Source organism: Gigantopelta aegis, chromosome 9, assembly GCF_016097555.1.
Source record: "Gigantopelta aegis isolate Gae_Host chromosome 9, Gae_host_genome, whole genome shotgun sequence".
NCBI classification, from domain to species: domain Eukaryota; kingdom Metazoa; phylum Mollusca; class Gastropoda; order Neomphalida; family Peltospiridae; genus Gigantopelta; species Gigantopelta aegis.
In genome coordinates, this window is record NC_054707.1 from 78,243,316 (window position 1) to 78,345,135 (window position 101,820).

The 101,820-nt window shown below is 34.8% G+C and overlaps 2 protein-coding genes across 2 annotated transcripts in view; one reads left to right on the forward strand and one right to left on the reverse strand.

Annotated features, from left to right (window-relative positions):
- LOC121381773 (twitchin-like) overlaps nt 1-13,180 on the forward strand; it is a 28,931-nt gene extending 15,751 nt beyond the window's left edge. Inside the window, 7 exon segments of the mRNA XM_041511125.1 lie at nt 5,328-5,334; nt 6,184-6,312; nt 6,985-7,176; nt 8,158-8,275; nt 9,787-9,806; nt 9,808-10,019; nt 10,954-13,180. Of these exon segments, the coding sequence (XP_041367059.1) occupies nt 5,328-5,334; nt 6,184-6,312; nt 6,985-7,176; nt 8,158-8,275; nt 9,787-9,806; nt 9,808-10,019; nt 10,954-10,956 (681 nt within the window). The 3' untranslated portion in view covers nt 10,957-13,180.
- Nucleotides 13,181-23,232: 10,052 nt separating this feature from the next.
- Nucleotides 23,233-78,070, reverse strand: LOC121382287 (phosphatidylinositol 4-phosphate 3-kinase C2 domain-containing subunit alpha-like). The gene is made up of 36 exons (XM_041511856.1): nt 78,018-78,070; nt 72,170-73,336; nt 71,852-71,928; nt 68,275-68,423; nt 67,667-67,790; nt 66,768-66,879; nt 63,076-63,146; nt 61,692-61,761; nt 61,203-61,337; nt 59,718-59,782; nt 58,963-59,105; nt 57,453-57,537; nt 56,924-57,049; nt 56,133-56,297; nt 55,455-55,560; nt 54,511-54,572; nt 54,173-54,253; nt 51,810-51,998; nt 51,044-51,137; nt 49,557-49,651; nt 47,291-47,468; nt 46,634-46,741; nt 42,173-42,265; nt 41,330-41,459; nt 40,807-40,943; nt 40,129-40,298; nt 39,219-39,375; nt 37,262-37,368; nt 36,194-36,319; nt 35,720-35,795; nt 34,981-35,117; nt 33,284-33,389; nt 33,006-33,090; nt 29,818-29,930; nt 27,065-27,187; nt 23,233-24,374 (listed from the first exon to the last, which is right to left on the reverse strand). The coding sequence occupies exons 2-36, from the start codon at nt 73,322-73,324 to the stop codon at nt 24,180-24,182; spliced, it is 5,145 nt and encodes a 1,714-aa protein (XP_041367790.1). The 5' UTR covers nt 73,325-73,336; nt 78,018-78,070; the 3' UTR covers nt 23,233-24,179.
- Between the last annotated feature and the right edge of the window lie 23,750 nt (nt 78,071-101,820).

Sequence of the window (101,820 nt, forward strand, 5' to 3'; positions counted from 1 at the left end):
AATTAAAATAAACAGTGATCATGTTAAATTTTTATAATTCTAAATGTATTTATACTATTTCATCAATATAATATACATGTACATATCAGTCAAACTCTTTCTTCAGGAAATAAATGCACTGCATTTGGGGAATCCGTATTCTACAGTTTGGCTTTTTTTGTCAGTATAGCTGAATTGGAAAATTCTCACATTCTTTCATACATTAATGGGAACAATTTTAAAGGAGTAACTTCATTTACTGATTCAACATTAACAAATAATGTAAAACAGTTCTTTAATTAATTTGAAATAAGAAAACAGCTGAATTGATCTATTCCATTGCCAAAAAATAGTACAAAATTGAGATTCATGCAGTTCTGAACGTCAGTTTTTAAAGTTACTTGATATCATTTGGACCAATCCATGCATTAATAACAAAATAATATTCACAGATTGGGATTATTTAGAGATAAACTTACCGTAGTTGTTGGTGGGGTTGGATTATTTAGAGATAAACTTACTGTAGTTGTTGGTGGGGTTGGATTATTTAGAGATAAACTTACCGTAGTTGTTGGTGGGGTTGGATTATTTAGAGATAAACTTACCGGTGTTGTTGGTGGGGTTGGATTTTTTAGAGATAAACTTACCGTAGTTGTTGGTGGGGTTGGATTTAGCTTAAGGTGCTTGTGTTGCAAGATCAAACCACCTCGGTGGATACATTCAACTGATTCGTTTTTTTCTCGTTAGCACCACAGCTGGTCAAAGGTCATGGTATGTGCTTTCCTGTTGGTGGGAAAGTGCATATAAAGATCTCTTGCTGCACTAGGTTTTCTCTGATGACTACGTGTCAGAATTACCAAATGTTTGACATCCAATAGCCAATGATTAATAATTAATCAATGTGCTCTAGTAGTGTCATTAAACAAAATAAACTTTTAGTTGTTGGTGAAAATGTCTCAACCTAGAGATATTCTGGGTTCTTGATATTACATTGCTCAAGATAATGACAATAGATTGTATATCGTATTACATAATTTAATTAATTTTCGCTTTTTTACAGGTTAATGTGGACATTATTACACTGTTTACTATGTTCCATTCTTTTTGCAGGTTAATACGGCTGCTGACTGAATTGTACTCAAGGTGCCAGGATAGTTGTGAAGTTTGTTTGTGACAAAGAACAGATGTGAAAGATTCACTTCAAAATCAAATGCAGAACTCATATTATTTCGGTCCTTTTTTTTCTTTTTCTTTTTTTTCTGTGCAAATGATATCATTTTCTCTTAGTTGTGAAAAAGGATATTTGATCATGTTGCCTTAAACATTTTCAGTGCTTTGTAGATCAGAGCCATGTTGATTGACATTCAACTGCGTATTTTGTGAAATTCATAGTGTGCCCTTCTAAGCAGCGTATGTTTTTTGTTGTGTGGTGGTTCTTGAAATTAATAGCAGGTACAAATAAAAACAACAGCATTTATAAAATATCATTTATATTTTGTTGCAATTTGTTTCTAGTTTTTTTTTTAAAGCAGTATATTGTTTGCATTTTTTAAAAGAAAAAATACTGTTATATTTGCTTAAATGTTGTTGTTTTTCTTAAGTTATTTGTTATAAGGTAGACTAGCTGTAAAACAAGATATTCTTATAAAAATTTAGGTTTATTTTCATTTAACAAATTAATATTCATAGTAGAAGTTAAACCATTCATTTAATATCAAATGTTTTGAAACAGCTTAACACTGATAATTAAGTTAAACACTTCCCGAGCAGTCGTTAGTGTTTTAGATGTTTTAATATATTTAGTGTTGAATTTGTGAGTAAAGACCTAAACTGTTATTCAAAAGATACTAATAAATACAATATTGCTTCCACTGCTACTTTCGTTTTGTAAGACAAAGCTCTATTCTATTAGGCTTTTCAGATCATTTTATGACTAAAAATAATGTGTGAGTTTATGCAAAAGTTAATTCAGATTAACATTTTTTAGATAATTAAAATCTAGTTGTATGATAATTCATTGATAGAATATCTTAATATTTATAATAAGGTTTAGAATATTTATTATATAGTATTTATAGGTTCGGATTATTTACGTTAAATATAACGTACTGCTTAATAACGATGCAAGGTTAGTTCCACTTGTGTTATATATTATGTATATCACATATGCCTATGTATAGTTTACCTATATGTTTATCCTTAGACAACTGTAAAAACCTTACGCATATAGCCACTGACCTTTATACCTACACGTTTGGTGCAAAGATAAATATATTTGCCTATGTTCAGAATTTTTTTCAGATCTAAAAATGGCCAGAGGAATGAATTTGTAAGAAACATTAGTAAAATTACTATGACTTGTATAGTTGAATTAATAAACTGGTTCCAGTATAAGTTCTTGTTGTTGATTATATGTCAATGTTTAATTGCGAGTTCTTAATAAAAATGTGTTTGATTACAGTCCCTCTTTATTGTATGAAGAGTTCTGCTTGTTCCAGTAGGTTACTACTACCATAGAACTCTTTTTGTTAAGTGTTACACTTGTTCCAATGGGTCACTACCATATTAAGGTATATCTTGTTCTGATGGGTAACTTCAATGTGGCATATCTTGTTTCAATGTGTCAGTACTTTAGGGCATTAGTTCCAATGGGTCACTAATAAATTATGGCATATCTTCTTCCAGTAGGTTATTACTATGTTGCAATGCATCACTATTATATCACACTTGTCCCAATGGGTCACAACAACTGTAGATTTTGAAATTAATGTGATCATAATATTAATGCGAAAAATGCACGTTCGTGTTAATATGACACATTTATTTTTATGTTTTGTCCAGCAATAGTCCAGCAAGCTGTGTGCAACATGCTTTTAAAACAAACAAAGATTAAAATTCTAATACATTTATAAAACAATTGGAACACAATTCATCATAGACTAATTGTCCGATAGTCCACAAAAGCCGACATGATCCATCTCACGTGAATGGGATTTAGCACGCTAATCCTGAGGTTGACTGTTCTTTGTTTTCACTGTTCAGGTTCGCAGCAACTTTGTCGGAATATCTTAGGAAGATATAGCTGTAATGGTACATGTATGCTAATATTTAGCCAGATTTAGGTAACTATTCACATTAGGTAAATGATTGCTGCACAAATATGTTTTGAGTTGATTTCACCAAAACCACTAGGGATTAAACAGGTTAATTGATGTTTAGACGGACATACAGGTTAATTGATGTTTAGACGGACATACAGGGTTAATTGATGTTTAGATGGACATACAGGTTAATTGATGTTAGACGGACATACAGGGTTAATTGATGTTTAGATGGACATACAGGTTAATTGATGTTTAGATGGACATACAGGTTAATTGATGTTAGACGGACATACAGGGTTAATTGATGTTTAGATGGACATACAGGTTAATTGATGTTTAGATGGACATACAGGTTAATTGATGTTTAGATGGACATACAGGTTAATTGATGTTAGACGGACATACAGGGTTAATTGATGTTTAGATGGACATACAGGTTAATTGATGTTTAGATGGACATACAGGTTAATTGATGTTTAGATGGACATACAGGTTAATTGATGTTAGACGGACATACAGGGTTAATTGATGTTTAGATGGACATACAGGTTAATTGATGTTTAGACGGACATACAGGGTTAATTGATGTTTAGATGGACATACAGGTTAACTGATGTTTAGATGGACATACAGGTTAATTGATGTTTAGATGGACATACAGGTTAATTGATGTTTAGATGGACATACAGGTTAATTGATGTTTAGATGGACATACAGGTTAATTGATGTTAGACGGACATACAGGGTTAATTGATGTTTAGACGGACATACAGGGTTAATTGATGTTTAGACGGACATACAGGGTTAATTGATGTTTAGATGGACATACAGGTTAATTGATGTTTAGATGGACATACAGGTTAATTGATGTTTAGATGGACATACAGGTTAATTGATGTTTAGACGGACATACAGGGTTAATTGATGTTTAGACGGACATACAGGGTTAATTGATGTTTAGACGGACATATTAGTGAGTTGATCTTCTTGAAAATGCCTGGAACTCTGATGTAATCGAAAAGTACACAGACGTGTGTTATTAGAAAAGTAATATTTCATGTCACATTTTAGTTTGCCCACTGTCACTCTCATTAATTTAGGGTCACATTAATTTCAGGATCTACAGTATATTATGGCACATTTTGTTCTGGCTAGTCCAATGGGTTACTGTTATGTGACATGTATTTTGTTGCTATGGGATATTACTACAAGGCTTATTTTGTTCTGGCTAGTTCCTTAGGCTTACTATTATGGAACATTTATGTAATGGCATTTCATGTTTCAATCAAGTATCACTATGGGGCAATTCTTGTTTTATTGTGTCAATAGATAAGGTGGGACTGCTTATTCTATGGAGTCACTACTGTATATTATTGTTCCTTTCGGCTACTACTACTGAACACTTCCATGTTCCACAGGGTTATTACCAAAAAACACGTCTGCTTCCTTTGGTTATCATAAAAAAAAATTTAATTTGGGCTAGTGAGAGGAACTATCGCAGAGTATTTCTTATTATAGGCTACATTTAACCACTGGCTTACAATTATAGAGTATGTCTTTCATCTAGGATTATGCTGTTACTTTTAAGGGGATAGTTTTTTGGTTTTAAAAAAATCACAATTGTCGTACAATTATTAACTTTTTAAATACTGTTTCCTGTCAATATTAGATGACAACTTAGTGCTATAGTTTACAACTTTATCAAGCATAGGACAAATTAGAAAAGTTCTAATTGATGCAACAGTAGTGATCAATGGAAACATTGTCTGGTTGTCCTTCTAGGTAATGTGCAGATGTGTGGGCTCGTTGTAAAATGAGGACGTGCCTCTGGCTAATGCATATAAATGTATGCTTTAGTCCATACCAATACCATCAACCGGAACTACAGTGAAACCTCTCAAAACTAGACATCAATATACCGGAATTCCATCAAAACTGGATATTTTTCACAGTCCCTTTTTAAACATTAATACAGACAAGAACCTCTGTAAACTGGATACCCCTTAAAATCAAAGTTTTTACTTGATACTGTGGGTGTCTGGTTTAGAGGGGTTTCGCTGTATTAATGTTTTGAAAATACACACAATTGGTGTTTAGGACGACTGAAGGAATGTGAATGTTCATTTCCTGTAAGATCCTTCTCACTAGATGTCAGTCTTTTGTCGAGAACAGGTCATCCCAAACTTGAATTTATTTGCTTGGATCAATGCTGAATAGATGTTGTGTTGTTCGTATTGTTTATAGAGGTATAGTATGTATATTTTATTATAATTTTGTTTTAACATTACCGTACTAATGATGGATCTTTCAGTTTAATGTTTTAGGCAATGTCAAATTAAGCAATTTAACAATAATTTTTCATTTTTCTTTTAAAATAATACATCATAACAAATAGCCAATAAATGAATATCAGATATATGTTTTGGCCATCACACACATATATACAAAAATAAACATTTTATCATATTTTTAATAGAAAAAGTAGACAATGTTTGTTAAGTTTATGTAAACATGACAAATGAATCAAAATGTAATACAATATACTATCAAATGTGTCAACATTCCTTTTCAAAATTTATTTTTAGGTTGTCTTAAAAAAACACATTAATTAATTTTCTTTCTAGTGTGTGGACTAGTGTAGAATAGCTGGTAGTATAAAATATAGCTATGCATGGCATGACTAGGAAAAGATTACCAACACATCAACAACATAATGTCGCATCATCAACATCAAATAGAAATACAAATGTATTAATGACACAAACAACATCCCCCTCATACCAACACAAACACCATGTTTCAACAGTATATTCACTGAAAAATACAAACCTGTTATGACATATTACTTAAGAGTACATTTAACAATACCATCATCACATATGACAGTAACAATACATTATAACAACACATTATAACAACAAAATGCAAACATGTTATTTTCATAGATGATAGCTCAAAATTTGTTTGCAGGGAATATTTTTAATAATAATAAACAATCGCCTTTCTGTTAGCAGTGAAAGTACATTTGGTTATGTGATAGAAGATGTAGATATTGGGTTGTTACATGTGTTTATTTTTGTGATATATTTTTCATTCACAGCTAAGAAGTCCCAGCCTGCACCAGAACGTGAAGAAAAAGGTCAGGTACCAGTTCCACGCTTTATAGAACATCTTGATGGACAAATGGTCAATGATGGTGACCAGGTGACGCTACAATGTAGAATATCAGGTGAGAAAGTAGTAGAATATGGTATGCAAGCGAGAAAGTAGTATTATCATGACATTAATAGTGACAAAGGTATTAAAAAAAGTATTAATATGTTTAGAATTAATTATTTAATGCATTGTCACCACAAATTAAGCTGAGAATATTGTTCAGTAAATTTTTATGAACTCACAAACACTACCATATTAGTCTGTTTAATGAGGTAATTTAATAAGGTAATGAAAATGATGATTTAAGATATCCGGTAAGAAAATGGTTTTTATTTTTATTCTGTGTCGTGTTATTGGATTTGGAACACAAATTCAGCGATGGTTTGTTACTGTAGATTTTTTTTAATGCCTTGATATTTAGCAAACTATAATAAGTTACTGATGACCAATGTAATAAACAATGCACAATGTTGAATAGCAGGTAAGAAAATAGCCTTCATTTTATTGCCCAACCAGTCCTTACCAGTATTTTATCATGGAAATTCAGCTGTAATAGATTTTATTCACATTTTAACAACTCGCTGATGATCGTTCTATTGGAATCGCCCAAAGATTAATGTATCTGTTGTAATCTCCAAGAAAAATAAATATTAGGTTCTTTCTACTGTGATAATATTTAATATAAAGAACACTACATGAAAACTTCACAGAAACATGATTAACTTATGTTCAATTTTATGTTTAGGTAAACCTGATGTTGCATGGTTGAGAAATGGAAAAGAACTAAAAGCATCTGAAGACTTTAGATTTGAGAATGCGGGAGATGTGTACAAATTGATTATTGGAGAGATTTTCCCAGAAGACAGTGGTGTTTATTGCTGCGAGGCTGTTAATAATGGCGGTACTGCAGTCAGTGAATGTACAGTTTACGTGCAAGGTAAATCCAGTTGTCTTTCTTAGTAAAAATATACAATTAAATGTACAATGTAGTCGTCGTGTGTGTGTGTTTTATTGTGTATGATATCAAATTTATGAGTAAAATAATCTTTGGATTCTTCATTGTTTTGTTTTTGTGTTGGGGTGTTGCTAAGTTATATTAATTAATTAATTCTTTATTGTTTGTAATATACAATTTACGTGCAAGGTAACTGAAAGTGAGGGTTCAGTTGTTAAAATGTTCAATCTGTACACATAATAACATATTATAAGCATTAACAATCATCTACGATGAAATGGAGGGCATAATTATAATATATATATATATATATATATATATATATATATATATATATATATATATATATATATATATATGCTAAAATAAACAACACATTTCTTATTTTAGTATGGGTAACAGACAACAGTTTATTATACATGCTAGTGACAAATATCAACTAAACTATTGTAGTTTGTATAATGTGTAACACTGAAAATAACAAGCACAACTTTTAGGTGAATTTTTTATTGTAGATTTTTTTTTTTATTATAAGCAGGCCAGTATGTCTGCTATTAGAATAACAGATACAATATTTAGATTTTCAGTTTAAACAGAATTCTTTCTTTCTTTTACTGAATTTAAAAACAGAACTGTCACTACTCCCAAATTTGATCTTCACAGATTTGGTTTTTGTATAAAACAGTATAAGGGATAATTTAAATCACTAGTTTGACAGATTTGGTTTTAGTATAAGACAGTATAAGAGATATTTGAAATCACTTGTTGACAGATTTGGTTTTTGTATAAGACAGTATAAGAAATATTTGAAATCACTTGTTGACAGATTTGGTTTTTGTATAAGACAGTATAAGAGATAATTGAAATCAGTTATTGACACATTTGTTTTTTGTGTAAGACAGTAAAATACGAGATGACTGGAATCACGTGTTGTTGACGTAAGAGCTTATGTTTTGTTTTCAGACCCCGATGAGAAACCGAGCTGCCCAGTGTTTACCACATTCCCCAAGTCCCTGAATGTGGAGGAAGGGAGTCCTGTCAAATTTACCTGCATTGTAGACTCTGAATTCTCCAGTCACAGGTAAAATGCAACATAGGATTGTATAAAATTAATGGCATGTATATAGTTGTTAGGCAATGTTTAAGGCTGGTTTTAGCTTGTTTACCTTTAAATTAAATCTTGATTTGATTTTCAATTTTGGCAAATCAATACTTTTTAGGTCATTTATTAGATAAATAAATTATGGCTCGATAAAAGTATATCAAAATGTGCGGAACTTATCGACAATCCCACGTGAAAGCCGCGCTGTCTCATTAGAAAGATAAACTACTTCAGTTTCCCCATTTTTCTTTTCTTTAGCACTTTATTTACACTACTGCTTGATATTTTATGTATTAACTTTGTTCTGAATATTTATTGTAGTCTTTCTTCCGGTTTCACATTATCCGCACTGTTAATTTGTCTTGCTTGATGTTTTGTGGATTTACTTTGTTTCAAATATTTGTAGTAATAGTAGTCGCCTATAATGTTATAATATTTGTAATTAGGAGAAGACCTCATAAGTTGGATAACTTTTGCCCAATCCTTTTGTATATTATATGCAATAAAATATGTTTCAGACAATATATTCCTGACAAATCCTCTGTATTTTAAATACCTGGTACTGTAAATCATAAAATATTAACAATCTTAAAATTTAGCTAAATCCATATACATGTAAATGACATACTAGCAAAATAAAACTTTAACAAGGTTGTATCAGAAACAAAAGTTTAAGTTGTAGGATGAGACGAAGAAATGCTTTTGATAACTTTTGACATAATGCACTCTACAGACAACTTATATTTAGTAGAAATGTCTTTTATGTGCCTACTAACTGACTATCATTGTTTGTGATTCTTTTTGTTTAATCAATAGCATGTAACTATTGTTGTGTGTACAGTTAATCACCGACAAAACAATTGTACAAAATTTCTCAGAACAATTCATCTGTAGTACGTCTTTTTAACTTTAAACTAGTTAGGCCATCGGTCAATAGGCTGGTAGGTACTGCTTTCGGATCCCAGTTGAGGCATGGGATTTTTAATCCAGATACTGACTCCAAACCCTGAGTGAGTATTCCGCAAGGCTCAATGGGTAGGTGTAAACCACTTGCACCGACCAGTGATCCATAACTGGTTCAACAAAGGCCATGGTTTGTGCTATCCTGCCTGTGGGAAGCACAAATAAAAGATCCCTTGCTGCTAATCGGAAAGAGTAGCCCATGAAGTGGCGACAGCAGGTTTCCTCTCAAAATCTGTATGGTCCTTAACCATATGTCTGATGCCATATAACCATAAATAAAATGTGTTGAGTGCGTCTTTAAATAAAACATTTCTTTTTCTTTTTTTTAACTTTAATGTCATGAAATATTAGCATTTTGTATGACCTTGCTAAATTCGCTAAAATTTTATGCATGCTAACATTTCCTGATTTACAGTAAAGAGTTTATTTCAAGATCTAAATGTTTTCTGTCATATAAGCCTACTAATTACTGTTTCTGTTTTGACTATTGACATTGTACATTTGGATACTCTTTTATTTTTTGTCAGTATCGTGGAACAAAGGAGATAGGAAAATAGAAGACACTGGCCGCTTTAAGTTTGGTGAAGACGACAAGTCATTTTCGTTCGAGATCCCTGCCGCCCTATCGACTGACACTGGCTCGTACAAAGTGGTAGCGAAGAATGACGCAGGAAGTTCATCCTGGACCTTCTCACTGGGTGTCACCATGGGAGAGGCAGGCGGAGATGTAGATGTACAGGAACTACTTAAATCTGTACAGGTGGGTTTTCATAGGTAGTTACCTGGAGAGATGAGGTGATTAAATGTCATGAATATTTGTTTAACGACATCTAAGTACATTTTGATCTTTAGTTATTTGGTGCCTTAACATATATGAGAGAGATACAGAGAGAGAGACACACACACACACACACACACACACACACACACACACACAGAGAGACAGAGAGAGACAGTGTGAGAAACACGTACAGAGACAGAGAGAGAGAAAATATGCATATAATGATATCTCATTAACTATTTGGTTTCTTAATGAGAGACCGGGTGGGGGGTGGGGGGAGGGTGGGGTGGGGGGGTGTGGGTGGGGGGAGAGCAGGGACAGATAGACAGACAGTTAAAGATGGACACACAGACTGAAAGACAAAATGGCAAGCATCAGGTGCAATTTATATATCATGAACATTTTTACAGTAGATGTTCAATAAAATACAGATGCAAGGTTTTCTGTTTGACGATGCAGATACTACTACTCAAAGGAATAGTCTCATACTGTGACTTGAAATGTACACAGTGTGGATATGTCCCTTTTAGCTATTTTACTAATGTTTTAAACATATACAAATATAAATGAATGAACATTTCTTCTGATCTATTGCTAGAAGTAGGATATGACAAATATGTCATTAGTTGAATAAAGTTCTTTTTAGGATAAATTAAATGAAAATCTTTTTAGGCAATATTTTGTTAGTACTTTTAGTAGGTGAAATACTAATGAAGTATGACACGGCCAAACCTGCTCTAGCAGCCACCTGTATTCAGCAACCACATTTTCATTCTCCCAAACAAACTGATCTGTATTAAACAGCCACCTGTCTAAATACTCCATGGGGTTGCTGCTTTTTACAGGCTCGACTATATTCTGAAACTATCTTGAGTTGTTACACATTTTTTATTTACTTCCTTTTCTTTTTCAGTAAATATATTGATCATTCTGGGGCAGTGCAATATAACTGTTGTGATACATCCAAGATCCCAGCACATACAAGAAAACCCACAATGGAAGCAACAAAGCCGTACCATTATGTATCACAAGAAAATGAGAACTCTTATGTGTTTTACTGGTGTATTGAGGCAAAAGTCTATTTGTAAACTACAGTTGTACATTGTGTTATATTTTGCTGTTTGAAGTTGTTTTGCCAGAGGACTGTTTATATAATAAAAAAGTAAATATTTACATTTTTAAAAAACACGTAAATTATTTGAAGTAGTTTTAGTGCTTTTTAATTCCAATAATTTGTGACTTTGAAGCTTTGTTAGATGCGTTTTTCAGCTCCCTTCAAAGCTGTAGTGTTTGTTATTCACTGGGTGGATTTTGTAAATGAACAGTAATTTTAAGTTGAAGATTTTATCACGGATGGGCACTGTACAAAGCAAACGTTTTTTTCTTCACATTTATAGAATGACAGCTTATGGAAGAATTGTGTAACCACTTGAATAAATATGTTTTTAGTAATGGTAAATTAACTAGCTAGCAATAAAAAAAAAAGAAAAAAGAAAAAAAAAAGATACGAAAAAGTCTATAAATATTATTACACAATATAGTATTACATTCTCTTTTGAACATTCCAACTAATTGTATAAGCTTTTTAATGTTGTGCATTTCCAATTAGCAGAATGAGAAAGATTATCGATTATAATGGTGTTATTATTTAGAGTTGATGATATGTTTATGTACAAATGTATAGACATGAGGATTATTTAATCTTTAGAAATTGAAACAAAAAAATAAAAAGCAGAAATATCACATTACATTACATTAAAACATAAAGTTAATGAAAAAATTACTACAATGTATATTTCTATTACTTTTTAAAAAAAGAGAGTAAATTCTGTGTCTATTTTATGGACTATATTATTAAATGGATGTGCACCGATTTGAAAAGCCATCAACAACAAAGTTGATAACAAAACGTTTTGTACACTTTTTGAAACAGCATCAGTTTATAAAGAACTTAATCAATGTTTACAAAAAGTAAACCAAGAAAACCTATGAAAGAATTCTTGGTACAAATAACTTTTTTGAAATTTAAGAGTTACCAACCTTTGTGTCTCATAAATATTTTTAATCGATCAGCTAAAATGTTCACTGTTCAATTTTACAAAATACCAAACCATGCTTGTGGTAGCAAATGCTTCAGTTTTGAGGTAGCTTAATTAAGAATGCTATTTTGTATATTTCTGTTAACACACTGTAGGGAGAGAAACGACAAAAGCTGTTTAATAGTTGACTAATTATTAACCAAGTTTTGTCAAGTTCAGTTGTGGTGTTCATTGAATCGGTACTTTGTAAATGTTTTTGTCCTTAACTGCCACTTCAGATTTTCTCAATGACTATCAAGTATAAGCAGTTAATTTTCACCTTCAGTCAGTAATGAAAAAAACCCCAACCCAACAAGACCTGGGTACTGTTTGGGTATATTAGAAATAAAATGTGACTGGTAAAATTATAATATTGAAGGATTTTAAAAAACTATTTCATTAAAAATAACACCTGGTAAAATTATAATATTGATTTTTTTTAAAAACTATTTCATTAAAAATAAAATAAAGCAATTTTCTGAGATTAAAATATTTTTATATAAAAATGCAGAGTGGAAGTTTGTGTGGACAGTTTTTATATTTAGTAATACAAGTATTAGTGGAGAAAGAAGCATTTTGTGCTATCATTTGAAAACTGCATAATTTTGGTGCAAAAAAACACTTTTTATTAAAGCATCTTGTTTTTGTTCTTGTTGAAATCATAATGAAGGAAACCGATGTGAAATGTATATGGTATTTAAGGTTGGACTTTATTTATAGTAGTGTATTTATTAAAACAGACCGATGCTGTCTGCCCCTAAATTATTTTGTTACAAATAAAACAAAGACAGTTCTGTTTAACACATTTCCTTCTCAAGCTGAATTAAACATTAGATTCTGTTAACGTTTTGTCTTTCATTTAGTCACCAGTTTAGTTATAGTTGATGATAACGGTAAATCCTCTTTGAGTAGACACTGCTGTGAATTGTCTCTGTCACCAATGTAATTGTTCGTGTGCGGGACACAGCCCTCTGCAGAGCTGCTATTTGGAGGAGGTCTGTGAGATCAAGTACTGCCTGCCTGTTCAACTTGAGCACAGTTCAATAAAGTCTGTACATAAAACAGCTAGTCTGTTCTCTTTTTTAGTCCCTTACCGGTCCGACCAGAAGGGACTATAGGTTTCATCTCATTTTTTCTTTTTGTTACAATGCCTCAAAATATTGAGTTGACATTTTGTGTAGAGTTACAGATCAAGTTTGATTTTCATGAGGATCTCCCATTTTTAAACACAATTTTGGCCATCTTGTTTTATATATTGTAAGGAGGGGAGTTTCATGGGAATTTATTCAAGGGCCATAACTCTGTCAAAGATGGAATTTGACAGTCGCATCTCTTGAACTGGCAAGATTTGTTTGGGAGTTACAGATCAAGTTCATGGGGATTTACCCATTTTTGACAGTTGTGAAATGATCAGTTTGACTTTCATGGGAATTTATTCAAGGGCCATAACTCTGTCAGAAAATGGAATTTAATCCATGTTTGACAGTTATGACCCGTGAACATAGGAAATTTGTGAGGCCCGGACATTTACTGCTTTAGAAGTACTCTCAGACTGCTTGTTTAAAGCCCCAGTCACACTGACACGGTGTACAGCTACGGTGACCCACAGTGCTTGAAATCTGGGGGAACCGTGGGTAACCATAGTGAGTCTGGCGGCAAACCGTACCCATCCGGGGTGATCCGTGATGAACCATAGAATTGGCACGGTTGTTTTATGCGGTTTAAAACTTCCGTAGCTCACCGCCAGTGAATGCATATCATAGTGCCACCGTAGTGTAACCTTAGTACCACCGTAGACCCTTCCTTGGCTGTCTGTGGTTCACCGTGAGTGTTTACTCCTACAGTGACTTACGGCAGCAGTAAAGTGTCGAACCGTGGGTAACCGTAGCATCACCTTCATGGTCCTTGACGACACCGTAGTGGTCGCAGGCAGCGCTATATTGCACCGTAGCCTACCATTGGGTCCGTAGCAATATCATGGTCTTCTGTAGTGAAATCGTGGGTTACCGTGGTTCACCGAATAACCTTAGCACCACTGTGGCAGACGGTCTTTTTGGACAAAATTGGAGCCAGAGCTACAGTAAGCTATGGTTCATAGCACTGCGACCTACCGTGGGATACCACGGCCATCACCGGGACCTACCGTGGGATACCACGGCCATCACCGGGACCTACCGTGGGATACCACGGCCATCACCGGGACCTACCGTGGGATACCGTGGCCATCACCGGGACCTACCGTGGGATACCACGGCCATCACCGGGACCTACCGTGGGATACCACGGCCATCACCGGGACCTACCATGGGATACCACGGCCATCACCGGGACCTACCGTGGGATACCACGGCCATCACCGGGACCTACCGTGGGATACCACGGCCATCACCGGGACAGTGTGTCTGGGGCTTTAAGGGGACATATACAATTACCAACAGTTTCATGAGCATACAAACCACATGCTAAGGTGGAAGAGGTCAACGCCATCATATGCTTTTAAAACAAAGATGTTTATATGCAATAGATAAATGAACACCATCATTTGAATCTCTAAGAGTGCCACCCTCTATCAACTGAGCTAATAGGGAATTTTATGTGTAAATTTGTGAAATAGTAGATTTGTTAAAATATCAATCCGGTCATCTTGCATATTTGTACTATTGTGGGACTATTTGTGTCGGTCACTTAAGTTTTGCATTTACCAGTCTGACACTAAAGAGTCTATATATTTTTCATGCTGGGATGTCGTTGAACATCTATTCCATTCTATTTGAGTTGGGGAGCGGGACATAGCCCAGTGGTAAAGCGCTTGCTAGATGCACGGTCGGTCTAGGATCGATCCGTGTCGGTTGGCCAATTGGGCTATTTTTCGTTCCAGCCAGTGCACCATGACTGGTATATCAAAGGTTGTGGTATGTACTACCCTGTCTGTGGATATAAAAGATCCCTTGCTGCTATTTGAAAAGAGTAGCCCATGAAGTGGTGACAGCGGGTTTCCTCTATCAATATCTGTATGGTCCTTAACCATATAACCGTAAATAAGATGTGTTGAGTGTGTCGTTAAATGAAACATTTCTTTTTCTATTCGAGTCAGTGACCACATGGGAAATGCCCACAGCCAGCAACACTTCATATATGTTGAAAAGAAAATATTTTTATTGTAAACAAAACAAAATTCTGATGAATAATAGTCGAAGAACATGTAAAAAAAACAAAAACCACAATAACAATACACACTGAATTTATTTGAGGAAGCATTAGAAATAACATTTCACTGAATTCCGCCATGTTATATGGTGGAGTCAGTACCCTAGTTTTGTGTCTGTGTTCAATAAGTGAGGATAGAGAGAAATACATAGTGAAAAACAAATATGATGGTACACCTCAACAGATGTGCTCAGGTGACTAAATAAATCTGAGGCAAAGTTTTCTTGAATATAAAATATTTAGTTAAAAATATCCGGCTGAAAACAGATATACTCCTTAAAATAAATATTTGGTCCATAACTTATAAAGCTAATGACACATTTCATAAAATCTACAGACTAGAATCAGAAAAAAGATCCAAGCCAAAACCATGCTGATGTTACATAATTTGTAACAAACGTCTTGTATGTTTGGCCAAGCTCTAAAATGACAAGAAATTGATAAATATTTTAAGACACTACAGAAATCGTCAGTTATGAACATGGATATTTATGACAGTTATGTAACAAAATATAAAATAAATACAAAACCAATTTAAAAAAAAATTATTATTGTTTTAATATACATGTATACATGCAGTGTCTCTCCACAGTGCACAATGAGTGACATAAAGCGAGTTTTTTACACCTAGAAAACAAAAACTTCCTACGATACATTAATATAAAAAATATGCTTTTAAAAATCAAGATAATTTACTGTTCAGAGAATTATAGTTTGCTGATGTTACATTTCACATGATTTTACAAAGCAACTTAAAGTCTGCAGTTGCACAGCAATTAAAACATATACAAGTAGCCAATTTATAAAGCCGGTTTGTCTTAAATGTAGGTTTTCAAGCATTACATTACCTATGTAAAACAAACGCAGGCTTGGTAAATGTGACCCATACATTTTGGTCATTAGATCATTCACACGAATTGACACCTTGGTGAACATGTAGTCGCATGGCTTCCTCATATGACAATAGTCGAAGGACACATTGATCAAATATCATCTACAACTTTCACAAGTTACCAAAATGTTAACATCCCAGCTTTATTATGGAGACAGATGGGACTTTTGAAAATGTTATTTTCTAACATTTGAACACAAATCATGGCACGAAAACATTAATCGACCTGCAATATTATATATTTTCCAAGTCTACCAATGACAAAATTTTCTATACAGGCTTATTACTTTGTCAGAAAACTGGATTAAAGATATCTACATGATGAGTTCTAAATACTCTATGAAACACTGTAAAATAGAAGACTTTGAATCTGTACAACTGGAGGACTTGACCAGTACAATTGAAAATGCTTGAAATATACATACACATGTACTTCAGTGAAACCCAACTAAACTGGACACCTACAGGACCAAGTGAAAGGTCCAGTTTTAAGCTATCTAAGTTAGAGAGGTTATGTTCTGTAAAGATTATAACATTGAGGATTGTGAATCAATGCATTTGGAGCATTTGACATGTGTACAACTCCAAATGCTTGAAATGTGCATTCTAGCATTTTCAATTTACATGTGTAATGTCAAATATGTAGCCACAACGTCAAGCATCTTCAAAAGTGAAGCCACAACTTTGCATGTGTAGCCAGAACATCAAGCAGTTCGAACATACATACAGTTTCAAGCTTGTGAAGCCACAACTTCAAGCATGGATGTAGCTATAACTTCAAGAATATGTAGTATCCACAACTTCAAGCTTGTGAAGCCACAACTTCAAGCATGGATATAGCTATAACTTCAAGAATATGTAGTATCCACAACTTCAAGCTTGTGAAGCCACAACTTCAAGCATGGATGTAGCTATAACTTCAAGAATATGTAGTATCCACAACTTCAAGCTTGTGAAGCCACAACTTCAAGCATGGATATAGCTATAACTTCAAGAATATGTAGTATCCACAACTTCAAGCTTGTATATAGCTATAACTTCTGGCTTGTGAAGCCACAACTTCAAGCTTGTGAAGCCACAACTTCATGTATATCAAGACACATCTTGAAACATGTAGAGCAGACAAGCAACTCGAAGATTCGATCATAAATCCAAAGACTTCAGTTTAAATGTCTTGATGTACTGACTCTAAAGGGAAATATTTTCTAGGCAAAGTGGTATAACGCTCACTTGATATGAGATGTAATATGAGATGTAATATAATCATAGGAATAATATGTCGATTGTCACTTTATGTTTGCAGCCCATTGGAGCTAAAACAAGTTGCGTATTTCTGATTGTAACGTCCACAGAACAGACATGGCAATAAGCCATGTTGTAGCATTTACCAGTGGACAAAATAAACAAGAGTAAATAAAGAGTAAATACACCAAATAAATAATACTGATCATTAGTTGTTTTTCTGATTTAAAGCAGTGTTTATAGCATAAAAACATTGCTAAAACTCTGGTAAATATTATAATAATTTTTATGGGTCTGGTTTTTCTCCCATTTCCTAAGACCAGCATCTGGTAAACTATGTGGTTGAATGTCTCTATACACACAGACACAAAAAAAAGACTAATAACATGGAGGAGGCCGACACTGAAGTTCTCAATTTAATTAATATTAGCTTCACTGGTTACCGGGTACTTGTAGATCCAACAGCACCCCGTTGGAGCTAATGTCCAGTTGACTTTTCATTTAACCAATCAAAACCTTGCTTGCAAAATCATACCAGTGATTTGAAAACATTTGGGATTATGCCGAGGGTATACGAAATAATTTGGGTGAATTACAAAGTATGCCGGAAACTAATTTCAATATAAAATTTTAATAAAATTCATTTCAAGACAAAAAACAACAACAACCCTGTGATGGTATAGCCATAAAATCTGTTTATACTAATATACAATCCAGAGTTTATTACAGCACTTTTCCCCCTTGTTTTTAATGTTGAAATAGACCAACAAGTTCACCTATTGGATAAATAGTCTCGCCCAATATTTTTAGAATTTGTATGCTCCTGAATGACACTATAAAAGGCGAAGTGTAATTGGTCGATATTTAAATTGTTATTTACAGATGAAATGTCACCTGGACATGGGAGTCCACACAATGCTGTTAGATCTACTGTAGACCAGTAGAGCTAATTTTAATCAGATTGTGAAGTTCTCATCTACTACAATCCAGCTTGTGAAAAGTCTTATGTTCGTGTCAGTATAATGGTGGAGTACAATTGAAATTCAGTATAATTTACTGTGACACATTGGAAGATTCAATTCAATTGACTGGGTTGTTAAGTAAAAATCTGGTATTGTAAAGTGCTGCAATAAGTACATTTTGTATTTTTTTTAGAAAAAAACAGAAAGAAAATTGAAGAAGAATATTTAATGTGCAAATTTTGAATATTTTAAAAATGCAGTATTTTACTTTTGATTACATATATATATATCTATCTATCTGTGTGTGTGTGTGTCATCACACTTGTCATTTAAAATAAAAATAAAAACTATTACAAGTTGTGAATCATCTGCCCTGCATTCAATTAATGATGGAGCTCTGTGACATTGAGAAATGCTTGCTAAAGTGGGTTTTTTGCTTAATGTTAAATAAATGTGATCTAGTCAAGGTATTAACAAATGCCCTATATATACTAAACAGAGTTCTTATATCTACCGAGTAACAATGGAAACCTATATTTAGTCTAGTCATTTCACTAATGGAAAACACTTTATATATAATTTAAAACTATACATATTTTTGTACCATACTATGGTAACCATCTACTAGCCACCACTTTCCATAAAAATTGGATACTAAAAACAGATGTTATGAAAAAAAAGTATATTTATCAACATCATCTCATTTTATTATATTTTCTTTTCTTTAAAACATTATATTTAAAAACTGGGATGAAAATAAATAACAAACATACTAGTATACCAGATGAGGCGTTAGATAAAGGAGACAACCCAATGTACATTATTTTCTTATAATTAAAACTAGTAAATTAGAATAGTCTGTAGCAGTTACTAACATATGAATACCCTAAATTAAATATATAATTTTATACACTGTGACAGATGAACAGAAATAAGGAATACAGGGTAATAAGTTATTGTTTAAATAGTGAAAGTCTATATTGCTATTAAATTATAAATACAACAATATGTGGATAAAATAAATACATATTAATAATAATAATAATAAATATGATATCCTATTACATGTACTAAAATATACAATTTCACCATTAATATCACTTCGATAATCCTTAATTATACAGCAAGAAACAATCATTATTGCCTTGTTAATTTGTTTTATTAATAATGCTCTTGAATTTCTCAAGTATATATTACAAATTATATAATTTTATACATCTTTACATTTCAAGTAATTCCAACATGTATTGACGTAATTTTTGTTATACATCTTTACATTTTAAATAATTCCTGCATATATTAAAATAATTTATGTTAGAAGTCCACTTGTAATCAGCATAATTTGCAATGAGGCAACTCTGAAAACCAATTAAACACCATAAGACTTGGCATATATACTATTTGAATTCAGTTGTTACAGACAAGTTTTTTGTTTTTGTTTTTTAATTTAGACAAGTAAATTCTTCCAGGCAAACAAAAGGCATGCAAGTACAACACACAATTTGACTACTGCTTTTCAATTATGTAATTGTTGGGCACACACAGAAAACAGTTAAGCAAAAATGATCATAGTATCAACAACAAAAAACCCACCACAAAGAACACATCGCAAACAACAGTTCTTGATCTTTGTCACAGCAACTGAAAAATATCTCGACAAGTTTTAACCAGAGTGTGTTCCATAACAGTGATAGAAATAAGCAGAATTTTTCACTGGTCCACCAGGCAAATACATCTAGAAATCTATTTGTCCACCGATATTTTCACTTGTCCAAATAAACAGATTGTTTTATTCAAGTACCAGGATGATGTTTTTGATTGCTCAAACTAAAACTGCACTAAAAATTTCTACTTGTCCACTGGACAACCATCAACGGATATTTTGCTTGTCTCAAAGGCAATAGATTTTCACTTGTCGTGACAAATGGACAAGAGCTTATTTCGAACACTGCATAACCAATCATTATTCAGGAATAGAAATTGTACCATGCGAGTTATGAGAGAATACTACACACTAAACCCACTACACATTACCACTTAACATGTTCAAATCATAATATCTGTATTATATTACATTACAGTTTTCCCAAACATTAAAAACATTCCCTATTTAAATAATTTTAACTAGAATTTTGTAAATTGCACAAAAAATAATTTCCAGTGCACAAGAACAATTTTCCAGATTTCCATATGAAAACATTAGATGATCAACCTAACAGTGTGCTTTGTCAGTCTGAGAAAAATGCTCAAATACTAGTAAGCAATTCTACTAGTAAACATCTATGTTTGAGTCAGTAAGAAAGAAAGAATGAATGAATGTTTAATGGCACTCCAACAAGACTTTCAGTCAAATACAATGTACATGGTGTTCAGTTTTAAAACTGGTTGCTTATATCAATATTTATCAATTGTATTTTGTATGCAGATCAACACAGATAGACGCAAATGTATTAAAACTGTGATTGTTTCTGCTTGCATTAGAGTAAATGGTGTTATAGAATATGAACAAAAACAATTGTTTTAGAAATATTTACCAAGAATTAATTTAGAGGTCATTCAATATTATAAATATTTAAGACAACATAATACACGTCACAACATCCTTCACTGCCTTAAGCATCAAGCAATATCGACTCCGTAGATGCACCATAAGAAACAAGAAAATAATGGGCAGACAACTCTCACCGAAAAACCTCAACCACTGGACAAAATAATGGGTTTTGAATGCAGCAAGTTTGAAACCTGTTAAGTGGTTGCTGGGTGAATAGCAGATTGGTAAAATATGACAAACCGTCATAAACAAATTGATGAGCCCGATTTAAAATGTATTTTTAATCAGCATTCCTGATCTGAGTAGCATTATGACTGACAACATACGAGACAGACTGGGTCTTTAAAGCATTTCCAAACATGCAGTGCAAGTTAGAGGCAACTCTGCATTAAAAAAAACTAAATTGTTCAAAAACCAATATTCCAACAATGCATAGAGATAACTTTGAAGTAAAAATTAATTTAAATATTATATACATAGCCACCCACACTTTACAATAACAACAACAATTACTACGTAACCACCTGACATGTCACACATGCATAAATAAATAAAAAAATATTTGTACAAACTTTTTTAAAATCACAAAAAACTTATTTGAATAAGAGCAGAATATTTCAAATATTTTTTTTTTTTAATTAAGGACTTTTAAAAATTAAAATGCAATTGCAAAATTTACAATAGCACACTAGAGATGCAAACAATATACAATTTTTGTCTTTTTTGGGGGTGGTGGTCGGGCAGGCATTGGTAACATCTATGATCCTCAAATAAAATATGCCAATAAACATTTGACTGGACTGTCATATATGCTAACTGTTCATCTATAATATAATATGCAAGGTCGTTTAACAGTTCCCATTGTTCTGACTGCTTCTTCTCTTTTCATCTGTACTACCAACTGCCTTCTTTATAATTACACAATGCCTCACTTCTTTTTGCACTCCGGTCCAATCGACTATCATAAACACACCATGCTAAATATTGAGTACAAAGATTAATTCTATAAATCCAATGGTAATGGAAGTCGCCATCTTTGTCATTTAACATAGAAGTGGCTATGTACACGGCAACCATGTATTAGCCTTGGCTGATGAGAGCTGACTGTTTTTGGTGAAAGTCCCATGTAAGGCTACCACACGTCATCTAAACTTGCCCATGCATAGCACAGGTTATATTTAGTACTGTAATAATGTAGAAGCTATTGTTGTAAACTTTTTTGGGTACTGTAGATTTTTCTAGATAATTTTCTAATGGAAAGGTACTAAACCAACAAGTGGTGTAGAACATTTCAAAACACCAAGAAAAGGTCACTGGTATCGTTATAAAGCCCTCTGTTGTGGTCTATACCAGTAATGTTCTAAACTTACTTGGTCCGTATCGGTGTATATTCAAAATAATACAGGCTGGTCCTTATTTCACATATAAACACATTCATAATTTAGCAGAATTTCATTCTAAACAAAACAATACAAAAATATTAAAATATATAACATACACATTTCATGTACATCATCAAATGAGTGAACATCTGCTGACAAGAGTTTGCCATAACTATCTCCAGTGTAAGCAACTACAATGGCCATATATTAAAAAACAATATATAACACTTCATTTGCAGCTCAATATTTGAAAACAATATACAACACTTCATTTGCAGCTCAGTAATTGAAAACAATTACAATACTCCAACACTCTACTAGCAGTTTAGCATGACAAAAACTACAACACTCCATTTGTAGCGTAACAATTTACAAACACAAACATTTAGTATCACAGTTCTTGATCCTGACTTACATAAAGCAAAGGTATTTCACACACTAGTACTACCAACTGAAATTTAAATATTTCTATTTTGATATAACATGTTTTTGATAAAGTATTTTAATAATTTTAAATATAAATCAATATAAAAGTTATTAAATAAGAAAAAGGTAAAATGTGCTTTTAAATTTCAATTAAAAGTATTTATTAAGCATTATAAAAAATTAAATATTAATTGTTAATTTTATTTAATTTATAAAAATAAAAATTCAAACATTTATCTGTTTCAGTACAAAACATTTTAAGTTAAATTTATAGAATATATTAAAATATTAGAAGTAGAAAAGTAACATCTATTATACAAACATTATGTTTAGCTTTGGCTAATATATGTTTAATTTGTTTTTATTATGAAGAAAATATTTCGAAACAGAGTTCATTTTTGCTGCATAATGTCCCAGTTATTACTCTGAAATAAATTATATAAAAATATTCAATCATTTAATAGATGACTACATTAAAAAAAGTTTTTAAAAAAGTTTTAACTTTAAAACTAACTTTAATAATCTAATCTAGCTGCTCATATGAAAACACAAAACAAAATTATTATGCACATTTGTAAAAAATGTCTGCATCAGTGAAAAACATCTAAAAATGTTTACAGCAGACAAAAATATAATGACATCTTTAAATAGTAACTTCATTTTTAAGCATGACTTTTCTGCAGCTTTCATAAAATAAACTTGTCTGGGATTTTAGTTAAGTCTTCACAGGAATAATAAACTTTTTTTAATCTACACAAAGGGATGAAAGCTAACAATTGTTTTAGTAAGAGTAAATTTTGCACAGAAAAGCAAGGCTTGCTTCATTGCTATTGCAAATGGAAATGGGCAACACAAATTTTTACTTAAACTAGTTGATTTTGCACTGTTCAAGGCCATATACTATCACAGAAGAAAGCAAAAAGTTGAAGGCATATAAAAATTGCACCGTGCTTGAGGTACGTCCAACCTAACATTCTGATACGACATTGGAAGACTTTTTTTTTCATTCATTCATGGTTTTGTTATCAATAAGATTTCTCAAAGGACAACTGTAAGCATGTCTTCATTGCTGCTTAGTACACACCATCATAACTTTATCTCGCACTTTATTTCACACCACCGAGAGTCTGCAGTTTTCATCTAAGCAAACACCTCTGAAAACATGCAGAGAATGTTATTTATCAAAGCACCAACTTCTGAAATCATGTGCCCTTGTACTTTCATCTGCTGATCACACATGATTTAAAACTTGTAGTCTACCGGTTTCATATAATGCACATTTATAAACATCATTCATTTAAATGTATTAACTACTACCTGTTAAATAATTGTCATCTTCATTTGTTTCGTGGTTTTTGGGAGAGTTAAATTAATCAGCAACATCAATTTTCAGTTTTTCCTAAGCCATACTACTTCCAGTGGTCATCTGAATTTTCCCCAGTTTATACCAGCTGGTAGTTGGTTTACTGAGGTCAAAGTCACGAAGTTTCAGGTACAGAGCTCCTAGAAAATTGTTTTCTCCAAGCACCTGGTCCCACACAGTCACCTGAAGAGTGCGGCCATTAATCTCTTGCTGGGAGATCTTGTATTCAATCTGAAACAACACATACAAGACGTAAGGAAAACATACTAAATAATAATATGCAGCTTTCAACATTTATGCATGAATGAATGAATGAATGTTTAACGACACCCCAGCACTAAAAATACATCAGCTATTGGGTGTCAAACTATGGTAACAACATTTATGCATGCAGGTTTTAACATTTATGCATGAAGGTTTTAAAGTGCTGTGCCAAACCATACACTAAAATTTCAAATTCCACAATTAAATGCTTTCTTAATTCATTGCAATAATATTTTACACCGATATGTAAATCAATAATTACGAAAATGCCCCATAAAAGTATTAAAACATCACTCCCTTAGAACACTGCCGGAAACGACCGAGTGAAATCCTCGGTAAAAACATTTGCCTGTAAATAGCCGTGACGTCACTAAGGGAACGCGCTTTACAGAAACCTACCACGAGATAACTTCTAGCGCAAGCGAAAGTGGGACCGACAGCGACTGCCAAGCTCATTGATCATGCGATTCTTCTTTCGATGATGAATAGTGTAGTAATGACGACTGGACCAATATTTGTGCAACACAACAAATAATGCCTTATCAGTTTGAACCTGGAACATCTTCCGACGAACCACCGGCCTGACAGATGACGATGAAAATGGTCGTGGAGACAGCTTACCACTAATTTACAACTTTTATTCTTGTTTTGTTCTTTAGCTTTTCGTGCGAATTATTTTGCTACACTGTATGTTCTAATACTTGTGATGTAGTAGAAAAGACGTTAAATAACTCTTGAATTCTACGAGTCAAGTGGACCCGATATCGGTAATTATAAGAAATAAACAAAAACGACTTTTAGTCCGTCCCATCCCTCTATGAAGATGGTTTTTTTGTGTGAATAATTTCAGTTTAGTTTGACGTAAAAAAAAAGAGTAAAAGTGTTTTGGAAATAACAAAACAATACTATTTTTTGTGTGCAGTTGTGAAAACAGTCTGCTCAGAAATCAATAACTTATTTTAATTTTAAGAAATAAACAAAAACGACTTTTAGTCCGTCCCATCCATCGATGAAGATGGGTTTTTTTGTGAATAATTCCAGTTTAGTTTGACGTAAAAAAAAGAAGTAAAAGTGTTTTGGAAATAACAAAACAATACTATTTTTTTGTGTGTGCAGTTGTGAAAACAGTCTGCACTGAAATAAAAAAGGTTTTCTCTGTGGGAAGGTACAGTAAAATTAATTTAATATATTTATAGTCTGTTTTACAGGGAATGCCTTTTTTCATACTATGGAATTTACAAGTCATTTATTTCTGAGCCGATTGTTTTCTAAGATGCATACAAAATTAGCTCCTTTTTTTTCTTTTTTTTACAAAAAATGTACGGTTTTTTTGTATGATGGGACGGACTAGGCTATAGATACTTACTTGTCTGTACTTTATTGTTTTAATGTTCTCGAACTGTAAAGAAAAATCTCACAAATGAACGAGATGCAAACGACAACAAATCGGATCTCGATGATTGCACGAACTGCATGAGAAAACAAACTGACCGGAGTTGAAAGCATAATGCAATTTGGGACATTGACGATATGCACCCCAAGGTCGTTTCGGTGTGGATGGCGTCGGCTTGTTGTCATTTGTTTTGTGTCACAGAAAAACTGTTGGTACGGCATCTTTTTTTAAAAGCCATAACACATGGTATTCCCATATCTCGCTTAAGCCGACAAGTCAGTTCGGACGAATCGAAACTAAAGTGTCTGTTGTCGCCACGGTCTCCGGCATTTTCTTCCTGTCCAGTATTTCCACGTTGTTTTAATCAAATTCACACACAGCTTTCTCACAGCAACATTACTAGGAAATGCGTGAAGACTAAATTTATCGGCTTTTGTATTGCTACAGCCGCCAACAACACGCCGTTTAACCATAATAAACAAAAAAGAAACAATGAACAATGGCGCCGACTATCGAAAGGAGTTCCCTTCGTGACGTCACGGATCAAATCTTACGGAAATTCCCGAAACGAATTCATCTGGTTCTGTTTTTCAGGAGAATATTTTTAAATGGAAAATATACCGGTATATAATTTTTTTACATTTTTTTTTTAAATTTTCTAATCATATTAAATAATATCCTGATTGATATAGCTCAATACATCATACATCTGGAACAGCACTTTAATATTTATGCATGCAGGTTTCAATATTTATGCATGTAGGTTTCAACATTTATGCATGCAGGTTTCAATATTTATGCATGCAGGTTTCAATATTTATGCATGTAGGTTTCAACATTTATGCATGAAGGTTTTAATATGTATGCATGTAGGTTTCAACATTTATGCATGGTCATGTTTTTCCTCATTTGTTGTCGGTGTCCAATTATTATTTGTTCTGTCGGTGTCCCATTTCTGTCTCTCCGTCTCTCTCAATCCCACTATCTATTTGTTTGTTTGTTCTCTCACTCTTTCTGTCTGTTTTCCCATGTCTGTGTCTGTCTATGTCTCATTTGTCTTCTATCTGTCTGTCTATTTCTCCATCTTTTAATATCACTCTCTCTCTCTCTCTCTCTCTCTCTCACTCTCTCTCTCTCTCTCTCTCTCTCTCTCTCTCTCTCTCTCTCTCTCTCTCTCTCTCTCTCTCTCTCTCTCACTCTCACTCACACACACACACACAAACTGACACCATTCAAGTAAGAAGAACATGCACAAAGTACAGACCACTTCATTGTATGTTGGGTGGTTTGTATTCTTTACAACTTTAGTTTTTCTCTTGGTATGTTTTTCAGGATCTGGAAGAAGGTATGTTTTCACATACGGACTTGGGAGATTTGTTCCATCAACCTGAAATGTAAAACAAATATAACATGATGCCATTGACTGTATTGATCAAAAACTGGACTATTTTATTTTTACTTTTAAAATACAAAGAGTCAAAATAATAGGGAAATATCACATTTTACAAGAAGTCTATTTGCAGGCTATTATTCCAAACAAAACATATAATAATTTATTTCCCTGTTGCTGTTATTTGTATTTTTAGCAGCAAGCAATAAGTTAAACAATATTAATGTTTATCATCCATTAAAGGCTTTTGTAGGAGATGTCGCAGGCACTATAATTTGCGATATCTCCTGCGATATCTCTGCAATAATCTTGATTGGTCAAATTTTAATCACAAGACAATATTTTGTTACATCACTGTGTTTGTTTCAGCACTAAACCTACCATTAGTGCCGTCACGCCACTGCCATTTAACAAGTCTACCACTGACATTCAACCCACATTACTGACATTGTTTACAACTGTCGCAAATAAAAAGAATGATAATGGATGATAAAAAGAATACCCCCCTCGTGTTTTGTGATATCATAATTTATCAGCACTCGTTGATAAAAGTTTATAAAATCCCCGGTGAGCCTCGGATTTCATACTTTTATCAACTCGTGCTGATAAATTATGATATCACAAGACACGAGTGGAGTATCCTCTGTTTATCTTGATGCACATCTATAATAAAGTGGAGCTCTTTCTTCTTTTTTTACGAAACCACTAGAACACATTGATTTATTAATCATCGGCTATTGGTTGTCAAACATTTGGTAATTTTCACATGTAGTTTTAGAGTGGAAACCCGCTACATTTATATGCACCATCCCACAGACAGGATAGCACATACCATGGCCTTTGATATACCAGTCATGGTGCACTAGCTGGAATGAGAAATAACCCAATGGGCCCACCGATGGGGATCGATCTCAGACCGAAAGTGCATCAGGTAAACGCTTTACCACTGTGCTACGTCCCGCCCCGTATAATAAAGTGAAATGCTGTACAAACCAGTTCCTTACAGTGCATGATCATCACGTGTAGAGACCCCTTGTTGTACTGGACAGACAGTTTTATCTGACCCCGTATAATAAAGTGAAATGCTGTACAAACCAGTTCCTTGCAGTGCATGATCATCACGTGTAGAGACCCCTTGTTGTACTGGACAGACAGTTTTATCTGACCCCGTATAATAAAGTGAAATGCTGTACAAACCAGGGCCGTTCCTTGCAGTGCATGATCATCACGTGTAGAGACCCCTTGTTGTACTGGACAGACAGTTTTATCTGACCCCGTATAATAAAGTGAAATGCTGTACAAACCAGTTCCTTGCAGTGCATGATCATCACGTGTAGAGACCCCTTGTTGTACTGGACAGACAGTTTTATCTGACCCCGTATAATAAAGTGAAATGCTGTACAAACCAGTTCCTTGCAGTGCATGATCATCACGTGTAGAGACCCCTTGTTGTACTGGACAGACAGTTTTATCTGACCCCGTATAATAAAGTGAAATGCTGTACAAACCAGTTCCTTGCAGTGCATGATCATCACGTGTAGAGACCCCTTGTTGTACTGGACAGACAGTTTTATCTGACCCCGTATAATAAAGTGAAATGCTGTACAAACCAGTTCCTTGCAGTGCATGATCATCACGTATAGAGACCCCTTGTTGTACTGGACAGACAGTTTTATCTGACCCCGTATAATAAAGTGAAATGCTGTACAAACCAGTTCCTTGCAGTGCATGATCATCACGTGTAGAGACCCCTTGTTGTACTGGACAGACAGTTTTATCTGACCCCGTATAATAAAGTGAAATGCTGTACAAACCAGTTCCTTGCAGTGCATGATCATCACGTGTAGAGACCCCTTGTTGTACTGGACAGACAGTTTTATCTGACCCCGTATAATAAAGTGAAATGCTGTACAAACCAGTTCCTTGCAGTGCATGATCATCACGTGTAGACCCCCCTTGTTGTACTGGACAGACAGTTTTATCTGACCCCGTATAATAAAGTGAAATGCTGTACAAACCAGTTCCTTGCAGTGCATGATCATCACGTGTAGACCCCCCTTGTTGTACTGGACAGACAGTTTTATCTGACCCCGTATAATAAAGTGAAATGCTGTACAAACCAGTTCCTTGCAGTGCATGATCATCACGTGTAGAGACCCCTTGTTGTACTGGACAGACAGTTTTATCTGACCCCGTATAATAAAGTGAAATGCTGTACAAACCAGTTCCTTGCAGTGCATGATCATCACGTGTAGAGACCCCTTGTTGTACTGGACAGACAGTTTTATCTGACCCCGTATAATAAAGTGAAATGCTGTACAAACCAGTTCCTTGCAGTGCATGATCATCACGTGTAGAGACCCCTTGTTGTACACAGACAGTTTTATCTGACGCCGTATAATAAAGTGAAATGCTGTACAAACCAGTTCCTTGCAGTGCATGATCATCACGTGTAGAGACCGCTTGTTGTACTGGACAGACAGTTTTATCTGACGCCGTATAATAAAGTGAAATGCTGTACAAACCAGTTCCTTGCAGTGCATGATCATCACGTGTAGACCCCCCTTGTTGTACTGGACAGACAGTTTTATCTGACCCCGTATAATAAAGTGAAATGCTGTACAAACCAGTTCCTTGCAGTGCATGATCATCACGTGTAGACCCCCCTTGTTGTACTGGACAGACAGTTTTATCTGACCCTGGATTCCAGAGCTGTTTGCGATCGGCTGTAAGACTGGTTCTGAAAACACAAAATAATTGATAAACTAAAAAAAAAGAATAACAATGAAAATGAAAACAGTTTTACCTTTATAGGACATACCTACAGATTCGACTCACTAAAACAGTTTTACCTTTATAGGACATACCTACAGATTCGACTCACTAAAACAGTTTTACCTTTATAGGACATACCTACAGATTCGACTCACTAAAACAGTTTTACCTTTATAGGACATACCTACAGATTCGACTCACTAAAACAGTTTTACCTTTATAGGACATACCTACAGATTCGACTCACTAAAACAGTTTTACCTTTATAGGACATACCTACAGATTCGACTCACTAAAACAGTTTTACCTTTATAGGACATACCTAGATTCGACTCACTAAAACAGTTTTACCTTTATAAGACATACCTACCGATTCGACTCATTAAAACACCCATATTTGGTTTAACTGAATACAAGGCAAACAAAAAACTCATCATTTTGATTAATAAAGTATTATTTAAATTACCATAAGGATTATTTGTAAATGTGATAGCAAATTTAACTGCACGTGATGTACTATTTGTGTAATCTTTTGTATCATATATTTTTTTTCTTTTCTTCACATTCTTTTGTATATAATACATTTCCTTACACCGGTTATCCTTAAATGTATACATGTAGTTTATATTTACAGCTATGTAATATAGGTCGCCAAGTATATTGTATGTATATAGAAGAGGGCCTCGTAAGTTGTCAAACTTGTGCCCAATTCTTTTGTTCTCTGTACAATAAAATATGTTTGCAATCAATCAACAAAGATAAAAACTAACTATGAAAATTAATAAATATTCCCAATGAAAAATAAAATAATTTTTATTAATAATTTTCGGAAAACATTGACAAACACCCCAAACAAAATCTGACTAAAATCCGACCCTGTGCTTATAAAACAAAAGTTTAGACAATAAACCCAATGAGAGGTCATGTTTAGGTGACCTTTCATCTTAAGCAATTAATTGGGTTTTTTTTTTTTCTTGGCTCAATCAGTTGAGCACTCATCCAAGGTGTTTGGGTCACAGGATCAAACCTTCTCGATAGACCTATTGTCCCCATCCCAACCAGTACTCCCGGACTCGTATATCAATGGATGTGGTATGTGCTGTCCTGTCTGTGGGAAAGTACATATAAGATCCCTTGCTACTAATGGAAAAATGTAGCTAGTTTCCTCTGAAGACCGAGTGTCAGAATTATCAAATATTTGACATCCAATAGACGATGATCATCACATCAGGTTTGAGTCCACTCATCTTCAAAAGAAAATATAACAGGGTTCGTAGCAGTCTTTAAATTCCTTCAAAGTCTTTGAATTTGAAAAAATTATTTTTAAGTCTTTGAATTATAATAAATATGTTTAAATTCTCATATTGTGTTCATTCTTTAATTTTATTATACATTTTTCTCAATCAACATCAATACTCTGATTTTCTTTCTGCTGGCGTAGCTACATCATAACACAATATTTTTTACAGCTGCATACACTTGATATTTTCTACTTACAAAGTTCAGCCTCTCATGATACATGTAAAAAAGCTCAATTTCTTGCTATAGACAGCAACGTAAACAAACTAATTTGGTATTTTTATTGCATTCTACTGTCTTTGACCGTTGTGTAAAAGTCTTTGAAAATGGTAGGTAAAAGTCTTTGAATTTGTTTGGTCTTTAAGGCTATGAACCCGCCTTCTACTCTAACTAACGATGAGACAAGACGTGTCGACTTGCACTCAAGCTGCCCCCCCCCCCCACCTGGGGGGGAATGATTGCCTCATTTGGGGCACTGGTGGAGTACTGAGTCGCATACACAGGGTCACGGGCGACCGTGACTGTAATGTATGGCGACTCGGTAAAGAAGACCAGAAGAGGAGGGAAGAAAGGAACGAAGAAGAGGAAACATGCGCCAGGGGCAGCTCAGGAGGGAATAAAGCTGGCGGCTCAACCGCCAGCGGCAGTCCCGTCTGAGTCGCTGCCCCCACCACGACCAAACCGGCCAGATCAACAGGAGGCGACTCGCCGACCGACTGAACTGACGCGGCAAGTGGAGCAGCCAACTCATGCAATATTGCGGTTCCTGCTCATTGTCTGTCTGCGTCGAGACCCCCCCCCCCCCCATGGGGGACTCCGCAGAGACGACTTTGAATGTTGGTGCTGCAAAGCGGAAGCCTGTGTGACCCCACCGGGGGACCAGCCTGCCAAGACTCGGCCTTCCGCTTCTGCCCAGGACAATTTGAAGCTTGCAGCGGGAAAGATCCGAGGCCAGTACTCTAAGTACTTGGTGGGCAACATCACGGACCCCGACAGACTGCCAGGTGGGGTCTACGAGGACAACTTTAAAACCTTTCCGGATGGCCACCAGATCGGCATCCACAGCATGGAGCTACGGGGTGTGGGGCAAGCCCTAGTGGTCACGTTGCGCCGGGATGGTCTTTATTGACAAGGAATCCTCTACAAGGACATGGACAATTACACCGTCCACAGGATTATGAAGATCATCGCCGGCGCCCAGTTCCTACAGCTAGTGAAGTGCTTGCGGATTTACAGCTTCAGGAAGCTGGTGCCACACTTCAATGAGGACTACATCATCGCCTCCCCGTAGCCGCCAACCTTACCTAGGACAGGTAACCTCCTTTTTTGGGCTTAGTTGGACTTTAAATTTTTTTGGTCGTGGCTCAAAATTTTTATATTTATTTTTTTATAAATAGTCCAACGCACTTCTTGGGGCCCGTTCAATTGCTCAAATCACCTTAAAACCTTTTAGGCCGAGCACTCAAAAATACTTTTGGTTTTAATTTCTTAGTCCGGACATGGTTAGGATGCAGGTTATTCTCCGTAGGACTTTTCTAACATTTTCTAAATTCTGCCCACTTCAAACTTACCCACCCCTTCCCGGACTTAGTCACTGGCAAACGTCAGAGATTAAGCCCGTGATAGGCGTGCGTGAAGCCTTCGTGGCATATATGCACATAAAAAACTTTACCGAACCGAGCTATGAACCCTGTATAAGATGAAGCTGTTTTGTTAACACCACCACTTAGAGCACATTTACCTCTGAATTTAATAATGTTCAGGTTGGGTGCTGCATCTTGCTCGTCCCGTAACAATGGATGAAAGAATGTGTACACCAGGTCACACTGAAACAAACACAAAACATATATCAAGAAAAGATACACCAGACCACACTGCAAAAACAATAAAATAAATTACTTTTTAATAATCAAGTTATCTCAATAACACAGTCTTCACACAGAATTGTGTTTATAGGACTTAAATGTATATATAGAATAATAATAACAAAAAGAATTGTATAAAAAAACAAGTACATACCTCTGATATCTCTGGCTGTTTGGACTGAAGTTCTCGTAGAAAGTAATCTATTTCCTGTTTTCTACTTTCTGCGACACTTCTTATATTACTTCGTCCAAGGACCAGCCTAAGTAAAATCAGTTAGCAAAATCAATTTAATGACTGTACTTAAGTAACCTTTTACATAAAACTTCAAAGCAAACATGATGCACATATGAAAATAGATACATGTATGACCAGTATGATAAATAATTTAAAAAATAAATTTTAAACTTTAATGTTAAAAAGAAATAATTTATTTATAAAATTCAAGCAAGACAGAGAAAAACCCCCATAATTTAATAGATAGATATATAACTAGTTTAACATGCTCATATACCACTAGGGTTTTGAACACGCCCATCCCATGTAGGTAGGTAACTAGTTTAACATGCTCATATACCACTAGGGTTTTGAACACGCCCATCCCATGTAGGTAGGTAACTGGTTTAACATGCTCATATACCACTAGGGTTTTGAACACGCCCATCCCATGTAGGTAGGTAACTGGTTTAACATGCTCATATACCACTAGGGTTTCGAACACGCCCATCCCATGTAGGTAGGTAACTGGTTTAACGTGCTCATATACCACTAGGGTTTCGAACACGCCCATCCCATGTAGGTAGGTAACTAGTTTAACGTGCTCATATACCACTAGGGTTTCGAACACGCCCATCCCATGTAGGTAGGTAGCTGGTTTAACGTGCTCATATACCACTAGGGTTTCGAACACGCCCATCCCATGTAGGTAGGTAGCTGGTTTAACGTGCTCATATACCACTAGGGTTTCGAACACGCCCATCCCATGTAGGTAGGTAGCTGGTTTAACGTGCTCATATACCACTAGGGTTTCGAACACGCCCATCCCATGTAGGTAGGTAGCTGGTTTAACGTGCTCATATACCACTAGGGTTTCGAACACGCCCATCCCATGTAGGTAGGTAGCTGGTTTAACGTGCTCATATACCACTAGGGTTTCGAACACGCCCATCCCATGTAGGTAGGTAGCTGGTTTAACGTGCTCATATACCACTAGGGTTTCGAACACGCCCATCCCATGTAGGTAGGTAGCTGGTTTAACGTGCTCATATACCACTAGGGTTTCGAACACGCCCATCCCATGTAGGTAGGTAGCTGGTTTAACGTGCTCATATACCACTAGGGTTTCGAACACGCCCATCCCATGTAGGTAGGTAGCTGGTTTAACGTGCTCATATACCACTAGGGTTTCGAACACGCCCATCCCATGTAGGTAGGTAGCTGGTTTAACGTGCTCATATACCACTAGGGTTTCGAACACGCCCATCCCATGTAGGTAGGTAACTGGTTTAACCTGCTCATATACCACTAGGGTTTCGAACACGCCCATCCCATGTAGGTAGGTAACTGGTTTAACGTGCTCATATACCACTAGGGTTTCGAACACGCCCATCCCATGTAGGTAGGTAACTGGTTTAACGTGCTCATATACCACTAGGGTTTTGAACACGCCCATCCCATGTAGGTAGGTAACTAGTTTAACGTGCTCATATACCACTAGGGTTTTGAACACGCCTATCCCGAGTCCGACCTCCGATAAGATCGGTGGCCTAACTCAGGACAGGAATTATAATTTAATAAACAAGGTCTTCATTTGAATTCAGCAAAAACTAAGTTTGTCCAAATGGGTGCTTTACCGTGTGGAGAAATTTGGCCATGTCACCAAAGAAAACATGTCAGATAATTTGTCTCGGAATTCAACAAACTCAGAAAACTGTCGGAAAATGTAACTGGCTACTTTCTGTTCTTCTCTTTCAACTTGCACAATGTAGAGCTGAAAATAAAAACATCTTAAACATTTAAGCTGAAAAACTATTTTGCACAATATAGAGCTGTAAAGGAAAACACTGCAGACACATCTTAAACATTTTAGCTGCAAAACAATTTTGCACAATATAGAGCTGTAAAGGAAAACATTGCAGAAACATCTTAAACATTTTAGCTGCAAAACAGTTTTTGGTCAGAACCTTGTAAGAGAAGAAAAACCTTCAAGACCCATTCATTGACAATTTTTAAATCTCAAATCTCTAATATTAAACTAAATGCTTTGTCCTGGTGAGACAGCCCATGACAGTGTGAGCAAACTTTTTCATTGGATATAAGAGTGTCAATTACTATATCGTCATAATCAATGTATGGGGAATGACTAAATTAACGTTATACTGTTCGTGTATAAACATATGAACGAATTAAAAGGAATATGAGAAAGTCATAATAATAATTAAAGCTCTATCGCAATACCAAACAAATTCAAGTGATGACACCAGTATGTAATATTCAAGACATCGATACTTGGAAATGGCATTTGGGAGAAACACAAGCTTTTGTAAAAATATTACTATAAAACATGAAGTCAAAAAAAAAGGTCTAACTTACATAATGCTTTTCTGGAGTATATCGCTTTTGATAGCCTAGTAATTCCACTTTGACAATTTTACCATCAGTTTCTTTACTGAAAACAAACAATAAAAGGTGTGAACATGAGCAGTTGACACAAGCTACAATTCATACCACAACTACAGCAACTGCCGCCATTAAGTTCAAGCCCTGAGGTAGCTATCCACTGAGATTGGAACCGTAAACGGTCAGGTGAATGACCGTGACAAAACGTGATGCATTTACTCTACACATCAGCATGCATACCACTACATTTTGATATGCAATTTTCAATACGTAAAATAAAACATACCATTTCAGATATAATAAACACAAAGTTTACTGAAAAATAACGTATAATTTAGAGTAAGAACACACATTGTGCCTTGTCCAGTGGGTGGAAGAGAACATACAGTTGTGACTACATTATAATCATCAGCACTTGTTTGTGTACTATCTAAGAGTGTGACTGACCTGTATGTTTTTGGAACAAAAGACAAGAGCGCCCCCTCGTTGTGACTGGAGAACTTGAGCTGGGCGAGATTATGCAAGAAGAAGTTGAACTGTGTGAACACGGACTTGAGGCTGTCTTCTATCATCCTGTAACAAACACGCACCAATTCATCTCACAGTTGCAGATCTCACAGGTGGCAATAATAAGCGAAAGGCTCCGACTGTCACATTTAATAAATATTTACTATGTTTAGAATTATAAAGTTAAATGATTGTTTTGTTTAATAACACCACTAGAACACATTGATTTATTAATCAACAGCTACTGTACGTACGTTTGGTAATTCTGACATATAGTTTTAGAGGAAGCCCACTACACTTTTCCATTAGCAACATGGTATCTTTTATATGCACTTATTCACAGACAGAAAGGCACATACTATGGTATTTAACATTCCAGACGTGGGGCACTAATTGGGATGTGAAAATCGAATCGGAGAAGGGTCCACCAAGGCGATTCGAATATATTAAAGTTTGTTTTGTTTAATGACACCACTAGAGCACACTGATTTATTAATCATCAGTTATTAGATGTCAAATATTTGTTAATTTGGACATATAGTCTTAGAGAGGAAGCCTGCTACATTTTTCCATTAGTAGCAAGAGATCTTTTATATGCACTATCCCACAGACAGGATAACACATACCACGGCCTTTGATATACCAGTTGTGGTACACTGGCTGAAACGTGAAATAACCCAATGGGCCCACTGACAGGGATCAATCCCAGACAAACCGTGCATCGAGTGAGCGCTTTACCACTGGGCTACTTCCCGCCCATATGACCCAAGCATCTGAGGTTCGCACTCTACCGACAAAGCTAGATCCTACCTCTATACAGAAGAAATGCTTTCCCACCAAATATTTTGATATATTTACAAACAAATGTGTGCATGTTGTGCATTACCTGGCAATGTCAATATCAATATTTAAAATAAACCAATGAAATTTTGTCAGAGGTGGAGGAGAGACAAGAGCATATGTGCAAAATATGTCAATTTAGTTTAAATGAAAGTCCGATGAACTTGCCGAGTGAACATGGCAGCTGCCTGTGAGTCCGAGTGTCCCGGTAACAAGGCACCTCGTACATACTGCGCGGCCTGCTCCGACACACCGGGAATACCCGACCTCGACATCTGGAACAAATCAAAACAGTCTGCGGTAATCTACACATTGTAAACCATTCAGCAGTGGGACTTATGTGAAATTGTGTTAAAGAAAGGAAATGTTTTATTTAACGATGCACCCAACACATTCTATTTACGGTTATGTGGCGTCAGTAAGAAAGCGAAGATAATAAAATATACTTTTAGAATGAATGAATGTTTAACGACACTCCAGCATGAAAAAATACATCAGCTGTTAAAATTAATAGTTCTAACAAATTATTCCGAGTTTGTAGCTATTAAAATAGTAAGATATTTTGGAAATAAAAATGCCTAAAAATATATTACCGTATATCTTCGCCTATAAGTCGAATTTTTTCACCCAAAAATTATTTTATAACTTGGGGGGTCGACTTATAAGAGGGTAAAAAAAGTTCACCCAAAAATATTACCGTTTTGGGGATTATTTTACAAGTTTTATTGTTGAAGTTTGCCCTGTATTTATACTCAAATATGTTAATTTGACACATTTGTTTTTTAATAACCCTTTTTTTTACATTAGAACGGTTTTGGTTATGCAAAATGGCGTGCGATCTCACTCGCATGCCAAGAGAACAGTCCACTTAGTTAAAATAACAGTCATCACTAATAGCAAAAATGTCAACAATACTAACTACCTGTTGCCTGAGTTTATTTTAAAATCTGGTCACTGGCATTAATGGTTGTTCAAACAATGTTTTGTTGGTGATTAACTTCAGCTTAGACTGATATCTGCAGTTCACTGGAGCAATAGGGACATACATAAAAACCAGTGTACTTTCCAGAGTTATCCTCCTTACATGTATTAATATGGCGGCAAAACATGTGATTAACTGATACTTTCAGTTTTATTGTAGTGATCTGTTGTCAGTGTTTATAAATAAAGTTGTTGTCTGTGCACAAAACCATGCTGTACAGTGCCATACGGTAACAGCCAAACAGCTTTCACTATCTACTAAGGGAATATTTAGTTTTGGTGCTATGTTACTTGTTTGCGATGTACAAAATGTTAAAACCAAAGTTTGTAAAATAATTTTCATTTGTTCAAATATTGTACATTATTGTTCTCATGTGCTGAAAATAAGAAATACTTCAATATTTAAACGTTGTTTTTCATGGGTCGACTTATAAACGGGTCAATAAAAAAAATACGTTTTCAGGGCTTGAAATTAGGGACTCGACTTATAGCCGAGATCGACTTACAGGCGAAGATATACGGTAAACATTTTATCAATAAACACATTTTGGAAAATTCTTGACCTGATTATTTCAAATTTTGACTGGTTAAAAAACCAACTAAATTGCTACATACGTATTATGGTTAGCAAAAATCCATACTGAGCTACTACAAACAATTAGGAGGACCAAAATACATTGAATATTTATATGCTCATCAAGGAAATGAAAGTGTATTATAATTTTAATAATGAAAAAATATATATATTGTTCAAAAACATTAGAAAAGGGCTATAAACTTGAGATAGTACTTTCAAGAAATATTTTAGTATAAGCTTTAAATAACACCAAGTCTATATTATAAAATATCAACAATCTTGAAATTACTTATTTTAATTAGATAAGTACTCTGCAAGACATAAATGATGGTCCTGGAATATTTGATTTAACAAATAAAAAATGTGTATTAAACATCAGTTCTGCATTTACCTAAAAGATTGTACTAAAGGATCATACACACACACACATATGTATGCACGCACGCACGCACGCACACACTACACGCACACTTACTCACTCATACACACACACAACACACACACACTTACTCTCTCACACACACACACACACACACACACACACACACAGACAGACAAGCATCTTGCCAGGAAGAAGAGGCTGTAGAACAGATCAGCGTGTTTGCGTAAAACGTTGAAACCCTGGCAGCAGAGATCGATGAAGTGCTGGAAGTGATCGGCTCGTTTCCCACCATCGTTGATGACATACGCCATGTCTGATGTGAACACAAATGGTACGCGGTCCCTGAACAAAACGAAAAGAGAACGAATATCCGTTTAATGCACCTTGGCACAACTATGGTTGTTTGGAGTCTTAACATAAGGTTCTATGTGGGTCGTGAATTTTAAATAAATTTTTTTTACAAATCCAAGCTTCTTCATATATTCGACTACTTCTCTTGCTTCATCCCCAGACCTAGTTTAGACTCTATACCTGCAACACAGTGAATGTTTTATCAGCTGGAATCCTTCCCCTGTCTCAAAAGACTTAATACAGAATAACAAATTGACACATTTAGTTTACTTCATAGCAGCATCCCATTATCAGGGTTTCTGCCAGAGGGCAAAATGGGTATGGCACCATACCCAAAACATTTTGCAGATTTCTTTTTTTAACGTAACATTTTGACAAAATTAATTAGTCTTATCATTACTGTATGATTTTCTTAACCCTAACCCTAAACTTAACCCATTTATTTTCTTGGGGAGACCCCTGATACCCCCTGTTGCCTATAGTAGCATTCTATTCCATAGCGCCATAACCAAAAACACATTATTTCTTTAAGAGCATAACTTTAGAACCTGCCATGACTAATCATAAGACAAAATATTGAAAAGAAGTAAAATTTAAAGTGAATTTTAAAAACTGAAACAACTATAAACCTTTTAATAAATGTTTTACCAAAAGAAAATTCATAAAACGAAATACTGCAATTCTAAGATGTAAAAAGCTACTTATTCTAATTAAAACAACTGTCAAAGATTTTCACTTGATTACCTTTTAAAGCTGCCAAACATCTGAGCGTCCCCGAGAAATTTGCTGAAGTCGATGTGAAACATGTGCCCGGATTCTTTGAGCATGATGTTGTCGTTGTGTCGGTCACACACACCCAGCACATATGTCGCCACACAGTATCCAGCACACGATCGCGTGAAATTCTCTACCGCCTGAAACAAGAAGTACTGTGAGTGTGCTGTATGAAGTGTATAAGAATGTTCAATCTCTGTAATACAATTCTCTAGTACTGTAAGTACATTATGAAATGTACAAAAGGAAGTGTAAGAATTAGAATGTAGATGTGAGTAAAAATATACATCAAACTGGTTTTTAACGACTTCTAAAACTTTCTGAAAGCTGAAATGAAATCCTACAGACATATCACCGACTGCAATATTTTTATGACAATGTAGACTACTGATGCAACAACTTCGAATAAAAGCTTTATAATTTTTAAATTTAAAAAAAATCATGGACCAAGTTTATGAAGCCTTTTTTTCTTAAATGCAGTTTGTTAAGCATTGTAAATATAAATAGCAACACACATGTAGACAATAAAACAGGCTCTGCTAATTCGACCCTACAGGTATATGTTTAATGATCTTTTTTGAGCTATTTTTAAAAAAATAAAGTTTTCATTTATTGACTGCATTAAGCCCAAAAGAAGATATAGTTCACCTTCAAGTACTCTAACTCAGTGGGGTTGTGTTTCTGTAGCCACTCTTTGATTGTCCTGTCTTTGAACGATCCAGTAACACCATACGACACCTGGATTTTGCGAAGAGTTTCCGATTCCGTCACCAGTTCAATGATACCTGCAAGTGATACATATTTTATTGTAGCGCCTTTTCTTAACAACAGCTACAAATGATAAAAATGTATTGTAGAAACCTTTGTTAGTAAAAGGTGCAAACTGACTCACAATCACGTGTTATACTTTTTTGTTTAACCTGTCAAAATCCTCAAGGGTAGAATTTTTCATTCCAGTACCAGCTCCAACCTACAGTGAGTGTTTTGCTAGGCTCAACAGAAAGGTGTATGGTTACATTAAAGATTGATTATGGACATATCTCTTGTATGTTAAGATAAATCATATATGTATGTAAATTTAAAACATAATTTGGAGAATGACCAAAAACAAATGTTATAATAAAACATATATAAAAACTGTTAACATTTACACATTTGCTACTATTGTCACCTTTCTTTGGTCCGGTGGCTAGACATGCAAAGGTGATCATGCCCAAATCGAGGCCGGTCTTGAGCCAGAGTCGGTCCATTATGCGAATCATCTGCAGAGTCAACATGTCCTGTCGCAGGTCATCTCCAACCTGTACAAGCACAAGATTCAACAAAAACATTGTTAATGTGAGATATGTGTGACGATTGAACAAATAAATACATTAGTAGTCACTACTATCAATGTGAGTTATGTTTAAAGATCGAACATATAAATACCTTAATTTATTAGTGTCTTTACTGGCAATACGGGTTATGTCTGAGGCAGCTATATAAGACAGTAATAAATTCAGTGACTCTAATTTTTAGGAAGTGTAAAATCGCTTCAGACTTACAATCTGGTTATCGAGATGTTTGTAGTACCCCAAAATTATTTTAGATTTTTGTGTGAAACGGAAAAAGTTATGTACCTAGAAAACTGGGGTGAGTGACTTTAAAATTCAAGAATGAAAATCATGCTGGACCCCAAAACTCCCAGAAAACTTTGCAGTCTTGAAAACCTGGGAGCTACTGTGACTTTTGTCATCAATGAATAAGGATACGAACAGTTTTCAGATAGTGCTAAATTCTGGTATTTTTGGCCTGTCATTGGTGAACATAAAGTACCAAATAAACAGAATGTACCATTTTTAGTAACAAAATCTAGTTTATCTCATAAAATGTTATAAATTTATTCTTAATACGCACAAAAAAAGGAATAAAGTAATACATTTTTATAAGCTGCTCTTAAAAAATGTGTTGGACAGATTGTTATTGATCACTGAAGATCATACAAATGTTTGATAGAATGAACAAAATAACATACTTTGTACATAACGTAGACTGGGTCAGCCTTGTGATTGCAGTTCTTGAAGACCAACTTTAGAGGGAAGGCATTTGATGTAAAATAGGAACATGACTGAAAAACAAACAGAAATATCACAATAAAATCACATAAAGCAGTTTGTACATGTAATGATAATTCCATTTACAGTTGTAAAAATTGACACTGTTATATCTGTACAACATCTATGCAACAAGTTTCAAATTTGTATTATATTAAATGGCTACTATAAGGTAAAGAACTGAGAGAATTACAGCCCCCTGATGGAGGTAGTAAAATGCTGCCGAAACGTAGGGAGCAAATTGTGACACAAGCAATTTAAGTTTCAACTAAACAAAAAAGTTTTTTTTTTTTTAACGACATAACTAAAGCACTAAAGCACATTGATTTATCAATCATAGGCTACTGGATGTCAAACATGGTCATTTTGATGTATAGTTTTAGAGAGAAAACCTGCTACATTATCCTTTAGAAGCAAAGGGATCTTTTATATGCACCATCCCATATACAGGATAGCACATACCACAACCTTTGATATACCAGTCATGGTTCACAGGCTGGAACGAGCCCAATGAGCTCACCCATGGGGATCGATCCCAAACCAACCGTGCATCAAGCGAGCACTTTACCACTGGGCTGCATCCCACCCCCAAGTTTCAATCAGTTATATTCCACCTGGAACTCTTTACAATATGCACTTTACCACTGGGCTGTGTCCCACCCCCATGTTTCAATTAGTTATATTCCGTCTTGAACTCTTTACAATATGCACTTTACCACTGGGCTGTGTCCCACCCCCAAGTTTCAATTAGTTATATTCCGTCTTGAACTCTTTACAATGTGCACTTTACCACTGGGCTGTGTCCCACCCCCAAGTTTCAATTAGTTATATTCCGTCTTGAACTCTTTACAATCTGCACTTTACCACTGGGCTGTGTCCCACCCCCAAGTTTCAATTAGTTATATTCCACCTGAACTCTTTACAATATGCACTTTACCACTGGGCTGTGTCCCACCCCCAAGTTTCAATTAGTTATATTCCACCTGAACTCTTTACAATGTGCACTTTACCACTGGGCTGTGTCCCACCCCAAGTTTCAATTAGTTATATTCCACCTGAACTCTTTACAGTGTGCACTTTACCACTGGGCTGCGTCCCACCCCCAAGTTTCAATTAGTTATATTACGTCTTGAACTCTTTACAATATGCACTTTACCACTGGGCTGTGTTCCACTCCCAAGTTTCAATCAGTTATATTCCGTCTTGAACTCTTTTCAATGTGCACTTTACCACTAGGCTGCGTCCCACCCCCAAGTTTCAATTAGTTATATTCCGTCTTGAACCCTTTACAATATGCACTTTACCACTGGGCTGCGTCCCACCCCCAAGTTTCAATTAGTTATATTCCATCTTGAACTCTTTACAATATGCACTTTACCACTGGGCTATGTCCCACCCCAAGTTTCAATTAGTTATATTCCACCTGAACTCTTTACAATATGCACTTTACCACTGGGCTGTGTCCCACCCCCAAGTTTCAATTAGTTATATTCCGTCTTGAACTCTTTACAATATGCACTTTACCACTGGGCTGTGTCCCACTCCCAAGTTTCAATTAGTTATATTCCACCTGAACTCTTTACAATATGCACTTTACCACTGGGCTGTGTCCCACCCCCAAGTTTCAATTAGTTATATTCCACCTGAACTCTTTACAATATGCACTTTACCACTGGGCTGTGTTCCACCCCCAAGTTTCAATTAGTTATATTCCGTCTTGAACTCTTTACAATATGCACTTTACCACTGGGCTGCGTCCCACCCAAGTTTCAATTAATTATATTCCGTCTTGAACTCTTTACAATATGCACTTTACCACTGGGCTGTGTCCCACCCCCATGTTTCAATTAGTTATATTCCGTCTTGAACTCTTTACAATATGCACTTTACCACTGGGCTGCGTCCCACCCCCAAGTTTCAATCAGTTATATTCCGTCTTGAACTCTTTACAATGTGCACTTTACCACTGGGCTGCGTCCCACCCCCAAGTTTCAATCAGTTATATTCCGTCTTGAACTCTTTACAATCTGCACTTTACCACTGGGCTGCGTCCCACCCCCAAGTTTTAATTAGTTATATTCCGTCTTGAACTCTTTACAATATGCACTTTACCACTGGGCTGTGTCCCACCGCCAAGTTTCAATTAGTTATATTCCACCTGAACTCTTTACAATATGCACTTTACCACTGGGCTGTTTCCCACCCCCAAGTTTCAATTAGTTATATTCCACCTGAACTCTTTACAATGTGCACTTTACCACTGGGCTGTGTCCCACCCCCAAGTTTCAATCAGTTATATTCCGTCTTGAACTCTTTACAATATGCACTTTACCACTGGGCTGTGTCCCACCCCAACTTTCAATTAGTTATATTCCACCTGAACTCTTTACAATGTGCACTTTACCACTGGGCTGCGTCCCACCCCCAAGTTTCAATTAGTTATATTCCGTCTTGAACTCTTTACAATATGCACTTTACCACTGGGCTGTGTCCCACCCCAACTTTCAATTAGTTATATTCCATCTGAACTCTTTACAATGTGCACTTTACCACTGGGCTGCGTCCCACCCCCAAGTTTCAATTAGTTATATTCCGTCTTGAACTCTTTACAATCTGCACTTTACCACTGGGCTGTGTCCCACCCCCAAGTTTCAATTAGTTATATTCCACCTGAACTCTTTACAATATGCACTTTACCACTGGGCTGTGTTCCACCCCCAAGTTTCAATTAGTTATATTCCGTCTTGAACTCTTTACAATATGCACTTTACCACTGGGCTGCGTCCCACCCCCAAGTTTCAATCAGTTATATTCCGTCTTGAACTCTTTACAATGTGCACTTTACCACTGGGCTGCGTCCCACCCCCAAGTTTCAATCAGTTATATTCCGTCTTGAACTCTTTACAATCTGCACTTTACCACTGGGCTGCGTCCCACCCCCAAGTTTTAATTAGTTATATTCCGTCTTGAACTCTTTACAATATGCACTTTACCACTGGGCTGTGTCCCACCACCAAGTTTCAATTAGTTATATTCCACCTGAACTCTTTACAATATGCACTTTACCACTGGGCTGTTTCCCACCCCCAAGTTTCAATTAGTTATATTCCACCTGAACTCTTTACAATGTGCACTTTACCACTGGGCTGTGTCCCACCCCCAAGTTTCAATCAGTTATATTCCGTCTTGAACTCTTTACAATATGCACTTTACCACTGGGCTGTGTCCCACCCCAACTTTCAATTAGTTATATTCCACCTGAACTCTTTACAATGTGCACTTTACCACTGGGCTGCGTCCCACCCCCAAGTTTCAATTAGTTATATTCCGTCTTGAACTCTTTACAATATGCACTTTACCACTGGGCTGTGTCCCACCCCAACTTTCAATTAGTTATATTCCACCTGAACTCTTTACAATGTGCACTTTACCACTGGGCTGCGTCCCACCCCCAAGTTTCAATTAGTTATATTCCGTCTTGAACTCTTTACAATCTGCACTTTACCACTGGGCTGTGTCCCACCCCCAAGTTTCAATTAGTTATATTCCACCTGAACTCTTTACAATATGCACTTTACCACTGGGCTGTGTTCCACCCCCAAGTTTCAATTAGTTATATTCCGTCTTGAACTCTTTACAATCTGCACTTTACCACTGGGCTGCGTCCCACCCCCAAGTTTTAATTAGTTATATTCCGTCTTGAACTCTTTACAATATGCACTTTACCACTGGGCTGTGTCCCACCGCCAAGTTTCAATTAGTTATATTCCACCTGAACTCTTTACAATATGCACTTTACCACTGGGCTGTTTCCCACCCCCAAGTTTCAATTAGTTATATTCCACCTGAACTCTTTACAATGTGCACTTTACCACTGGGCTGTGTCCCACCCCCAAGTTTCAATCAGTTATATTCCGTCTTGAACTCTTTACAATATGCACTTTACCACTGGGCTGTGTCCCACCCCAACTTTCAATTAGTTATATTCCACCTGAACTCTTTACAATGTGCACTTTACCACTGGGCTGCGTCCCACCCCCAAGTTTCAATTAGTTATATTCCGTCTTGAACTCTTTACAATCTGCACTTTACCACTGGGCTGTGTCCCACCCCCAAGTTTCAATTAGTTATATTCCACCTGAACTCTTTACAATATGCACTTTACCACTGGGCTGTGTTCCACCCCCAAGTTTCAATTAGTTATATTCCGTCTTGAACTCTTTACAATATGCACTTTACCACTGGGCTGTGTCCCACCCCCAAGTTTCAATTAGTTATATTCCGTCTTGAACTCTTTACAATATGCACTTTACCAATTTAGGACTCGTTCTGGCTCAACAAAAAAAAGAACGTAATTTCCATCCACTTGAACTGTTACAAACCTTTCCATCGATACCACACACATCAAGACTGGGGTTGTAAGGCAGTAGGATTTTGCCCCAGTTCTCAAAGATTTGAAATATTGTCTCCAACTCTCGTCTCAATGTCGTCTGTAAAACAAGAACATAAACATACAGCAGTTTTATAGACAGCAAAATTAATATCTAACTTAACATCATGATCATTTAATGAAGAAATTGAAGGATGGATGGATGGATGGATGGATGGATGGATGGATGTGGATGGATGGATGGTTGGATTTGGGTTACATGGAAGGATGGATGGATGGTGGTTGAATGGACCAGGACAGATGGGGGAATGGAATGCACTGGATGGATGAATGGATGGATGAATGAATATATGCATGCATGGGTGTATAGGTGAATAGATGGATGGTAGGTGGGTGGGTGGATTGGTGGATGGATGGATGGATGGATGGATGGATGGATGGATGGATGGATGAAATCAGTGAACGCAAAGAAAGAATATAGTAATTAATATTTTAAATTAATAACAATTCATGACTTTTATTTACAAAAATTAGGAACATTCATTTAAAATTAGTAATTGTCTTTTCTAACAATTATTCTGTGCATCATCCAAAATAATAATTTCTCATATAAATGACTACGATAAAAAATATAATAAATAAATCTCACCTCCTTTTCTTTAGCTGATCTAACTTTGACTGCAGTGTTGTTGAGAGCTGAGATCAGTTCCTCCTGCTTCTTAAACTCTTGGTAGAGGGCGTCACCAGCCACAGACGCCAGAGCACAAAACATGAGCTCATAGCGGCGTTTAAATGTTGCATCCTGTGCAGCTGCTCCTTTTAACAACCTGAAACATATAGATTTGATCTTTATAAATGAAAAAAATAACATTAGTGGGGGAAAATACAGTACCATGTTACATTAAAAGCTTCAGAAAAAAGAGAAACCTTTTTAAAGGACACAAAATAAATAAAACGGCCTTTTAAGTATGTGAGCTTTTTAATAATGGTACAATATCAGGGCTAACTCTGGGTCAGCAGAACATTTTGCCAAATTATCTATTACATTTCAAAAATAGCAGAAACCCAGTTATTTTGTATCAAAATATCAAATTACATGAAATTATTTCGCCAAATTATCTATTACAGCAGAAACCCAGTCAAAATCAATAATTACATGAAATTATTTCAGCAAATTATCTATTACACTTCAAAAATTGCAGAAACCCAGTCATTTTGTAACAAAATATCAATACATTTTGCCAAATTATCTATTACACTTCAAAACTAAATTTTGTATCAAAATATCAATTATTACATGAAATTATTTCACCAAATTATCTATTACACTTCAAAACTTGCAGAAACCCAGTCATTTTGTAACAAAATATCAATAATTACATGAAATTATTTTGCCAAATTATCTATTACACTTCAAAACTTGCAGAAACCCAGTCATTTTGTATCAAAATATCAATAATTACATGAAATTATTTCACCAAATTAATTACACTTCAAAACTTGCAGAAACCAGTCATTTTGTAACAAAATATCAATAATTACATGAAATTATTTCGCCAAATTATCTATTACACTTCAAAACTTGCAGAAACCCAGTCATTTTGTAACAAAATATCAATAATTACATGAAATTATTTCGCCAAATTATCTATTACTCTTCAAAACTTGCAGAAACCCAGTCATTTTGTAACAAAATATCAATAATTACATGAAATTATTTCGCCAAATTATCTATTACACTTCAAAACTTGCAGAAACCCAGTCATTTTGTATCAAAATATCAATAATTACATGAAATTATTTCACCAAATTATCTATTACACTTCAAAACTTGCAGAAAACAGTCATTTTGTAACAAAATATCAATAATTACATGAAATTATTCGCCAAATTATCTATTACACTTCAAAACTTGCAGAAAACCCAAATCAAAATATCTATTACACTTCAAAAAAACTTGCAGAAACCCAGTCATTTTGTTATTTCGCCAAAATTATCAAAATATCAATAATTACATGAAATTATTTCGCCAAATGCCAAATTATCTATTACACTTCAAAACTTGCAGAAACCCAGTCATTTTGTATCAAAATATCAATAATTACATGAAATTATTTCACCAAATTATCTATTACACTTCAAAAAACTTGCAAAATTATTTCCACTTCAGTTGCAGAAACCCAGTTTTGTAACAAAATATCAATAATTACATGAAATTAAAAATTATCTATTACACTTCAAAACTTGCAGAAACCCAGTCATTTTGTAACAAAATATCAATAATTACATGAAATTATTTCGCCAAATTATCTATTACACTTCAAAACTTGCAGAAACCCAGTCATTTTGTAACAAAATATCAATAATTACATGAAATTATTTCGCCAAATTATCTATTACACTTCAAAACTTGCAGAAACCCAGTCATTTTGTAATAAAATATCAATAATTACATGAAATTATTTCGCCAAATTATCTATTACACTTCAAAACTTGCAGAAACCCAGTTATTTTGTAATAAAATATCAATAATTACATGAAATTATTTTGGCAAAACTAAAATAAAATTTGCTAATTGTTTTTGAAATTTGCAATTGGCAAATTTGGCGAGTGCTAGAGCTAGCCCACAGAGACAAATAAATTTCTGAGAAGAGACTGTCTAAATTATTCATTAGGACCAAGTTTGTTTGTAAATTTTGGTACTTTAATTTTTATAGATATTTTCCATAATTTTCTACTCCTGAAAGTTTTTCAAAAAATTAAACTATAATGTATGTATCAACAAAGTATCTTTTCATCAACAAAGTATGTTTTTTATTTATAATACTGACATTATTAAGAGAAAACAGTGTATCATTAAAACAAACATCTGGTATTGTGATGCACTCAGTTTTGTATTTTCAGTTCACACCTACCAGAAGAACTGATGAGCAAATCGGATACTTCTACATGACTGTTCTAACAGTAGCCGGGCTAGAGATGAGTTCTGGTAGCTTTCAAACTTCAAGGCCTGAAAATAAGACATTGATATAACATCAAGTGTAATGTCTGTTAAAAAGGACGATTTATCCATAAATATATACAATCGATTACTTACTCACCTGTAATGTTATTTCAGTAATAAAACCTCTTAAAAGTTATTAAATATTTATATTCTAAGCAAGAATATCCAAGTACAGTCAAACTTTGAAAACTCAAACTTGATATGAAGGGGATGACAAAATAGGGAGTTTGAGTTTTCGAAATTCATATAGCTTGTCAAAATTGAAATAGCATTGCAGATAGACTAATTCTTTTGATATTGGAAAAAATATGCATTGCACTGCCACATATCCTCAACTTACAATTTAGCATTTCCAGTTAAAAAGTGAATTAATATTTAATTGACAGTTAACCCCACCTCCAGCTGTTGGCATCATCCGGTGCCTATGGGACATTTTGTTTTTGTCTCTATTTTAAAATAAGTATACAACAAAAGAAAACGGCAAAACAGCTAACTCAGATGAATTTGAAATGATACATGTAATACACAAAAAAAAGAAAGAAAAAAAACCCCAAGCCCAGAAGGTATGTACATGTTTATCAATCTAATTAAAATTAGCTCCACTATTACATGTGGATCTAACACCAGCCAGTTGGAGCTCATGTCCACCAATCAAAACCTTACTTGCAGAATCCTGCCAGTGATTTAAAACTAACAACACTGCGTAGTCCCCAATGTCCACGTAACATTTCGTCTGTAAATAATAATTTAAATATTGACCAATCACACTTCGCCTTTTATAACGTTATTTGGGAGTATACAAATTCTAAAAATATCGGGCGAGTCTATTTTAGTGGCCGCAGTACAGCGAACCATACCAATACGTACGGGGTGGGTTATCAGTCTTCAATTTTATATTAAAAATTATTTATTTATTTATTAAAAAAAAAAAAAAAAAAAATCAGTCTTCAGTTTTACATTACAAATTATTTATTTTATAAAATAAAACATGTTTTAAGGCATTCGTAATTCACACGAAACATAACAAACAAGATAATTCGGAATGTTTTCAAATTATTTTTAAATCACTGGCAGGATTCTGCAAGTAAGGTTTTGATTGGTGGACATGAGCTCCAACTGGCTGGTGTTAAATCCACATGTAATAGTGGAGCTAATTTTAATTAGATTGCATGTTTATATAAGTAACCACAAGCAAGTGATATAATGAAAGTTCGCAGAACGTAACTAAAAATTTAAAACACTGAATGCTGCATAGCACCAAGCATATGTTTTTTCTACATAAACAAAATCACAATAGAAACGTTCAAAATAGTTTGACATGATCCACTCATTTGAGAGCAAAAATAAGCAATGATTATTACTACGGAAGAGGTTGCAATGAAAGTTAACATTACTAACCTGAATAAGTTGTGGCAGGAATTCCACGAGATCGTCCGGCTTCATCTGTCCCAGACTCTTGACAGCAAACTCTCGGACACGCAGGTCTGGAAACCTGGAAAAGACGTGTCTAACATTAGACAAGCAGTATCTGCAAACAACAGGGATTTACCTCAGTCGGTCGAGTGCTCGCCTGAGGTGCTTGCGTCACAGGATCAAACCAAATATATTCAACTGATTGGGTTTTTTCTCATTCCAACCAGTGCACCACAACTGGTCAAAGGCAGTGGTATGTGCTTTCCTGTCTGTGGGAAAGTGCATATAAAAGATCACTTGCTACTATTGGAAAAATGCAGTGGGTTTCCTCTGATGACTACAAGTACCAAATATTGGATATTCAATAGCTGATGATTAATTAATCAAATTGCTTTAGTGGTGTCGTGAAACAAAAGAAACTTTTTTTTGCAAACAGCACAAAGATCATACAAAGACTGTTAAGACTGTTAATTAATAGACTAAGATAGTATTTTTATTACTAATACAATTATTCTGGTACTATTAGTAACATAATAGTAGCATTACTTATTCAATATTATAATTATTTATTCAGATAAAACAAATATTACTTACTAAGATAAAATTAGTATTATTTACTGAGGCAATATTAACATTCCTTAGTATTACTTCCTCTGGTAATATTAGTGTTACTTACTTACTTGGTAATATTATCATTACTTACTCTGGTAATATCAGCATTATTTACTCAGGTAATGTGAACATTACTTACTCAGGAAGTAACATCTCAAAGGCCTGCATTGGTTCCACTGGTTTCCAGTCTCTGAGGAGAGCGTAAATCTCTGACAATGATGCCCAGTCCCAGCTATGAGCTGCCTGCAGTATCCGTGGTAACAGCATGGGGTACTCATGGAGATAGTGTCGGTAGCTCCACACTATTTCAAGTTCTTCAGCTCCATACCTACATTGTAGTACAGAAATAAAAAAATAATTTGAAAACTAAGAAAGACAAATGAGAAAAAACTGTTGCCGCCAGAGTATACAATCACATCAAATCCAGAAGTGGCTAAACAAGTTACATGCAGTGTTTCAAACAACACCAGGGTTGAAAACTAGCAGTTGCCCGGTTGCCCATGGCGACCTTTATTGGCTAAGGGTAACTAAGAATTTGACAAAGGTAGTCCTTTGGGCGACCATCGATTTTAGGGTCTGGCGAGTGGCGAGTATGGTACCAGTTGAAAAAGAAACACATTGAAACCGAATCGAATGTGACAAAATACACTACAGCAGAAGACATAGAATATGTTCTATATTTTTACAGCCCAAAAATAAAGAATAGAGAAAACATTCATATAAAAACATATTAATATATTAAGTTTTAAACCCATACAATCAAAAATAACATTTTATTGGGGGTAAAAGTTCAGTGTAAATTAAAACAAAAATTATTTACAAATTATCATCAAACTGCATAGGTTAACTCTTTTTTTTCTGATACAAGTTTTAAGGCAATTGATGGAACATCCAAGGTAATCTGAATGACAAAACCATAATACATGATCAGGGCCATTTCTTTGCACAAAGTAGAATCGAATGGGCATTTGGCGAAATAGTGGATGATTCCATGGATCTCTATCTAGTGCCTCGTCTATAGGAGAACAACCACTCGTGAGGAAATCATTTACTGGGGATGTCACCCCTCTTGCATCGTCAGAAAAAAGGACTGCCACTCCCAGACTAGTTTACCAAAGCACGCGCAGTTCTACCTTTAGTCTCTTTGTACTGCATTATCTTTTACTTCAGAGACAATACAAATCAAGATGCATACCTTGGCTGTTCTAGCATTTTGGCTTCAGCCCGTATTAAATATGAGATTTAATATGTATAATTTAATGGTACTTTGTAAAGTAACATTTTTATTTATCCTGGATTTCTTTTTAATTTTTTTTTATTTGAGTTGGTAATGGTTTAAAACATAATAACATGTTTTTATATGAATTTTAACTTTATTCATTATGAAGTTAAACGCCAATTCATCGGTTTTCTTTTGACGCAAACGGACTACTGTCAACCGTGAAAAAAATGCGTGCATATAAATTTCGCGTCGTTCGCGTCCAACCTTATGTCGCGAAATTAATATGCTCGCACTATTTTCCAGTTTGAAGTGTGCTTAAAGTAATTTGTTTTGTTTTGAAATATTTTATTGAGAATAAAATTCACAAAAAGATTCACTCAACAGGCACAGCCTATACACGAGCTCTCCTTGATGGCGACTAATCGTTAATTGTTTTATGTAACTTCAGTCGATGGCGACTAATCGTTTATTGTTTTATCTACCAAAGGGTGTTAACAGTTAACAACTGAAGCTGTGAGTTGTGATTCTAATACAGGTGAGGTGGGTAGGGCCTAATCCCCTCTATAGACTCTGTACCAGGCACAATTGCTTGATGTAGGATAACAGAATATTGATTTACAGACAGTAACTTTATAACAATTACAGTGAGCTGTCTTTATCCACTTTTTTTTTTTGAGCTGTCAACGGTCGTTCGCGAAATTTACACGTCGCGAACATGCGCTAAGGTATACCTTCGCGAAAAAAACACGTCGCAATATTAATACGGTTTACAGTATATACAGGTTAGCACAAGTTAATATTCAACAAAAAACATTCTAGTTTTAATTTTGGTAGAGCAGTTAAATTTCAATGTGATAATTGGAGGGCTAGTTGAATTTGAGAAGGGCCAGTAAGATTTTTCTTCAACTGGCCCTGCTGGTGATCATGGTTTTCATGTTCATTTTCAACCCTGCAACACATGCACCAAGGTCAGTGTGTTCATTAGTAGGTGGCAATTTTTGGTGGCTATCGCTGCCACTATTGCCTTCTCTTTTTCATGCTTACAGTTATAAAGCTCTCTGAATTCAGTAAATATAGTCACCTACTTCTCAAAAACAGCCTGCTATTTACAAAGATAGTGAACACCCTACATAGACAACTACTGCAATTGCCCACAGCAAAATCAGCAATGCTGTGTTTTTAATTCTCCATGGCACATATTTTGCTGGGGACTATATTTATTGTTTTATCCACGCCAAAAACTGCGGGTCTAAGCTGTTAGTTTCGGCTGTAATACTTACGTTGACTTGCAGTCTTTTTCTAACACATTCTGAACTCTTTCCTTCAGTTCCGGAATAAGCAGATCAAAGGTCTTGCTTGGGCTGCAAAGAAGATAACTTTTAATCAATATGTAAGTCAATAAATAGAGTCACTTCAGCAATTTCATTCTTTAAAAAAAAAAAAGTCATTTTACTAAACAGGGAAGTAACCATTAATTTCAACAAATGGGGAGACAACAGGTAATTTTTTTTTAAAAAGACAAAAAAAGGGACTATATAATGAATTTAACAAAATAATCCTCAATGTGGATAAAAAGAAGAAAGGAATGCACCACTAACACTCTAATGCATAAGCTTACCTTGATCCTTTAATTATAGGTTCAGGAAAGAAAATATTTTTGTCAAAATCAGGAAGATTCACCTGAAAACATAAGAACTAAGTTTGAAGAAAACAATGGAAAATTCTTGCCACTGGCCGTTGGGACCAGACTATGGATACAATTGGCAGTGGGGGAGGGAGGCATGTGCATTTAAAATGAAAGGTAAGATTAATTTAATAAAACAAATAGGTTTTACTACACTAATAAGCAACAACAATGTAAAGCTTAATCGCAAGAAGTATGGACATTTATTAATATGTCATACCTTTAAGTCAGCTACTGTGCTCATTAATTATAGAGTTTGATAACCCATTCACTTTCGATAATAAAAAACAATTGAAACTTATTCAAAACACTGTTATATGTTTTTCTCTCGTTTTAACCATCACAATTAATCTGGGTTCACAGCTCATCGTAGCTACGGTACAATAACTTACAGATACAGAACAATAAAATACAGATATAGAACAATAAAATACAGATACAGAACAATAAAATACAGATAGAGAACAATAAAATAATACAGAACAATAAAATACAGATATAGAACTAAAATACAGATACAGAACAATCAAATAATACAGAACAATGAAATACAGATACAGAACAATAAAATACAGATACAGAACAATGAAATAATACAGAACAATGAAATACAGATATAGAACAATAAAATACAGATAGAGAACAATAAAATAATACAGAACAATAAAATACAGATACAGAACAATAAAATACAGATACAGAACAATGAAATAATACAGAACAATGAAATACAAATACAGACAATAAAATACATATAGAGAACAATAAAATACAGATACAGAACAATAAAATACAGATAGACAACAATGAAATAATACAGAACAATGAAATACAGAAACAGACAATAACATAGACATCAATAAAATACCGCAGCTCACCTGAAGTAAAACAGAGTCTGGAAGAAGAGTTTGGCAGCACGGCATCAGGGGATCAGCCTTGGAGCCCATGTTCAGTGGTACAAGCTGACTTCCGTGGACAAGATTGCTGCAAGTATTACTCAACATTACTCATCTTAAATTACAAACTAGAACACTAATATGGCTTTACTTTTAAGTAAAATGTTTTTAAATGGGCCAGAAAGATGATTGCGGCCTGAACAATTATCATCAATTTCACAGGTGTACAAATAGTACCCTTGTTCTTCTACACCTCTCCCTCAACCAAAAAGTATACATTAAAAAAAAAAAAAATTTTAATCCAAGGAATAGTTGAAGAATTCATATGCAAAAACCGATAAATCCATTTGAGTAATTTTCAGCAAAACAGGTTTTTTGTTATGCTTTCTATGTAAAATATATCAAGTCCACAATGGGCGATCTAAGATGAAATAAGTAAATAAAGGATAGAATTTAAAAAACAAGTATGAAACATAACGCCTTGAATGGAGTAATTATAGTAGAAGTTGTTTTTTGGATAAAATAACATTTTCGGTTTTTGAGCCTGAACGCTTCAGTTGTTTCAACATTTTGTTTAATTTTAAAAGTGTAAATTCTGTTCGTTATGTACCAGCAATACACACTACATGTATTGTTACACAATGACAAGTACAACATTACCCTTTCTGATTGTACAGCTGTATAGTGGCTCCTCCGAGAACCATGCTAATCTTGTGGTCCGAGTCGACCGTGGTCCCGGGGTGAGGGTTTCGTAGACCACACAGCGTCAGACAAAGTCGTGTTTCTCGGGGAAGAATACACAGCTCTTTCGACCGGAACTGAATCCTGCAGTAATGTAAAGTAATCATAATAAAGCAAAATACTGAGAAAAATATTTTGTTTAATCCAGTTCTGCCTGACAAAAAAAACAGAGAGAAGATTTTCTTGTAAACAATTGAAAACAACCAATTTTAAAATTTCATATGCCCAGCAAGTACCTGATTTTGAAGCCAATATGCTTAAAAAATTGTAATTTGCTACTGGGAAATTCAGAAACTGATATGTGAGCTTCAAGAAAGTAATACAAAACATTATGATTCAAATTATAAATCTTTCTGTTATTTCTAATACAAAATTATATAATACTCTTAACTGAACATTTATTAGTCAAATGTTTTGATTGCTAATTCAATGTGACAGTCTTTAAGTGAATAAATAAATAAATGGAAAAAAAATTAATGACACCCCAGCACAAAAAATACATCGGCTATTGGGTGTCAAACTTAAGTGAATAAAGACCATATCACAATTATGGGATATGTATTTCAGAGCAGCAAAGGAAAGAAGGGAAAACAAATAGTCAGAAAAATCAAGAGCAACACACATACATATTGTGGCTCCAACCAAAACCATGCTGAGTCAATTGTCATGTCATGTTAAACACATCGATACGAATGTTTTTGAAATCTTACCACTGATCCCACACAACCCTCTCACAAAGACCGCTTGTAGTGGCTATTTTACATGTCGTCGAAACCTCCATAGCCAATTTCTGTGACCCATGGTACAAGCAACAGAGCACCTTATACTCCTCATAGCTGTAATAACCAGAAACACTGCTTTTAGTCAAAACAAGTTAATGTTTGCTTTGTTTAACACCACCACTAAAGCATATTAGACATTTGGTAATTCTGTAACATTTTTCCATTAGAAGCAAGGAATTTTTTATATGCACTTTTCCTACTGACAGGACACCACATACCATGACCTTTGATATATAAATTGTTCAGTACTGGTTCCTTTCAGTTAAAACTTACAATAATCAATAACTGTCAGAGCAAGTTAAGACTAGGAACATCCATCTGTGTGTTTTTACTTTGGTGTTTTAGTTCTTATTTCAGTATTTTATCAAACATGTGACATCTAAAGGCAATAACTACATTTTTGGTGTCTACAACTTATCAAGTTTAATATTAATATTCTATAATATGTAGAACTTACTGATTGAGCCATGGCCCCGGAAGACGATGACATGATCCTACGTGAACTATAAAGTTGTCTTTGATCTGGGTCACTTCTTGTGATTCTGTAATTATATTACAACAATATCTTTAAGTGTTTAATAAGATTATACTGTTTAAATATTTATAAACTGGCATCAACATAGGGTGATCTTTAAAAAAGGAATAAAAAAGGATGCCACAGTTATAAGAAACAAGGTGATATAATTGACATATTAAAAATTTGCAAAAACATATTTAAAAATATTTTACAATTAAAAAGGTAAACTGGGTTGAAACAACTAAAGTGTAATAAAAGAAGAAATTTTAAATATATTACATTAAAGATATGTTAATGGATGATTATATTCTCTGTCACAAGTCAAGTTTGCCTGATCCTAGTTACTAGGTGCAAATTATTTTCAGCTATTAAAGCCTTTTTTTACCATTAAATTAAACAATGTTACTTCTTGCTTAAATTATAAATTAGGGTCAGTAATATTTAACATAAATTAAAGAAAAAACAATGACGTTCACCGACTTTTACAAGCATTGAAGAACACAGAAGACAACTATCACTATAGAAAAGTGTGTTTTTTAACCACATCATTAGAGCAAAATGATTTATTAACAATCGGCTATTGTATCATCCGATGTCAAACATTTCAATATTATGACACATAGTCTTGAGAGGGAACATGATATATGATAGGACAGCACATACCATGACCATTAATATACCAGTCGTGGGATAGAAAACAAAAAATTAAAGAATGTGCTCACTCAGGACATTCGATCTCCTCACACAAGCACCTCAGACGAGCAGACTACCGAGTGAGCTAAATCCAGCTGTCCCAACACGATGGAAGTTATTATTGTATACTCTTCAAAACAAGTAGGGGAACTCTAATAAGACTTTACACTTGCCAAAATTGTAAGGTATATTAGCTGTGGGGAATGGTTATATGATAACAGTGAATTAATTGGGCAAACATTACAGGCGGTAGTTCAGTATTACAGTAGGTTTTATGACCACCAAATATCTCGAAGGAAGATTGGGGTCAGAAGTGAAATTTGAAAGATGACAGGTTTTTTATCAGTAAATCGCAAATTCAAACAATAAAAATGACTAAAAACAAAACAATAACAACTGTATGATCCACAGAATGAAAAAGATTGACAGAAATAATGTTGCACAGTGATTAATGGACCTTCCTGGCAATTGTGGAAATTGAGAATGACACACCACGCACGTGTACGGGGCAACTGCGTGATGCATGTGCAAACTATGGAATGTATTTCGGTGTGTTGATAAACAGATCTGAACGTTCTTTACTAGGATGTCTGTGGTCAAAACGTATAACATTAATATTTCAGGTTCCCCTACTTTTTTTGAAGAGTATATAATACAACTACTACTCGATAACTGTTAAAACATGGAGTCACAGATATCTAATACTAATGCTGTAATCTGGCCCCGGCCTCCTCTGTTATAAATGCTGGTTACAAACCTTTGTACTCAGCTTGTGAGGATTCGAAAGCAAAATCCATGTGAAATGTTTCGCAGTACATTCTGACCAACTGTTTGACTGCTATCACCAGCTGGTCTATCACTTCTTGTAGTTCTTCAACAAAAGAGCACCGAATAGCAGCACTGGAAAATAATTAATAAACAGATATGCTTTTCTTTTAGTCAAACTTTACTGCGATACTTTTAGGGCAAAATTTAAAGTCTGTTTTTGTCTTACAGATAACATATAGATTATTAACAAGCTATTTTACCGTTATTGTATAAACTGACCTGTATTGAACAGCCACTAAGAGGACACATGTTTGGTTGACAACCCCCTGTACAAGGATGCTTAACACATTTTTGACTTTACAGATGACCACTGTTTATCAAATGTTTTTGGGTTTTTTTTATTCATAACTGCTAAACTGTATTCCAGATATTTGTGAAATGTAAACCACAGAAAATATCAGCTACATTTGAAGAGATTTAGGGTTGAAAACATGAAGAGCAGATGACTCCATTATCTGGGAACAGTGCCTATTTAAAATGTTCATACTTATCTGGTTGGCAGGCAATATTTCAAGTGCCTAATTCACAAAGGTAGACAACAAAGCATCCTCTTTGCATTGCACTGCGATATGGCAAAGTTGTGAGAGTTTAGTGAATTAGGTCCCAGAATAGCAGATTTATCTACCCATTGCACATGGCTCCATATCATTTAACAGAGCAGTGATAATTTCTAATAACACCTACTTTATTGCATCCATTGTATCTCGGTCCGTGTCGGAGAGCATGTGACTGGCTCGATTCCCAGGATTCTGAAAAGCAAAATAATAATAAAAAAATAAAAAATATATATTACAGATATTACACAACTTGGTTTTATATAAGTGGTTTTTATAACAATAGTACAAATTTCACAATTGTGGACTTAAAAGTTAAAAATCTTTTGAGATGGAGAATGGGATAGTTAGCATTATTATTAACAGCAGTCTAAAAAAAAAGAGATTAAAATGGTACTATCATAATGCCCTTTATGAGCAAGTGTACTTTATAAAAAGGTTTACCGTATATCTTCGCCTATAAGTCGAATTTTTTTTTACCCAAGAATTATTTTATAACTTGGGGGGTCGACTTATAAGAGGGTAAAAAAATTTCACCAAAAAATATTACTGTTTTGGGGATTATTTTACAAGTTTTATTGTTGAAGTATGCCATGTATTTATACTCAAATATGTTAATTTGACACATTTATTTTTTATAACCTTTTTTTTTTGGCATTAGAACGGTTTTGGTTATGCGGAAAGGCGTACGATCTCTCACATGCCAAGACAACAGTCCACTTAGTTAAATTAACAGTCATCACTAATAGTAAAAATGTAAACAATACTAACTACCTGTTGCCTTTGTTTATTTTGAAATCTGGTCACTGGCATTAATGGTTGTTCAAACAATGTTTTGGCGGTGATTAACTTCATGAATATTACTGAGCTTTCCCTTAAAATAGACTGATCTCTGCAGTTCACTATCTAGAGCAATAGGGACACACATCATTTGGTACAAAAACCAGTGTACTTTCCAGAGTTATCCTCCTTACATGTATTAATATGGCGGCAAAATGTGATACTTTCAGTTTTATCGTAGTGATCTGTTGTCAGTGTTTATAAATAAAGTTGTTGTCTGTGCACAAAACCATCTGTACAGTACTATACAGTAACAGTCAAAAGCTTTCACTCTCTACTAAGGGAATATTTCGTTTTGATGCTATGTAATAATGATAGTTTGATTGGAATAGTCTGATTATATTGCGATGTACAAAACGTGAAAACCGAAGTTTGTAAAATAATTTTCTTTTGTTCAAATATTATTGTTCTCATGTGCTGAAAATAAGAAATATTTCAATATTTATAAGTAGTTTTTCATGGGTCGACTTATAAACGGGTCATTAAAAAAATAAGTTTTCAGGGCTTGAAATTAGGGACTCGACTTATAGCCGAGATCGACTTACAGGCGAAGTTATACGGTAGATAGATGTTCATAATTGTCTTTAAAATATTTTAATTATTCTTTAGATGACATATATATAGGATAATAAACAAGTATTATTAAATTTATGTCCCGGGTGAAATAATTTTCACTTGTTACAAGCTTTAGCTGAGAAATATGAAAAACTATTTTCCCTGTTATGAGTGACTACTGGGGTAATAAATACTGTTATCAATGGATTTGCTCACTTACCTTCATGTCAACAATAACACGTTCAAGTTTCTCCATAGCTTTGGAGATGTCTATGGTTTCTATCTTAGCAAGTATGGCGCAAATTGCTTTCACGGCCTGGTGCAAGGACTTGGATTGGATACTGTCTACCTTACCCTGTAAAGCAAAAGGCTCATATTCAAACTATTTTGCACTGCCTGGAGCGGTTACTATCGTTAAAAGCTCTATAGCATCACAAAGGTAAGTATGATTCAAGAATAATACGAATTTAAGCAAACTAAATACATTTTAAATTTTATTTAAATGCATTATACAGCACAAAATGTAGATAGTAAGATACCTACATAACATGGCCTTTATGATACGGTACTCTTTATTTGGATGTAAAATACATGCATTTGTGTTTAACAGGAAAAATCTAAAGTGCCCTGTTTACACAGGTGGTTGTTAGACAAGGTGACATTAATATCAGGTTTGACTGTATCAATGAAAAAGATCTGTATTACAGACCTGAAGCACAAGATCTGAAAGTCGCTCAATTTCACTGTAGAAGGTCTCCATAAGAATATCCAGAGATTCCCTGTAAACACACATACACCAACAAATTAATGTTTGTTACAACACCTCCGTACATTTTATACCATGGCCATTTGGGGGCTAACATATCCAGGGTGTAGGCTGGTGTGTGTGCATGTGTGCATGTGTGCGTGTGTACATGTGTTTTCAAATATTAACTCAATGGAATCTTTTTGTCTATATTTTCCCTGGACACCTATATGAACAGCACCTGTAAAAAAAATGTTTTTAACTTTTAGCCTCAGCAGGCTCCCCTAGGTTTATATTCAATTCCCACCACTACCCACACCTCCCTTTTTAGACCATGCTGTGACACTGCATATGGTTATTTCAATACTTGGTCAAATGAGAGGAAACCTGCTGCCAGCTACTCCCACCAAAATGCTGCAAAGAAGCTTTTATGTTTTTCATAAACAGAACAGTACATACCCTGTCTTATGATGTACCACAAATCAGTGCCGGATTTATAAGGGGGCAAAGGGGCAATTGCCCCAGGCCACCCCTGCCAGAGGCCCCCCCACCCCCCCCCCCCCAGACTAAGGACTTCTTTTATAAACAAAATGTAATAATTATAAAATGAGTTAATTTTTTTATTTGTCATGTAATTTAATTTCTGTTGAGGGGCCCCTGTTCCTGAAGTGCCCCGGGCCCCTGCCCCGTGCCCCCAAAGGTCTAAATCCGGCCCTGCCAAAAATGCAGCACTGTCTGGGACCTAAAAGAAATGTCAACCTGCTGGGTATGTGTGTGTGTGTGTGTGTGTGTGTGTGTGAGTATAATAATTTTTACAACACAACAGTAGCTCTATATTATTGTGCTACATTCTGTCACAAGAAATAGACAAATTTTAAATTTTACTAAATAAGATGCACTTTGTGAAGATAAAACATTTAATATTAATTTTAAAAAAACCTTGTCACTGTTAATCGAGTGAGATAATTATTTTTGTCACATTCTTCAATAATGGTACTTATTACTGAAATAGATATCAATGTATTGTAATACACCTAATGTAACCCAGTTCTATTGTCAACTGTAATATTTATTGAATGTATGTAAATAAAGCAGAATTCAATGCATTATCTATTATTCTTGTTTACTCTATAAAACAAAATACACCACTCAACTGTTCAGCTCAACTCAAGCAACAAACTACTTGTGAGAAAAAAATGTCCTGAATATCGGTTGGTAAACAATATACAGTTGGACAGCCAAACATATTTGCTGACATACGTACTTGTAACATTGATGGAGTGGTTAGGTCAACATCACACCAGTAAAAACCCGGGTTAGACAAGTTTGTCATAACAAAGCCATTTACCTTGACACAGCTTCCTTGTCAGTACTGACATACTCCTTGGGGAAAACCAACATTTGTATGTCATCATCAATCTGGAGGAAAATACACTTCATTATAATAACCATTTACCACCAGTGTTACAATTATGTATTAAAACAACATCACATAAAATAAAAATATGTTTATAACGTGTTGTAAAACTGCATGGAAAACAAATATAGCAAAAAGTATGCTTGATCATATTCACATGAGTGATTGCAATCTACCATTGACATTTACTTAGCTGATATCACTAAACACTAAAAGGTATTACTGAAATAATATGCTGCTAGATTAGGAAGGAAGGAAGGAAATGTTTTATTTAACGACACACGCAACACATTTTATTTAAGGTTGTATGGCGTCGGACATGTGGTTAAGGACCACACAGATATTGAGAGCGTAAACCCGCTGTCGCCACTTCATGAGCTACTCTTTTCAATTTGCAGCAAGGGATCTTTTATATGCACCATCCCAGACAGGATAGTACATACCACGACCTTTGTTACACCAGTTGTGGAGCACTGGCTGGAACAAGAAATAGCTAGATTAGAGTCTGATTATTGTTCTTATATAAGACAATTAAAGTCAATTTTATTTTGTATAACATGCATCTCTGTACACATCTCTGTGCATGGAAATATAACCAGGTCAATCAGAGTGATTCCAGATATGATGCAATGCCACTTCTTATCCTCAAAATGGTGACTCACACTGACTAAAGATACTCAAGATTTTGTTTGCTATCAGCTATTGGACTTATGGCTGGTACATGTAGGTACTGGGTACCTTGGTACCGGCTTCCGCCCCAGTACTGACTCCCACCCAGAGTGAGTTTTAACAGTTCAGTGAGTAGGTGTTACTGTATGGACACCTAACTGACTTCTCTCTCACAAAGCACTAACAACTGGACACACAGCCCAAATAGCTGAGGTGTGTGCCCAGGACATTATGGTTGAAGCTTATAGGTAGTACTATACCAAATAACTTCCGGCTGGGTCAAAGCTCGAAGTGCACCCAACTTTTGATAGAGAAGTGAACACCACAAGTCCTGTGATTGGTTATAAACGTGAGTGTGTTGGTTGTAAAAAATAATAGTTTCATCTGGGTAAAATAAATGTGCAATTTTATTTCATCTAGTACCAATGTGTCAAGTAGCGTTGTGCTTGAAACATGTATGGGGTACCTGTAAAAAAAAGTACTCGAATTTTGTGCGAAACTAGGGTAGTCATAGACGCTACCCGTTATCTCAGAAACGAGCAGCTTGACCCCCATTTTTTTCTGATTCACTTTAAGTGTAAGGGGTGGTAGTGTTTATATCCGTGGCATTTATGTCGGTTGATACGTTGCAGGTAGGAGTTTTAGCCGCATATGTTACTATTGTCGTCTATGGGATTTGATTTGGTAGTATACACCCTATAGCACATATTCAGTGCATAATAAAAAATATTATGATTTTGTCATTTTATTTAATTAAACTATACTGGTTGATTAATTAGCCATCACTCGATCATGCAAGTTCACAATGACCTTGACCGTGACAATAATCTCTGTACATGGCTCTGAATGGAGTTTGAATCAAAGTTAGCACTGAAGAAAAGTTGGTTTTGGCCTATAATTCATACTGTAAAGATTTCAATAATTTCTTTTTACATGGTATTTGACTTGCCATATACAACTGCTCTTAAATATGGTATTATATATAGGCAACCTGAACTAAGATTTTAATAGCAATTTATTTTTATATTAAAAATAGCATGTGCCAATAGTGGGTTAATGTCTTTAGTTTCCAATTAACATTGTTAATTTTTTATGTATGAAATTCTGAAAACTCAAATTTGTAAAGAAGTTGATTTTTATTGTAATTTTAACATATTTATAGGGTGCTAAGTTATATTTTAGACAAATTTGTAGTTTTATGCAAAATTTAAAGTAAATTTGAAGAAAAACTTTACCAAAAACATAATTAAATTTGTTGTCACTATTGTGCCTTCTGTTCTTATTTGTACATAACAATAAGGTTGTTAAACATATACTTAGATCTCTAGATAATTTTTGTTTCTTAATAATCACTTAGTTAGCTCTCATGAAAAGCATTTTGAGTTTATACTAGATTCAGAACCAATTTTTTCAGATTTGATTATCTGCTTTGGATTAAGTTGATAAATTTATTTTATTGTTAAAGCTGTATTACCTAATATTACTAGCTAAATAAAATGCTGGATTACAGATGGCAGGAATACATCTAATGTACATATTGTATTCATTCGGATCAGAAAATAATGCAAGAAAATAGATGTTCGGGTAATTTTGTCATTTAAAAATAGTTTTTTTCAGTAATTAATCAAAAATAAATATGTTAAAGCTGCATGATTATTCCAAATATCACACCTATTAAAACCTCCAACTACAGTAGGCTATAAATAAAATATAGTCAGGAATATTGGTGGCTGCCAATAGTTTTGATGGTTCATTATGAAAATCAGCATGGCCGATGGATTTGAAATTCCCACACCTGGTAAATTGAAGACACCCACACCCAGCATACAGGATTTCCTCTCAACACTAATGTTCAGGACATTAAGTCATTACTTCATACAGGTACAGTCGTTTGTGTTTCCTTCCTCAGACAGTGTATTTTTTTAATACTGATATTTCTTTGATGTGCCTGTTAAGGTCTTCATAGTCTAGGGGTCAATCAAGTGCATGTGTTTTAATGGAATTCTTTAAAGGGGTAGAGGTACTCTGACTATCTTTGTTGTGTCTATATATATACCCGAGTACACACACCCAACTGAAAGTAAATATCTTCAGGAGTTTTATTTTAAAACATTTTGTTGTTTAATATGACATATTGCATTTGTACAAAACTATATGCAATATATATGCTTTTTGAGGTGTACATTATATTAGGTTGTACTGTAGAAACAACAGTATCAGTGAGGTTGTCAGTTTATGTCAGAATACACCAGATCCTGGTTGTCATAAAGACACATAGCTGGACACTTTTTGAAAAATGTATGTTATCAGTATAGGTAGTACTATACCAAATAACTTCCGGCTGGGTCAAAGCTCGAGGTGCACCCAACTTTTGATAGAGAAGTGAACACCACAAGTCCTGTGATTGGTTATAAATGTGAGTGTGTTGGTTGTAAAAAATAATAGTTTCATCTGGGTAAAATAAATGTGCAATTTTATTTCATCTAGTACCAATGTGTCAAGTAGCATTGTGCTTGAAACATGTATGGGGTACCTGTAAAAAAAAGTACTTGAATTTTGTGCGAAACTAGGGTAGTCATAGACGCTACCCGTTATCTCAGAAACGAGCAGCTTGACCCCCATTTTTTTCTGATTCACTTTAAGTGTAAGGGGTGGTAGTATTTATATCCGTGGCGTTTATGTCGGTTGATACGTTGCAGGTAGGAGTTTTAGCCGCATATGTTACTATTGTCGTCTATGGGATTTGATTTGGTAGTATACACCCTATATGGATATAAACATGGAAATAAACTAAAAATTATACATACATACATACATACACACATACATATATACACATGTATTCTGAAAATACCGTGTACTTATTAAAATTCCTGTATATGGGTACTCTTACTATAGGTTAGTTACTGTGCAGTGTTTGGTCTTGTAATGTCTTAAAGAAAAGGTGGACTCACAGTTCTAAGGAAGGGATGTGCGACTTCCTGTTTGTGAAGCATTTCAAACTTGATGTCCTTCCCCATCTTCAGACACTGGTGTGTGTACTCAAACGATGACAGTGGAAGATCACTAACAAACAGTACTTAATGCTAGTATTATTTTCACAACACATACATGTACTTACAAACCTCTTTATACCTATACGTAGTATAACTTAATGGAACATTTTGTTTTAAAATTTTAAATAATGACAACTGCTAATCAAGGTGAAAATTGTTTATTTATTAATCTTAACCTGTATGATCTTCACCATCTCTATCTTCTAATTTTTTTAATTCTTTTTTTAAAAAAGTATTTAGTTCTGACAACTGTCAATCAAGTTGAAAACTATATATATGAACCATAACCTGTAAATGATCTCCTATGTATTTTTCTTCTCAAAACACAAAGCAACTGTGTAACAATGAAATCACACATCCCCATCACCAAATTAGTAATAAAATAAAGAAAACAAATTGGGCCTAATTTTGTAAAGCAATGGTTCTTTATTTGTACCATAGATGCAAAATATAATATAATAAAACAGAACCTAAAAAATGCAGACCAAAAAGGATGGATGAAACTGTCCCACCTAGTGAAGTGCTCTTTTACACTTAAAAAAAAACAAAATTCACCTATTTATCTCAATGTATAGAGTTGTTGTCATAAGAATTTGGTAAACAGAAACACTTTTTAAATCGCCTATACATTAAAATCTTTCAAAAATAGTGACTTAAGTGTTAATATCCATACAAATATATACATCAGTATGTTTTAAACCACGATGGCATGAACTATTATAAAAGAAAAAACTAACAATAACAAACATGCATAATAATTCAGTGATAAAGGTAATCACATACATGTGGTAACTTACCTCAGCAAGTATTCCGATCGGTCGTACACTTTGAGGACAAAACTGTCTGTTGTACACAGCTCAGTGTGTCCCAGCGATTCGTTACACAAGACCTGACTGATCACATGGTTGACTAGTGAATTACCTGAAGATATAGACCAAAATCAATACACAGACCCCTGTGTAGATATACAATCAAGATACCACACCATTATTACCAATGCCCTGAACAGCTAGAGATGTCTGTTGAGGTCAGGGTTTGTATGCACATGGCAAACCATACAGGGCCCATATTTTCGAAGCTATTAGCACTACGATATTGTAAAACCAACATAAAATGCTGTAGTGACGTCATAGCCTATGGTGGTGTTACGATTTCATAGCGATAACATAGCTTTGAAAATCCCTAGTCAGATTATTATTCAGTCTTGAACAAGGATGTGGTTTTTTTATACATACTTTCCCCATACAGGAAGGAAGGAAATGTTTTATTTAACGATGCACTCAACACTCCAGACAGGATTACACAAACTACAGCCTTTAATATGTATAATCAATTGTATGACACTGGACAGGTTCCGACAATAGCAAAAGTAACCTGGACTGACGGCTATAGCTACTATACTCACTATCACAGGTAAAGTGGACAGGCTCTGGTGAGAATATGACATAAATGACAACTTTGATGGACATGGGCTCCAAGCAGTTCTCACACACAGGACTCATGATGATACCAATATTTGTTTTGGAATCAGTGGACTTGTATTGGGTTTTCAACCTGTAAAAATAATATAATATTCTCGTATTAAAGACAACAATAGGTGAAAATAATACCTAAATAAAATTAAAAAGCCCCAGTAAACAAATTACACCTTTAAAATCCAAGGCAATGTGAATTGAAGTCCTATTTTGATGACCATAACTTTTGAAACCTAAGACAGTCATCAAGCATTGTAATGTATTTAACATATTTCAATAAATGAAGGGTTCATTTTCACTTATGTAAGCTGTATTTTGGATAATTTGCAGGGTTGAAAATGAACATGAAAATCATGGTCACCAACAGGGCCAGTTGAAGAAAAATCTTACTGGCCCTTCTCAAATTCAACTAGCCCTCCAAGTATCATTATTACAGGGATGAAAATGAACATGAAAACCATGGTCACCAACAGGGCCAGTTGAAGAAAAATCTTACTGGCCCTTCTCAAATTCAACTAGCCCTCCAAGTATCATTATTACAGGGATGAAAATGAACATGAAAACCATGGTCACCAACAGGGCCAGTTGAAGAAAAATCTTACTGGCCCTTCTCAAATTCAACTAGCCCTCCAAGTATCATTATTACAGGGATGAAAATTAACATGAAAACCATGGTCACCAACAGGGCCAGTTGAAGAAAAATCTTACTGGCCCTTCTCAAATTCAACTAGCCCTCCAAGTATCATTATTACAGGGATGAAAATTAACATGAAAACCATGGTCACCAACAGGGCCAGTTGAAGAAAAATCTTACTGGCCCTTCTCAAATTCAACTAGCCCTCCAAGTATCATTATTACAGGGATGAAAATTAACATGAAAACCATGGTCACCAACAGGGCCAGTTGAAGAAAAATCTTACTGGCCCTTCTCAAATTCAACTAGCCCTCCAAGTATCATTATTACAGGGATGAAAATGAACATGAAAACCATGGTCACCAACAGGGCCAGTTGAAGAAAAATCTTACTGGCCCTTCTCAAATTCAACTAGCCCTCCAAGTATCATTATTACAGGGATGAAAATGAACATGAAAACCATGGTCACCAACAGGGCCAGTTGAAGAAAAATCTTACTGGCCCTTCTCAAATTCAACTAGCCCTCCAAGTATCATTATTACAGGGATGAAAATTAACATGAAAACCATGGTCACCAACAGGGCCAGTTGAAGAAAAATCTTACTGGCCCTTCTCAAATTCAACTAGCCCTCCAAGTATCATTATTACAGGGATGAAAATTAACATGAAAACCATGGTCACCAACAGGGCCAGTTGAAGAAAAATCTTACTGGCCCTTCTCAAATTCAACTAGCCCTCCAAGTATCATTATTACAGGGATGAAAATTAACATGAAAACCATGGTCACCAACAGGGCCAGTTGAAGAAAAATCTTACTGGCCCTTCTCAAATTCAACTAGCCCTCCAAGTATCATTATTACAGGGATGAAAATGAACATGAAAACCATGGTCACCAACAGGGCCAGTTGAAGAAAAATCTTACTGGCCCTTCTCAAATTCAACTAGCCCTCCAAGTATCATTATTACAGGGATGAAAATTAACATGAAAACCATGGTCACCAACAGGGCCAGTTGAAGAAAAATCTTACTGGCCCTTCTCAAATTCAACTAGCCCTCCAAGTATCATTATTACAGGGATGAAAATTAACATGAAAACCATGGTCACCAACAGGGCCAGTTGAAGAAAAATCTTACTGGCCCTTCTCAAATTCAACTAGCCCTCCAAGTATCATTATTACAGGGATGAAAATTAACATGAAAACCATGGTCACCAACAGGGCCAGTTGAAGAAAAATCTTACTGGCCCTTCTCAAATTCAACTAGCCCTCCAAGTATCATTATTACAGGGATGAAAATGAACATGAAAACCATGGTCACCAACAGGGCCAGTTGAAGAAAAATCTTACTGGCCCTTCTCAAATTCAACTAGCCCTCCAAGTATCATTATTACAGGGATGAAAATGAACATGAAAACCATGGTCACCAACAGGGCCAGTTGAAGAAAAATCTTACTGGCCCTTCTCAAATTCAACTAGCCCTCCAAGTATCATTATTACAGGGATGAAAATTAACATGAAAACCATGGTCACCAACAGGGCCAGTTGAAGAAAAAATCTTACTGGCCCTTCTCAAATTCAACTAGCCCTCCAAGTATCATTATTACAGGGATGAAAATTAACATGAAAACCATGGTCACCAACAGGGCCAGTTGAAGAAAAATCTTACTGGCCCTTCTCAAATTCAACTAGCCCTCCAAGTATCATTATTACAGGGATGAAAATTAACATGAAAACCATGGTCACCAACAGGGCCAGTTGAAGAAAAATCTTACTGGCCCTTCTCAAATTCAACTAGCCCTTCAATGATCACACTGAAATTTAACTGCTCAGCCAAAGTAAAAACTAGAATGTTCTTTATTGAATAATAACAATATGCTCACCATATATAGTCCGTTTGCTTCACCGGTAAACCAATAAATTGGCATGTAACTTCATAATGAAGAGTTAAAATTCATATAAAAACAAGTTATTCAGTTTTAAACCCATACCAACTCAAATACCATTTTTTGAAAAAGAAATCCAGTATAAATAAAAATGTTCTTTACAAATTACCATTAAATTATACAGATTAAATCTCATTTTTAATACAGGGGTGAAGAAAAAATGTTAGAACAGCCAAGGTATGCAACTTGACATGCATTGTCTATGAAGTAAAAGATAATGCAGTACAAAGAGACTAAAGGTAGAACTGCGCATGCTTTAATAAACTAGTCTGGGAGTGGCAGTCCTCTTTGTGGCGACCCAAGAGAGATGAAATATCCAGTGAAGGATTTCCTCGAGAGTTGCTGTCCTATTGGTACCGGAAAATTCCATTGTTATTTTTTATATATGCACAATGGCTTATGTTAGTGTAAGTTAAAACTACAAGATAGATTTTGATTTTGTCCCAGAATAATATAAGCTAATTAAATATGATTAATTTTTACCATATTCATTGAATAACAACTGTCAAAAAGTAGATCTACTAAATAATTACGGCTTATCTAATAAGCTGACGACTTCCAGAATTAAAAAATACATGCAATATCTGCAATATGTTTTGAGCTTTATTTTTAAAAAGACCTGGCCCAAAACCACATAAGCGGAGTCTGGCACTGTCAAAATATAATGGATGTTCTATGTCTTCTGCTGCTGTAGTTTACGGCAGCACAGACGCGGTGTGTTTTGTCATGTTTGATTCAGTTTTAGTGTGCTTCTTTTTTAACTGACCAGTACTATACTCGCCAGACTCTAAAATAGATGGTCGAACAATGGACTACACAATGTACCTTTGTAAAATTCTTAGTTGCCCTTAGCCAATAAAGGTTGCTGCAGGCGACCGACGACTGCTAATTTTCAACCGAACAATATTAAGTGTATAAAATAAAAACATACTCTGCAACCATCTGACAAAAAGCATTGGATTCTTCATCAATAAATATCCGTTTCCGTAGTTTCTCAGGTGTACTCGCCTGCAAATAATAACAAAATAAAATTTACAAATAACATCAATTATTCTAGCTTACATAAAATGTTATTTAAATTTTTTAATAAAGGCAACTGTAAAAATGGAAGCTACATAATAGAAATTAGGTACTACTTTGTTAAGTATTTTATTTTGAAGCTTTCAGTTTCCTAACCAGTTTGAAATACAGAATATTTTTGCATTCATTTAAATTATCATTCTAAACATTTAAATAATTAATTACAAACCTTGCTCAAAGATTTCCATGATCTTTGTTTTCCAGGCAGAGCTGGCGCCTGTTCTTCAGCTGGAACAAATTCATCACCAAGCACTGGGTACAAATGTTGCTTAACTTCTGTTCGAGATCCATTTTCTTTAATTAACCAATCCGTAGAGAAATTAAAAGTCCCTTCAGAATTGTCAGAATCCCTGTTAAAAGCTTGTGGAAAGGCATCACCAAATGAGTAACTCACGGAATCTTTTCTTGAAGGACAGGAGATAGATTCCTGTCGGCCCCGTGTGTAAAGAGGATCAAAGTAGGTCAGAGTAAAATATTCCTGCTCCACTACCGGCTCATGATGGAAGCTCATTAAATCTCCTCCATTTGTGGGTGGGTCTCCTCCAGGTCCGTAACTGTGGAACACATTGTTACCATTAGGTAAATCATACGCTGCGTTCACATTGATTCCCGTGTCTAACACTTCACTCCAGCTCGCAGGCCGAGGAAGATGGCCAACCGTCTGTGTATTCGGATCACTAGACAGATTGATATGTGTTTGTGGAAACTCAAAGTTAGGTCCACCTGGTGCTGGTGGTGGTACTATGTCCAAGTTGAATCCAATAGGTGGCGGAACAGATGATGTGTTGGGTCCAAAGATTCCTGGATTCCACCCGTAATCCTGAATGTTTCGGTTTTCAAAAGGATTTGCCACAGGTGGCCTGGGTTCTGCAGAGTAGGGCAAGAAAGGCTGAGCTCTGTTAGGTGTGACATCAATGAAAGCATGTGAAATATCAGGATACACATTTTCCTTTGACCGAGAAGATAAATCCTCCATGGATGAGCTATATCGTTTACAGGAGTCTGACAGAGTCCTGGTGAAGTCAATACCATGTAGATCAGTAAAGACCCCACTAGAATCATTGTTTTTACTATTCTGGGGCAGAAAGGAATTTGCTTCTGGTGACAGTGATATAAGGACATCTGACTGGCCTGAAAACTTGTGTTTGGGAACGGCAATTGAATGAGTTGATATAAGACTGCTTTGTCTGGGAGGAATAGGAGGTCTGTCAGGCTGCTGCTGCATGCTGCCTCCTCGACTAAGAGCTTGTCTCCGGGATGGAACCGGTGGTGCACTTATGTAAACTGGAAAATCTGAATCACGAGATCCTGTATTTGCAGCCATCAGTGAAGAGCTCTGAAAACAATGTATATCATTATATATTTATTATTATCCATATGGTTCAACATAAAAACCATACAAAGCACATGTGTAATATCAAGTAATCATGTGACTAACGAATGACGTAATTTTAAGAAGCGACCTCATAACATGACGTTGCTTTCCCAATGCTCTGTGTAAGTGAAATTTGTAATTATATGTTATATTTCATGAATAAAGTAACATTCATTGTAACTTTATTTTATTTTGTCATTGACTGATCATCAGTTACCAAAATTACCAGTTTTGGGGCTGTTTTTTTAAATAGAACTAGTGATACCGAAAGTGATCCACAACTACAAAAAGTGATTTGAAATTACTGTAACTGTGTTGATTTGACTAAACTGTATTTCGTGACAAAGTTTCTCATGAAATACCAACATATAGTACTTGTATACTAATAAATATTTATTTGGCAATGTGCTCTAGTGATATCGTTTAACAAAACAATCGTGAATTTGAACTTTTATTTACCATATTTTGCTGTGTATCAAACAAATAAATAGACCAATATGGAACTTACATTGTAATAGAGGCTGTTAAAAATACTGGTTAAATAACACAATGATTTGGTTATGAAGCCTAGAATGACCGACGAGTTTTCATTAGTATCGCTTTTTTTTTTACTCTGTGTATTGGTCGACCCTTCTTCTCACGATGGTTGTCTTTGTTATGTAATATTGTTTCTGACCTGACACACACAGGCGGATACAATTCCAACCCCTGCAATTAAGAAAATGTCTACGGCAAATAATTTGGCACGGAAAAATATTGTCCACGGCTATTTCCATGGCAATTTTGTTTGAAACTTTGGATTATAAGTAAATTTTAATGATTAGTTTGTTATTTGTGTTGTTTGCCAATATGATGTAAGATTTATTCATACCAGTGGCGGTATTCGTTGATTAAAAGTGACGTAACATTTAACATGCGAATGACATGTGCACGTTCAAGAAAAATAGGGTTGCAAAGGGATGACAATTTATCATATACAGCGTAGTCAGTCAGCAGTGACATGCCAGTTCAATCTTTATATTTTAATTATATTATATCATAGTGTCAGAATATATTTTTTGACTTGTCCAAATAAATAGTTTGTTTTATTCAAGTAAAAGGACAATGTTTTTCATTGCTCAAAATTAAACTTCATTGAACATTTTCACTTGTCCACTGGACATTTTGTTTGTCTGAGCAGATTTTCGCTTGTCAGGACAAACAGACAAATGCTTATTTCGAATACTGCAAAGTATAATTTATTTTTTACAATAAGGAAAAAAATACATCTTGAAAAAAAAATCAAATATAGTCAACGGCAAAATAATTACTACACAGAACGAAAAACTCCGCGGCAATCTCCACAGCATTGCTGATTTCCGCAGGCAATTGCAGTGGTTGAATTCACAAGTTTTGGTGAAGTACATGTGATCCAGAACTGATTTAATATGTGTAGTGAGTGAAAAATGGGGCTATGGTGATCAGATCTAAATGAAAAAACATACTGTCATGTCTCCGTCAGACTCACCATTCTTAGACCCAGCTTTAGTAATAAGTGGGATGTCATATTTATTTTCAGGGCTCAAACTTAGTGACGGCACAGGTGGCAATTGCCATCATTGAGATATAAATTGCCGTAGGCACGGAGCTTCACCGATGGCACTTTTGTGCCACTGGTAAAGCTCCTCAACAATGACAAAATGTATACACTTGGTGTACATTATTTGCCAGTATTTAACATTTGCATATTTGAAATATGTCTTCATACAACAAAGTAACATTTCATTCAAGTTTATTTGCTGCAAAAGTCTCTTTTAAAAACATTGCCTTAGGCAGGCTTTTTGACTATCGCAATTCGTTTTATAAAACTGCTGTGGGAGACAAATTCTTAAGTTCAATCCCTGAATATTATATATACAATTAAGGTTCAAGCACGCTGTTCTGGGTACACACCTCAGATATTTGTACTGTCTGTCCAGGACAGTCAGTTGGTGGCAGCGTTCAAAATACCCGGTAAGCACTTGTCTGTTTGTCCTGACAAATGAAAATTTACTCGGACAAGCATAATTTACCTTAGTAACAGCGGACAAGTAAAATTAAAAAAAACAAAAAAAACAGTATCATAATTTTTAGCAATGGTTGTACTTAAAAAATAAAAAACGAAATCAGGGAGTCTCATCACAAAATGTTATACAAATATTGTAGTTTGAGAGTTAAATAAACATGGTCTTGGTAACACAATAACCTTAGCTCGTGAATATTCGGAATACCTTGGAATTTATTTGATCAACAAGTTATATTCGATATCATTCGTATTTAAAAAAAAAAAAATTAAATATTGTTTTGTTGTTCAAGTTTAAAACAAAGTAGGTATCTGTTTACAAGTCAGTTTTCCTTTGATTTTATGTGAATTACTGATTACATCATCGATAATGTGATAAAATGAAAACCTGTTAGACGGGTTACTCTATGATTAAAAAACATATTAGTTAACATTTATCATTTATTATTTAGGTGTAAGTTATATTTACATATATCTCCGCTGTGAATTTTATGAAATAAGTTACTTAAAAATAATTTTATATGACAAAACAAAATTACGATTGATCAACAAACCCATGAAAAGCACAATCACATGGTTTCTTGTTGATTTGTTATCAGAACAAGTCTGGAAATAACAGGCCCTTTCTATATAAATAAAGGTTAAAATATGCTTCGTCTCCCCACCATAGAGGTTTTGACCATTTCCCACTCCAGATATCATTCCTAAGTAAGAGTCTAGTCATGGATGTTGCCCGGTACAAATGTGTCATATGCCAAGATTGGATAAACAAAAATTTAATAAATATTAAGAGTAATTATTTCTGTGTTGAAGTAGTGCGATATAGTACGTTTTAAAATGCATATTTAAAGGTTTTTTTGTTTTTGTTTTTACCATAGCATGCATGTGCTTATACTTAAACTGTTACTAGAATGCCTTCGCATTTTCCGTAGAAAAAGAGTTTCCCATGTCTATTAATAGACTCGAGGAAGCCCTATAGATGCATTGGGAGTGGCTCAACGACCAACGCGTGTTTATTTAATGTAAATTATAAGTCTGAAACTACATGGTTCCGCAGGTAGCAGTTCTCATTTATGGCAGAATATTACCTTGAACAAGTCTCCGGGTTAGTTCAATAGTTGTCACCAAAGTACCTTCACTTCAGCTTGTGTTGTGTTTTTGACAAATGTCAATTAAGCAACCAAAGTTAAATGGAAACCTTTATTTTAAAGTAAGTAAAGTACATCATATTCATTATATTTATCACTAGCTTTGTTATTATAAAGTTATTTGAGTTGCGAACGTGATTGAAATTTGTTTACATCTTGTAGGCTTTCCGCATTGACCGGACAATAATGAATTTTATGTTTTAGTTGTTAAGTTTTTTAACGTGTCTTTGACAAAGTAAATTCTTTGGCTAGGATTCATGGAAAGATGTCGACTGTATTTCATTTTCAAATGAAATTGCAACATGTCAAAAGTTCGACAAAACATCAACTAATTGCATAATTTTATCCACTTTTGATTGTAGTTTTTATTTGACAGTTTTATTACTTTTTCCATATTTAATAGTGAACAGAATACAACAAAGATGTTTACATCAATCCCCCTGTAAACTGGATACCCATCGAACTTACTTGGGCCCAATTTGGCACATGGGTTTAGGCTACTGTTTCACTGCATTATGTAAACTTTACGTCGGGCCTACTAGTACATGTAACAACACATGAATAATAAAGGACAACAGTAACATTATTTTAACATTTAGTGACAGGCATATTTTCATTTATAACAGGTCATTTCGTCAAGCACTGCCAAACAATTATTTCCAAGTCTTCAGCTGAAAGTGAAAGTTGAAAACCATGGCAGTGACGTGTTCTGAATGGAATGTGCTCAAGAACAATTTAACTTGTTTTCATTGAATCCTAAACAAAAACAATTTTTTTTATGACTTTTGTTTCATGCTGAAACTATCTCGACTGCAAAACATTCTACAATTTGTTGCAGTGACCCGAGTCATGAAATTACATGCAATCTTAAGTGAAGAGTAATAAGCGAACTGGTTTAGAAAAAAAAGGTAAAAGGGGTTTAACTTTTCCTTCTGCATCCACCTCCTGCCTTACATAGATGGACAAGTGGAAATATTGGTAGACAAGTAGATTTTGTGGGTATACTTGTCCGGTGGACAAGTGCATTTTTTTTCTTATTTCTATCACTAAGTGGTTAATTGTTAGTGAGAAAGAAGTAGTACCCGTACTGGGAGGCGATCCCAATACCTACCAGCCTGACCGCGCATCAGGCGAGCGCTTTACCACCAGGCTACGTACACGGTACAGCACTGTGTAGATGTTGGATCCCTTTTATTTAAATGGAAAAATATCCGCCCGGTACCCCCTTCACCTAACCCTAACCCTAACCCTAACCTTAACTCCAACCCTAACCCCAACCCTAGCCCTAACCCCAGCCATAACCCCAACCTTAACCCTAACCTTAACCCTAACCCTAATCCTCAACCCTAACTAAAAATAATAATGGAGGGGACCGGGCGGATATTATACCTTATATGAGGATGATTTTCACAAATAATTACAATATTCATACGGTAAACAATATCAAACTTACAATCAAGATACTACGACGAATGACATCTTTCAACTACACAAGGCATCCATTTTTATTCTTTTGGGTTTTATTTTTAGATTTGTCCATTCAATCGATAAATATATACTCAGCAAATGTAGCGTTTTATGATAATAAATGTTGCCGTTAAAATACAAAGAAAATGTTTTAACTTAATATGCCTAATACCTTTATCTATCAGAGTTATATTACTATTTTATCAAATTACCTTACAAACGTTTAGTAAAAGAACGTTGTTATGGATTGGTATGTAGTCAGGAACGATAATTCATGACATTCCCGAAGAGTAAAAGATACCAGGAAGTGGGCGGAACGCCACTTATCTTTAAAGGAGCAGGTTCATACTATTTACTTTGTGAATTTAAAACTATTATTTTTGCTTTGATTGTATGCTTATTATATGCTGTTTTGTTTGTATCCAATATTAGGAATTTAGCGATTGGAAATAAAAATGTGTACCAATAATATATATCAGTTTTTAAAGCAACTAGCTGACTGTTTCAAAGGTAGGCCTACATTATGATTATTGTTTTCGCAGTCAGGTTGTAGGTAATGTACATTTAAGTTAATGAAAAAAATAATATTTAATAGTTGTAAGTGTTTTACACTTCATTCCTATAATAAATAAGTACGGTTAGGGGCGTTAAAGCCCGATTCTCGCTACATATGCAGTAGCCTATATTTAAAAAAAAAACAAAGAGAGAGAAAAAAGAAAAGAAAACAACTTAAATAATTACACAAATGGAGACGATGCAAATGGACAAATCACATTCAAAGTATACTAGTAATAACTAAAATAAATACATGTTCATTTGAAGGGCACGCACATACGCTGTTTTTTGTGGGTTTTTTGGTACGAGCGGCATGCGTTCTATGTTGTGGCAGCTCACCCTCTCATTCACTCTTTCTGTTTCTGTCTGTCTATATACGTGTGTGTGTGTATATATCAATTTCGAAAACGCAAACACTGAAACACTGTGTGTGTGTGTGTGTGTGTGTGTGTGTGTGTGTGTGTATGTATGTGAGTGTGTATAATAAAAGCTCGCTGCTGTTTCGTTTGATTTTATGTAGCGAGCATCATATATGTATCTGCTGGTGGTCTCTCTCTCTCTCTCTCTCTCTCTCTCTCTCTCTCTCTCTCTCTCTCTCTCTCTCTCTCTCTCTCTCTCAATCATGATATTATATAATAATGATTATACGCTGTCATAAGTGTTGCTAAACAATTATTCATTTCATTTTATTAATGTGCATCTAGAATTCGGGACGGGTACGTACGTGTTCGGAATCCGTATGGCGTAACATATTAGATGCTGGAAACCTAACAACAGATCAGCTTAAGACAGAATAATAAGCGGTTTACACTTGTTTGCATGAAGTAAGTCGTTATAGGTCTACTTGGAAACAGGTTTCACTACACATTTCGTGTACAGATGGATCAGAAAACTACCGGTTTAAACCGTGCATTCAAATACATGGTATATATGGTCTCTGACTGTTCTAGGGCGGGATGTATCTCAGTGGTAAAGTGTTCGCTTGATGCGCGGTTCGTCTGGGATCGATCCCCGTCGGTGGACTCATTGGGCTATTTCTCGCTCTAGCCAGTGCACCACGACTGGTATGCCAAAGGATGTGGTATGTGTTGTCCTGAATATCGGAAAGTGTATATAAAAGATCCCTTGCTACTAATGGATGTATGTCAGAATTACCAAATGTTTGACATCCAATAACCGATGATGACTAATGTACTAGTAATAAATCAATGTGATCTAGTGGTGTCGTTAAACAAAACAAACTTTTAACTGACTGTTTTACAACAAGACAGCTGAGGCTCAACAGCAAGACCACTAGCTAGTAACAAAAGAACCATGATATTTATTCATTTGAAATAATTACTTAAAATGAATAACTGGCCGATCCAATCAAATAACTCGGCGATCACATTTACAATCGCAAATATCATGAAAAAAATGTATACATATCATTTTTCAATATATTATTTTCAAGCTACCACGAAGGACTTTGTATTTAAATCATCCAACTGGTTTGACTACCTTAGTACCGTATTTTTAGTTTTTATAAGGAGCTTCCCAAAATTGAAAAAATAAAAAATTGAACATTTTTGGAAAGATTTTTTTTTCAATTTACTACTTTTTCTTCCATATTGTTTATATATTGTTTATTTGAATTGTTCCACTTATATCGACTGTGATATGACTACGTTTTCTCTCTTTTGTAGATATTTATTAGTGGTGAAATAACATTAATTCAATTAATTCCTTCTTTGAAGAGGAATAACGCTATTTAAGTTTAATCAGATCTGTAAAGATCAAACACTGTATGCTCTCTCTCTTAGTTTTTTTTAATTCTCAACTCATTTTGGAAACGCCTCATCCACTCTCCTCTCTCTTGCTCTCTCTCTCTCTCTCTCCACTCTCTCTCTCTCTCTCTCTCTCTCTCTCTCTCTCTCTCTCTCTATACACACACACACTCTTTCCTCTGCATGTGCATCTTGTACACACACACACGTACGTACGTACGTACGTACGTACACACACACACACACACACACACACACACATACATACATACATACATACATACACATACACACACACACACACGTGTGAGTGTACCGCAAAACGTATATCATAATATGCGGAAACAGTTGTGAGACAATTTCCGATGCTGTATTAAAACATAATACATGCTTTCAAAACATGAAATAAAGAACTCTAGTAAAACATGAAATTCAGCATTTCCACAAAAAAAAGTACACCAAGGTGAGTTTCAAGTATTACAATAATTATATCGTATGAAAATAAGCTCGATGAAAAACCACTAGTATAAAAACGTGTATCACAATGCCACGACTGACACTCCAGGAGTGTGAACGCACTTTTGGCATGTGTCAGGTTTGAATGTCTATGCACAACAGTTTTGATGCTAATATTTGACCAAAAAATGCGACTGGTAAATCGCACCCACCAAACAGATTCCATAAAGGATCGCCCCAGGCCGCACTCAGACAAGCTCACTGTTCGACGTCGGCTGCTTGCTAAACCCTCGTCCTGATCGTAAACCTAAAATAAACGGTGTCCTCCCATTTTGCCTACAACCCACTTTGCCTACACTCAGTTTTCCTACAACCCACTTTGCCTACACTCAGTATGAAAAGATGCCATCCCCAGTTAAAAGTGGAGCATTCCATGTATGGTCACTATGTATAAAAATAACATGACAAAATAATATGACAAACACATATTTTATTATAAAAACGATTAACATTACACAACAAAAACAATTAAACTATAAAATGACCTCACAAATATTAAACAAATATTTTGTACAAAGTTGAACTTTAATCCTATATCAAAGAATCATGAAGGCCATTTCACTTTGATCACATATTAAAGATCATAGTATGGGATCATTGGACTAATACTAATCACCATAAAGAGCATGAAATCACCTTTGTGCAACTAAGCCCCAATTGCATTACTTATGTTCATTATAATCTTAATTGTTTATGTAATACAATATTTTTATATTGGTTTGAGACACAAAATAATAGGGATTGTCCCACTATGAACTGGGGATGTCACTTTTGCACACTGTAGGCAAACTGAGTGTAGGCATACTGGGTTGTAGGCAAAATGGGTGTAGGCAAAGTGGGTTGTAGGCAGAATGGGAGGGAACCAAATAAACCCTCACCCGTGTACACTTTTTGGATTATCTGTTGTCTACCAAAATGACCAAAGGTTTGACATCCAATAGTCGATGGTTAATAAATCATTATGTTCTAGTGGTGTCGTTAAACAAAACAAACTTGAACTTTTTATCTATTGTTTACCAGAATAAATCCAAGTATGCAAAATTAGTAAAATATATCATTTCTTCTCGTATCCTTTTGACAAATGCAAATGAGATAGGTGCGCTTTCGAGTTCAGTGTGCGTGCGCGTGCGTGCTGGTGTGTGCTGGTGTGTCTGTGTGTGCGCGCGTGCGCGCGTGCAGCTTGTTTTAATGTTCTTTATACAGGCGCCGACTGAAGTAAATAAATAAATTCCTTATGTTATATGAATGAATGAATCTTTAACGACACTCCAGCGCAAAAATACACAACGGCTATTTGTTGTCAAACAAGGTAAGTATATAGATATATTATTTTCATTCACAATAAAATTTCTATAATAACGTAAAACTACAGTGTAAAGAGCTGCGGGGAAAAAGTATAATACAATACAAATATCAAGGCAAGTATATTTTAAAAATCGTTTAAAAATCACAGTGTTTTAAAAACTTAAAACTTAATTCTGGATGGATCCATTCAAATTACTGTACGGGACACCAACACTGACACGGAGAAATTCAAAGAAGACTTGGCAGCAAAATCTACCTTTTCATTGCCAACATGGCTCGGTACCCAACAAAATATAACATATTTATTGGCAATGGATAAAAAGATTCTTTCGTATCACCTTCGCAACTCTACCGGCCTCGGTGGCGTAGTGGTTAGGCCATCGGTCTACAGGCTGGTAGGTACTTGGTTCGGATCCCAGTCGAGGCATGGGATTTTATAATCCAGATACCGACTCCAAACCCTGAGTGAGTGCTCCGCAAGGCTTAATGGGTAGGTGTAAACCACTTGCACCGACCAGTGATCCATAACTGGTTCAACAAAGGCCATGGTTTGTGCTATCCTGCCTGTGGGAAGCGCAAATAAAAGATCCCTTGCTGCTAATCGGAAAGGGTAGCCCATGTAGTGGCGACAGCGGGTTTCCTCTTAAAATCTGTGTGGTCCTTAACCATATGTCTGATGCCATATAACCGTAAATAAAAATGTGTCGAGTGCGTCGTTAAATAAAACATTTCTTTCTTTCTTTCTTTCTTTCCATCGCAACTAAGGGTAGCTCCAATTGCATGTGCTGTAACGCTTGGAGACACGAAAGTGAGTCTGTAAAAATAATACATTTGGATGCATATGAATCCTTGTCTGCCATATAATGAAATTGTTTACACACATACATATACACACATATACGGAAGAGGGATTGACTATTAGTAAGACGTACTGTCCAAGAAACCAGTCAAACAACAAAACATTAAAACAAATTATGTACAAACTATGAATATACAATGAAGAATGACATTATCCCAACCCCAGAATATGATCTTCGTATGTCCATGATTCACAAATTTGAGCCCACGAACTGTTTTGAAAACTCCGAGCCTAAAAATAATCTATTGCTGCAGCCTGTTGTGTCTGTATAATTAATTAACTCATTTAAAATTCACTGTGTCATCGGTACCATCACGAATAACTCATTCAGTTTGATCTTGATGACAAACCAGTCAAGTCACTAGTCGCCATCTGCTTGGCTGGTGACATCTCCTGCCGACATCCTAACAGTTAGCCTAGCTATACCAAGCTAGCCTGTAGACATTTCTTGCAGAAGGCTGCTGGTCACATCACTGTCAACTCGTCAACCTACATACTACTTACAAGGCTCACAAAGCTCACATCAGGCTCAAACTCAAGGCAAACTCAAAGGCTAAAACAAAACTAACTACAAATAGGCTCACTTAATATAACACAGTAATACAACAATAAAAAATAGCCATAACCCCGTGAATAGCACAATATTTATTTCTTAAATGCACAACCAAAACTAAGCGTAGCCTTCCAGTAATGATATTCTGTATTAATATACAGTACAATGTATAAATAAATAAATAAATAAATAAGTACAAACAATTAAAGTTATAAATAAGTACCACAAATAAACTACAGTTAAACTTCGATAACTCAATCTTGAAGACTGGGACGAGGATATAGTTCGAGTTTCAGGGAGTTCGACTTTTCGAAATTGTTATATAAGAGTTCAAAACTGTATTGCAGCTGGTTGATTTCGCTTAATATTGCAAGACGCGTGCGCTTCCGAAAATTATGCATCCCCAGTTGAAAGACGAATTAATATATCACTTTCACCACACCCCAGGCCACCCCATCCTATCTCATCCCACCCCAACCCAGTTGTTGGTATCTTCGACGCTGTGGTACATTCATTTTGCGTATATCGTAAAACAAGTAAATAACAAAACAAAAAATATAGCCCAGATGAATATATGCTTGGGCAGGGGCGTAACTAGACTTTTGAAATGTGTACTCAAGAAAATAGCGAAACCACTCAAAATCGTGCCATTCAGTCACTAGTAATTCCAATCTGTAAAACTTATTTTCTTACAAACGCTTGTATTGGTCAAATTCGTATGACGCCATTACGACTGTCATATATTCATATGAAACCCAAGCTTTGAATGACGTTGGGGATTCCCCTAAAGTGGAGCGTTAATACGTTGAGAATATTAGTCGGGTTGCCGGATGCCAAAATTTGACCTAACCTTGAACTAGAGTGCATACAATGTTTTATGGTGGTTTTATGTCATTTAGGGTATCCTGAATCAGAAACTGCATGATGACAGTTTGTCATCATTGAGAACAAATTTTTACGGCCATTTTAATAACATCTCCCCCAGGCTAAAAAAATACCGTTTTTTAGTTAGGCCTACTGTGTCATGCTATAGTGTTATAGGTACAAAGTTATTAAAAGACCTCTACGTATTTAGATACCTTATATAAACATTAAATAATAAACAAAAATATATAGCAACATGTAAGTGGAGTTTACTTGTGGCCATCTTGGTTTTCAAAATGGCCACCATTGTAAATTTAGTTTTTTCAATACTACCACTCCTAGGCAAAACTAGTGTTTTAAAGTGGTATAAAGGTAGTTAGACATGATTCCATGATCACTACATATACAAGAATATTTGTAACCTGTATGTTATATATTAAAACTATTGTAATATAACAATTTTATTTATTGAGTATATGTCCAAGAATCACTTGAAACAGTATCTTTCAAAAGAAATTTTTACCAAAAATCGATATTTCTTATAAAAAATTGACGAGTAACTATATAAAATCATCTGCATCACATGTATGATATATATGGTGAATTTTGTTACATATATAAACGCAGGCATGTTAAAACAGACCAGTAGCTAATTGGCTAATATAATGTTTAGGCGGTCACATTTTGCACATTATACATAGTACAGATGAAATAACATATTTAATTTAGTGCTTAGAAAGGGAAGTCTTAATCTAAATCTGATCAATATATTTAAAAAAAAATACTTATATGGTTCTTTGCTTTAAATATCATTCTATGCATATCTTTGTGCTCATTTAGTCTTACTACAGATGGTGTTGAAATCATACTCTATAGGTAGTACTAAACCAAATAACTTCCGGCTGGGTCAAAGTTCGAGGTGCACCCAACTTTTGATAGAGAAGTGAACACCACAAGTCCTGTGATTGGTTATAAATGTGAGCGTGTTGGTTGTAAAAAAAATTAGTTTCATCTGGGCTAAAAATGTATGCAATTTTATTTCATCTAGTACCACTGTGTCAAATAGCCTTGTGCTTGGAACATGTATGGGGTACCTGTAAAAAAAAGTACTCAAATTTTGTGCGGAACTAGGGTAGTCATAGACGCTACTCGTTATCTCAGAAATGAGCAGCTTGACACCCACTTTTTTGTGATTCACTTTAAGGGTGAGGAGTGGTAGTATTTATATCCGTGGCGTTTATGTCGATTGATACGTTGCAGGTAGGAGTTTTAGCCACATATGTTACTATTGTCGTCTATGGGATTTGATTTGGTAGTATACACCCTATAGACAAAACACTTTACAGTGATTTATGGTTGAATACACTCACGACTATTTAACTTATTTTAGAAACAGTTTTGTGAAGAGATTTCATATGTTAATGGCAGATTCGTAATCGTCACATCACACACTTTTAAATGTTTAAAATTACTTTTAAATTAGTAGATTAACGCATATTTGTGGCAGATATTTATAGAAAAAGGTTTTAATTTGAATGCGAAGTCCTTTTAAAATAATCATAAAATTTTAAGTACAATGACTGGGTATGCCATTTATAATTTCGCACCCACAGTCAGATATATTTACATTTCATGGGTTCTGCTAATCGTCAGCTTTCCACATCATGTTTTAACTTTTAACAGACTTTTGATTTTGGAAATTTCTCTTTTACTTGTAAATATAGTGTGCTTCAAGTGGTTCATGGACGATTGTATTGTTTCGTCTTGTATAGCAACCCGCTGTTCAGCTGTGGTCAGGTCATGAAGGTTTACCTCTTATTCTCCCAGTGCCTCCAGACCAACATCATGCTTGAACATGATATATTTATATATATATAGTAGGTGATGGTGTCACATTCTATAACAGCATGCACTGCAAGGAACTGGAGAGATTTGTCACCAAGACAAAACACACAGAAAGTGGTGTCTGACGATACTGATATATTTGAATTGCTGGTATTCTTCTGCTGGAAGTGGCAATATTTTGTTCAAATTTACATGACAAAAGCCTACGGTCCAGTGATTAAAATTACTGCCACAGCTAAAAAAAAACCCAATAACACTTGGGAGACCAATCTGTGCAGGTACTTGCAGTATATGACATCACCTGATGTAACAGAGACAGCTGCCTCTTTATTAAGGGCTGTATCAGTACTGTTGAAGCACAGCGTTGGTCTGAAGGTACATCACAGTATACATGAACAATAACGGTTTGGTAGTTTGCTATACAAAACGAAACAATATAACATTTATATGAAACACTTGAAACACTTGAAACACACCATCTTCCCAAGTAATAGATTCAAAGGTCGGTCTCCTACTTATCCTGCTATGGCTGAGCACACCAAGCTAGCACATCTACAAGGCATGCTGTGAAAAGCTACCGATCACAAGAACTGAATGTGAATATATCCGAAATTATAAACAGCATACCCAGTCATTGTACTGGCGTGTCTGCAGTGGTCCACCAGAGCTTATGGAAGTAATGACATGTACATGTACTGCTAAAAATACCTGCTTCATGAATAACTGTTCATGTCAAACAGCAGAGTCAACTTACAGCATTGTCTGCAAATGTATGGCATAGGACATGCAACAAGCATCAAACCATGCATGATGAAAATACAGTAATGTCATCATACATGAATATGATATTTCACTGTAAAATATGTCTCAAGGTAGGAGGCAGCCAATTCAAATTAGATGGTTATTTTAAAAAGACTTTGCCATTAAACCAAACCTTTTTTCCCAAAAAATTGATTCCAGTAATCCACATAACCAGTATGAAGATTGACAGAGTGTATGTAACATGATGATTACGAATCTTCCATTAGCATATAAAAGACGATAACAGTATTTCTGCACAGATTCCAAAATAGGTTACAAAAGTCGCGAAGGTATACAGTCATACACTAAAAACCTTTATACAGCTTCCTTAAATGAAAGTACCTCTGAATCAGCTCAGGGATGTGCACAGACGATATTTCAAGCAAGGAACAATAAGTATTTTAAAAATATATTTCTCAGATTATTTAGAGGAAAACGTCCCTATTGTTAACAAAGTTATTTAATTTTTACCGTATTTAAGATGCATAACGTAACCATGCAATGTAAACGTTCCATGGTCAATGAAATTCGACAGCTACCGGCCTATGCCTGCATTTACGTATGTAAATAATTTCAACTGATATATGGTACATGTGATTCAGGTGATTTTATTAATTTAACAGTTACTTGTTAAATGTTTTTAAAATGTAATTTTACTTTTAAAAGTACTCTTTTATTCCCAGGTTGGTTTTGGACCAGATAACCAATATATACAATTCTTTTAAAAGTATAGCTGGTGATATATTAAAATATTTTTAATATATGACATATCAAAATTGGTAACATTTTGGGTCCTGATTCTAAAGTTTATTAAAGGGACTAACCTGTATTTTCAGACCTAGCAAGACTTCTGTTTGTTCCCATAAGCGTACGTGACGGGGGTAGGGAGCAATTGCCCACCTTGTACTGGAGAAAACCCATCCAATTCGGGTAAAAACAATAGGGATATTCGGGCAGAATGAGCTAGTCTGAAATGTGTCCACCATGTATTTCCATCATTTTAACCACAATATTAGTCGTAATCTGTTTGGCAGTAATGCAAATATAAATAAACGTTGGTATCCAGATTCGTGCATTTTTATTTAATTCGGGCAAACATCAGCCTGCCCCACCAAAAAAATAAATACACATTCTGCATTTTCAGGTGCTTTTACACTTACCTTAAAGGCGCACACCCTAGTTCCATCCAGCGAAAATAAATTATAATTTGGTTAATCTACAAACCTGTAACACACTTAGATCACGTTTTTATCAAATGGAGTGAAAAAGCAGGTTTTATATCGATAAATACCATGGGAATCCCCATGTCCCAATTGCTTGAAATAATTTTGAAAGTTAGTATTCTGATGTCACTGGTAGATGTCGCTCGAAGCACAACAATGCCTACGTCACGACAAATTTCACAGAGTGCGCACAAACTTGGGGTGCGTTCTTTTCACCTCTCCTGGACATGTTCCAACTGTTCTGTCCTGGTTGTATCCCCTCTCCAGACATCGTAAGACTTGGCAAAATTATTGGTTTTAAGGGTTTGTAACGTTTTGTATTGAGACACTTACTTGTCTGAACTTTATTGTTACTGAAAATGTTCACGAACTGTGAAGAAAAATCTCACAAATGAACAACAACAAATCGGATGTTGATTGCGCGAACTGTGCACGAGAAAACAAACCGAACCAAAATGATAACGGTCACGTGGTATACCAACATCTGTGACGTTTACACAGGAAGATTCCCCCTAACAATAGATTGGACCTCGCTTGCTTAACGGTTTTTTTTCTCGACAGCACGTCTTGTGAAAAAATGCAAAAAATGCATTTCGTGGTTTTACAAACATCAGGATTACCAAAAAGCACTTCAGGTGAATGGAAATGTGTATTCTAAATAATAAAATGTAAGTAAAGTGCAATTTTATTTGTGAAAAATGGGGTTTAATAGCGAAAAACAACGCCGTAATGGTTAACAAATAGCCGTAACTAGGGTGTGTCCCTTTAAAATGTTTTACATATAAATACATTTGAAATGACCTTTGGTTGCAATTTTTGTTTTGTTTTTTTTGTTTGGCCGTTGTAAAAAAATATAAATGTTTACCTTCGAAATTATTTTAGACAAAAATAGATATTGAGATACAAAACATTGTAATGTCCAGAAATACATGGATTATAGAGATAATCACATTCTAAGCAAGAAAGCATAAATAAATTTTAATTTTAATTTTAATAATGCATTAATAATTTATTTGTCGACAACATTTTGAAACGGCTACAATCTGAGGATAGTCCAATCCCTTTAATACAAGTATGTATAGACTATTACTCTGGCAAAAATGCATGGAAATACTCTTAAAGTATATTATACATTAGTTAAAATAAAATCAATATTTTTTTTTTTTAAACTATGCCAAATATCATGTTCCTTGCAAGGTGTAAATTAGATTAAATTGGGATTTTTATTTTTAAATCTGTTATTTTTAACTTTCTCCTGTGAAAATCCTCCACCCAAAATGTTACCATTTTTATATTAAACAATACAGATTACAATAGTCTTGCTTATGTAGTGAAAGCATGCCCACCTACATGTATAAAACTTAAAACAATTGTTTTATTTGCCTGGGTGCGGTAATATTGTAAAAAGAAATGTTTAAATGGCGGCCATTTTCAAAACCAAGATGGCCGTAAGCAAACGCCCCTGAAATGTTGCTATAGCGGGTTTTTTAAAATTATTATTCTTTAGTATTTGTAAAAGGTATCCAAATAGGTATGGGTCTTCTAATAATCTTGTACAAATAAAACATTATAACATAACGCAATGGGCCTAATAGAAAAAAACCCAGTATTTTTTCAGCCTGGGGTGGTGCTTTTAAAATGACCGTCAAACAAATTGCTCAATGATGACAAAGTGTCATCATGCAGTTTCTGAATCAGGACACCCTAAATGAGTTAAAAACCATCATAAAACATCGTATGCACCCTAGTTCAAGGTATAACCCATATTCTGCCCTACTTCTGTGCGATTGTTGAAAAAAGTGTACTCAAATAGCTAAATTGCGTATAAGCAGAAACATTTTGTACTCAAATGAGCACATTGCGTACACGTAGTTACGACCCTGTTGGGCATATAGGCTACATATATTTATTTACAAAAAAAAGAAAGAAAAAAAAGAAGAAGGTACTTACTTACATACATATATAAATAAATAACAGATAGTAAATGCTATAATTAACGTTGACGTATTATAGATGTCAAAACATGACGGAACGTAACTAACAAATAAAACACTGAATGCCGAATAGCACTAAGTACATTTGTATAACTAAATCAATTACATTGCATTTGAGACTGTGGGAAAGCACTCACCTGATCCGCGTTCGGTCTAGGATTTATCGCTGTTGGTGGGCCCGTTGGGCTATTTCTTGTTCCAGCGCGCGCACCACGAGTGGTGTATTAAAGGCCGTGGTAAGTGCTATCCAATATAACCTGAACAAAACTCTTTAACAAAACTCAATAATGAGAACTGAACAAACTGTAAAAGAAACCAACTGAACAAACTGTAACAGAAATCAATAATGAAAATTGGACAAAATGTAACAGAAACCAATAGTGATAACTGACTAATATAAACTGTAACAAAGCAATAATGTGAGATGAACACGCTGTCACAGAAGTCAACAATGCGAACAGAATAAACTGTAACATAAATCAATAATGAGAACAGAACAAACTGTAACATAAATCAATAATGAGAACTGAACAAACTGTAACATAAATCAGTAATGAGAACTGAACAAACTGTAACAAACTTATAATGAGAAATAAACAAACTGTAAACAGAAACGAATGAGAAATTAACAAACTGTAGAAGAAACCAATAATGAAAACAAATAAACTATAACATAAATCAATGAGAACTGAACAAATTATAACAGAATAAATTATAAAATAAACCAATACTGCGAACTAAACAAACTAACAGAAACAAGTAATGCGAACTTAATAAACTTCTAACAGAAATCAATAAGGACATTTGAGAAAAGTGTAACAGAAATCAACGACCAGAACAAACTGTAGTAGAAACCAATAATGAAAACAGAACAAATTCTAGTAGAAAGCAATAATGAGAACAGAACAAACTGTAATAGAAACCAGTGAGAACAGAACAGACTGTATCAGACATCAATAATGAGAACTGAACAAACTGTATCAGAAATAAATAATGAGAACTAAACAATCTGTATCAGAAATAAATAATGAGAACTGAACAAACTATAACAGAAATTAACTATAACAGAAACCAATAATGAGAACTGAACAAATTGTAACAAACTAATGAGAAATGAACAGACTGTAAACAGAAACGAATGAGAAATGAAAAAAAACCTGTAGCAAAAACCAATAATGAAAACAGAACAAGTATAACAGAAATCAATAATGAGAATTGAACAAACTGTAACAAATAAATAATGAGAACTGAACAAATTGCAACGTAAACTAATAATGAGGAATGAACGCACTGTAAACAGAAACGAATAGAATTGAACAAACTGTTGCAGAAACCAATCATGAGAACTGAAGAAACTGTAACATACACCAGGCCTAACAGAAGTCAACAAAGCGAACTGAACAAGCTGTAACAAACATCAATAAATTAAAACATAACAGAGTATAACATAAACTAATATTGACAACGGACCCAACAGAAATCGGTAATTAGATCGGCCAAACTGTAACAGAAACCAACACTGAGAACTGAACAAACTGTAAAAGAAATCAATGAGACAAACTGTAACAGAACCAAAACTGAGAACTGAACAAACTGCAAAAGAAATCAATAATGAGAAGTGAACAAATAAACTGTAACAAAAACCAATATTGAGAATTGAACAATTGGAACAGAAACCAGTAATGTAAACAGAACAAATTATAACATAAACCAATAATGCGAACTGAACAAACGAACAGACACTAATGCAAACTTAATAAACTGTAACAGAAATCAATAAGGAGATCTGAGAAAAGTGTAACAAAAATTAATAATGAGAAGTGAGCAAATGTAATAAACTAATGAGAAATGAACAAACTGTAGGAGCAACCAACAATGAAAACCAGAACAAACTATAAAAGAAATCAATAATGAGAACTGAACAAATTGTAACAGGAATTAATAATAAGAACTCAATAAAAAGTAACAGAAATAATTAATGAGAAGTCATCAAACTTTAATGGAAACCAATAATGAGAAATGAACAAACTATATGCTTAAAAGAAGTCAACAACGCGAACTGAACAAGCTGTAACAGACATCAATAAATGAAAACATAACAAGTATAACATAAACTAATATTGACAACGAACCTAATTTTAACAGAAATCGGAAATTATATCGGCCAAATTGTAACAGAAACCAAAAATAAGAACTGAACAAACTGTGAAAGAAATCAATAATGAGAAGAACGAAATAAACTGTCCCAGGAATCAATAATGAGAACTGACAAAAAAACCTGTAACAAAAACCAATATTGAAAATTGAACAACTGTAACATAAACCAATAATGCAAATTGAACAACTGTAACATAAACCAATAATGCAAACTGAACAAAAGGAAGGAAATGTTTTATTTAACGACGTACTCAACACATTTTATTTACGATTATATAGCGTCAGACATATGGTTAAGGACCACACAGATATGAGAGGAAACCCGCTGTCGCCACTTCATGGGCTACTCTTTTCGATTAGCAGCATTGGATCTTTTATATGCACCATCCCAGACAGGATAGTACATACCACGGCCTTTGTTACAACAGTTGTGGAGAAATAGCCCAATGGGTCCACCGACGGGGATCGATCCCAGACCAACCGCGCATCAAGCGAACACTTTGGCACTGGGCTACGTCCCGCCCCACAAACTGAACAAATTATAAAAGAAACCAATAATGCGAACTGAACAAACTGTAACAAAAACTAATAATGCGAACTTAATAAACTGTAGCAGAAACCAATAATGAGAACTGAATAAAGTGTAACATAACCTAGTGAGAAGTGAACAAAATGTAAACAGAAACGTATGAAAACTAAATAAACTGTAACATAAATTAATCATGAGAACAGAACAAATTTGTAACATAAACTAATAAGAAATGAACAAACTGTAAGAGAAACGATTGAGAATAGAACAAACTGTAACATAAACTAATGAGAAATGAACAAAATGTAAACAGAAACGAAGGAGAACAGAACAAACTGTATCGGAAACCAATAATGACAACTGAACAAATTGTAACAGAAACCAATAATGCGAAATGGACGAACGTAACATAAACTATGAACAAACTGTAAACAGAAAGGAATGAGAACTAAATAAACAGTAACAGAAATAAATAATGAGAACTGAACAAACTATCAAAAATCAATAACGAGAGCTGAACAAACTATAACAGAAATCAATAATGAGAACAGAACAAACTGTAACACATTTATGAGAAATTAACAAACTGTAAACAGAAACGTATGAGAACTGAACAAACTGTAACAGAAAACAATAATTAATAATGTAAACTGAACAAACTATAACAGAAATCAATAATGACAACTGAACAACTATAACATAAACCAATCATGAGAACTGAACAAATTGCAACGTAAACTAATAATGAGGAATGAACAAACTGTAAACAGAAACGAATAAGAACTGAACAAACTATTGCAGAAATCAATCATGAGAACTGAAGAAACTGTAACATAAACTAATAATGAGAATAACACAAATTGAAACATAAATTTATAATGAGAAAGGAACAAACTGCAACAAAAGACAACAATGTCAACTGAATAAATTATAACGGATAACAATCACGAGAACGAAAACAATTGTAACATACACCAGAAATGCGAAATGAACAAACTATATGCCTAAAAGAAGTAAACAACGCGAACTGAACAAACTGTAACAGAAATCAATAAATGAAAAGATAACAAAGTATAACATAAACTAATATTGACAACGGACCCAAACTCAAATCGGTAATTAGATCGACCAAACTGTAACAGAAACCAAAACTGAGAACTGAACAAACTGTAAAAGAAATCAATAATGAGAAGAACGAAATAAACTGTAACAGGAATCAATAATAAGAACTGAAACATTGTAACAAAAGGAAAATATTGAGAATTGAACAACTATAACATAAACCAGCAATGTAAACTGAACAAATTATAAAATAAACCAATAATGCGAACTGAACACGAACTTACCAAACTGTAACAAAAATCAATAAGAAGATCTGAGAAAAGTGTAACAGAAATCAAGGAACAGAACAAACTGTAGTGGAAACCAATACTGCGAACAGAACAAACTATAACAGAAACCAACAATGACAACAGAACAAACTGTAATATAAACTAATGAGAAATGAACAAACGGTTAGAGAAAACGAGAACTGAACAAACTGTAGCAGAAACCAGTAAGGAGGACTGAATAAACTGTAACACAAATTAATGAGAAACCAACAAACTATAAAATAAACTTATTGTGAGAAATAAAAACACTGTAACAAAAGTCAACAATTAGAACTGAACAAATCGTCACAGAAAACACCGAGAACTGAACAAACTGTAACAGAAATCAATAATGAGAACTGAAGAAACTGTAACAAAAATCAATAATAAGAAATGAACAAATTGTAAACAGAAACGAATGAGAACAGAACAAAGTGTAACATAAAATAATGATAAATGAGCATACTAAAAACACAAACAAATGAGAATTGAACAAAATAACACAAACTAATAATGATAATTGAACAATTTGTAATATAAACTAACGAGAAATGGTCAAAATCTAAAGAGAAGTGAATGAGAACTGAACAAACTGTAGCAGAAACTAATAATGAGAACTGAACAAACTGTAACATTAACTAATAATGAGAACCAAACAAACTATAAAATAAACTTATTGTGAGAAATAAAAACACTGTAACAAAAGTCAACAATTCGAACTGAATAAATTATAACGGATAAAAATCACGAGAACTGAACATTGTAACATAAACCAGAAATGCGAACTTAACAGACTATAATAACTACAACAATAAGCACTGAACAAGCTGTAACATAAACCAATAATGCGAACATAACAAATTGTAACATACATCAATAATGAAACCATAACAAACTGTAACATAAACTAATGCTGACAACGAAACAAACTTTAACAGAAATCGGTAATTAGAACGGCCAAACTGTAACAGAAACCAAATATGAGAACTAAACAAACTGTAACAGAAATCAATAGTGAGAACTAAACAAAATGTAATAGAAACCTATATCGAAAATTGAACAAACTGTAGCAGAAACTAATGAGAACTGAACAAACTGTAACAATCTAAAAATGAGGGCCAAACAAACTGTAACATATACTTATAGTGAGAAAGGAACACATTATAACACATACCAATAGTAAGAACAGAAATGTAACAGAGATCAATAGAGTACTCAAGAAATGGTAAAAAAAAACCCACAACAATTATGAAAATTAAACAAACTGTAAAAGAATACAGTAATAAAAACTGAACTAACTGCAGCAAAACCTAGTAATGTGAACTGAACAGACATAGTTGAGAACTGTAGTAAAAAAAACCCAAGAAATTAGCAATGACCATATGTTACAGAAACCAAAAACAAGAACTTAACAAATTAGCAGAAATTATTAATAAAATCTGAACAGACGAAATTCAATAAGACATTCAAACTGAATAAACGTAACATAGAATAGGCCATAATTTAAGCCTGTTTGTCTGTTTGGCCCATAATCTTTAAAGGGACATTCCTGAGTTTACTGCATTGTAAGATGTTTCCGACTAATAAAATATTTCTAGGAATAAACTTACATATTAAATATATTTTCTTGTTTAGAATATCAGTGTCTGTATATTCAATATGTTTCTGGTCGTCTTAATATTTGTAAGAAGCCCAAACTGGATTTGGTTTTCAAATAATTTCAAATAATAGGAAATAAAATGAAATTTAACCTAGTACAAATATTAAAACAATCAGAAACACGTTTAATATACAGCCTTTAATATTTTATGCAGAAAAAAATATTTGTAATTACAATCGTTAAAAAGTCTCTTTTAGTCGATAACATCGTAACAATTGCAGCAAACTCAGGAATGTCCCTTTAAGACAAAAACAGACAGTAAGTAAGACAAAGACGATACACACACGAACAATATATATTAAGAAGTAATATAATTAAATTATTAATAAAGTAAAGCAAAAAAAATTTAAAATATGAAACACAAAAAAGAAGAAAAAGAAAAAGACATCAAATATAGCAAGATCAGGTACTGATAGATAAGAAAGAGTAAATTAAAAAACAAGTTCTCGTAGAAAATTATTACTAAATAATTGCACGGGCGTAGGAAGGTGACAAATGGGGGGGGGAGGTACACACACACACACACACACACACACACACACACACACGTACGTATATAAATACATGTATAATATATATATATATATATATATATATATATATATATATATATATATATATATATATATAAACATCGCTATTTCTACAAAGTGGAGAGGGGGAACATGTCCCTTTGCCCCCTCCCTCCCCCCGCTTCCTACGCCAGTGAATTGTAAGTTTTCTTAGTTTAACAATTATTTAAATAAATAACGAACGAACGAATGAACGAATGGATGTTTAACGACACCCTAGCACGAAAAATACATCGGCTATTGGGTGTCAAACTATGGTAATGGAAACAAATAAGGTGATGATCAACATCAACAGAAATATTCAAGATACAAACAAAAACAGTGTAAAGAACTGTGCAAAAAACCAAATACAAATATCACAGATAGATACTGACTTTTACTCTAAACTTCAATTTGTGCTGTATTGGCCATTCTCAAAGAGAATGTTACACCCCTGCACCACGGTGAGGTTACAGCACGCGCAGGGGTTAAATAAATAAATACACACAAAATAGATTTCGGCAGTCTTACAACCATCATAGGATATTACTAACAAAAACACACAAAAAAACACTGTCTAAAAAGCTCAAAGCGTATACGTGGTAGGGGATCTGGGAGTCTGCTAATTGTGTAAAAAAAGATTTCACCATCATAGTACTGAAATTTGTAACAATGATTACAGTTTATGGGTGAAAATTTCGGGACATGCACCGAGTAGAAAACAAAACTCTTTTTCTCTGCTCATTTTATATACATCCAACTGAATCACCCAATCTGATTAAACTTAGCTCTACTGGGTCCACCAGTAGATGTAGAGAAAGCTTTTCACGTCTAGCACCCAAGCTAGGTTCGTGTACATCGATGTACAAGCTCACCACAGGAGATATTTTGAAAGCACCAAGACAAAGCGTAAGTCCCTGGTTGTTTATAGGATCTAGCATTTGCAAGTAAGACTTACGTGCTGACCCATACACAATGCACTCATAATCAAGCGTAGAATATAACTAAAGATCTATAAAGTCGGAGCATAACCTTTCGATCTGCTCACCATTCAATCTTGCCAATAATTTTTAAAATATTGAGGGCCTTTAAGCCCTTCTTTTTAACATACTGTAACAAAAGATAGCCTCCTGTCAAAAATAATCCCTCAGAGATTTGGTCTCCTCCACGACTGTAACCGGATTTTTGTCTACAAACAGTTGAGGATCCAAATGGTGACCTCTTTTCTGGCACATATGCATACAGATGGTTTTTGACTTTAAAAATCGAAATCCATTGGCAGTTGCCCATTGTTGAAGTTTATTAAAACAAAGCTGCAACTGATACTCATAATGGACGACCTGTAGCAAATCTGAAAATTATCGACATATAACGAGCTATCATCACTAGGTTTTAAACACTGGGTGTGCTGCTAATTTTCACAGAAAATAAAGTTACTGACATGATGCTACCTTGAGGCACACCCATATCTTGGAAGTGAGAATCAGATAACGTAGATCCCACTCGTACCGTGAACCAATCTAATTCACATGAAACCCTCAGGATAATTCGGAATGTTTTAAAATTATTTTTAAATCACTGGCATGATTCTGCAAGTAAAGTTTTGATTGGTGGACATGAGCTCCAACTGGCTGCTGTTAGATCCACATGTAATAGTGGAGCTAATTTTAATTAGATTGACCGTGAACGTTTAAGAAATATGAAATAAATTTAGGCATACGGCCTCCTAGGCCCATACCATGTAGGTCTTTCAACATTCCATACTTCCAAGTGATATCATAAGCTTTTTCGAGGTCAAGAAAGGCGGATACCACATAATGCTGGCTAGGAATATGAATGACAATGACTTTTCTCCAATCAGAAGGAAAGTCACCAGATATCCAGATGTTGTTAAAGATATTTAATAGAACCATTATTCATTAAATATGATTCAGGTAAGTGTTTTAAGAGTTGATAATGTATTTCATCTGGTCCTACTGAAGTATCACGGACTCTACGTAGAGCGTCCTGCAACTCCTCAAAAGAGAAGTGCCTGTTGTATACTTCAGCATTTTCAGATGAAAGGTTAATAGGCTGCTTTTCAGATTTATTTTTGACATGTAAACATATCTGTACTGAAAGATGAAGAGGAGTTAGGAGAAAAATTATCTGTCAATGCCTTGGCAATGTCACGATGAGATGTCACATCCGTGTCATTGACAGGCGAACTGTATTATTGGATTCTTTTCCCTTGATTTTACGTATCCTATTCCAGACAGATTTCACTGATGTTTGAGAACTCAACTTGGAGAGATAATTTCTACAAGATGATTTCTCACTCTGTCTGATGGCTTTACGAGCCTTTGCCCGAGCAATGCGATATATATTCGAGTTATCCTTGGTAGGTTCCCGTTTGAACAGCTCAGGGGTCCTGGTTCGCTCATTACATATTTGCAAGCTTCATTGAACCATAGTTTATTGAAGATATTGAATTTAAATTACTATTAGATCTGCACACTGTATACCCGGCATAGAACTAAGCTTACTAGAGTTATAAACATCCATTAGTGTTTGCATAAAGTTTCAGCAGTTAATCCAACACATTTAATATGGAGACATGTTTTATCATTACGATACCTGCAGTTAATAATGTCTTTAAAATTACCGCTTTCTTAAGATTTGACAAGACTGAAATCATCTAATCTTAAACATGGATCCCTGTAATCACAGGCGCAGGAAGGTGCCAAAAAGTGTGGGTAGGTGGGTGGGGGGACACATACACGCACACATACATACATACATACATACATACATACATATATATATATATATATATATATATATACACACACACACACACACACACACACACACACACAAAATAAACAACACAGTGTTCAACAACCACATCACGCATATCTAACAAATAAAAATCCAAAACTGATTAAAATATTAAAATAAAAATGATAATTAAATACACGCACGCGTACACAAAAACAAACACAGTAAGAAGAAGACGACTACGACGACGAAAATGAAGACGAAAAAGAACATGAACAAGAATAAGAAAAATAAAGCAGGCCCATTGAAAACGGGGAGGGGTGGAAAGGACAGTTATGCTGGGGTACCACGATATCGCGGCACTTAACTATTTGGAAGAAATAAAGAACTGCACTAACATATGAAGGTAAATATACATGGGTTGCAATTTTTGCTATATCTGCATTATGTCCATGCCATTGTGTTGATAAATAAATGCAGTTCTAACATTAAAACAGTTGATGGAAGTACACTATAGCACTGGCTTCCGTTTAAGGGAGGTTACCACGATATCGCGGTAAATCGCAAACGTTACAATACGGTGGATAGCACAGGTCGAAAAATGGCTCTTTTTGTAAATACATTTGTAGTAATGTATAGTAAACAAACTTCAACACAAGAACGAAGAAAAGTCAACTTAAAACGTTTCGTTTTTCAATTGTAGTAACATATTTACATTTTCCAATGGAAATGTCGGTATTAATAATTATTATTCTTCCGCAAGACAGTGTGGGCATTTTTTTAAATTGTTCATCATATTAGTAAGATTAAACAGTTATATAATCAATATTTATCAAGTGAAACCAAGAATAGAACATATTAAAAGTTATGTGTTTTGTTTAAATTGCCAATAAATATAGGCATGGCCCTTAAATGTTTCCATACTTTACTAGAGGTCGCGCGTTCTAAATATAGTAACACTGTGACCGTGTATAGCCTCGTTTTGATTGTCAACAAACCAGACGACAGTCTGATAGCTGTCAGAGGAGAATTGTATGCGTAAACTTATGTTAGGTACTGGGGCTATTTATAAGCATGGGGGTGTCAGTAAAATCGCACTCCCTGTTATTTTATGACCAAACAGTAAAACTATCAATACTTACACAAAATTTTGACATTTTTCAAATTTGTTAACGGGCAAAACAATGTGTTGTCTGTCATCACATTTCTAATAATAAACGTGCCACCAGGGGACGTTGCGCGTGCAAAACCGCAAAAATGTAATGAGTATACTCCCATTTGAGGACCAATGTTGTGGATTTTTATTCTACTCGATATAATTAAAGATAAAAATCGGATTTGTACTCCCCACTAGAGACAGTGTCTCCTCACTACACTTCAGATATCGTTTCTACGGGCCTGAAATGAAGATGAAAAAGAGGAAGAAACCCAAAGAAAAACTCACCGATCTTCCAAGCAGTCCACAAATTTATCGTAATAAGCATGTGACGTCAGGTCATTGATGACGTCAACAACGTTGGTAGCCAAGGGGATCAGCAGCACATCAAAAGCGGATGTTTCTAAACAAAATAAATTTCCACCCCAATCCATCCCTCCATCTTCGACTAAGTATCAGGTGATTCATACAAAACCAGGCGCGTGTGCCAAAAACAAATCTGTAGGGGCTATGGGGATCGAAGTTTTTAGAGGGGTTCGAAGAAAATTCGCTTTAAAAAATAATTCTTCCACCCTCCTCCCCCGCATTCACGTCTAAAAATGAAGTTAAACAACTTACAGGTTAGGTAGGTTCGTATCGACGTATGCAGGGAGAGGGATGTAGAGGTCGAACTCCGCACCCCCACCCCACCCCACCCCCATCCCCGTTCCAAGATTATTATTTTATTATTATCATTATTTAATGTATTTTTTCGGTCACGTATGGCCCGATCTCCAAAAATTTCGCTCGGCTCAGTCTGGACTCGCCCGGCACAATTTCCTGCACATTGCCAGTCAGGTAAAACGTAATTGCATAAATTACTGGTTGAGTTTTGAGATAAGTATCTATACAGGCTACTAACTTTAATAAAATGAACCAAAATATAGGCCTACATTTACATTTGCCGTTGTAGGCCTACCACATACGTGGTAAATTATTTGAAATTTACATACCGGTATATATAGTTTTTAGACTACTGGCGCCTCCCCAAATCACCCCCATACTCTTTTTTTCATACACAAACTATTGTGGGGCAGGATTCGAGTACCCGTGCAAGGAAGAGCACTCTCATTTAATTATAATTTTTACGTCATTTTGCCATAATTATGCTTGGTGCCAATTACATTATAGGTCTATGAGACGTGGAGGTAAACAAAAAGCCAAATGTCACAGTGTGGAATGCAATATCATGGGCCAGTGTATCAATGGCATGATTTGGCATCCATGTTCAACGCTGAAATTAAGATGCATAATGCTGTTTTTCTTTATTCCTTAGTCTCGTTATT

Excerpts from the sequence above, each read along its gene's own strand:
- LOC121382287 (XM_041511856.1), bottom strand. The coding sequence starts at position 73,324 with ATGGCTGCAAATACAGGATCTCGTGATTCAGATTTTCCAGTTTACATA. Across the intron at positions 67,791-68,274 it reads TGTCCACTTTACCTGTGATA|GTAATTCACTAGTCAACCAT; the intron begins GTGAGTATAGTA and ends CTATATCTTCAG. Across the intron at positions 47,469-49,556 it reads TTTGCTCATCAGTTCTTCTG|GTTGTTAAAAGGAGCAGCTG; the intron begins GTAGGTGTGAAC and ends TATATGTTTCAG.